We start from the raw sequence: 110693 nt of genomic DNA on the forward strand, positions 1-110693 counted from the left end.
CTCACAATGACTGTGTACCACATGAGAGCAAACATTTCTGTTGGTTGATTAGTTTTGATTCAGAACTACTTTTGACCATGAAGGGGCAAGAGAAAGGTGCTTGAGGTGACATGGCAAATGCAGAGGCAGGTTTTTGAAGAATGTTGGGAATAATGGTTAGTAATCATAAAAGAGCCAGCGGAGGAGATGTCAGAGATAAAACTCTTAATGCACACACTTACCTCTCTGTTCACCTGAGGACATGCTGCTGTCAGTCAGTAAGACAGACAGGCCTAATGGGTTCGCTCTGTCTCATTCAGGCACACACACACACTTCCCCTGGCTCTCTTTGTCTGAACAGACCATTGCCCATTCCAACAGCAATAAGAATGGATTTTATTTTTTTGTGTCTTTCACAAGCCAAAAGAACTCAAGGGGCATGCGAATAAAATAGAACTGAAGCACTTTAGAAGACCAGTAGAAATGAGTAGAGGTTATTAAGAATTAAGAAATTACAATTTTCTATAAAATATACCTGGTGTTTCTTCATTGTTGTCCTTACTTTTGATATGTTTCAAACCGACGTGATTTCATGTGCTAATGCCCATCCAACTAATATGACAAGTGACATCATTTTGGCACAGCACAAACATCAGTAAGCAAGCAATGGATTTGATTAAGTCTGTGGTGTTTTGTGGTATTAATTGGTTTGTCTCACTCAAAAACATTCAAAAAAAAACTTTCATTACATCACTGATGCTATAGAGATGGAGGCAGGTTATAGAGGTGGAAAAAGGAAGTTTTGATGATACAGTTATAATTATTCAATCATTCAAATCCAGTGTCTTGACTCTTAGAGTGATGGACTTGTGAACAGTGGATGACAGTTTAAACAGATGTCAATCAGTGTCTCAATACAGATTAGATTGAGATGAAAGAAGAGACTCAACCTTTTAGCAAGACTTTTTTTTTTAGCCTATAAAAGAGCAAAGAAACCTCTTATGCTCACCAAGGCTGCATTTAATTGTTTAAATAAGTAAAATGAATAGTTCACATTTAAAATAGCTGTTTTCTATTTGAATATATTAAAAAATGTAATTTATTCCTGTGAGGGCAAAGCTGAATTTTCAGCATCATTACTCCAGTCTTCAGTGTCACATGATCCTTATGAAATGTGCTGATTTGCTGCGCAAGAAACATTTCTTATTATTATCAATGTTGAAAACAGCTCTGCTGCTTAATATTTTTGTGGAAGCCGTGATTTTTTGTAACTATGTAAAAGTCTTTACAGTCACATTTATCAATTTAAATACATCATTACTGAATAAAAGTATTACTTTCAACAACAAAAGTAAGAAATTCTGAAGTACTTTTAAAGGTACATATATATATATATGAATCAATTATTATTTAGAATGAATATTTTTAGAAATAGTGTAAAATATAAAGCAATAAAGCCCATATGTAAGCATGCACACTGCCCTCTGGTGTATGTATGTGTGCACACCAGCCATGTCCCAAATCATCACTATCACAGGCTCCCTGCCAGTGGCAATGACATCACCCACCTCAGAACACAGACTGACACTCACAATTAGCCTCTTTCTGTGTGGGTATGTGTGGCAGGACTGTTACATTCACCCCGTCTGACGACTTGAGACTGACTGCAATGATGGCCTGAATCTCCTCTGGGTAGAGGGGTTTTTAGTGAGGGCAGTGAAAAGTCCTGTGTCATTTCTTTCTCCCTTCGTACAAAAGGTACACAGCTCACAATTAAAGATGGGAATTGATCAAACGGTGTTTTAAAGCTCATCTGCAGCATGTATCAAAAATCTATTCCAAAACTTAAACAGCTGAAATATAGTCCCAAGTGTTCAGTAGACAGATGAAAAAAAGTGAACTATAGCAAGACTGGGAGTCCTTAAACCCCCTGAAAATAATACAACATGACACGGTTGACAGAAATAATTGGACATCAGATGATGTCATGTCTCAAGGTCTGAGTCTGCAATACAGGAATAACTCGACAATGATCTGATATGAATTGTTTTGCCGCCATGGTCTACCTTTTCATACTTAAGCTGTGAGGGAAAGCTACAAATTGCACTGCAGCTCACACATGTACGCATCTTTTACATTTTGGGAGTGGGAATGGAAAAATAACACTGACAACACAATATGCAGCGAATATAATACAATACAATATGCAGCAAAATAAAATAAATAAATAATATACAAATAGATATATATTTTTTATAATTATAGCTGACATACATACAGTATTATTATTATAATTATTATTTATGATGATGATCATTTCTCTTCTATATTCCCCTGCAAAACCTTTTTTTTTTAATAAATTTATTAAATGACTTTATATTAGTGACCATATTATTATTATTATTATTATTTATGATAATGTTTACTTATTTTGTACAAAACTGGATAACTGCTTATAAGCACTTTAATATCCCACTTATATACAAAATGAGTTCGAATGACTCTTGCTGCCAGCAAGGTCACCGTGATTTTGCCAAGTATGTTCCTGGATCAACATATTTTGTTGATCCTAAAACAACATTTCTGTCAGAAAATGTTGTCCTAACCCTAAACCTAACTCTACCCATAAGTTATCCATAAAGAATGTTATCAGAGTAAAATGATAGGTGAATAACACTGATAGAAGCACCTAACCCTGGTTGGTTGCAAGCCTAAAACTTCACATAAACTGTAAACTTGTCCCCCAAATCTTATTGGTTGATTGGAATGTCATTCCAGGTTCAACAAAGATGCTGATCCAGGAACATGTTGTACTTGGTAAAATCACGGTCACAGTGTCGGTCATGGTGCTTATGTTTCTGCATTTATAGTTGTCAATGCATTACACATGTAATCTAAATGCGATTATGGCATATGCACAGGGCAGGTGGTGTAGCCAGCAGTCTGGTGCTTTACCCTGACCTGACCCAGAACCAGAACCAGGTGCTGGGCTGTGATTATGAGTCTCAGAAGACCATCCAGCCTGCAGCCTTCCCAGAGGCCTCCATATGGACACCAATTGCAATCTGTGATGAACGCTTATGTGCACAAATGCTTTTCATCCTCATAAATATGGTCATACCAAATGTAGTGAATGCAGTGTAGGTTACTATGCTTGATTTATTTGTCTCATTAAGATTCACGTGCTGCTGGATAAATGATTGTGTCAAAGAAAACACATATGTTGTGTTCCAGTCAAATGTGAAGTGTAAGACATGCACCCAAAAGCAGTTATTTGTTGTGATATAAAGGATCTCTAAGAAACTTGTTGGTTCTTTTACAGTTAACGTCTCCAAATAAATCCATGTTTGTATTTATTTAATAAACTCATGATTAAACATGACAGAATTGTTGTCTTCCACCCAAAAATACAGGTTTATTCATCTGCAGACCAGGAACTCTCATTTTGTTCCCTTGTACACTGACATAATTCCCCTTGGCACTGGGTCACATTACATGCTGACACAGGGCACATTTCTTCCAGATAATTTTACTCAGACTGCCACATTGAATTAACTGTTTTACTGTTGAAAACAAGAAGCCTGGACTGATTTACCCTAGGCAAGTTTTGAGGCATGAAATTCAGGATGAATTTAATACCATGTGTAAGAGTATATTGAATGATGGGAAGCGGGATGCATACTTCAAACAATTTGCTGTTATATGAGCCAAAATGGTGTGTGTGTGTGTGTGTGTGTGTGTGCGTGTGTGTGCGTGTGTGTGTGTGTGTGTGTGTGTGTGTGTGTGTGTGTGTGTGTGTGTGTGTGTGTGTGTGCGTGTGTGTGTGTGTCAGAGTGGGCTGGGTTATCAGAGCAGAGAGAGGCGGTGGGCAGGAGAGAGAGTCACTCTCTTCATCTCAACTTTGCCCGGCGCAGTCGTCCACACACACACTGCTGCATGTCACTGGCACACACTCTCTCTCTCTCTCTTCTTTTTGTCTTTGCTTTTCTCCTGATTTTGCTTGTCTGACATTCTTCTTGCACAAGCGCCTTATTTTAGTTTCTCTTACACTCTTCTGCCAGAATAGTTATTTCTTCAGGTTGCTCTTTTCCTTATTATCTGTCCATCTTTCCCCACTTTTGTCAGTATCCTCTAATTTTATATCTGACAGTCTGGTTTAATTTACTGTTCATATTTTATTTACATAACCTGGTGCAATTTGATGGTATCAGATGGAGTCAAGGCATCATGGACCTCAACCTCTAAGATCCACAAGGTAAAAATATCAGTTTAAATGTCATTTATTGTAATTTCCATTCTTTTCTTCACCTTAACCCATATCCTCTGTGGTGAATCCTTTGGTGGTTATGATCCTTTCCTGTAAATTCTGTTCCATCCATCACCTCTCTGTCGGTCTCCTGTTTCAGTTGTCAACTTTACAATTTTGCCCTGTCCATTCGATTCATATCTATCTTCTCAACAGTTCATTGTCTCTCTCAGAGCTCTGTTTGTATCTATCTATGTTTATTCCAAGTTTGTCTTTTCACATCTTTTTTAGGTCACGCACCCTGCTGTTTTGGAACATTTTAGTTGGTTTAAGCTGGTTGTTAGCTGGTCCAAGTTGATTAACTGGTTCAAGCTGGTGATTAGCTGGTCATTCGCTGGTTCAAGCTGGTAGACTTTGGACCACCAACAAACCAGCTACAGTTGGTTTTCCTTGTTTTTTGAACAAGGTGACTGCTAACTTTACCTTTTTCACCTTACCTTTAATGAACAGCTTGGACCAGCTATAAACCAGCCATCTTCCAAAACACAGCAAGCAACATATGGCTACTTAGTTTTTTTCAAATGGGCACATAGTTTGAAATTTACCTGGAAACATCAAGAGCATTGTTAGTACTACGCTAAATTGATGTGCATCTGTGAAGTGCAGACCGTCAAATAGGAAAGCTTGTTTTTAGCAAACTGCCATTCCTTTCTCAACATGACTCAGTTGTTTATCACTGATTATGATGTGTAATTATGTGAATAAGCAATGTTATATATGTTGGTCGACAAAAAATAATAAGACAAACAAACATGACTGTTCTGCAGATGTTGTTAGCATTAGCTTGATGGAGAGAACTGTATGTTGCTGAATTAACTAAACTGCCAGTTGAGGATGTGGACTACAGAGCTTGATGTGATACGGTGTGAAAGACTGTCCACTGAAGACCAAGCTCTTTATGAACGGTCACATCTCATTGGCAGAGGATGATCATAGGAGAAAGTCACTTTGGTATACAGCATTTTATGAGCAACATGCTTTCTTATTGCTCCTACGCTATACAGCCCAGCCATGCCTTTAGGTTGGCCCCACACAAATGGATGTGTGACACATGGAGGCCCAGGTCGGATGTTGCTGCGTGAGATGCTTTGGCAGCTGGAGCAAAGAGCTCTTCAGGTTCAAAACCAGTACTGCATCTCCCGTGGCATTCTGGGATACCGTCACGCCCCAGCATACCCAAGCCTGCTTGCCCTTATACCTGCTTCTGAACACCGCCAGCTAGAGCGCCTCTGTGGTCGCATCCCACCCTCACACACTGCCATTGTACTTTCCAGGTAAAACAAGTCCTCTCACTCCTGCCTTGCATGTTAGCTTCCATTTCGTTATATTTTTTCAGCCATTTTTCTAAAATGCTTCTAAAAAAACATGTAGAAGGCAAGAATAGTGTACAGAATTATTCTCAAGATTTTAAGTAAACAGCAGCTAGTTACATTTGTCACTTCGCAAGTTTGAGTTTGTGCATTCCAGACAGATGTTTGTCTAAATATCAACACCGATGTGATTACAGTGCTTGTGTGATATTGCTTTAATATTTTACTTAACGTTTTATTGTGGTCCATCAAGGCTCCATGATCTTTTGGCCAACAATAACATCCCTCCCTGGGAACTGGTGGGTGTCTTCAAGCAAGTTCTCAGGGACTTCCTGAGGAGACAGGAAGACGGCACGCAGAGACGTCCGGTCCCTTCAGCTCCACCGAATATTCTCTCTGCTCCCAGTCCACCTATAGAGAGTAATGATAGAAACCACATGGCTGGAAATGCATCTAATTCTTTGTCAGAGGAGTCAGGGAATCACAGGGAGGAAATTCCTACCATTTCTAGTTATGTGGATAAACATTTGCGTGCCGCTTGCCCCTACTCTATCCACAGAGATTGGAGTTTGCCCTTTTGCCATCCGTTCGCTTATGAGGCCTACAGCACCACATTGTGAGAGACCTAATGGTAGATCCATCCAACACGATCTCATGGCAATAAAGCGGTGCAGGGATGACGTCAAAACCCAAAAAACGAATTCGCCACTGGTTCCCTCAAGATTTTCCTATAGTGTTTTATAATGGGGGTTTTCAATTTATGAGTAAAATAAAGCCTGTGGTAAACATAACTTGACAATACTTTGACGTTTTGTTCTACAGCGTAAATTACACACACTCATACATTTTCAAAAATAAACATAACTGCTCCAAAATTCACTTTTTCAGTATGTTTCTAATTAGTTAGATAAAACAGATTGGGGAATGAGTGCGTGCAGTTTATGTTGTAGAACAAAACGTCAAAGTATCATCAAGTTATGATAATACAGTATTTATTTTACTCAGAAATTGAAAACCCCCATTATAAAACCCCTTAGGAAAATCTTGGGCTTTGACATCATCCCTGCACCACTCCATTCATAACTATTTTAAGTTTTGGCAAATTGGTGGGTAATTCGTAAGAATTTGTACATTCTCATTGTACACCCCATTGACTGTCAGGATTAGGGGTGGACCTTCAAGCTTACTTTTTTTCATAAATATCATATGAATCACATTGTACAAATTCATGCGAAATCGCCAACTCATAAAATAATTTAGTTTTCTCATGAGATTAAGTCTACACGGTCATTTTCCATGTCTTTCCTCTTTGCAAGTTCCCTAGTTCTCAGACACAGATCTACACGGTCAACATCGAAAAATCTAATCCTGCGCAGCAGTTTAAGTAAATTAGACTGATTAAAAGTGATTAACATGAAAATGATGTGGTGTGATGTTTAAACTTGGAAGATGAACCATAAACTTTTTGTAATTGATCAATAAGATGGAAAAAAAAAAGTAGCTACTTTTCAATTTAAAACTTTTTAAAAACTTTTAAAAAATCACCAACAACAACAATCATAATAATAATTCAAAATAAATAATTATAAAGAATGTATTATTCTTGTTTTTGTTGTTATTAATAATATAATGTGTTTATAGACTACTTTTTATATACTTTTATGGTATTTTTTAGGAACTTTTTAACAGCCCCTGGTCACGATGAACTTTTTTTCTTTTTCTTTTTATACAAGAACTTCATAATAATTCTTCAAAAAACTTTACTTTCGTGTTTAATGGACAAAATAAAAACATAAAAATATCAGCATACAGTATGACATGAGAGTGAGTAAATAATGACAGAATTTTCTTCCTGATCCTTTAATATTATTAGAACTATTCCTTTAATGCTATTGTCTCACTCCATTTGTTTTTCTAATTCAAATTCCATTTTTTCTTTGTGCTTCAGCTTTCCAGGTTCCATTGCTATAATGACTGATCAAACTGAAAGTAGCACACACTATACACCCAGAGCAGTCAACCCAGATATCCAGTCTAATCTGTCATTTTTTCAGAGTTATATTTCTGGATTACAGAGCAGAGATTAGCCTGAGGGGAGAGGATTGCACCACTGCCTTTGCGCATCAGTGGTCCTGCTTCTTGCATGTACCCATGAACTACCTAGCACTCTCACCTCTCCCATGCATTTCACATCACAGATACAATCTAATATTCTCTGCTTGTTGATTTATTGTGTATAGTGACAGAACTGTGTTTTTCATGTAGCATGGACTGAATGTGGCAAAGTATAGGTTTGGTAATTGTCTACAGTGAGAGGGCTGATCATAAAGCTTATTTACTCTTGACTGCTGAATAACTGTTTGGCCAGACAAAGTTCTCTTAATGGAGTCTGTGATCATCAACACAATAGCCTGCAGATGCAACATTGTCTTTAATCACATTTTTCTCTGCTAATGATTTTGTTGTTGTTGTGATTTTGTGTGAATTGTCTCCAAAATGCAATATGCTTGTTCCGTTTTATTTATTTCCTTCTGAACCCTGCAAGCTTTATTGTTCTCTTCAGTCTGTCCATTGCTGTTAATATGTCTACAATTAAAGTTTACCAAAACAATCAATCAATCAATCAATCAATCAATCAATCAATCTATCTATCTATCTATCTATCTATCTATCTATCTATCTATCTATCTATCTATCTATCTATCTATCTATCTATCTATCTATCTATCTATCTATCTATCTATCTATCTATCTATCGTCAAATACGATTGATAATTAGCATGCAGTTAGGATTGGCTCCCTGTGCATTCATGCAGCCTATCATGGATAAGAGCAGGGAGAGCAGCAATAACTCCCCTTTGGGTAAACAGAACAGAACCAACATGAATGTATTGCAGATATCATTAATTAATTTTAATGCACAACATAATTAGAGAATTTTAGTGCCAAATCCTGACTGATGAGAAGAGGAGCTGGGGATGGAGGAGGGTAATTAGCTCCTGAGAAACGCGATAGCTGTTGATAATACTGAAGGAGCTTATATATGAATACAATGATAGGAATCATATTCCTATAGGTAGATGTGGATCAGCTGAGAGTCAGCTGATGCGAGCTTGACTAACGTGACCTGCCAGAACTGACTCTACACTTAATTTATAAGGCTTTTATGCTGTTCTTTTTTATCAGAGAAATACTTCAATAATGTAGATAGGCTACACTATTTCATTTTCTGATTTATTTGTGGACTTTCAAAACAAAGTAAGAGATCAAGTGGCCTAATAATATTTTCTAACATCTAACATTTTATTACATCTAATTAAAAATCCAACGTTTTATCTAAAAAAAGTCTATCTATAAGAGACTATAAGGAGAACGAGAAATAAATTGAAGTGTTACAAAAATACATTCGTCACATACGGACTTTTATTTTGACTCCGGGGCTTTTAATTACAAAGCGGAAACCTACAGAGATCTTCCGCCACTACATCTCTATCGAGCTATCGCTGCTGAACAGTGACCTTCTCCGTGTGGTCCAGTACACTTATATATTAGAGGTGAGTACATTCGCTGATAATAAATGCTGTATGATTTCAGTGTGCATAGTTTAAATAATCACTGACCATTTCAAGCAGATTCACTATCGTTTAAGCCATACTTTTTTCGTTTATTGGACCGTATGACCAGGCCTTTCTAAGCGCCTTTAATGAATCAACATCGAAAATCAAGACTCTCCGCAAGTTTGACATCTAAATGGCACACATGAATCGAGGCAAATGTTTTATAGTCTCAAATTTGTCCCAGTATTGGACTGTGAATAGTCCAGTTCTTTTCGCGATTCAAGTTAACTTCATACTGAATTGAACTCGTCTTATTCTGATAGTGATAAACTGAGAATGTTTTTGCTCTTTTTGTCATGGTCTCTTTTTGTACTTAAAATTCTCCGTATTTTTTTATTTTTTATTTTAATTGGTCCTTGAATTTATGTCCTTGAAAGTACTGCTTGTGTCCGGTTACTCTGTTGGTTATTTTTTTTTATAACACGTAATTTGAATGGCACATATAAATAAACATATATATGCATATTCAAACATATGTTTGGTAATAGTGCATATTTTTGAAGCCTTCTAGACAAATGTTCATGCATCTTTATGGTTTGATCACTAGATGGCAGGTGGTGCATTCGCTGGCTGGTGGACTAAGGTGGCCCCCTACTACACCAAGGCATACCAGGAGATGTGGGTTGGTGTAGGAATCATGACTTTAATGTACTACAAACTTTCATATGGAGGTGAGAGGTCAAGTTTATTGAAGAGCTCTTCTATGGTTCCATGAAGAACTTTTACACCCATAGAACCTTTCCATTCAGCAAAAAATCTTTATAGTGGAAAAATGTTATTTAGATTTTTTTTAAATGTTATTCACACTACTTTTTCAGTTCGTTTAAGGGACAATTCAAACAAGGGTAACAAAAATGGTTCTTCTATGGCATCACTCTGAAAACACCTTTATTTTTAAGACTGTACTATCAACATGGCGTGAACCTGTATTTATTTTGGTACACAATATAATTATGTACTATGTAAACATTATTTATGCCACAATGTATAATTATATTATGTCTCATGTAACCATATACATAATCGGTTATGATTATATGATGAACTGGGCCCATGTTGATAGACAATTTGTTACACAATATATTCAGAAACTAAATTTCTTGTGATGTGTACAAGGCAAAACATTTTATTTTAAGAGCTTGCAAAAGTTCTTGTTAAAGTATTAATTATAGCATTTGCTGTTTTGCAGGAAAGAAGAAAGCAGTGCAGTCAAGTAAGTATTCACTTTTTAATTTACGTTTTCAGTATCATGATTTTGACTCTAACTTTGATAAAACATGAAAAAGTTTAAATGTTCCTCAAATATTGTAATAGTAAAAAAAAATAGAAAGGGCCTTATTTATGGGGCATATGTAGAATCTTTGGGGATCTAGCATGACTTTCCTTTTCTCACAGAGCCCTCCCACTGATTGGACCACCGGAGTGTCATTCCCCATGTCTTCTCTGTAAATCGTCCCCCGAAGAGCTTCACCTGGATATCTGTATTTTGTTTTTTGGAAACAATAAAATGATTGATTTGGATCACAATATGGATAACTCACTGCCTTGTTGTCTTTCACTCTGTCTTGCAGGAAATTCATATCGCCAAACATGAAACTGTTTGATTGTTAACTTATGAAATTAAACTATTAAATAAAAAGTCCTGCCATAGGCTATGTTTTTATTTTTTATGGCTTCAGTCCTTGAAAAACACTTGTTTTGTTGGGCAGAGACAAATCAAGTCTCTTCTTTGAACTGATGTTAAATTCCACCTGAAAATGCCTATTCACAATATTTTGCATGTTTTTGTTAGCAGTTTAGAATCATGTCTTGTAGTTAATATGTAGTTCATGTTATTGATCAGTAGTGGGTGTTAGAGGACTTCTGCATCTTCTGCATACAAATGTGAATTTCTTAACCCTTTCTCATTTATACATAAAACTCTAAACACACCATTTAAAATTATACATTGCAATATTTGTAACTGGAAACTACTGAGTGAATGGGTGAAGGTATTGAACGTTTCCAATGAGTGTGCCATGTTGGTTTGAATTTAGCATTGAACACCTGCAAGTAATGCCACTTTTAAAATAACCAACTTCAAACCAATTGTGACTCATTGAGAAACTACGGGCGTAGTATACCCTTTTTAAAAAAAGTTCCATCACTTAAAGAGATTTTAATGACTACACATCCAAACATCCATAAGTCACTATGCTCCACATTCCTGTCATTCCAGCTCTGCGCGTGCCATCATTGATTTAACACAACAGCGCGAGCAGCTTATATTCGCCTCAGCCAGTCCGGGCAGTATTGTATTCCTTTTGTTTTCGTTCTTTAAAAGGTATTATGGCAATATCTGACTTCATTTAGATGAATAAGCGTGTTCTGATTTCGTTTCCATTCGCTTCACGTACTGGAGTGTGTTACCTGGCTTCGGCTAGCAGGCTAACTAGTTTAGCTATCTCGCGAGTTAATCGATACCCAGCTGCTCAAGAATACGAGGAACACCTCATGTGTCGTTTCTAAAAGGTTATGGCATGTGTGTACTCGTGACACGTGAGTATAATGCAGTTTTAACCACCGCCGATGTGTTTTCTTAATGTTTGTTAACATTTAACGTTACTGTGTACAGCGAGATGTTTTGTGTCAGTGCTAACTGGCTAGCAGATGTGAGAACTGGTAGAATGAACAGGGCGGATAGAGGGAAAACTCCTTAAAATAAACGTCTATAAATGTGATAAACATTGACGGAGTTGGTTTAAACCATTTGTTTTGCGTTTTAACACACCAATGTATAAGTTATTCAGAGTGAGGAGAGAATGAGTTACGGGCTCTCAGTGGGTGTATTAGAAACACCCAACATCTGCCATTTCTACACACACAACCAGCTGATATTCCAGTTTAGCGAGTTCCTTTCAAAGCTTCTCTTTAATTTTTCTTGCTCAGCTGACGGAGATAAATGTGATTACCTTTGTGTATAACGTCAACGTTTAATCAAAGTAAAATAACACGATGTGCTGAGCCGTGGCCTGTTTGGCCTGTATTTGTTGGTGTTGTGGACATTCATGTGTCAGTGACAGTGCAAGTGAAGTTGTTCTCCTGCTGTACAAAGGGGCTGTGATCTCGGGTTGGACCTTGTGGATGTTGCGAAAGGCAAAGTGAAGCTGAAGACCAGATGTTCCTCTGACACTAGCAAAGATGATGCCTGTGAGTATCCCTTCTCTTATTGGGTCAGAAATGAGTTAAAACAACGCAGTTTGTTTACATAATACAATACGGTTCACGTGGCGAGGCATAAGTGTGATTCTTATAGCAGTGTAGTTAAAAATGTTCGCCCACATCACTGCGTTTTCTTTCTTTATTGCATAGTATAGTATAGTAGAAAGTGCGTACAGTATCTTGGTTCAAAACACTGGCAGTAGTTTGAAGTTTGATTTGTTGAGAAAGGTGTGGGTTTCCTAGAGCCATGCCAGGGGATTCATAATGTTAATGCTAATAGGGTTTAAAATGGGAATATCCTAAGTACAAGAACATGTGACTCATGCTGTGCTGTTTTAACTCCACTGATCATTTAGCTTTTTAAATACAAAACCTCTGTTTGATATTGAAAACAATGAGTCAAAACAGATCGGTTTGAAATGTTTTTTTGTGACAAGGCTTTTGTTCATCCTTTGTGAAGGAACTCCCTTTTCTCTATTCTTTCCATGTACTAATTGCGGCTATTAGTTTAATGATGTTGATGCGCAGTTGCTCATTAAGAGAACTTTTTTTTTTTTTTCAGCCTAATGCATCAGTAGTTTCCAGTAATGCAAAGTCATTATTGACATTTTTGTTTCCCTTCCTCAATTCTCAAAGGGTCTCAAAATCGGAGTAGATAGATATAGGCTAGTGTAGATATACTGCAATTGATGTTTATTTATTCATGATTTTACTGCTCCTTTTTATTTCCACTTTGAACACAATTCCAGTGAAGGATGAAAATCCGTGTTATCTTTTATTATCCGCTTTAAAATGTGAGAATTTTTTTTTAGGCAACATGATTGTTTACAAAGACTTTTAGTATCAGGTCATTTTTATTTGTTTCTCGCTTTACATCATCTCATTTGTTTCAAAACTGCTTCACAGAAAGTCATTGGGTTGTCACAACCTCTTAGACCTAGCAGGTGAATTACTCTGAGATCACATATTAACTCTAAAGGAAGCATTGTATCATTAAACATTAACTTTGTTGAGCACATTTATCAACAAAATAGTAACATTGTGACCTTGATTTTGCCTTTTGCTGCCTCCTCCACAGATGTTGATCATCTGAGTAATTATTAGTTTATCACAGCGCAAGTAATCACTACCAACCACAGGTCCCACCTGTTTGTTTGTTTCTTATTCCACTGACAAATCAAAATGCAATAATTACATGTACCTACGCCTAGTAACCCAAGCACTTACAGATTATGAACATGTTTACGTCTTTCCCCCTGATGTGGCCAGTTCTCAAGCAGAATGTTTTAGCAGAAAGCACAGATTGTTATGATTGCTGTCCTTTGACATCTGGATAAGATCATGTTTGCGGTAGCATAGAAGGAATTTGATATGTTGCAAGTTGCAACTAAACAAAACAACAGTAAAATGTGATTGTACTGATTTGGATTATAGAGCGAAAAGATGTGTAAAAAAAAAAGCACACATTTGTTTTGGAGGGCCTGGCCTTTTCAACAGTAGGCAGCAGATAGGAGGACTCTCAAGGCTCAGGTTTACCTTTTTTCATGTTATCACACAGTTGGGTGCACAAGCCTTTCAAAGTGTACTCCATAATTGACCTTTCTTTTCAAGCGCATCACTTGCACATGCGTTGTTGTCCATGCACAAGTCCACATGGACGCAAAAATCAAGCTGCATGTAGTCAACATTAGTGGACTGTAATAGAGCTGCACGATTCGGAATAAATTGTCAATAACATTTTTTGTTTAAAATAGAGATCACGTTTCTCCCATGATTCTGAATAGACAACTAAACAAAATAACATTTAATTTGCTAGAGGTTCTGACAAAATGTTAATTATTGCAGTCTGTTTAAATGATTTGAAAGAGTTATTTAAAAAAAAAAAGTGGTTTGAATGAATGATTCAATGACTCGCTCATAAAGACTGGATGAATCAGCATTTTTGAATGACTCTCTTGAATGAATGATTCAATGACAAAATAATTTTTTATTTATTTCTCAGTCTATTTATTTCTGCCAATAGGGGGTCATTTCTCACCCCTTATAACGGTGTAATTGATACAATCTTTATTTGAGGGGTCAAGTTACTTTCAAAAGGTAATTTGCTCTGTTATGATCAATTCTGTAGACATCAGTGTTTATATCTGAACTATAAACTTTTATCCCAGTACTTCTGTGATAATTTGATGATACTGTGTGGTTGAAAAGACTATTTGAAGCTGTTTCATACATGACAACTGCTCTCTCTCTGGGTCTGTGGCTGTTTAAAAGCAGATTTGAATGTTCCGCTGTGATCTTCGATGTCAAAGGTTGTGTAGACTTTGTTGGTGTTTGTATCGAGATCGTGATCTTTTAACGATTAATCATGCAACTCTAGACTAATGATAAATTCTGTAGAGACTGTCTGCGAGCTGGAGCAGAACACGAACAAGAGAAGTATACTTTGGGCTCAACTGTGCTTTTGTGAGTGGTATATGATTGTAACGTTGTTTTAAACAGAAGTTTCATCAACTGTTATGATGGCCATGAAATGCACTCATTGTCTCAGAGGGTATTAGAAAGCAAGGTTGTCTTCCCGTCAAACCCTGAACTCTCGTTTGATTAACCCAAACCTTGCTTACTCAAGGTATGTATGCTGGTTCTAAGTAAAAATACGTCCTGAAGTAAGTTCAGCCGACCCAGAGTGTTCATGGTTTAACACACAAGACATTCTCAACAGAGCGACGAATCGATGAGCCACCATGGAAACGGACGCTAAGAAAAAGTGCGCCATACTACTTACTTTTGTTTAATGGCTATTTACATACTTGGTGCATATCGCCACCTATTTGGTGGTGGCGCAATCATTTTTCAATCTTTTCGTTTAATATTCTTCTTTAATCACTGTTAATCAGAACTATATTGTTTGTTGGATGCTAATTATATAATAAAAAGAAAGACTAATTAAACTAAATAACACTCTGTGCTTGGAAAGATAACATGGCCATAAAAGTTTTTTATGTTTTGTCATTTTGCCTCCACGTTGCTTAAAAGGTAAGATATATCGGTAACACTTTACAATAATGTTCATTTGTTAACATTAGTTAACTACCTTAGTCAACATGAACAAATAATGCACAATACTTCTTCAGCATTTATTAGTCTTAGTTAATATTAATTTCAACATTTACTGATATGTTATTAAAATCAAAGGTTGTATTTTTTAACATTAGTTAAAGGGTAACTAAACCCTAAAACAACTTTTTTTAGTTAATGATCTGTAAGACTGGGGCTTTATTAATGCTGTTCATTGATTCAAGTAATTTTTTTGACATTTGGGTAGAAAGTGTTTTAATTCTACAATATATGGTGTAAAAACGTCTGAGTGCTGCCAATTATTAAGTTGAATTGTGGCTACTGCAGTTTAATTTTGCTACTGGAAGTTGTGGTGCCCTGTGACGTAAGAGGGCACCAGCTAACCACGCCCTTGCCTAAAGAGAGACGCGTTTCAGGTGCACCCCCACCCCCCCGCCCACTTTTCCAGCATTTTTCAAATATTGCCAGTGGGTGGAGTCAGGCTCTGACCAGGGGTTGAGTTACCCTTTAATGCTTTGTGGAGTGTGAACCAACATGAACAAACAATGAACAGCTGTTTTGTACTTTACAACATTAACAAAGATTAATAAAAACTGTAACAAATGCATTGCTCATTGTTAGTTAATACATTAACTGTTAATTAATGAACCTTATTGTAAAGTGTTACCGATATATCATATCGTGTGTGTGTGTGTGTGTGTGTGAATTAGGGCTGGGCGATAAAACGATAACGATACGTCTCGTGATAGACACGTAATCAATATCAATAAAAAATTAGTTCTATAAATTTTTTTTTTTCTTTGTCGGAAGAAACCAGAGGTTGCAAAGCAAGTTTGGTTGCATGAACAAAGGCACTCACTCTCTGGTAAAGTAGCAACGTAGGAAGTGACATGCTAACAGCCAGTCTCGTGATGGATTCTTCAGTAACAGAACCGGCGTGGAGTGATAAGTGGAAAATGATACACACACATATCACACAGAAGTTATTTTTAAAATATTTTATTTTCTTTCTGTTGGTCAATGCAGCAAATTCACATGACTAACTTGATCCCTATGTAAAATATATATGTTGGGAAAATGTTCACCCTCACTTGAAACATCCAATCGCAAGGACTATTGAAATGGCTGAATTTTGAATGCAAATTCTTATGTTTTGTTAAAGTAATGTTGTGGAGTGTCTGCTCTACCTAATTTGACTTTTTACAGGCTATTTGGTAGAATATTTGATTGGTTTGCTTTTAGCTTAATTGCAAAATCGGCTTTTAGGTACCACACCATTCATTTTCTACTTATTGATTTAAACTCTAGCCTCAATTGTTTACTGTTGAAAGCATGATTAGATCCGCAGCTGCTTTCAAACAAAGGATGTTAGGTTCGGTTTCCTGCATGCTGAAGCCCCTACACCTTCTCCCTATGCTGATGTTGGCATTGTTAATGTTAGCTACAGCCGCTAAGCTGCCTGTGCTGCAATTGGCTGACAGCCATGGAAACAGCCAAATGAGGAGTAAACGGCAAACTCACAGCAGGGTGTGGTTGAGTTCAGCATAAGTTTAGAGCTGTACATTAGATTATGGTCCTGTATCTTTATGCCTGCTTGACTTTTTGTATGTAAAACCAGGGGCTAAACAGGTGTGCAAAAACCTGCTACACAGAGTGAGTGATGAAGAATCGTGTTGTCAAGATACCAAAATTAAGTCTTCGATACGATACCTGTCTAAAATATCTTGATGATAATATTGAAATGATACCACGGCAAAAACCTAAAACAGGAAAAGTAACTGAAAAATAGTTGACAGAACATGGAACTTAAAATTCTTTGTTTTATTTATTAATTTAAACAAGATAAGAGAGGTGTTCGCAACATTGATACAAGGATCAAGCCAAATTAAAGTTATTAGTGCCCTCAACTGCCTCAAACTCTGATGTGTCAAGTTTGCTTGACACAAATCACACTCGTTTGACATATGTTTGAGGGCATGAGCATCATGAAGGACAATCATGTTATCAGTCACATTCATTCTGTCATTGATTTTGTTTACGTTAGTGAATACTTGCTAATACGGGAATTTTGACATTATTCTGTGTGTATTTGACCAGTTAAGTGCAATAGAGAACTGAATTCTGGACAGCATGCCATTGTGACTTTCTGCTGCTTCGAGTGCACTTTGCACGCATCAGGTGTGTTAGACAGCGCTAGCATCGCTTTGAGTTTTTGTCCCGTTTTCTCATTCATCCATTTTTCGATATTGTTCTAAAGTGACAATAACTTGAAGCAGTGCAGTGCCTCATGGATATATTTACGTACCAGCTATCTAATATGAGAGGACTAAATGTTTGGCACGCCCAATGTGCCTGGAGGGAGTGGAAGAAGATCACTTATTCTTTGTCTTCTCTAGAATAATAAACATCTCCAGTCTACTTAAATGAACTGTGAGAAAGCTGTTTTCCCATAGTCAGCCTCTTAGAAACCGTACAGGACTCTCAAATTAAGACTGTGATGAAGAGCCTACATGCCATTTGGATCGCAAGAGACATCCTCCATGACCTAGATTGCTCTATCATACTGGGAATGCAGATGCATGATGGGAAATGGCTACATATGTACTGCCTAGTGGCTATTTGTATCAAGAGAACTAGAGCAATGTCTAAGCCAAGGATCAGAGTAGATGAGATCTAAGAGCATACTTCATCAAACCTCAGTAGAGGTCAAAGATGCACAGACTCATGAGACACGTTCCCAAACGCTCCGGTTGTGTATACAATAAAGCACTTTAATTGTCTACTGTTTACTGAAGAGCGCCCTATGCTAGCAGTGTGCTGGAAACAGGGTCACTGATGCATTTCAGAACCTGCGCCAGGGTCTCTATGGATTGTCTTAGTGAGCAGGCAGAGTGCTGGTTGTGAAAAAGTGATGAGTTTGTTTACTCCCTTTGCCTGCCACACCATTTAATAGCTCCTGTGGGTAAATTTAGCAGCTCTGATACATCGGTGCAAATTGCAATGCTAGATATTAATAAAGCAAAATAGCAAACATACAGCAGCCCTGATGTTTTATTTTGATAGCGAGTTTTAAAGAGAGAGATTACAGATTGGTGGCACCATTTTGCACACTTAATAGTGCTCATTTTTTTATCTTGTCAATTAGGGGTATGCTAATATACAGTGGGTACAGAAAGTATTCAGACCCCCTTAAATGTTTCACTCTTTGTTATATTGCAGCCATTTACTAAAATCATTTAAGTTCATTTTTTTCCCCTCATTATTGTACACACAGCACCCCACATTGACAGAAAAACACAGAATTGTTGACATTTTTACACATTTATTAAAAAAGAAAAACTGAAATATCACATGGTCCTAAGTATTCAGACCCTTTGCTGTGACACTCATATATTTAACTCAGGTGCTGTCCATTTCTTCTGATCATCCTTGAGATGGTTCTACACCTTCATTTGAGTCCAGCTGTGTTTGATTATACTGATTGGACTTGATTAGGAAAGCCACACACCTGTCTATATAAGACATTACAGCTCACAGTGCATGTCAGAGCAAATGAGAATCATGAGGTCAAAGGAACTGCCTGAAGAGCTCAGAGACAGAATTGTGGCAAGGCACAGATCTGGCCAAGGTTGCAAAAAAAAATTCTGCTGCACTTAAGGTTCCTAAGAGCACAGTGGCCTCCATAATCCTTAAATGGAAGACGTTTGGGATGACCAGAACCCTTCCTAGAGCTGGCCGTCTGGCCAAACTGAGCTATCGGGGGAGAAGAGCCTTGGTGAGAGAGGTAAAGAAGAACCCAAAGATCACTGTGGCTGAGCTCCAGAGATGCAGTCGGGAGATGGGAGAAAGTTGTAGTAAGTCAACCATCACTGCAGCCATCCACCAGTCGGGGCTTTATGGCAGAGTGGCCCGACGGAAGCCTCTCCTCAGTGCAAGACACATGAAAGCACACCTGAAGGACTCCAAGATGGTGATAAATAAGATTCTCTGGTCTGATGAGACCAAGATAGAACTTTTTGGCCTTAATTCTAAGCGGTATGTGTGGAGAAAACCAGGCACTGCTCATCACCTGTCCAATACAGTCTCAACAGTGAAGCATTGTGGTGGCAGCATCATGCTGTGGGGGTGTTTTTCAGCTGCAGGGGCAGGACGACTGGTTGCAATCGAGGGAAAGATGAATACGGCCAAGTACAGGGATATCCTGGACGAAAACCTTCTCCAGAGTGCTCTGGACCTCAGACTGGGTCAACAAGACAATGACCCTAAGCACACAGCTAAAATAACGAAGGAGTGGCTTCACAACAACTCCGTGACTGTTCTTGAATGGCCCAGCCAGAGCCCTGACTTAAACCCAATTGAGCATCTCTGGAGAGACCTGAAAATGGCTGTCCACCAACGTTTACCATCCAACCTGACAGAACTGGAGAGGATCTGCAAGGAGGAATGGCAGAGGATACCCAAATCCAGGTGTGAAAAACTTGTTGCATCTTTCCCAAAAAGACTCATGGCTGTATTAGATCAAAAGGGTGCTTCTACTAAATACTGAGCAAAGGGTCTGAATACTTGGGGTGGGGTGCTGTGTATACAATAATGAGGGAAAAAAAAGAACTTAAATGATTTTAGCAAATGGCTGCAATATAACAAAGAGTGAAAAATTTAAGGGGGTCTGAATACTTTCCGTACCCACTGTATATATATCAGGCATTACATTATGACCACCTTCCTAATATTGTGTTGGTCCCCATTTTGCTGCCAAAACAGCCCTGACCCGTCGTGGCATGGACATCCCACAGATGCTCCATTGGATTGAGATCTGGGGAATTTGGAGGCCAAGTCAACATCTCAAACCCGTTGTTGTGCTCCTCAAACCATTCCTGAACCATTTTTGCAAACTGCGATGCACTGTGTATTCTGACACCTTTCTATCAGAACCAGCATTAACTTCTTGAGCAATTTGAGCTACAGTAGCTCGTTTGTTGGATCGGACCACACGGGTCAGCCTTCGCTCCCCACGTGCATCAATGAGCCTTGGCTACAATGAGACCTGTCGCTGGGTCACCACTGTTGCTTTCTTGGACCACTTTTGATAGATACTGACCACTGCAGACCGGGAACACCCCACAAGAGCTGCATCACAATTTGGCCCTTGTCAAACTCGCTCAAATCCTTATGCTTGCCCATTTTTTTTTCCTGCTTCTGTTCTAACACATCAACTATAAGGACAAAATGTTCACTTGCTGCCTAATATATATCCCACCCACTAAAAGGTGCCGTGATGAAGAGTCACAATGTTATGCCTGATCGGTGTAAAACTCTAGAATGTACAAGCTGTCATTGAATGTCACTCATTGCCTGTGAAAATAGTTTCAAACAAAGCAGAGCAGAACCATTGTGCATCTCAGAGCAACACACAACAGTGTTTCGTTACTTGAATCAGTGTTTTTAAACCGTTTGAGTGAATTATTCAATGACCCATTCATAAAGACACAGACACTTGTGCTGCGTCCCAATTCGCATGCTATCCATCCTAAATAGTATTCGAAATGAGAATTATTTGTCCCTAAATCGTAGTATGTTGAAATGAGTATTCCAATCCCGTATGATCTACTTTTTCCAGTAAGAATCCGAAGTATTATAATCTGCACAGAATATGAAGAATATAACAAGGATAGGCCTAAATCAGCCACACTCAGCAAAATATCATAAATTTGTTTGTCAATATCATAACACCCCTATTGTCAGTAGCATGTTTGGGTATGGTTAAACTATATAATGGGTGTGTCTGATAGGAAATGAATCAGTCTGTTATTGAAGCAGAAAGGTGTTTGTCAAGGCTTGCTTTACTTTGGTCATTTGTAGTGCTGAGCTTCCCTCCAGCATGAGGAATTAACTAACATACAGCAGACTGAGCAGTGTGAATGTCAGCTCCTTATTGCTCAGCTTTTTTTTTTTATGCGTTTTTTTTCTCTCCTTCCTTTTTCTGTTGTGTTGTTTTTGTCAGTTTTGCTCTGGGATTTGTTTTCTTGCCTACTTTCTTGTCTAAGTTGAAAGCATAACTGTTTCTTTGACCTGGTTAGGTAATTTATTTTTTGTTCTCTGTGGATTGTGAAGTGTTACAAGCTGCAGTTTTTAAAAGATCAAAATATTACAACGTAAGTACTCACCTTTTCAGTATTTTAAGTTGATATATGACAAAAACATGACAAACTAGTTCTTGTTAACACTTCATTTTTATTGCCAAACATTATCAACAATTCATGAACGTTAAAATACTTTTATGCCTAAACTCACATATGTGTTTTAGCTAATGATGTGTTATTATATAATAGGGCTGGGTATTGACTAGCCTGGGTGCCAGCCAAACTTAGCCCTGCCCACAAAATTTTTAGGTCGGGAAGTTCAGTCTGGACTTGATCCGTTGTGGAGCTATTATGCCCGAACAAAAGCTGTTCAGACCAATCAAATTGTCAGGGCGGCCGGGCTTTATACGATGATGGACAGATGATCAACAGCAACGTAATCATCCACGTCACCAAAGAGCGCTTGAGTTGAATTTGTTTACAGTAAAGATGGCTGCCACTGGAGAATTGAGATTTTATGAGTTCACACTTACAAATAAGTCAGATAGCCTACTGTCCGAGGAGAGGGCTCCGGGCTCGGTATTCGGCCCGAACCCAAAGTACTCCCCCCGTATTCCTGGCTGTGGACGAACAAGCCGAGAGTGAGTGGAGGGATGCTGGAAACTGTCAAGGAATGTTAGATGAGTTGACAGAGTTATATATATATAATATATATATATATATATATATGTATATATAATATGCTTCCTCTCATGCTGATAGGGTAGACCTGGTAATTGTTTGATGAGAAGTTGATTGGATTGATTATTTGAACGTGCTCCTCCCGAACTTTGTTTATGAAACATCATGTGTAGATTCCGCCATCGCGTCTGTTATAGAAGATATCGACAGCAAGAGGAACAGAGAACCGCGATCAAGGCATTTGTCGATCGGAAACATGAATGAAAAACATATGTCATTTACTCCGTTGCTTTGATTGGTTGTAGGTTTATCCAATTGAGTGCAGAGGCATTTTCTTTCCTGGTTCGGTTGAAACACGCCCCATAATCACAGCCCAATGGAGCAGTATCAGACTCACATTCTGACTAGAATTTGAGTATGACGACGTCAGGCTAGGCATTGACACAAATTTCACAATTCGATTTCGATTCACAAGTTTGCAATTCGATTCAGATTCGATTCAGTATTGATTATTTTGGATATCAGGTACAATACAAATTTTCTCAAGGAAAACAAATCTCAACTAATGCTGTAAACTTTGGGAGTCAGTTGTAGCCTATAAGCTTCATTAGCCTACTATAATAATTAAAGATAAAAATGAACTGATTTGTATACAAACACTTACATTTTATTTATTTTTATAATAATAAAGTTATATGAAATATAAACATTTAAATGGTGGCTGTCATAAAACTTTCCAGATTTATTCAAACATGCATTATAAATTATAATGAATATGTATTATGGTGCATATATTTAGCAAAATGCTCCTCTCTAGAGTACATTTTTCTAGCTGACTAACAAGTTTATGGTCACTGGATATGGTTTTTCTGAGGTAGGATGTGACGTTACATGATATTGGTTACAAGCTGTTTTACTGATGTCTTTCCACGGTTGAAACACTGATTCCATGTGACATGATGCGGATTTTCGATCTTTTAACACACTTTCAAATGCTCATTCATGGTTATTTCGCACTGTAACTGGTCTTAAGGCGGAAGAGAAGATCATGTGCGCTCAGCGCTGCTGCTTCTCTTGGGCTGAGCTGCGCCGAAATGGTATTTATGTTTTTGAATTTCGTAAGAAAACGGACGTAATTTGAAATCTGAGACTTTGTTTCATATCAGTAGTAACAAAGCACACAAAGACTAATCGATTCTTGGGATTTAAGAATCGATATTGTGAAAAATGCGAATCGAGAAATCTATATATTTTTTTTACCCAGCCCTATTATATAATAATGTGTTTACACAATTTTGTAAATATATCGGTTAATGTTATGCAACAGAAAACAGGCATCTCAAGACATGCTTTTAAGTTAAAACTATTGCTGTCTGAAAACGGTAAGCTCATGAAGCAAGCTTTCATCATGCTAGAGTTTTTATTTAATTTTTTCATTTGAATTGACAGCCTTGTTGTCCACAGACAAACCTCAGCTGAACCCGCTGTGTCTGTTCTGCTAGATAGCATGTTTGTTTGGAGAGAGATTTATAATGTGTCATCTCAGTACTCTGCGCATTATGAGTTCACAGCATTGGACCGATCCACAGTGCCTGAATCTGCCATTCTGCCCTATGCACATCCTGGATTCGTGTTTACTGGGAGTTTGAAAAAATGTAATACAATTTTTTTTTACTTGTGGCTCATTTGGTGGTTCATCAAGTGTGAACGCTGCCACCTGAAACTGTTTTGAAAGCTGGACTAACTTGCGCACATCTGGTTCAACCGGCCCCTGGTATCTTGCAGTTTCCTTGAACAATAATTCATTCTGATGCTATTTGGTATATATTGTCTTTTAAAATCTGGTCTTGTGTATGTTATTAGAAGGTATTTTTGCTTCGACTCATCGTGATGGGACATGAAGACGCATTCATGTTTATATTTCTGGACTCTTCCTTGAGCTGGGCTAACCAGTGCTGATCTTACTGAGGAACCATTCTCAACCAATAAGCTTTCATGTTATGGCACATGAACGTGCTGTCAGAATTGTGAGGTTACCCTCCATGGCGGGTTGCCCCGCAGCTCTGTAAATGGCATCAGTGTCACAGCCTCAGTCAGCGAGAGAGTGTGCCCTTCTCGTCAAGTCTCATCCTTTCTGTGCGTGTGACTCAGGCAGCCAATGAAGGCCGGTGCAGTGAGCTGCTAGAGCACTGTTGTTGGGGCACTTTGAAGCAGACACAACCTCATCTTCCTCTTCCTCTCTCTCTCCCTCTCGTGGCTGTAGCTTTTCAAAGCCAAGTTTGTGCAAGAACATCATTGACCCACAGAACCATGTGCTGTATGTTATTGAAACACAGATATAAATGCTAGAAACTGTGCACTACACTAATGTTATGAGTTATGAAATGTCACTATCAAATGAGCCTTTCTTTTAAGTTGATTGTGAAAAGCATTTACCGTAATGCTGATTCAGTTTATGCAGTTTTTAATCATATTATGGAGTAACATCATTTCTTTAAAGAAAAACAGCAGACAAAAATGCTTTTCAGTTTCATTCTTTGTAAGATTAATATCCATAACATTTTTAATTAATTTCTTGAATTAAATTTAAGACATTGTTTTGACTTGGTCTACACCGTCCTCTAAATTTTTGTATTTTTTTTATTTTTTAACCTAACTCAGTCTCTGGTTTCCAGCTCCAGAAATGTCTGTTGTTTCCTCTCATTGGTGGACTGATCCTTCACCTGTTATTACATGTATATGTTCTTATTTAGTAATAATTTTTCTATGTGTTCTTTTAAGTATTGTTTAATATTATAGTATTTATTATTATTTTAAATGAGCTTTTATTTTTTTTAGATCTAGCATTAATTTTAGTTTACATTTTAGTCCTTTAGTTAATTAGTAAAAAAAAAAATTTACGTTTTAATTTTAGTATTTTCTTGTACCTTTAGTATTTTACACACCGAAATTAACATTCTGAGCCGAAACCCAAAATTCTGGATGCACTTGCATGGCAGAAAACTGAATTTTCTTCTTTTTTTTTTCTTCTTTTTTTTCATTAGGCTTTTTCTTTTTTTAAACAACAACAAAAAAATGTTTTACATTAATATTAGACTTTTTAATTCAATTCAATAATTTTATAGAACCTGAATTAAAAATAAATAAATACAAGCCAATAAAATAACCACACATTTATTGAAAAGTAACACTAAATTGGACAGAAAATATATTAGTATCAAGTGTATTTCAAGTATATTATAAAAGTCCAGTTTTTTCTGTGAATTGCAGCAATCCATTAGCTTCTCTTTTCTGTATCTTTCGGCAGTCTGTAAAAATATACCTTTTCATGTCAAATCTATTTATACAGTCAATTGCAAAGCTGTTTCCCGTTGTTATTGTGTTTTGCTTTTTTTTTTTTTTTTTGCAGCATTCATGCTGAAAACCAATGATGCCGCTCAGTCTTTTTGCCACTCGGTGGACGTGACCGCAGTCACTCTGGCCGACGGTGACTTCACGCACAACCCTCTATTGTTGCGGTTTCATGTCTTCCCTGTATTTTTTCTCTCTCCCTCTCTACTCCCTCATTTGAGCTCGTTACAAATTCATTCTCTTTCCTTAATGTTTCCTACTTAACTGTCATAATTAGAATTTGATGAAGCTTCTCAAATATGAATGGTGACTGTCACAAGAGGTTCGAATCTGGGAGGACTGAGGAGTCTGGGTACTGAATGAGAGATACAGTCCTCTTAAAACCTTTGGAAGAAAAACCTCTGCCACTTATGTGCTTTTAAAAGGTCTTTTTTAGGGGGTTGATTTTGATCTGCCTATGATTTATCAAGCACTTTCTCCAGTGAGGCAGACAATTTTTTTTAAAGCACCCATGAAAGCCATTCACTCTTTTTTTTTTTTCTTTTTATCTCTATGTTAAGATATGCACCAGACAATACACTTGCATATATTACATATTTTAAAATAAACTTGAATTATTTAAGTAACACTAGACCTACAGCCATGATCTAGAAGTTATGGTAAGTTATGGAGTTGTGGAAGCACTTGGTCTTTCACCATTGTGACAGTGGTTTGAAGCACCATGCTGTGTCTTTCAGGAACCTCATAGTTGCAGTGAACATTGTCTGGTATATATTTACTGCCACTGGAATCTAAATATTTTTTTTAATCAGTTTTGGATGGTATTTAAAGTCCGGCATTTTTACCCAGAGTCCAATATTGTTATATCATTAATGTCATAAACTATTAGTCACCTAGATTTTATTCAAGACATGCACTTCATAGCACAACCCTCTCCATAAAGTTTATTGTAGTAGCACTCCATTTAGGTCTCGCCTTGAACAATTTTTTGTCGTACTTTTATTCAGCAAACATTGTAGCTTTGATTGTTATAGCGGGGCATCCCCACACAAAATAAGTATTTTAATGTAAGTTCTACTCCTTTTAAATCTATGATAACAACTGCAATATAGAGAAGTAATATAGGAAAAGAATCAACATTTATGATTTTACAGCATAACTGTATAACCGACTATCTGTATAACTGTATAACAATAATGAATGTATGATAGGTCATCATACATTATGCAAGTCCACTTTTTTCTTTTGAGGGGGCATTCAGATTACTGAACATTGTAAAGGTCATATTATACATATGCAGACATACATTTTTGAATAACCCTCAAAAGTACACTATGTAACTTTCAGCCCTTTTTCGGTTAAAACAAAACTGCATGTGTTTTTACGGAAGAATAGTTTTGGGTGTTTCGGCTCTGTGTGACTGCGAATGAATATGGTTATCCTACTGATCATAAATGAATATGGTTATCCTACTGCTCATATTTCATAACTAGGCTTAAGAGAATAACCAGTGTAGATGGAAAGGATCTTAAACTGACTAGCTGAAGATGTTAATGTTGCTAAACCCATTAATATACAATATACTTCTTTGAAAAATAAATTTCAGCACAGCTCTACAACAACCATAATGAAATGACCCCTCGCAGTAGATCATGATTTACAATGAACTCTGTTAGAGAGCTATGGCAATTTATCTGTTCAATAAAACACCCTACTCATCTGAGTAATAATAACTGCATCTCTGCATCGCTTTTACAACATTTCAAAGCCCTCAGTTCTCGCCATCTCCGAAAAGCCAAGCCAATCTGGATTCTCTTTTTATTGCAGAAGCTCCTCTGGACAGCTTTATTTTTCTTTTCTTTCTTTCTTGCTCGTTGTAACAACTAACCTATTACGCTCCCACACCATACACGCATCAAAGTAGCAACCAGACATGGACGAGTGACGCAAGTCACTATGAAAACTAAAAAAGAATAAAGTTTAATTTATTTTGATGTATGCTTTTCACCAAGTTATCTGCCAGTACTAAATAAAAATAATAAAGCCAATCATTTAGCCTAGCTTTAAGGCTTGTACCAGTGTCTGTCTCTTGAAGGCTTCATACGATAATTCCAGGTTCTAAAATCTACTTTAGCATGTATTATTAAAACTCGACTCTCATTTGATTTCCATTATTTTTAACTCTTTCAACTCTTCTTTTCATGGCTTTTTAACATGGAAGCATCAATAATACAAAACCTTCTACTCTCAAATCTGAAAAAAGATGTATTGGTTTCAGTGTAGCACAGACTAATGGTCCAACTTTACAAAGACTTGAAGTGTGTTGAGGTTTAAACTTGAAGTTGTTGTTAGTATTTGTATATACTTGTAAATTAGTATTTATTGTACTGTGTAATTTAGTCCTGCCAAAACTTTATAATTTGGTTAAACTAACTCAAATTCAACTCAAAGTGGGCAATTATGTAATCTCACAAATACTCCCTGATATGTTTGTTAGTAAACCAGTTTAGTCTTGGGATAATCTGTGTTCTGAGCTATTTTGTTGGTTTGTAACATCTCACACTTACAGTTCTTACAGGTCACATTAATACCCTCCAACACTCTGTAATGCAATTAGCATCCTCATCTGATCTTTGTCCCAGCTTTTGCGGCATGCACCCATCAGCCACCTCCGATCTGGGGTGCAGTCTTCTGCTTTCTCGAGGGAGCCTTATTCTGGAGGGGACCTGGTGACGCACCCTTCACAGTTCTGATGAGAGAAGCACCCTCCCTCCGTCGTCTTCCTCTGATTTTCATTTTCTCTCACTCACACGCTCGCTTGCTCTCAGCAGTCACACAGCTAGCGTGACTACTGAAGGCTTTCCGCTGCAGGGAACCCTTGCCTGCTACTTTTGCTGAGGGGGTTTGAACAAGACACATTCAAAGGATGTGTTTGATGTAGAGCTACAAGCGATTCATGCGTCATGAAGAAGTTTGTGACTATTGTTCTACGAGGCCTGGTCAGCTTGTCTATCAAACCCGGAGATAAAACCTGGAGCAAGGAGCATGCCCGGCAGCTCAAGAGAGAGGCCAGGAGAAGACGGACTGCATCTAAGTTGGGAAAGGTGATGCAAATAGATGTCCTGCTCGGAGATGAGAGGGGGAGCTGGTTAATACCAACCTGTGCCTTTCAAGTACGGTTGGACAGCAAAGTCATTTTGGTGTTTTCATAAAATCTTTGTTGCTGGTAGTTCAGGTAGTAGTAAGTAATGTCAGTGCAAGCAACATTTGACGTTGCATCTATATGTTAATGTAGTGACAATTTTATGGTAATTCTGCTAAGAAATAGCAACATATGGGTTACTTTCTATATTAAACCAAAATTGTTGCTGACAGCATTGTATAGAACATATAGTACTAATAAATCTAATCATAGAAATGTAGTCTAGTTTTACTGCCAAAAAGTAACAATTTCTTGCATGGTTTCATACACTGTGCCAAGACAGTCATTGGTTTTGGTTCTCCATCTCTGTCTGCTAGGCTTTGTCATATTGCTAAATGGATCTGATTGACTATTAAGATAGTGGCAGGGGAGGGGGTGTTGTGGGGCCTGAAAAGATTTTGGGATCATGTTTGCTGGCAGAGGCAGTCATCATTCATTTTCATTGTTCAGATTAATCAAGTAAGAGTTGACTGTCTGGACATTGAATTATATATGCCTTCTTCCACTCTGCTGAAAGGAAGAATTCAGTTTTTCAAGGTAACATTTATTAACTTTTCAAGAGAACGAGATTATGAACTGTGACGTGCAGGTTTGCTGGATTGCTGCAGTGTTGTGATATTTTTGACCTGCTTGAGTATTTCAAGTCAAATCAGCTTTGGTATTCAGCATTTGAAGACATTTTAAATGGGATTTGAAACCAGTAGGCTGGATGCTTACTTGAGCAGATCTCTCCTTTACACACATGCTAAAAGAAGGCTGCTGATGATAATGTTGCAGGACTAGAGCTTAAAAGTTGATGTACTATGCATAACTTTAAAAGACTATGTTGATATTTAGTGGTTATCATTATCCAGATTGACATTACCACACGAATAAAGTTCGTTTGAACTATTTGATTTACACAACAAAAGCGGAGTGTTCTTTAGATGTTGTCATTTGGCTTCTGCAGGTGAGGAGGCTTTTCTCATGGCAGACAGACAAAGCAGAGGTTTTATCGGTGGAGGTGATGGAAGTAAAGCACTGGGAGCTGTTCAGTAAAAGTCACCTTCTAGGACAATGAGGGGCGGATGGGTGCATGATTTAGAGTGAATGTAATCCTGTAAAACAATTACGAGGTCGAGAAGTAGACTTCTTTTTCACCTAAGATGAAAAGCAGCAACCTGAGCTGATCTGAGGACAAAATGCTAGAACTCTCTGTTATGTCATACTGTCAACAGCCAAGAACTGATGGTCTTCACACTGACTGAAACGGGGATTTCTGCACGTCTGTTGATCTTACTTGGATAACAGATCCTATCACTTAGCTTGAAAGATTTTGAACTCTGACTCAACTCACGTGATTGTTGTTTTCACTGTACAAAACCATACGACTCATTTTTCTAATCTTGATTTCAGCCCTTCAAGGAATTTTCATATCGTATTTGTTTTTCAGCTAAATCTAACAGTATTCAGGTAAAGACATTGAATAATCAAATGTAAAATAACACTGCATAGTCTTCACTGTATAAATTAAATATAATTAAGACAATTTATCTTTGTTAAAGCTACAAAAGTGATTTTTCTCATTCTCTTTTGTTGTTTGTTTAACATTGTTGACAAACAGCTGCGAGTATATTAGGTTGCTGTCACTTTAAGACAAATGCACGGATCCAATATAATGATACGCATCCGTTTTCTTAACGCATAACCGACTGTGTTTAAAAGGATATTCGCAGAGACAGGCATTTTGACATAATTTTGTCTGTTTAAGCTCAAAAGAAGAGAAATATTACTGAATCCGGCCCTGGTGCGTGCACAGAAAACAGTTCCAGTCTTGTTACGCTTAATGTTAATGTTTACGCATACAAATGATAAACTTTCATTCTGTGATGGTTAAACTTTGCAATCAATCCGCGAATCACGTGTTCCGAACCGGAACCGATCAACTATGATCCCTATACATAAAAAAAAACATATGAATGCTTTTATTCTGTTTTTCTCTGTTCATAGAAGTGCTGCAGGTGAATGGTTTTTTTAAATGGCCACAGACACTGATTCATTCTAATTTAACTTTATTCGAATGTAACATAATATTATAGGCAGGGCTCCAAACTGCGACTAGAATGGTCGCATTTGCGACCAAAAATATTTATTTGCGAGTGAAATTTCTGCCAAGGTCGCCATTGGCGACAATACAAATTTACTCCCTTTGATTGTAAAATTTGCATCCTACGTGCATGTTTTATAACCAGTAGCCTATCGTAGGGGTGTGCGATATGACGATTTTTCATCATGGACGATTAAAATGTCTCCACGATCTGCTTTTGAAGAAATATCGTAGAATCCTGCACTCTAGTTGCTGTTCTGGCGCCTCTGTCCCGGTCAAAACATACTGAACAACGCGACGTATATTCACATGTTAACGCAGCGGAACGGGACACTGCAGTTCACAAAAGTTAATAATTTGCATGTGCTTTAATGCCTTGTCGGTTAAACATTTAATTTGCGTGCTGATGCGCTGTTCTAACATGTGCCTTTCTCAGCGCGTACATGTGAAGCCCACATGCACTAAAAGCCTGTCTACCAGCGCCTGGATACTGGACTAAGTTATATTTTGAGTCTTATTGTGCTAATACTGTTAAATACACACAAGGTTTACATAAACAAAGTCGGTTATGTCTAAAGTGAAAGCAAACTTGAGAAAATTGAGAGAAAATCGGCTTGTCAAATGCGTGTACATTAGACGTGTCGCGCGCAGCTCTTAAGAGACAGTAGCAATTGTAAACACGCTGCCGCTTGTCCTTAAAGGGATAGTTCACCCAAAAATAAAAATTATCTCATTATTTACGCACTCTAATGTTGTTCCAAAACTGTATTAATTTCCTTCTAATATTTTCTAATATTAATAATTTGAAGAATGTGGGTAACCAAACAGTAGCTGGTCCCCATTGACTTCACTGGGGTACATCAACTGTTTGGTTACCCACATTCGTCCAAATAACTTTTATTTTCAACAGAAGAAAAACAAGTTTAAAACAACTTGAGAGAGTAAATTATGACAATTTGAATTTTTAGGAGAACTATCCTTTTAATGTTAATGAAACAACAAAATGCAAAGAGAAAATTACTCACTGCTCTTGACTGATAACTTTAATAGTAGCTTTAATAAGTATCAATTTATTATTTATACAGTGAAGTCTATGTTTTGTTTTATTTTCATATTTGTTAATTTAATTACTTTCTTCAATGCTACTGTTAAATAAACCTACTGTAGCTGAAAACATAAAGCACTGTTTATTTCATTTGTATATTAAGTTGTGTATGTGTAATGTTTATCTTTGATCTTAATATTTAATAACAAAGAAAATAATGACTACATTTTTTATCTTCGCCCCTTTCTGCCATTCTTTTTTATTTTACATTTTGTTACCTAAGGCTTTGTTTTTAAAATATGGACATTAGTTTGGCTGTAATGCTCAGTCACAAAATAGTAAAACCACATAAAAAGAATTGTGATAAAATCGTGAATTGTGATTTTCCTGAAAAAAATTGTGATATGATATTTTTGCCATATCGCCCACCCCAAGCCTATCGCTTCATTTGTTTTGTTAACGTCATGAAATGAGATGCTTTGCGTGAACGTTTCACTGAGTGAAAGCGCCAAAATATGAACTTATGAAATAGTTCATAAGTCGGAAGTGACATTCAGTTACCAAATAAGCTCCAGTTCCCAGAACATTCACAAGATGAAAATGCTGAAACTGTAAGAAGAGGAGAGACATGCACACAACAGGGAGACTAAAATGTAAGTGCATTGTTATGTGGCTCTTAAAAAAATTATTTGGCGCCTGTTTTTTTCCCCTATAGGAGCCATTGGCTCCTTGATAGTTTTTTTTGTTTGGAGCCCTGATAGGTGACATGAAATGCACATCCCTAGAGGGGAATATTGTGGAATGGATTTAAATATGGTTAAAGCTGCATTCAGTAACTTCGGGATTTCTTCGCTGTATTCTCGCTTTTTGCTCGCAGGTTTCTCTCTAGAGCTCCCCCCACAGCTTCGGAATAGATATTTGACAACACTGTTGTAAAAACTCGTTGGCCGCGGCCCGCCGCCCCAAAGTTGCAAGTGCGTATTTTCCGCTCACGGGCACCAGGGGGGTGCGAAACGACCACCATTCAACCCGAAATAAGTAATATAACCATTCCAATGACTCCGAAGCTGTTTAGTTAAGGTAAAAAAAGTTACTTAGTTCACCTTTAAATGTGTTTCACTGAGCTGTGCATGAGTACTGCACTATTATCTGTATTTTACCAAATTTAAAAAAAAAATTAAATAAGCAGAACATTAGAAATGTAGAACATTGGAAATCATTTTAAATTCTGCATGCTCATATTGTTTACTAAAATCCCTTTCATTCCTCATTGAGACTATCTAGCGCCCTGTGTGCGTAACTTCAGCAGAAGTTGGCTGCGGTTGGTGCCGGTGCTCAGATAAACATGTCATTCTGTTTGATGCAGTGACAGTGCGTACTGTGAATGCAAAAGTACGGTCATGCGTTGTTTGTCTCTAGTGCTTCTCTGCACTGCTTGAGGCCTTGACATAATGACAAACCTTACGTTATCTGTCAGGCATGGTGAATTTTTAAATGAGCTGAACACAAATGTGTTTCTCACACACACTGTTTAAAAAATCTTTTGTAATGCCAACTCATTGCTGATTGGTGTTTTTTACATAATTGTTTTTTGCAGCACATCTCTTCTTTTGGTCCTAACTAAATACTCCATTCATTTGTTCATACGTTCGTTCGTTCGTTCATTTTTTTTATTTTATCAAAATGCCATTTAATACAACAGTTTAATTGCACTTTGTTAAATATCCAGGCAGTGAGTGAGTCGAATATGAATTAATTGCCATTTGTTTGTGAATCAAACTAGACTGGTATGATGGTTTTTACATGCAGGGAGGACAGTGCAATAGTCATGTATTTATTTTATACCATTTTGTGACTGTCATTTCACATTGAGTCTAGCGTTGCAAACTCAACTTTGAAATACATTTTCTTTTATGCTGTAGATTCTGCAGCAACACAGCATTTATACTGAGTAATGGTGCAAGGAATCATTGTTTATATTAAGTTAATAGACATTTTCTTTTGTAAAGTTGTTGCTTGATTTATTTTATTTATTTATTTATTTATTTTTTAACTCAGTGGCAGTCCTGTTTGACTTTGCTTCTTGTAAGCCCATCATTGTTCACTGTTTGTTTTTGCAGTTTTTTTACATCATCTTTGAGGGACTTTCCTCTAAGGGTTTAGGAAAATATTGTGATATTGCAATATGTTCGGTGATACTGTATAAATTCTCAAACACAGAAAATTCTATTATCAGTAAATTCCTATTAGGGTTGTGCCGATAGACGATAGTATCGTGTATCGACGATAGACAGAGATATCGCCGATGGCAGATGCCTTTGACGATATCAATACGATAATTGGCTCGTTTTCCTATTAATGTATTAAATCATTATTATTATTATGAAGCTAGTATAGTTACAATTATTTGCCTTGCCTAAATTCATAACGACATCTCACCACATAACCACACTTGCGACATCACATAACCACACATGCAACGTCACCGACGCGCGCGTATGAGGACTCCTCAAAGAAAATATTTTTAAAACAGAAAAAAATTACATCCCACAACGAAATTGAATTGCAAGGTGATCCATTCACAAATTGCCAAGAGTGCTTGTTTTAACAGACGCATCATTCTTATACAGAGCCAAGATGAAGACGCGGCATCGTTGTTCGTCAGTATTTTGTTTCCATAGCACATTAACAAAATATTTAATGACAGTAAAAACACTAAAAACAGTACAATTACAAAATATTAATTATAATAATAATATCAATAAAATTATATAGGCCGCCTAGGCCTAATAAAGTCTTTAGTAGGCTACACGAAGCATCTGTGAAACTCTGCCTGTGAAAATCACAAGCAACTTCAAACTTGTTTAACAAGAAATATTCTTCTATTTTTTTCACTGTCAATAATGTAAGTCCACAAGAGAAATATTAAGCCAGTAAATTAAGATGCTGTAGCCTACCGTTATATCCACCGTCGTCTCTGAGAGAACGCGCAGTTAATGCAGTGAAAGCGCAGTCCGTTTCTGCTTTCGTTTTCAGGGAATGAGCGCGTTTACATGCACGTTATTAACTCGATTATGCTGAATAAACTGACAATGCATGTGGTCATGTAAACGGATTAACCCATTTTCCTTTATCAGAGTCAAGTCATAAGTAAGTACCGATCGACTTTTAGATTTTTGCCTCTGATTTCTCCCGGCATTTAAAACCCGCGTTATTTCGGTTTATTGAAGTGCGGTGCGCATAAGTGAAGTGCATCCAGACAGAGAGAGCACTGGTCGGAGGACATATCGCAGACTCCGACTCTTTCTTGACCCAATAAATTAAAACGTGTTCTCATGATCTCGTGCAGAAGCAGCCTACAGAGGTAACGGCATGAGGGGATCATGTGTGTCCGTAAATTTCCCGCTGACATGTTGAAATATACAAGAATGGTCAGATACAAGAATGATTAGGATCTTTTTTTTTACCTCACTAATACCAGGAAACAACCTGATTTAGCCTATTAATAAACACTCCACCTTTGCTAGCAAAATAGAAAAAGATTCTCATTTAAAACGAAGTAATAAAACAAGCAAATTGATGAGTAAATAAGCAAGTTAATAATCAAATAAGTAAGCCCCGCCCCCCTCACGATAATATCGTGTATCGCCGATCTCACAGGCTGACGATAGGACGATATGAAAATGGAGCATATCGCGCAACCCTAATTCCTATATATATATATATATATATAGGTTCTTGGCAATACACAGTCCTTCTTTCCTCAGATTATCCAGCTTTTCAGCAAGTTACTTGGACCCATTTGCACTTGCTTTATTCTCCCTGCAGTTTTAGTTTGCACCTTTTTTGTCCTTCTCACACACATTCTTTGTGCACGGCCTACATATTTCCATTCTAGTGTTGCGCCACACAGAATCCATTGTTGAGTAAATACACAAAAGAGTCATTTTGATATTTAAAAAAAACTTGTGTGTGGCCCAAATATTTCTCTCCTAGTGATGTACCAGACAGAGTCCATTGAAACTGACCAAATCCAATTGTTCCTTTCAACTTCATGCACAAAAGAATGTGAGTGGTGTTCCTGCATCTGACAGGTTTTCTTCAGTGCAAGAGCTCTTTCCTCTCCCACATACCTGTGTTTTGAACTGCCCTCCATTCAAGAGAAAGTAATGTTGGGCTTGCCTGTCCGGATGCTTTAGGAAGAGTGGATTTACATGGGTTTTGTAAGAATTGCACGTCACAGACATACTTATGGTGTGAAGTTAGAGTGTTCATTAGTGCACTAATACTGATAGAGTAGTATTCTTAACCAACCTAACTAGCAATCATTAAGACTAAATCAATGATGACCATGCACAGTTGCACACCCCACACTTACTCCTAGGTTTCATCTGTTGTATATTTGCTGGTGTGTGTGAGCCACAGAAAGTGTATGTTTTATTATTGTACCATATTGATGCCTGCGCTTGTTTGGGATTTTAGAGAAATTTGATAAAATGTTAAAGTGTAACTTGGCCGATTTTCAACCCGCTTTGTATTGTTAACAATTTCGGTAGTATATGTAAATGAACAATGGTCTCGTATGCTCTCAAGTAGAGCTGCACGATTGTGGATAATTTTAAAATCAAGATTTTTTTGTTTGTTTCAAATAGAGATCAAGGTTCTCCCATGGTTCTGAAGACAAATAAACAATATTTACTAAGTTGTGACAAAATGTAAATTGCTGCTATCTATTTAAAAACGTTTAATTTGAATCATTCATTCAGACCGAAAAAAAAAAAAAAAATTCAATGACTTTTTAAGTCATCGATTTTAATCGATAAGACTGTTATTTGAAGCAAGTCAACTTACTTTTCAAAAGGTGATTTGCTCTGTTTTGATCGTAGGAATAAGATTGCATGGGTTTTTAAATCGAGATAGCAATCTTTTAAGAGAACAGTTATTGTAAAGGTAAGTTTATCACTGAAAACGTACAATCTTATGGAAAAAATGGAATGCTGTGGTAACCGCTTTCTTTCGTTTTGCTTCCAATTTTTCCCCCTATGTTTGGCCTAAAACACTGCATTCATGGTCATCCAGTTTGAAATGTTAACTTCAAACAGATTGTCCAGAAACAGAATGATAACATTTCAGATTGTCCATCGTGGCGTTCTCTCTGTATTTATGATTCTTTACAGTCTTTAGCCACTGCCTACAACGCGCTGAATCCTTCACTGGAAAGAAACAGAAAGTAACTCACTCCTGCTAAACATTTACTCTTTGAATTCTTGCACCCGGGTTCTTGCAATACAGGTTGACACCATTATGACTAAAAGGTCACTGAGAAGTATTTCCTACTAAAGCAAGGTCCTATTTGACTAAGCGTATCCATAGCAGACTGGTGGGAGTGGCCTTGGATGACAACATGCCTTGCACAGTGCATTATGGGTGCATTAAGTTTTCCTACCCATTTGGCAAAAGGGAAGACAACATCTTTTTTTTTTGTCTCTGTTTTCTCTAGTCAGGTAGCACGATTTCAAATTTTTCAAAAATGTTTTGCCTTTCTATTCTATAGGCAATATATTGAATGCCCATTTTGCCAGCGGTGAAGTGGTACTCCTTTTAAGAGAAGTTCTGCCAGCTGACTTCACATTGACAAGTCATTCAACATTAAAAACCTGTTACTGATTTAAAAAAATTATATTTTTCTTTACCTTTGGGCCCTTTATGTCCCCAAGGTTGCTTTTTATTAAACCCCTTTTTGCTTTGTGAAGTGTATGTGTTTTTTCCAGTATCCTTTAATGAATAGAAAGTTCAAAAGAACCTCATTTATTTTAAGTAAAAAATCTTTTGTAACATAAGTTTTTACTGTCATTTTTGACCAATTCTTATGCATTCTTGATGAAAAAGTTTCTATTTTTTAAACCTTTGACTAATAGTGTCTTTAAAATATCCATTAAAAATCTATTCTAAAATTATGAATCGAAACATATTTAAAGCCATCTCAACAAAAATGATCTGATTTCAAATGATCTGAAACCATAAATTCCTTCGACAATTTATCGTATGAAAATTTACTTAAATGTACTTTCACACACATGTGACTTGTGAAAAAAGTAATACAACTTATTGTTTGTGAATGTGAACAGAATATTTGTCATTTCCAATCAAACTGTAGGCCTAATTGTCAAATTATGCTAAATATATAAATAATAGTTAATTGTGTATATGATACATCAAATAGCTATGAAATTAGCCATAAGACGAGTGTTATTAAGCGCAAAACATAATTTGAGAAATGATGTAAATGGTAACCGACTTGACAGAATTATGCTCTGACATATGTGCTTGTACATACACTTTTGGACCTTGGACGGTGGCAAATGCAATAAAGTAAACTCCTGAAACACTATTTACACTCTCACTGCTTTAAGTCCTCGGGGCCAAAAGTGCCCATAGTTGAAGAAACACCCATTTATCTTGGACATACTCGATCCTCTCTTATGACTCTGCACCACACAAAGGTCAGACTTACTTCTCATTTGGAGTTATGTCAGGTATTGCGATACTTTAGTCTTATATAACAGATAAATAAATGTTTCCCCAGCCACGTAAACCTCATGCCCTTTTGTCTATCTTGAGAAATGTCGTGCGTGTGAGATACTGGCCATATCGCAGACCTCTGTTGTGACCAGTCGGGATGTTTGCTTGATGGATGATGTAATGAATCTGTCACCTTCTCTCTGCCAAGCTGCACAGTGTCACGTTTGAAGTATAAAATGGCAGTGCAGTACTATATTGCAGACAGTAGAGTAGTAGATGATCATGACCTCATCTCCACAATTGGGAGGTAATGATGTCTTATATCATCCACTTTCTTGATCTTCCTTTCTGCCTTTCTTGCTTGCTCTCTCTCAATTTTTCAATTTCAAATAAGCTTTATTAGCATGACTGTGTATCACAATGTTGCAAATCATTAACATAATATATATAAATGATAATAAAAAAACATATCCAGATCATGTCATATGTAGCATAGTGAGTAAATAAATAAAATCCATCTAAATAAATGAATCTAACGGGTCTCTCTAGAGTCTCTCTTATTTTGCACCAAACCATCCTCCTGTCACACTTCACTTACAGCAGCACTAATCAGCCCACCACACCTGTCAGTCACTGTCAAGCTAAGGCCCGGGCGTTTCCCTCTATCAGAGTGAGTTATATAGCTGAGGGGAGGTGCTAGAAATCTCCTTTAACAGACTCTGGACTCAATGTGCTGTATTTTTGTGGTATATCTTCCCATATGCAACTTCTCAAGAGGTAAAGTTCTTAATGACTCATTTTATTTAAGTTGTTTTAGCAATGGCACTGCCCCCTAGTGGTCTTATGGTTCAGCGGGAATCCCTGCCTTTCTTTCTTTGTTATGAAATATTCAAAATATTCTCTCTTTTTCTCTTCTAGATGATTTTAACGGTGTATTTGAGTGATGGGGAGCAGGCCCTGACGGAGGTGCCCATCACTCCGGAGACAACTTGTCGTGATGTGGTGGAGTTCTGTAAGGAGCCGGGAGAAAGCGGCTGCCACCTGGCTGAAGTTTGGCGTGGAAATGGTGAGATTCTTTGAGTCCCTCCCTCTTGTCCTTAGCCGTTTGTAGCGAGTAAATGCAGGGTATTTGTAAGCAATGACTGTTGCAGGATATACGTTTCTTTCATTGACGTTTCTTAAATTAAATGGTGAAAAATATTGACAATGCGAAGCACTCAGCTTTACTTTAAATCATTTCTACAGACTCCAATAGCCTCTCGTTTTCTCACCTTCCCACCCTAACCATTTCTTTCAGCAAAAAAAGATTGATCCTTTTACTCTCACAAAGACGCACATGCTCAGTATTTTGAAGAATCTGGCAGCAAAGGAAAAACACTTACTTAGTCTTTCAGACATAACTGCTACTTCTGTTCTGACAGCTGTGTGCATGTTTTTTTCCCTTCATTTTTCCATTTTCTCTTGATGATAGTGATTTATATAACCAGCTGTTTGGCAGAAATGTTGTCTTTGCTCAGGGAGCCTCCTTTCAAAAGCCCTTCCATCAGCACTGTGTCCTTTCATCTTGAAGTGCATCTGTCATTGAAATCGTGATGAGCCCAGTTATTTTACAGCAGGTGATGGATCGTATATGATGCATCATTACTGTCTGGATACTAAGTGGATATTTTGCCTCTCTAAATCTTTTTTTTTTTTTTTTTTTTGGATATTAGCAGTCCAGGATTTTCTATAAGGTTTTTATATGTCAAAATAATTATTTTGGAATATCAGTAGTTATTGATAAGTTGTATTTATTGGAATAATTAATTGATAATTAAACCGATTAAAGGGTTTTTTCATGTAAAAAAAAAAAATCTGGGTAACACCTTAGTTTAGGGTCCAATTCTTATTATTAACTAGTTGCTTATTTATTAGTATGCATATTACTAGGATATTCTGCATGACCATATTCTACATCCCTAGTCCAACCCAATACCTAAACTTAACAACTACCTTACTAACTATTATTAAGCAGTAATTAGGAGTTTGAGTCAAAAGTCATAGTTAATATTGAGAATTATACCCTTATCTAAAGTGTGACCAAATTCTGTTATGAATTACTCACCCTCATGTCATTCCAAATCCATAAGACTTGTCACTTTTGTTTATCTGAACGTCCACACCACCAAAATTTTAATGCTTCAAAAAGTTAATAAAGAGACATCGTAAAAGTAATCCATATGAATTGAGGGATTTAATTTGTCCTCTGAAGAGACGCAGAAGATGAACAGATTTAATTTAGGATTTTATTCACATACAACCATTGATTTATGCACTTACATGGAGCTCATCAAATATAACAAACTAAAGATCAACCACATTGTTTTTCATACATTTGTATGGTTGAGCTTCTATATTTGATGTGCTCTATATGAAGAACATATTTAATTTAGCCTTTTATTCACATACATAGTGTCCCTTCAGAAGACTTAAATGAAACCACTTGGTTCAAATGGATTGTTTACAATGTCTTTATGAAATATTTTGCATCAGTTTTGATTATGTGGACTTTTGATGGAGGGACAGAAATCTCTCAGGTTTCATTTAAAAAATATGTTTATTTGTGTTTAGAAGTTGAACGAAATTCATTCAGGTTTGGAACGACTTCAGGGTGAGTTAACTGACAATTTTCTTTATTTTTTTCTTTATTTTTTTGCTGATCTAACCCTTCAAATTAATTTTTAAAGTCTGACAATAAACTAAATATTCTTGTTTTATAAGTAGTATTATGAATAAACAACCCAATCCAAATCCAGGGGCAAAAATATAATGTAGACGTATATGTGAGTGGTCTCTTTTGACCTGGACTATCAAGCAGCCGCCTAGCAACAACCCTAGCAATGACCCAGAACACTGAGTAAGAATAAGCAACTGTTTTGGAAAAACCATGACGCCCACCCGCAGTATCCTAGATGTGACTTTTACATGGGTCAGGACCTTTTTCTTAAGAAAATCTAGTTGTAAAACAGTTTTTGTCCTAAAAAGCTGGTAGTCAAAGTGAATAGGCATGAGGAGTTTAATGTTCTTGTGATGGTTTGGGTATTTAGCTGAAGCTTTAGACTCTAGGTTGGTTGGGAAATTGGCCTGCTCTCACTTTTTTTGTGAACGTCCTTGTGTGCTTTTCTTATATTCTCCACTTTCATACTTTCTTCTATTATTGTGTGTAGTTTTATCCCATCCCCCTCTGGGTGGCTGCCAGGCTTCCAGATGTCCCTCCACCTGTTAGCAATGTCCAAAATGTTGTTTTTCCCCATTTATGTCTCTGTTGCCCACCCAGCCCCGCCACATTCCTCTGGCTGGATGCCACGTTTGATTCAATTTCCTAGTTCTCTTGATCCCACTATGTCTGTTCCTCTGTTCTCCTCTAAGGTGTGGCTTGAAGTGAGTAACATTGGAATAACACTCTCCTCAGCATGAGAGTGTCTCGCTCCTGCTCTCATGTGAACACACTACTCCTTCGTCTTTTTACCAGCTTTTTTCCCCCGAGGAACAAAACATGATATTTCTGACCTTTCTACTAACAGAGTGCATGGTTTGTTGTTTTAATGCGCTGTGTCTTCTGTTTTCCCCTCTCCAGAGCGACCCATCCCCTTTGACCACATGATGTATGAGCACTTGCAGAAATGGGGCCCCAGAAAGCAGGAGGTGAAGTTCTACCTGCGCCACGAAGACTCGCCCACAGAAAGCAGCGATCAGGGTGAGAACACTCACTCTTGACTGGTTATAGGCCACGTCCTGCCCACCACCGCTTTCTTCTCATTGGCTGACAGTGGCAGAATGTTTTTCATTCCCTTTTCAGTGGCCTCTAACATGTGAAAGAAAGAGACAAGCACATCCTGGCCGAACAATGTAGGGTTCTGTTTGTGATTCAATTCTGTTGTGCTATTCACAAAATGAATCAAAGTAGCTTTGAAAGTGTCAGTGCCTTCAAACAACACTGAACAAGGCAAAGTGACTTGGGAAGTCTACCACAATAAAATAATATCAAATACCATATTTAAGATGAAATGAACTCAAAGCATATCCCAAACTGAGTAGGCCACAAAAATACTTAACCTAGGCAGCATAACTGTGTGGTTAAGTAATATATTACTGGTTATATAATCAAGCACCTTGCCTTTACTGGACAGGTGCAAACACACATTCACTGTGTTCAAGCACAGCTTGTGGGTGACTTAGTTGTGAAATAGAGAAAAATGAGCAAAATGGGCATTTAGAGAATGCTTATTGTGCAATATTTTAAGGACTCAATTTTAGTACTTGATTCATCTGTAAATTTAGTTATTTGATTTAGATAAATTACCAAAATAGATGTACAAATGTATGCCATGCTGTTGTACATTAAATTATAAATACATTTATACTTTCAAAATATAGTAATATTTTATTAAAAGAAAATGTCCACAATTTTAAAGCAGAAAGACACATTAAATCACTAAATTATAAATTATATAAAAAAAAAAGAGAGAGTTAGAAAGTGCTGGATGAACACACACATTTAACATAGTAACCTGAATAATTTATTTTCTTGTAAATGTAAGGGACATTTTGTTACATGTTATAATTGCATTGGAGTTACAATGCTGTCAGGGCAAGCATTTTTAACAATGGAAATTATTGTGTGAATTTCGAACGTGCTAATATATATTGCATAGATACACTACCGTTCAAAAGGTTTGGTAAGATTTTTTGTTTTTGAAAGAAGTCTCTTATGCTCGCCAAGGTTGCATTTATTTGATCAGTAATACAGTAAAAGAGTAATATTGTGAAATATTATTACAAATAAAATAAATCCATTAAACTAAAATCATTTTCCATTTTAATATATTTTAAAGTGTAATATATTCCTGTGAAAGCAAAGCTGAATTTTCAGCAGCCATGCATTTCTCCAGTCTTCAGTGTCACATGATCCTTTAGAAATCCTTCCGATACACTGATTTGGTGCTCAATAATTTATTAATTTTTTAGCAATGTTGAAAACAATTGTTCTGCTTTAATATTTTTGTGGAAACCTATTTTTATAGATTTTTTTTTTTTAGGATTTTTTGATGGAAGTAGTTCAAAAGAACAGCATTTATTTGAAATATAGATCTTTTGTAACATTTTATACGTAAATACTGCCCCTTTTGATCAGTTTAATCCTTGCGGAATAAAATTATTAATAGCTGCATTATTTTCTCACACTTTTGAACAGTAGTGTATATTCAGATGTTACAGAATCTAAGTGGGAAAAACCTCTGAATTGATTTCATGAAAAGCTATTTTCACAGATTAGACAGATAAAACTGACTTGTCATCACTTTATTGTACAGTTTTGCATATCAGGATGACCAATGAGATCTCACCATGGACAGACTGGTTGCTCGCATTATCCCTGAACATAGTGTAATGCTTCCACATGTACGTGATCAGTGTTAACAGTGCTAAAGTCTTTCTTTGTCTCTTTCTTTATCCTATCATTTGTTTGTTTTTACTCTTTTTGTTCACATCCCAGTGAGGTTTTTCCTATCACCATAGGCAGGATTAGCTTGTAGTGAGCGTCCACATGGATTACGGCATAAACCTGAAAACCCCTGTGTGTGGGAGGGAAAGAGAGGCAGTAATCCACTGAAAGCACAAGCTCTGTTCCCAGTGTCACATGGCAATAACAAACAGGCATTTAAACTTTTCCTCCAGTCACAGTCTTGTTCAGCCAACCATGTTTTGCTTGTTAAAATTCCACAATGTATATCTAGATGCTTTTTTGTGTCCATTCATGATTGTGTTTCACAATTGAATGTGTTTTTTTGTGTGTTTTTTTTTTTTTGATGGACTCGCTGTATTATATTTCTCCACTCTTAGGGAGCCAGCAGTCTCAGGAGCAGCCCAGCAGGAGAGGAGGAAACAGCTCAGACATGCACAACGAGAATGGGGTTAGTTCATATCACATCCTCATCAAAATGTGTGCCTTTTTTTCTAATCTTAGCATTGTGGTTATTCCAAATGCATCCTGGGGGGTTGAATTCCACACACTTATAAAATCTTATGCTTTCTGCTTACTATAATGCAAAGTAGCAGCTGCAAAGTTCTGGCTGAAGTTGACACTCTTCAGTACTGAAGCGTTTCAATCACGTCACGTTATTCAGTCTTTCTCTCTTAACCCGAGCCAAACGCAGCCAGACCTGTCACGTCCCAGATTCACTCAACATTTTCTTTCATATTAGCATTTGTCACATCACTCATTCTTTTTGTGTGCTTCCTGCAAAGAGTGGTCCACTGCGCTCGTCTCCTCCAACCATCTGGCCCAGATTCCAACAGGGGAAAAGCCAGGCTCCAAGAAGTGGAACTAATTCCACCTTTAGGGAGAAAGATAACTGTAGACCACCAGTGTATGGAATGAGAAAACGCAAGCATTTATGGGGGCATGCTTTTTTTCATACAGTCGTCTCGATCTTCAGAGATGGAACGATGGCACAGGTAGTTGGTCGGTGAGGGAGCTGATTAGCGATGCTGTTGCCAACCAGGCATGAAGTCTCACCACTACGGTGCTTAGCACACACTTTTTTCTGACAGGTGCTGCCTTCCTGTAGGGACTGTTACACAACACCCCTGTCTACCTGTCTTGTCAGGTACCCATATGACATTTTCACTCTCTGTTTGTGTTTGAGTGGATTCAAGAGGATTAGCTTATATGGATTTTGGCTATCTTGGCCCATGATCCTGCAAGTTCTCTGTATAATTTGATTGAATGGTTTAATTTGCCATCTGTTCAGAAGAAACAGAGGGTGAGGACAGAATGAGAATTGCTCTGCCATTATAGTAGTTGACCTGGAAGAGTAAAGAGAATTTTTGTCAAGCGTGATCTCATGAAACAGTTGGTCGGAAGCAATGGTTTATAGCAAAAGTTCATTAGTTTTTAAATGAGTGTTTTTCTTAATAATTTCACTTCTGAAGACATTGATTCATCAACTTTGGTCGTATGAATTACTGTCGTGTTTGCTTTGTGTGGTTTTTGAAGCGTCAACTTTATTGGCACCCTGCATTTACATTACAAGGACTCGCAGAACAGAATTATTTTTCTAAACATTTTCATTTGTGTTCATCTGAAGAAAAATTCATATACATATGGGATGGCATGAGTGTGAGTAAGTGATTAAATGACCATTTCTTGTCGAAATTTCTGTCATTTCAAAATCGTGTTAATTTTGTCAGCATTGAAGAAGGGGTGTGTTTGTTCGGGTTGATTTCAAATATTAACATTGGCCAACAGATTATTTCAAAAACGACTTACCCCACCTTTAACAGAAAAGCTCTGATTGGGGGATTTTACCTCTTGACATCTGGCAACCTGTTAAGCAGTCTAATGTTTTGTCTAATCGCCCCAAAAATAAAGATTTTAACTACATTTTAGACTCGTCTTTTTTCGTCAACGATATGGCATGTTGATATAGTCACAGTTATCGTTTAGTGACCTTGGTGTCGTCTTGTCATAGTATCATCTTAGTCATGGGAAAAAAAGCTCATTGGCGAACATTTTTTGTCATAGTTTTTAACAACGAAATTAACACTATTACAAAGGCAATCGGCACAGTGAAGAATTTTATCCTGATGGACTTCCAGTATTTACTTCATGTAAATATCCCTATGCAAATTTTGTGTGAAGTTCAAGTTTGGTGAAGCCTATTGCTTTTGTAGTGACCTCTTTGAGAGCAGAAATTCAAAACTTGGCCATTTTTCATAGTACATTGTACCTATGATGCACAGCTAACCTCAAATGATTCTCATTGATATCCTGTTGTCCACCCTACGTCAGAACAGGCACTTGGACTGAGTCTGAGCCTCAGAGTACAGCTAAGACAAAACTCCTGGCATATTTCACAACAGTGGGGGGAGGTGGGATTTCTCCCCCCAGCCTCATCTTACTTCTAAACATGAACAATCCTAAAGCAGCCCATCCCTGTACTTAAAGTAATATCTCTCCCTGTCCAGGATTCAAGGCAAGACAGACACTGTGCTGACTCAGCATGTGTGTGTTTTTATTTATATATATATATAATATAATATAATATTATATTATATTATTTAATAGTGAAATTCTTTGAAACCTCATAACACGTTCAGCCGTATTGTTATTCTCCCGTTACGTTTTTATTATTTTGTGGATTACACTCGTTTCATGACATAACTTTTAAGAGGATCATCCCCCTGGTTTTACAGCAGGGCTGTTTTCTCTGCTTCGACTTCTGTTTCTCTGAAGATGTTTCTCTCTCTCTCTCTCTCTCTCTCTCTCTCTCTCTCTCTCTCTCTCTCTCTCTCTCTCTGTCTCTCTCTGTCTCTCTCTCTCTCTCTCTCTCTCTCTCTCTCTCTCTCTCTCTCTCTCTCTCTCTCTCTCTCTCTCTCTCTCTCTCTCTCTCTCTCTCTCTCTCTCTCTCTCTCTCTCTCTCTCTACCACGCCCAGTGTTCACAGTATGGTAAATCCCTGAATGTGTGGCCACATTTTTCCCCTTATGAAATAGTGGGTGGCCCACTCTCTCTCATTTCCTATCGCTGTCACTCCATCTGTTGTCTTTTGCTCTTCCTGAGAGTTTCCTTTCTAACCGTGTGGCGTTTCAGAGGGTCACCGTGGCCCTGTCTACAGTGGAGGGTGTCAGTGCATGCTGGGACTTTCAGTCCTTTTTGTTATTCCTCTCTACTTGTTTAATTGTTTCTTTCATCCCATCACTCCATCCCTGCACACTTCGTTCATCTACACAGCTCGTGACTGACTTTGTGTCCCACGGGGGAGAGTCTAAAAGGTAAGGCTGCCTCTGCTCTCCATGCAGAAAAGACCATCCTACGCACAGTCTCTTTTCAATAATACATTTTTGAACATTCATAGACTTGAAAGGCATAGACTTAATGCCTTTCAATGGTTAAATCAGCTGTTGTCAGTCTGTGTGTGGTCCATTGTGCTTGTAAAGTAATAAGAGCTGTCTGTCTTTTTATTGTGTTCTTTGTGATAGATTAAATGGGTAATGGACTGCTCTATGCTATCTAATAGCACTAGAGCCACTGCTTACACAGGAACACCATGCCTGTCCATCACACATGCAGAGTTATGAGCTCCAGAACGCTGAACTGTGTGGGTAGATCATGTTTTATAAAGTTGAAGCTGTTCTTGCGTGTGTGGGCAGATACTCTCTCCAGAGCTTCACGTGTTCCAGGTTTTGCTGTTTCTTCTCTCATTTCCCTCAACGCTTCGCTTTTCGTCATGAATATAATTATTTTGAAAATGTCTCTTGATCTTTTATTTTTAGTTTCTACCTTATTCTTCTTCCACTGAAACAGTTATGTGAACTTGCATGCAACTTCATGATTTCAGGTTTATTATGAATAGCTTGTTGTCTGCTTATTTTCATAAGTGTATGAAGTGTATGCATATGTTTGTTAGTTTGTGTCAGAATTAGCATTTATTTATGTAGCAGATGTTGTATCCAAAGTGGTTATGTTGATTATTTTATATTAAATAGCAGTTTAACTACAAAGTTTGGATACTGTAGCTTTTTTTAGCACAATGTTTAGAGGGTTCCCAAAATGACATTATAACTGAAATATACCCTAATATATTAGAATAAAGGTTAATAGATTAATAAGGTCAAAGACCTGGTGTTCTAATGTACAGCTTATCATAACATTGCTTGAACATCTTTTACATCCTCTCTAAGATCTGCACAGCTTTCAGGCCAGTGCCAATAAATGAGCGCCGGTCTAAATCTTAGTGTGGAAAGCGGATTATATGTGTGCGTCCTCCATGCCAAGAGTCACAGCTGAACATGCTGTCCGTGTGGGTGCATTCTGTGGAGTGATGAAGGATGGATACTTGTATAGCTCAACTTGTTATAAAACTCCTTGGATGTACAGCACATCATCAAAATAATATTTCTGTTGGAAGGCGAGCTTAGCTTTTATTTCACCAGCCAGTTTTGGCAATGTGCATCCAAAGCTGCTTTGATTGGGAAATGCTGCCCTGCAGAGATAGAGTATTTAATGCCAGAGTTTGTCCTGCAATTTAAGTTTGGGGCATAGGGAGAATATATATATATTTTTATATATATCTCGGCAGCAACGCTTGCCAATTAATTTGCACCTTCTGTTTGCTGACATGTTTTTAAGAAGGTGGATTTTGGACAGATGTGTAGGCTTGCTGTGTTACCGGTTTTACACCGTGTTTGTCTGTACACCATTTACAGTAATTGCCCACCATGGCACCAGCCCCTCTGTCATTTTGTATTTTTATAGAACCAAAAACCATTTAGTTCAGTTGGACAACAGATACTAACTGCTCCATACAGCACGAGCTCCAGAGTCGTAGCACAGTGCAGCCGTAGTCAGATTACACGTGACGAGAGTAAGGAGAGATGACTGATAAAATGATGGCAGAGGATTTGGTGCGCAACAGATCCATTGACAAACATCGTATCTTGTAAAATGTGCGGTCCTGCTCCCTATGCACAGAGTATGCATGATTGCGAATGCGAAAGTGAAAAGCGATTTCAATAACCTGTATATTGATAGCGGCTCAAACCACCGCATTGTGGTTGAAGTTAGCAAAATGTCTGAAATGGCTTTTTACGAAATAGGACTGTCCCATGTATCCATTGTTGCAGAATGTGAAGTCTCTGGAGAAGCATGCTGTAGTTGTTCTGCAGCACATGATCTATAGCACGATGTCCTGGAGTCCAAGTTATTACCCACTGACCTCCTTCCTTTGTCTTGTATTGAATAAACTGCATAACAGAAATTGTTGTTACTTCAAACCTACGAGGCAAGAAAGCAGTGAGCGAGATCTTAGCAGTGAAGTCTTCAGCTTGGCCACAGGAATGATGTAGTCTGCTCTTTAACTAGCTATCGTTTCTTCCTTTACCTTAGGGCTGATTATTGTTTTAACAAGCGTCGAGTTTCACCCCACAGGTGAATGATCTCTTAGACTTCCCTAGAGATCCATGGCCATATTTGTACAACTGCATCTGGCAAAAAGGATCATGCCTTGCAGTCTGACTGGAGGGCGGTCGAGAGCTCCCTCCGCAGAAGAGACTGGGGAGTTTTTTCTCTCCAGAACCACTTCAGAAATGGATAATCAAATCAGTCTGTTATATATCGCTCCTTGCGCCACATTGAAATAGGCTCTTTACAACCAATGTGATGTGGTCATACAGAGTCGCCAGTGTGGGTAAACAGAGCATGACACAATTGGCCTTTAAGCCGTGCATCACTCTCTTGCAAACTGAATTAAATTATTTCAGCTTTAATGAAATAGGGAGATATGCCATGCAGTTCGTGTTTATGGGAACTGCATGAAAAGCTGCGTCATTTATTGGTTAAGTCGTGTTGAGCTACATGTTACGCTTTCTTGTTATGAAGCAAAGTTGATCATTTGAAGTATTGAAATGTTGTTTCTGTGCTGGTGTCTTCAGACACATTTGAACTATAGGCATAACCGGTGTTCATAATGCTGCTTGGTGTATCTGACATATTGCCTGTTGTATTCTCAAGCAAAGCGGTAGCAGTGGGGGAAAAGTTCAATCTCTCACTTTGATTTAAAATGACAGTTGATTTGATCCAGACCCGATTGGGCCCTCTGCTCCAGGCAAAAGCCACTCTTTTTTTTCTTCTTAGAAATCACAAATCATTAGTTGAATGGAAAGGACAGTTTTGTATTGACACAGAGCATGAGCACAATCTTTCTAAATTTGAAATCAAAGGACGCTTCCAGTGACACCCGTTCAAGCTATTTGATATTTGTTTGACATTTGTTTGCTTTTTACTTTGTAAATGAAATGTATAATATTTCTAATAGTAGTTTTACAGTTATATAAATGTCTTCTATTTGAATATTAAAATATTTAAAAATGTAATTTATATTTTCAGCATCATTACTCCAGTCTTCAATCACTTGTCACATGATCCTTCAGAAATCAGTCTAAAATGTTTATTTGCTGCTCAAGAAACATTACGTCGTCTTATTAATTTTGAAAATAGTTCGAAAAACCATTTCTGAGTTCGAAAAAAAATCTTACTGACCCCAAACTTAGAACAGTAGTGTACTTTTTAAAATCATTAGATAATATTTGCATTATTTTTGCTGAACCTTACATGTACATTTGATGTCTATTCATATTTATAATTATTGTTGTTGTTATCCATGTTGTGAAATATTTGTTTGTATGTGGTGTCATGTCTATTTTGTCGTAACATGGTTCTTTTGGGTCTAACCCTTTTGTATGTTGTCAATTGTTACTGTGTTTAAACAGTCTTTTTCCTGACTTATCTTAATCCATTTTATAATTATATGTTGCTGTGACAATACTGGTGATTTAACCGGCGGTTTTCACACCTAGTGATTTAAAGTGAAGAAATAAACAAAAACAAGATATTGTGAGACATGAGTATTCAACCATCACCTCATAGTGGAAAAAATACTACCCATGAATTATAGATATAGATCATGGTATTAACTTGGCTAAGAATAGAAGTAGCCATGGGCTATAGGTGACCTGGCAAAACCAAGCCACAAACATCACCATAGTTTCTTTCTCATGCTGTGCATATATTTGTGCACTCAGGCAGGTTAATGTTAGTATTAATGCTGATAGATTGCCACATTAATGCATCATTGAACAGCATTACAGTTTTTAAACTTTTGTTGTGTAGAAAGGTTTCTAAGTCAAATAAATTAACTTTCTTTTAAACTTTCTATTTATCGAAGAGTCCGGGGAAAACATTATCACGTTTTCCACCAAAGTATTTAGCTGCACAACTGTAAACATTGATATTAATAATAAATGTTGCTTGAGCACCAAATCAGCATATAGAATGATTTCTGAAGGATCATGTGACTGAAGACTGGAGAAATGATGCTGAAAATTCACATTTGACAACACAGGAATAATGTATTTAGATAGAAAAGTTATTTTAAATTCTAATAATATTTCACTATTTTACTGTATTTGTAATTAGATAAATGCAGCCTGGGATAAGAGACTTAAAAATAAAAAAAAATCTTTATTATTATTATTATTATTACAAAAGGTTGCCAAAGAGAAACATTTTCTCTAGTGGTCTCAGACTTTTGGACCCCACCATATTGTGGATTGTATTTTTGGCATGATTCAATTAACATATTGGCAAAGATGATAAACTAATTTGACTCCAACTGATATGCCTGAGTGTGCCTAGTCCTTACATAACCTTAATGACCGACCCAGCTTCAACCTAAAACACTGAGTGCACTTGTATAGCTTTTGCTTAGAACAGCCCAGAGACAAAACAGACTGTTGACTTTTTAGGAAATGGAAGCATTGCTATATTGACACAGACAATAAAAGATTTGAATCTTGAGGGGAATCTTTTGCACAGCCTGAACCAGACTGTTAATGGTGTTCTGCTCCAGGTTTATGTAAGTCGTCCTACACTACACTATGTTCGCATCATGTGCCTTGAATCAAATTCAGTTTTGCTTGATTGCTGTAAATGGCAGTCTATCATGGCATTTGCCATCTGTGTATTTTGGTGCCTTTAATCTTTGCTACACAGCGGTTCTGCTCTGCTGCCATGGCGACACCCTGGCGACAGCCACGGTGATGGACAATTGCTCTTATCTTCCAGAATGCAGTGACAGAGAGTGGGATTCTGGGATGCATCTCTGGCACAGGCCTGTTTTAGACCCTTTCGGCTAAAAGCGTCGCCATCCCTCTTCACGATGAGCATAGCAGGCCTACGCTAACATAGCGCTCATGCTATAATTAAGCTCATAGTGTTTACTTAGCCACAGCTCATTTCACACCCAAGTTTCACTACAGTGAGCCCTGGTTGTGTCCGTTTCTCACAGTCTTCTCTGTCATTAATGCCTGTAGAATTAAACCAGTCATCTTTGTATTCTTGTTTCTGTGCATATATTTTTTGGCCTGATTGTCCCTCCTTTTTGATTGTCCTCTACCTCAATCACACTCTCTCTCTCTCTCTCTCTCTCCCTCTCCCTCTCCCTCTCCCTCTCTCTCTCTGTGTGTAGGTGGGAAACCCTCGCGTGGAGCTCACTCTCTCAGAGCTGCAGGAGATGGCCACTCGTCAGCAACAGCAAATTGAGGCCCAGCAACAGATGCTTGTCGCTAAGGTAATACGCTCAGATGTGTCTTTTGATGTGCATCTTTTTTATAGATCTTTGTTTTCATCTGTGTGGGGACTACACACAAATATTTCCTCCAGTTAGCTTTTGCAAGTAAATCAAACATTGGCATAAATTAATTCACTGACATTAAAATGGCATTTAATGACATTAAAATGGGTTTCTATTTTGATTTTATTGATATTGTGAGCATCATTTTCTTTAGACTTGACCATTTATGTTGACTGTTTGTTGGCACTGTGTGGTGTATTATCATATGCTTTGGCTTTATTTTTCAGGTAGAATTTAGAATTTCCTAGTTTTAAATGTCTTGGTTGTTCATCAAATGTCAGCAAATTTGTAACTATTATTAATCTTATTATTAAAAAGGGTTGCAAAATAGAAGCATTTTCTCTAGTGGTTTCGACTTTTGGACCCCACTGTATTGTGAATTGTATTTTTGGCACGATGTAACTAACACATTGGCAAATTGATTAACTTATTTGACTCCAATTGTAGATGCAAATATTTTATCCATTTAGCATTTGCTATTGAAACAAACATTGGAAATAAGTAAGTCACTGTTTCTATTTTGATTTTATTGCTATTGTGGACGTTAAACATCGATTTATCTAGCCCTTAATCAGATTTACCATATATTTTGACTGTTGTGTAGTGGAATTTACCAGAAATTGGCAAATAAATTTAGCCTTTTCTTTATCTATCAATCTACATTTGTCCTAGAACCAAACTTGCAGTTGTGCGATGTCTGAATAGCTAGCAGCTGAACAGTAGCAACATATCTTTGGGAGAGGTGCTTGAGTACCGTGTAATCCAATGCTTTGTCTTGATTTGTCAGATAAAATGTAAAATTACCAAGAGTTATTTTTTGCCAAAAATCTTTACACTCATCATTTACTCATCCTCAAGTTGTTCCAAACCTGTATGAATTAGTAGGAATAGTAGGAGAAAAATACAATTGAAGTCAGTGGGGTCCGTCAACTTTTTACAGACATTCTTTAAATTATCTTCTTTTGAGTTCAGCAGAAGAAAGAAATTCATACAGGTTTGGGAACAACTTGAGGGTGAGTAAATGATGACAGAATTTTTTATTTATTTTATTTATTTAAGCCACTGAAGTTTAACTAAAGTTCCCACTATTCATTCATTCAAAAAAAAAAAAAAGACTATAGATAGTCTAAAACCAAGTAGATAACTACAGTGTCTGGGGGTTTACTCATATTTGCACTATACATTTTTACATAGGGGTCTAATATGAATGTGAAAGATTTTTTTCCCACTCCATAAACAATCTTTATGTGAAAAAAAAAAAAAATCTTTGAAGTTTCAAGCGAACTGCCATGTATATTTATGCTATGCTATGCAAATAACTGTAATTAAGACAATAAAGGGTTAGTTCACCCAAAAATGAAAATTATGTCATTAATGACCCTCATGTCGTTCCAAGCCCGTAAGACCTCCGTTCATCTTCGGAACACAGTTTAAGATATTTTAGATTTAGCCCGAGAGCTTTCTGGTCCCTTCATTGAAAATGTATGTACGGTATACTGTCCATGTCCAAAAAGGTAATAAAGACATCATCAAAGTAGTCCATGTGACATCAGTGGCTCAATCTTAAGTTTATCAAGCGACGAGAATACTTTTTGTACGCAAAAAGTAAACAAAAATAACGACTTTATTCCACTATTCATTTCCTTCTTTCTGGGCCTTGAGTGAGTTCACGTAGTGTAATAGCGTAGCGTGTCTGTGTTGTACGTCACACACATGATCGGCCTTGGCCAATAGTGAGCCTACGTGTGACGTACAACACAGACGCGCTGCGCTATTACACTACGTGAACTCACTCAAGGCCCAGAAAGAAGGAAATGAATAGTGGAATAAAGTCGTTATTTTTGTTTACTTTTTGCGTACAAAAAGTATTCTCGTCGCTTGATAAACTTAAGATTGAGCCACTGATGTCACATGGACTACTTTGATGATGTCTTTATTACCTTTTTGGACATGGACAGTATACCGTACATACATTTTCAATTGAGGGACAGAAAGCTCTCGGACTAAATCTAAAATATCTTAAACTGTGTTCCGAAGATGAACGGAGGTCTTACGGGCTTGGAACGACATGAGGGTGAGTCATTAATGACATAATTTTCATTTTTGGGTGAACTAACCCTTTAAGTAATTATTCAAAACACAGGTGCTTGTTGGGTAAACCTCTAACTTTTCACAATGATAATAAAGAGCTTAAGCTGCTTCATAAACAGTGTTGTTATTAGATATTTTAAGTTACTGAGCTCATCTTTGTTTTCCTCAGTGCCATTTATAGGTCATTGCAACAGGCTTTTCTGACCATTATAGGGGTGTTAGTCATGGGAACCACAGGCTGAGGCGGGAAACTGGACAATACCGAAAATGCCAATTATCTAGTAAACAACTCTGACATGCTCTGTATGCGGTGGCAGGCATTTCTCATCCACACGAGCGCTAAATAGCTTAGTTTCTACATTCAACAAAGAATGATGTGTGGAATCTAGGACTAGTCACACTTACAGACTGTTCCAGGATCAGACCCAACGAGAACACTGATCTCAGAGCTTTTTAGATTATTATTGCTGTGAGTCGATGTGCTGTGATGACTATGAGCCTCCAGTCATTGAGAGTCCACCATGTGCTATTTTTAGTTTTCTCACTCACTCAGAGACACTGTTTCCATTTTACTGCATCTGTTTGTGTTCCCTGCAGATAGGCAACAAAAAAAGAGCCTAGTTGCTTTTATTTTCTGTTAGTTACTCAATAAGTTAGGTTAGTAATCAGCATCTTTTCCCACAGGTACTACTATTGCTCTTAATAGCAAACGTCTTCATGCTTGACGCCGACAGTAAATCACTAGGTTGTCTGTCTGGTTTAAGTGCTGTATTGTGATGTAATGACAAGATCGGATGGTGTTGTCCTGAATGCACTTTACTCTGTTAGGGCACTGCAGATGCCCCGGGATTAAATATTACTTTTCCTTTTCTTTTTGAAAACATTGAGATATTTTCCTTTAGGACGATCATTCAAAATTTGCAAGCGTAGTTGTTTTTGTAGTCTACTACAATAGAGTCTGATTCAGCTCTTGCATTTATCGAGATTACTGGTTGGTTTCGGGAATGGAACAAACCAAACTCCATTCACTAGTGTCTCTGGATACCTAGTATACAAATTACATGTACCATAACAACACCTTTTTACCATAATGTTGGGAATTTGCCAAAAAGTAGGTTTGTATGTCACAAAAGTTCCAAAATGGCGAATAACAGTAAAGCTTATTAGCGCAAAAAGACAATCAGATCAATAAGCTTTACTGTCATAAGTTCAATTAAAGCCCATTTATAATGGTTGTAGAGTGGTTCAGTACATACTTTGATTGCTCTTGACAATTTATTGTTACTGTTACATGTATGTTTTCCCTACTTTTTTTTTTTTTTTTTTTGCATGCTCATGTATGTATTGTGTCTGCAGGAGCAGCGGTTGCGCTATCTGAAGCAGCAGGAGCGACGGCAGCAGCAGGCTGTGTCTGAGACCGAAAAACTACAGAGGCTGAAGGAGAGGGTAGAGAGTCAGGAAGCCAAACTCAAGAAGATCCGTGCCATGAGGGGCCAAGTGGACTACAGTAAAGTCATCAATGGCAACCTGTGTATGTACTTGCTTGATCACTGACTTGAGGATTCATCTGAGTGGATAGGTTACTGGACACTGCTGATTATGTGGTTTTAACCTTTTGCGTGTCTGTGTTAAAGGGTTAGTTCACCCAAAAATGAAAATTCTGTCAGTAATTACTCACCGTCATGTTGTTCCAACCCCATAAGATTTTCGTTCATTTTCGGTACACAAATTAAGATATTTTTGATTAAATCAAAAGTCTCACTCCTCCATAGGCTTCTATGTTATTGAAACTTGCCGGCCCAGAAAGTTAGTAAAGACAATGTTTAAAATTGTCCAAGTGACTACAGTGGCTCAACCATAAGTTTATCAAGCGACGAGAATTCATTTTCTTCTGTGTGGGCCTCTGACGTGAGTTCACGTAGTGTAACAGCACAGCGCTTCTGGGTTGTATGTCAGAACGTAGGCTCACTATTGGCCAGCATCACACACATGACCAGCGTCGGCCAATAGTGAGCCTACGTTCTGACGTTGCGCTGCGCTGTTATACGACGTGAACTCACGTCAGAGGCTCACACAGAAGAAAATTAATAGTTGAATAAAGTGGGTTTTTTGGGGGGGGGGGTTGCGCACAAAAAGTATTCTCGAGCACATAAATACACATGCTGTGAGGTCAGGATTAGGACGGCGATAGCCTGTGAATTGTAATGAACTCGGATAATGCCAACTCTCCCACACACGCAATTCCAGATGGGATTGTCCACTCTGCTGGAGATAAAATTAGATTTTTGTGGATTGTTATCAGTATATCATGGCAGGTTCATGGTGAAGATTTTCTATTTATGAAACTTAGTTTTATCCCTCATTTGAGTGTTTTGTTCATGTTGTGCTAGCATTTACGCTGTTATAAGGTTAACAAGTTGTGAAAACAATAAAATCACTTTTGCTTTATATAATATATCTGCTCAGCCTGCTAGTTTTGCATTTTGCATGAGCTCCTGTACAACATGTGCAGCCATACATGATATTTTCATTGAACATTAAATAATAATCCTATAGTAATAGAGAAAGTATGTCGGCTCATGCACGTCTGTGTGTTTGCACGCAAGTTGGCGTGTGTATAACTCTGCCGTGTTCTGTTAGCCGCAGAGATCGAGCACATCAGCGGGCTGTTCCAGGAGAAGCAGGCAGAGCTGCAGTCAGCCGTCTCGAGGGTGGATCAGCTCAGCCAGCAGCTGGAGGACCTGAGGAGAGGCAAACTGAACGGCCTGCAGACCCTCGGCGGTCAGGTCACCGGCAACGCTGCCCTGGAGCTCCGCAAACTCTACCAGGAGCTGCAGGTATGGGCACAGTTTAGCCATTATTGTAATTAAGAGATTTTGCTGTGGTGATTTTCCATTTTGGAATATAAGATTTTTGCATTAAAATATCCAAAAACCACTAGAACAGTGTTATATATTTTGTTGACTTGTGTGCTTGCATTATCCCAAATGTTTCCATCAATGTTTAAATCCAGAGAAATCTGCATTTCCTTCATGGCCAGTGAAAGTGCTTAAGTTGATCAGGTTCATTGGTTGTTTGTCAATTTTCTATTTATTGTGTATGAGGTTTGCAACCCTGTTAAAAGAGTTTGGAAATAATGTCTAAATGCAGTTTAAAATTATGTGAGTGTTAATTTCTAGCAATAATCATTCAAATTACATACACAAAATGTATCAAATTAAAAACAATAAATAGTACAATGTTTTGAATTATCAATTCAAAATTGTTGAATTTGACATTTTCTGTTATAGAAACATGGAATCAGCCATAGCCTTAGCTTGATGATTAGTCTGTGTATGTCTGTGTTACTAGTATGTGTGCTATTATCATTTCTGTCAGTTATGATATTGATCTTTTTTTTTATTTTTTTATCCAAACCCCCCAATTCCCACCATCAGATCCGCAATAAGCTGAATCAGGAACAGAACAGTAAACTTCAGCAACAGAAAGAGCTGTTGAATAAGAGAAACATGGAGGTGACTCTGATGGACAAGCGTATCAATGAGCTCAGAGATCGACTGTACAAGAGAAAAGCAGAGGCACGTCAAAAAGAAAATCTTCCTGTAAGGCCATGAGAGTGCATCACTCACTCATGCTTCTTTGTTTCATTTGTTTAGCAGGCTTGTTCAGAAACCATTCAGACATCTAGAGAGTTTATCTGGTACTAGAGAAATGTTTTTGAATTTCAACTAGGCTCATTACCTTTTTTGCCCCATTTTTCCTTTTTCCCCTTTCCCCTTCCTGCAGCTGAATAGAGTAAATGGTCCTCCCTCTCCACAGCCTGCTCATGGAAACACCGGCCGTGTGGCTGCCGTGGGACCCTACATCCAGGTCCCAGTGCCAGGCAGGCAGGAGGGTTATGTAGTGCCTCCTGAACCCCTCAAACCTCAGTCGCTGGGCGTCAATACCCCAGCCAACCATGCCCGCTCCAAATCAGGTCAGTCCTTAAACACTGACTTATGCATGATAACGGCAAACATTTATTTGGAATTAAATGGTGCCAAATAAATGGTACCCTTTATGTCTGTTTATCTTTATCCTACATTGTGAATCAGCTTTATAATTTTGTAATACATAAACTCTTTAGTCTCATTGGGTTGAATATGAAACTGCTTTGATTACTTTTGATCGACGGTAGTCTGCATTTAGGTCTACATTTAGTCTTGCAGATCCAGACTTCTGATTAGCAGCATAAAGTCTAGTCAGCTTATTCCCGCTAAGAGAAGTGCTCACATCAAGTTTTGGTAATAGACCAGCAAGCAATGAAGTTAATTCAAATAATGATGCAGCAATCTCTGTGAATGTTGTACAGAAAACATATTTGTCAGACACAATTATTTTAACAGACACAGTTCAGAAAACTAGTTCTCCTCATTAAGGTCTACTTCACTTCCTACTAAGTGCCTTAAGCAAAACACTTTTTGAAAGATTTGATGACCCTTTTTCAAACTTTGGCAAATCCACCAACTAGTTCTTCCTAAACTTTATCCACTTCATACCTTGTAAATATGACTTGTTTTGTGACAGACTAGGTAACAGCCAGCCTGTCGGTTTTAAAGAGTCGTTTGTGTCTAAAGCCTAAAATTTGTCTGAACACCTGCCACATGCGTACAGCCAAATGCATACCCTTTCAAAGTATGCTCCATTTCACCACTTAAACGAACACAGACGCTCAACACACGTTGTGTCCTGTCTCTTTCTTTTTTCTACTTTGAAATGCTGACCTGGGCCAGTGTTGCCACCTTGTGGACCATCTAATTAGTGCAAAATGTGTGGTTAGAAAAATCAATATGCACATACTATGCTGATGATGAAATTTATATCTTGCGCACAGCCGCACACCCTAGCGTACATGCCAAATTATACTATGGGCTTAATAAGATTGGTGTTCGGTCAAGTGCTACAGTATTCCTGTAGCTCACACAGTTGAGCAAAGGTGTTAACAATCCCAAGCTCATGGATCTGATTCCCAGAGACTGCATGAGCTAATTAAATGTATACCTTGAATGCAGTGTAATTTGCAATCTGCAAATACGTAAATGTAAATAAAGTGGTTTGGTTCTTCTCTTAAAGATCACGGCATGTATCCCATTGCTTCCTGCTGTGGGTTCGATCTCTTCAATTACTGTTTTATTATGAAGTTGATTTCTCATTTTCTTCACTTCTAACCTCTTGTGTCCTTTCTGCTCTGTGCTGTGCATATGTGTATGTGTGTCTCTTTTTTTTTCTCTTTGCTGTCCCTGTACTTTGATGTTGTGGGATTTGTGCGGGGGGGTTAGATGGAGTGAGAAAGCCTCCCGGCCCCTGGAAGGTCTCTGATTTAGACATCATAGTGGACCCGATTGCTCCGCCCCCTCCAGAGCCCCGCCCAGGCCCGGGGGCTCCACCCCCAGTCACCTGCTCTGCGGCAGGGTCGAACAGCGCTTCTCGTGAGTGGGAAGGTGTCTGATGGAAGGCAGGAGGAACGGCCTATGAACCTTATTCAGTGTAGTGAGCAGGATCAAAGCAGTTGACTAAGTCTCCGTGACTTGTTACATTACCCTATATGGCTCATGAGTCTCAATGCAGAATCAAATACAGATTGTATAAGTAAATTAGTGTCATTGATCATGTGACTCCTTTGTACATACTGTATGATTTTCTTGCTTCCATTGAAGCTTAAGATGGCCCTTGGATCATCTCAAATCATTCTGGAGAACATGATCATCAAGTTTGACACAGCTCAAGTGCTGCTGTCATTAAAGCAAAAGAGACTAATCAAATACAAAGTCATTCTGAAAATCATGTTCATTTTCAATTTTAAAGATTAACTATATTGCTGATAATATACACTAGTTTGAGCTGGTTGGAATTTTTTATTTTTATTTTTTATGCTCACCAAGGCTGATATATTTTATCAAAAATACAGTAAAAACAGTTACACTATATTTTGGGAAATATTATTACAATGTAAAATGACTTTTCTATTTTAATATATTTTAAAATGTGATTTATTCCTGTGAGGGGAAAGCTGAATTTTCAGCATCATTACTCCAGTCTTCAGTGTAACATGATCCTTCAGAAATCACTCTAATTTGCTGATTTGCTGCTCAAGATACGTTTCTTATTATCAATGTTGAAAAAGATTTTATTTTTATATATTTATGGAAAGTCCTTCAGGATTCTTTAATGAATAGAAAGTTCAATAGAACAGCATTTTTTTAAATTGAAATCTTGTGTAACATTAAAAATCTTTTCACTAAGTCACTTTTGATCAAATATGCTCTTGCTAAATTAATCTATTTCTTTCAACAACAGCAACAACAACAAACAAATCTTACTGATCCCAAAGTTTTAAACAGTAGTGTAATTTGTAATGTAAAAAAAAATTAATGATCTCAGACTTTTGGACTCCACTATCTTACAGAGATTATTTAACTTTTTTCTATGTAGAAGTAGGTTCTGTTAAAGTCCATATCCACTTAAATCGCAGAGAAGACAATTTTCCAAACAGAATGTGGCTTAAGAGAAAAGTCAAAATTATAGGTTTTTCATGAGAAATTGTACCTTAATGATACACTAGATCCTGCTGCCTGGTTAATTAAATTCACTCTACTCTTTACTGCAATTCAATATGAGTCAAAAGCTGCTGATCCTGTCTTTTGGGAGTATGTGTGTATATGATTGTGTGTGCAAGACAGGGATGGAAATTAGCACCCGCCACCAGCCAAATGCGGGTGATTTTGTGTTGTGGCAGGTAAACTCGCTTCACCTACCGGCCACCGTGGCGGGTAAATAAAAATATACTGTTTCACACAGACGGCGGACACTTTTAGAGGACATAAGTGTACGCTGAAATAAAGTCTTTCACCTCAGAAAAACGGACTTTCTTGTCCTGTCACGTCAGCCGTTATCCTGTGCTCGTAGCGAACACTCTTCAATTGCACGCGCAAATGTGGTGGCGCGCGCTGTGTATCGCCTCAATGTATATAAAGTGCAAGATAAACTACGAGCATGCAACGCCGTTACGTTGTAAATTACACAAAATAAAAGTAATGCAGGGATAATTTTCATACTGTTCACCAGGAGCAGTTTCCATGGTTCATTAACAGTTATTGTTAATATTGTGTATTCACCATGGCAACTGTCGTTTCCATATTAACACTTATTATCCACTTTATTTTTCTTTGTGTTATTTTTTATATTTTTAAATGACTCTAGTGGCTCATACCAACATTGTATTAACAAAAACTAGTTTGGGACTGCTATTTAATAGCTTTAGCATAGGACTAATGTTTATTTATTAGTACTAGTCTTTACTATTAGTCATATTCTTACAATTTATGTTAAGTAAATGGGGACAGTACTTGTGTGTGTGGAAATAGCCGGTTTCAATAAAACTACTTGTGACATGTCATATTTGGCTTTGACTTTGACTGAACATTTGCTCTCACTTTGCGGAAAAAATATCGGGATATATATCGTATATCGATATTCAGCCTAAATAATCGGGATATGACTTTTGGTCCATATCGCCCAGCCCTAGTTTCATTGTTGGGACTAAAAACCTAAAACTGGAAGCCATAAAAGACCACGAATCATTCAAATGCCACATCCAGGTAAAAAAGAGAAATATATATAAGAGAGAAAGAGAAAATGTCAGTATTTCATTGAGACTTGAGATTAAATAAACTGCATAAGTATTGTAGATCTTGTAGTATTAATTTTCACATGCAGTTACACATTGTCGGTTAAAAACAAGAAAGTGGCTGGTAAAAACATTGAGTGGCTGGTAGATTTTGAAATCCACCAGCCACAGTGGCCGGTGGACAAAAAAGTTAATTTCCATCCCTGGTGCAAGAATGTAATTAGATTGTGTGAGGGTGAATGTATGTGTTGGCATGAAAAGCTCTACCCTGATTAGGTTCACTGGGCTTTCTACTTCTTCCTCAGTACATTTAAACTCACTAAATTACTGGTTCCATTTCATCATTCTCTAACATTCAGCTAACTTGTTGACTTCACACAAAATGTACACGCCACACATCAAGCTCTTTCAAGTTCCAAAATCGTCAAGATATCTTGCAGTCAACAATATTCATGCAGGCTTTGCAGAATACCAATATCTTACGATTTAGGGTCATCTGAACTCTTCTTGTAGATGTAAGGAAGTAAACTTAATTTCCACATGCAAGATTGTTACACTTCATATCTCCTAACTCAAGAACATGCCTAGACAACTTTAGAAGTCATGTCTAATATATTAGCAGTGCAGTTCGTCATACTGCTGTAATCATATATGTGCTTGTGAGGGGTTTTGTCATTTCTGATCTTGTTCTAATGCTCCCTTTCTTTCCCTTTCTAGCTAATGATGCCGGTTGGCCCACCCTCAACAAGAGCAACACATCAGTCAAGCCATCTGACTGGAAGGAGTCTGGAACAGACACGACCAGTAAAACGGCATCACCTGCAGGCACTCCTGCAGATAAGGTACGTCTAACTAACACCAGCATACACAATTGCCCTCTTATTATTTTACCATCATAAAATGTTTTCCTGTTTTTTTTCCCCCTTTAGGTTCAGGATTCCAGTAAAATGGGCTCAGGTCCTCCTCTCAACAAGCCCCAGCCTCCCCCATATGGAGCCCATACCAGCAACCACCCCATTTCATCTGCCAACTCGGGTTCCACCAGCTCCTTGGATCGCCGCAAGGACGTTCCACTCCGGCCAGTGCCCAGCCTACCCAACAACCCCCCGCCGCTGCCGGCCTGGCCCCGTGTCCCCCCTACACCCTCCGGCTCATCATCTCAGCAGATCCAGCAGCGCATTTCTGTTCCCCCCAGTCCCACCTTCCAGCCCAGTCCACCCTTTTTCCCCCCCGGGGAGAGACCAGACCCTCCTCTAGCTGTTGCGGTAAGGCCGTTCATCCCAGATAAGGGCTCCAGACCGCAGTCACCCAGAAAGGGCCCAGCCACCATGAACTCAAGCTCCATCTACCACATGTACCTACAACAAGCAGCCCCAAAGAACTACCCTCTGAACATCAAGCCTGCAGTCAAAGCAGGTAAACATCAGCAGCTGATTTGATATTCAAGTTCAACAGTTTAATACTTATACTGGCAATTTGTTCTCACCTTTAAGGCAGTCTTTTAACATTACGGAGTGTTCGCATCAGGTTTAGCCAATACTGTACAATTATGCAAGGAGACTTCTAACTTGATACATGAAAAATATTATATGAATAGAATTAATAGAACATATTTAAATCATTTTTATTTTATATATATATATATATATATATATATATATATATATATACACTCACCTAAAGGATTATTAGGAACACCATACTAATACTGTGTTTGACCCCCTTTCGCCTTCAGAACTGCCTTAATTCTACATGGCATTGATTCAACAAGGTGCTGAAAGCATTCTTTAGAAATGTTGACCCATATTGATAGGATAGCATCTTGCAGTTGATGGAGATTTGTGGGATGCACATCCAGGGCACGAAGCGGGAGGTTCCACCACATCCCAAAGATGCTCTATTGGGTTGAGATCTGGTGACTGTGGGGGCCATTTTAGTACAGTGAACTCATTGTCATGTTCAAGAAACCAATTTGAAATGATTCGAGCTTTGTGACATGGTGCATTATCCTGCTGGAAGTAGCCATCAGAGGATGGGTACATGGTGGTCATAAAGGGATGGACATGGTCAGAAACAATGCTCAGGTAGGCCGTGGCATTTAAACGATGCCCAATTGGCACTAAGGGGCCTAAAGTGTGCCAAGAAAACATCCCCCACACCATTACACCACCACCACCAGCCTGCACAGTGGTAACAAGGCATGATGGATCCATGTTCTCATTCTGTTTACGCCAAATTCTGACTCTACCATCTGAATGTCTCAACAGAAATCGAGACTCATCAGACCAGGCAACATTTTTCCAGTCTTCAACTGTCCAATTTTGGTGAGCTCGTGCAAATTGTAGCCTCTTTTTCCTATTTGTAGTGGAGATGAGTGGTACCCGATGGGGTCTTCTGCTGTTGTAGCCCATCCGCCTCAAGGTTGTGCGTGTTGTGGCTTCACAAATGCTTTGCTGCATACCTCGGTTGTAACGAGTGGTTATTTCAGTCAAAGTTGCTCTTCTATCAGCTTGAATCAGTCGGCCCATTCTCCTCTGACCTCTAGCATCAACAAGGCATTTTCGCCCACAGGACTGCCACATACTGGATGTTTTTCCCTTTTCACACCATTCTTTGTAAACCCTAGAAATGGTTGTGCGTGAAAATCCCAGTAACTGAGCAGATTGTGAAATACTCAGACCGGCCCGTCTGGCACCAACAACCATGCCACGCTCAAAATTGCTTAAATCACCTTTCTTTCCCATTCTGACATTCAGTTTGGAGTTCAGGAGATTGTCTTGACCAGGACCACACCCCTAAATGCATTGAAGCAACTGCCATGTGATTGGTTGATTAGATAATTGCATTAATGAGAAATTGAACAGGTGTTCCTAATAATCCTTTAGGTGAGTGTATATATATATATATATATATATATATATATATATATATATATATATATATATATATAGATAGATATATATAGAGAGAGATTATAAATTAATAAAAAATATATAATTCTGTATTAACAAAATATTAATAACTGTGCAGTTCAACTGATAAAATAGTACAACCAAAAACCGCTCTGCAGATATTAACTGAAGTCAACTTTAAATTGCATTTTGTGTGTAAACCTATTATATCAATATCTAAAATTATGAAATTTCATGAGCTCTTCATAATAATAAACACCCATGAAAAAGTATAGTAGAAGTGTCTGAATACCGCTATAATAAAATGTGTCTATAAATCAATATGCTTAGAATAAAAGATTGCTCTTGGGATTCTATGAATCAGTATAGTTAATATGAAAATTAAAAAAATCTGTATTTTTACACAGTCTATGTTCACACAGGATGCATCTTAGTGTTTTTAAAAACGGATAGATGCGGTGCAACAGAAATCAGGTGTCTTTTTAACTTTACACAAGTGTCTTCAAAAATTCCCCTAAAAAAAGCTAAAAAAATCAAAGGTGTCAAAGATGTTATTTAAGCACTTCACATTAAAAAATTAAATAAAATAAAAAACGTGCAGACTGATTCAAGAATGACGTGTCCTCTGTGAATTATGTGGTTTATTTCCTGATTATGTGTTTGTTTTATTCCTGAGTACAGTATAATTGAGTATTTTGTTCTTTTTGCCTGCAGTATATGGTAAGCCAGTCCTGCCTCCCAGCTCTACACCCCCCTCCCCCTTACTTTTCGGGGGCTCTGGGGCCTTTCCTGCCCTGCAGGGTCCCGGAGGAGACATGTTGGATCTTGAGCTGGACTTCGATGGTCAAATCATAGGTGTTCCTGAGCCGCCCCAACCCAGCGTGGACCACATCCCACGACCTCTCAGCCCCACTAAACTCACACCCATGGTGCACTCCCCGATGCGCTACCAGAGCGATGCTGAACTGGAGGTCTTGCGCAAGAAACTGGCCAATGCTCCACGTCCGCTTAAGAAGCGCAGCTCGATTACAGAGCCAGAGGGCCCCAATGGGCCCAACATCCAGAAACTTCTCTATCAGCGGTTCAACACCCTAGCTGGAGGGATGGAGGGAGGAATGGGAGGTGTGAGTGGAAGTGGAGGAGTGACTCCATTCTACCAGCCCTCTGCTGCCACAGGTGAAATGCTGTTTGATGCAGACAATGGGAATCCACCTTCAGAAACGCCTACCACACCCTCTGAGGGTGCTGTTATTGAGGACGCTGTCCTGCAAGGTGACGCCAATGATAATGAGCCCCTAGAGCAAGCGGTTGAGCCGCTGACCCCTCCGGCACCAGAACCATCAGAAGACGATAACAACAATCCTGCGGAACCTGTAGCGGTTTTGCCGAGTCCTGTAGCTGAGGCCAGCACCCCTGAAGAAGACACCTCACCATCATCCCAACCCACGGTTGGTTTACTGATACATATATTATATATTACTAATAATAACAATAGTCATAATCAATTATTGCATATAAATATTATTTAGATTATAATTATTGCATATTACAATACAGTCTAAAAACTTAATATTACCTATTATGCAATAATATATTTTTTGTATTGTATTATAATATGCCATCTAAATAATACATTTGCAATACATTTGCTATAATTAAATTATTATTATTTATTACAACATAAAATGTGCCATTTTAAAAATGGTCACATATTTTATATCTCAAGTCTGCAGGTAGAACTCCATGAAATCCAGCATTTACTATTCCATTTCAAATAAAAAATCAGTATAAAGTAAAGTATTCAATTTGCATATTTTAAAATGCATTTTTCAGTCATACTGAATAGTTTTTTGTTTTTGTCTTTTGGGCATTTTGGCATACGCCGTTCAACAGTTTGGGGTCAGTAAACCTTTATTCAGCAAGGATGCATTAAATGAATCGAAAGTTTATAATATAACAAAAGATTTATATTTTAAATAAATGCAGTTCTTTTAAACTTACTGTTCATCAAAGAATCCTGAAAAAAGTATTAGTTTCCAACAAAATATTAAATAGCACAACGGTTTTCAACATTGATAGAAATAAGCACCAAATCAGCATATTAGAATGATAGAAAAATCTGTGCAACAATGCTATGTGAAACATTATGTCCAAATGCACTCAATTCGACATCCATATGAATGTATGAAATCTTATGTTCTCATGTGCCTTGTGAGGTTAGATGTCATGACAGGCACGAGCAGATGCAAATTTCCTGTTTCCATCCGCTCTCCTCACACTGACAGCTACTCTCAATCGCTGTGTATTGGAAAATCTCGTCGTGTTGACCTTGTTAATGTTTTCACCACTACTATAGCAGCTGAAATAGATGCACCAGATATTGACTTGGCTGATTTGTACAAACCCATCAGATTAAATCGCTTGCAACAGTACAGACAGTCAGTCCTAAAGATCAGATTTGATAAACAAATGAGTTTGAGTGCTGTACGAAACAAAGCCTAACGGTCCATGTCCTCAACAGGGCAAACGCACTAACCTAAAAAAGCCAGACTCAGAGCGGACGGGTCACGGCCTTAGAGTGAAGTTCAACCCGCTCGCCCTGCTGCTGGATGCCTCACTGGAGGGCGAGTTTGACCTCGTACAAAGGATAATCTATGAGGTATGTATATTGATGTATGCCATGTGGCGTAGTGAATGGATCTTGCAGACACAGATTGATTTTTTTTATTTATTTTTTTATTTTTTTATTATTAACTAATTCCTATTTAATTATTCTCCTCTCTTAGGTTGTCAATCCCAGCACCCCTAATGATGAGGGTATCACACCCCTTCACAACTCTGTGTGCGCTGGACACCACCACATCGTCAAGTTCCTGCTGGACTTTGGTGTTAATGTGAATGCAGCAGACAGTGATGGCTGGTGAGGACACATTGTTGGATCTGTCAGTGTGAAAGAGATTGATCAGTCAATAAAAGCTAACAGGTGTGGAATAGACGGACTCTCTGATGTGCGTGTGTGTGTGTGTGTGTGTGTAGGACGCCCTTGCATTGTGCCGCCTCCTGTAACAGCGTGCACCTGTGTAAGCTGCTGGTGGAGTCTGGTGCTGCCATCTTTGCCACCACCATCAGTGATGTGGAGACGGCAGCAGACAAATGTGAGGAGATGGAGGAGGGTTTCATACAGTGCTCACAGTTTCTCTATGGTAAGAGCATCTTTCTTTTCCTCTCCAGAGAATTTCTGTATTTGGCCTTCTCTCACACCATCCGATTTGAGAACTCTAATTAATTTTATTGGAAAGTAAAGGCAGTTAAAAATATACATATTTTTTTAATTAACCAAACAACCCATTTGTGCATTTCAGATTGTACAAATTCATCAACAAAATGTTTGGACACTCAAGTCTCACTTAATATATGAAAGTCACTGCATTAGATGGCAAAATATTAAACCAAGTGACTTTTAATTTAAAGAAATAGAGCAAACACACAAATTAAGTGCTACAAATGAATAAAAGCAGATCATTTCTCTTTAATATTTACTGATATTATAGATTTGTTTTGTTGAACATATTTTTGCTGTATTCTCATTGCATTTACAAGCCTTTAACCAGCAGATGTCCTCAGCGTACAGAGTTTAGAGCGCTTTGAATGAAGTGAACCAATCGCTGTACACAATTATTCACTGTGTTGAAGTTGCCCGTTGTCCGGTTGTTTGGCATGATTGATGTGAGATTGTTCATGTGAACTCACTTATTGTGTGGAACTGCCACAAAACGTAAACATATTAAGTAGCACAACTGTTTTCAACATTGATAATGATAAGAAATGTTTCTTGAGCAACAAATCATTAGAATTATTTCTTATGGATCATGTGACACTAAAGACTGGAGTAATGATGCTGGAAATTCAGCTTTGACAATACAGGAATAAATGACATTTTTTAAATATATTAAAATAGAAACCAGTCGTTTTAAATTTTCATTTAAAATTTTTCATTTTAATGAAACAAATACGAAATTTTCACCTTTTTCATCTCCGTGCGTGCTGTAACTGTCTAACGCACCCACCGCTAGCCTAGCTTAGCACAAAGACTGGAGATAAACGGCTCCAGCTAGCATACTGCTCCCAATAAGTGACAAAATAACGCCAACATTTTCCTATTTACATGTTGTGATTTGTATAGTCACAGCGTGTACGAATAACATGGTCACATGAGACACAGACATCTTCTAACCGTTTACATACTGGGAACTATATTCTCAGAAGACGAAGCACTACTACTTCTGCGGAGTGATTTACTCCAATTCTGAGCGAACTCTGCTCCTCACCACGGGGGGTTTCTCAGGCGCTGCGAGCAAATCACTCCGCCCAAGTAGCAGTGCTTCGGCTTCTGAGAATATGTGACCATGTTATTTGTACACACTGTGACTAGACAAATCACAACATTTGTTGGCGTTATTTTGTCACTTATTGGGAGCAGTCGGGTCAATTTATTTTTTATTTTTTTTTACAGATTGGGCTTTGGTCGGACTCCGGCTCATTTAGCTTTTCTCCTTTCATCGTGCCCATAATATACGTGCAGAGCGCAGGCTACTGTATGAAATATTGTTATATTGATAATATTATAAATATGCAACGCAATATGCGATCACGCGAGTGCAATGCATTAGGTGACAGTTGACCATGCAGAGCATCAGGGAGAAGTTGGAGCGTAAGGAGTTACTAAAAGTTCCCAATACTTCAGGAAAAGCTGCATTTTGAAAGAGTTTTGATTTGATTACCACAGCAAACAATGAGCCTGAAGCCTTCAACAGTGGATGCTATTCTTTTTCTTCACAACGGTCGCGAATAAACAGTGAATGAACCTACTCAGTTCAACGGATTTTTTTTTCTTTATTATATTTTTATTATTATTTAACGTTAACCAGTTCTTCAGTAAAGTTACTTGACATCAAAAAAAGGTAGGCCGTAAATCTTTATTTACTGCTGGATCACATTTGGCTATATAATATTCTCTACTGCATGCTTATGCTTCTCTGTAATGGACAGTCTGTATTAATATTTGTGGGCATAATTGTCGGTGGTAGTAGTTATGTTTGAGGCCTATAATAAAATTTTACCTAGTAGCATGTGTGTGCGTCTTGTGTGTGCGTCTAGCAGAGACAGCGCGCGTCAGAGAGAGCTCAAAGTGATATTGATGTTGGTCTCGGGTCGGGTTCGGGCTGGGGCCGGATTAGGGCTTGAACACCACGGGCCAGGGCTCGGTTAGGGCTGGATGTTTTGCCCCGTGCAGGGCTCTAGGCAGTATGCTAGCTGGAGCCGTTTACCTCCAGTCTTTGTGCTAAGCTACGCTAGCGGTGGGTACGTCAGACAGAGTTACGGCACGCACGGAGATGAAAATGGTATGTATGGACTTATCTAACTCTGGGGGATACGGTGAATAAGCTAAAGTCCCAAAAAGTCGGCGTGTTCCTTTAAAACATCTTACTGACAAACTTTTTAATCAATATTATTACTCAATCCTCACCAATATAATTAGGTGTAACCTATTTTTTTGTGTGGTGCTCAAGTTAATGCTATAATATTGTACTGCATGTGACACTTACATACCGTATTAAGAGCTTTCTCTCTCTGTGTGTGTTTACAGGCGTGCAGGAGAAGTTGGGCGTGATGAATAAAGGAGTTGTGTACGCTCTGTGGGAGTATGAGGCTCAGAGCGCAGATGAGCTTTCCTTTCAGGAGGGTGACGCCATTACTGTCCTACGCAGGAAGGACGATACCGAGACAGACTGGTGGTGGAGTAAACTCAACGACAAAGAGGGCTATGTGCCACGTAACCTATTGGGGGTAGGTGCACACATAGGCTATAATTGTGCTTTTGCTTTAGTGTGTATTGAGTGTGGCACACCACATTTTAAAGTAATTGAGAGATTAATTTGATCAATTTAATGCATCCTTGCTGAATAAATGTGTTAATTTCTTTCCAAACCCCCCTTTTTAACAGTAGTGTACAGTATATTATGAAATGACTGGTTATGTGTTTCTTTGTTTCTATAGCTGTACCCCAGAATAAAGCCACGTCAGAGGTCTCTGGCGTAACCCTCTTCTGGGTGACTAACTGGACTGATGTCTCGAGGTGTTGAGCCTCCATCTTTCACCTCTATGTGCCACTTGGACAACAGAAGGGGTGAAGCTGCTAAGCCCTGAACCGGGAGACACAATCAACCCCACTACCCACAAACACACTCTCCAGCCAACACCAGGCCAAACAAGCAGCCTCAGGTTTCTCGGTCTGCCCCCGTCAGCTCTGCTTCCAGGCCTCCCCCTCCACTCCTCTCACGATTTCTTGTATCCATGTAAAATAGCTGTACATCATACCTTGGGGATCAAGCACTGATCTCTTTGACAAGAGCTTTCCTTTATGTGTAGTTGCTTACCCATGATGCTTTGCTGAAAGGAAAGCTCTTTGTCAAAGTGAGATTTTTGAGTACTTTTAATTGAACTGGATGAATGAGAGCTGATATGTTATATATGTTTAAAACAAAGGACTTGCGCGTGAATTTTATAGCTCATCTAACAGAACAAGTGTATAGACTGGAAGAGAGCAGAGAACAAAATATACTAAGTTTGCATAGAACGATTATTCTGATATGACTGAAAAACCCCATATACTGATAGGCATGTATATGATTCGTGAGGGTGTATGGGATTTATGTATGCTGTAAGTGAGATTTTTCTTTTTTTCACTGCAGTGAGCATCCTACAGAAGTGTGAAGTTCAGAGTGTTTTGAAGAGTGTGTGAAGTGTGCAGAGAGATTGAGATGAACCATCATTATCAATCAGTATTTAGCCTACAGGTACTGACACTATACGTTCTTGTCAGGATGTGCTGGAGTGCGACAGCTTGCTTGAATTCAGCTGAAAATGTTCTGCGCATTTACATTTATTTTACACATTGATTTTTTTTAAATGTTGCTTTATATTATACCAGCCCATTCCATTCCACTCCACTCCTGTTTTTAGTCATGTGATTTTTATATTCTGCCGTTGAGGCAGTGAAGAGCTTTATTGTGGAGTTTAACCTTGTAAATACTGTGAGGATGGGAGAGGAGACATGCTTGACTCAATGCTGTTAGACTAAACTGCCCGTGTGGGCTTCTGTGAAATACAGTGACTCGCACCTTGTGTTCTATACATGTGCACAAATAAAAAGAAATGAGTCGTAGCAAGAAATCATGTCACCTTGTGTTATTATGCCCAGTCTCTGTTTTTGCCTGATAGATTGATTTTAACATCTAGTTTAACGCTTTTTTTAGTGGCCTAAAAAGGCCTATTTTTAGTCATGCCTGGTTTCTAGAAGCAATGTGACACCTGATGGAATGAATATTGCGGTAAGATGAGAGAGTGCTTTGCTTTTAGCTAAAGAACTTCTATCTTTGGGGCACATCAAATAAAGCCCAGAACTCGGGTCACACTCCATATCTCACAGTATGGGAGTATTAACCTTTCATAAAGGTTCACGAGTCAAATACAGAAAATCCTAGAGAAAGTATTTTTAACAATATCAGATATACATTTAGAGCAAAGATTAATTTACTTGCATGACAACCCAAGGGTAGAACGTTTTTTGAATAGTACAGATTTGAAACCACGTCACTTAATTCACCTAATCTTGTAGAATTTGATCAACATTTTTAATTCAGCGGGACGGGATTTTGTCTTTAGTTAGTCAGGAACATGGGTCGAAATAATTATGTTATTAAAATTCTTCACTGTGTATTTTAAATCGAATAGCGAAAGAGATCGGTGTTATTCAGATAGTTGTCGCATACGTGGGGCTAAAGAGGGGTTTTGTGTCATCGTGTGTGTTACTTTTCTCTGCAATGTCGGGGTTGACAAAGATTTTATATTTTATAGCAATTGTTGGGTGGGTTTTTCATGCTTGAAGTGTTAACTACCTAAATGTATCATAATTCAAATAACGAGATAACTCCGTACAATGAAGGTGTATCTAATACAAAAAAGACTTTGTTGGCTAAACACCTGTAGTATTCAGGGAAAATATGGTTAACTGAATTAAGATTCAGCACCCAAGGACGACTTCCTGGAAAACAGCCAGGAAAACCAGGACGACATATCACAGCCTCCGATAACACCAGACACATCATCCCTCTCTCCAGCATCTCCACTTCTGTGCTTCTCAGAGAAAATGGAAGAACTGGTGTATGCTGGAACCAAACTATCCCACTCTTTTGCTGCAAGCCCTCCGATATCAACCAAAGAACGTCAGGCCCCGCAAACACCAAAGCCTGCGGGCCCAGCTCGCCCTCCCCCTCCTCCTGTGAGAGCTCTTCGGCCTCTGCCACAGCGCCAGGGCCCACACCCTCCCCCATCTGCTCGAGGTGTACCAAAAACAACTGATACCAGCTCTCAGTGATATGTGTCGGGTCCCCGCTATGATAACATTAACTTTCTCAAATGTTTACAGAACAAGCGGGAACCCAGTGTGACTGTATCTTTCTCTATTGATGTTTTATTACATGATAGAAAGTCTGAGGCCTTCAAAAGCCGTACAGCAAACCCAATTAATCTGGTGCCTATTACACGTCAAACTAAAATTGCTGTGGGGACAAAAAGTAAATCGCTCACTTAAAAATAAATCACTTCTAGTCAACGACTTAATTACCACAAACAACCTGGATTTTATGTTTCTAAATGAAACCTGGCTAGAAGACAGCTGCAGTGCAACAATCCTTAATGAAACATCCCCTCCTAACTTTACTTTATGAGTGTCTGCAGAGCGGGTAGAAGAGGTGTGGGTGTATCTGCTCTTGTTAAATATGTCTATCAATGTAAGCAAATATTTGGGAATTATCCATCTTCTGAATATCTGGGTTGTGTTAAAAGGTGCTCCACACATTTTACTTATTATTTACAGGCCTCCAAAATACTCTCCAGCCTTCGCTGAGGACTTTCAACCTGGGAATGAGAACGGGTTGGGACTTTACTGAACTGTTATCAACAATTACCTCAGAGTTTGACTGTTTTGCTATTGCTGGAGATTTTAACATTCACATAGATAATGCAGAACACAATATGGCAAAAGAAATCAAAACTGTTTTAAAAACTTTTGATCTGACTCAGCATGTACATGGACCCACACACTCTCGATTTACTATCAAGGGTCTAAACATTTCACAGGTTAAAACCTGTTAAGCTGCAACCCCACTTTTGAAAAATCCCCAGAAATGACATACCCAAACTGCAAACAGACACAGTTCAAGAACCCTTTGTACTATAAGCACAAGTATGATCTCATTTGAAAGCTGACACCTGGCAGTTTATTGTAAATGTAGAATTAATTATTGTCATAATGAAAAAAATTGTTATAAATAGCTTCAAAGTTTTGTAAAGTTATTAGGAATGTATTTTTATGAAACATCCTCATGAAAATAAAATTGAAGTTGGCACTGTAGCAATCTAGAAATGCACTACAGCTAAAGCCATATGTCTGACCATGTTATATGTAAAATCTGGAGATGATAAGTCTAAAACTCTGTATTTAGTTAAATGTTTTTCAAGATCATGTCATGTGACTTTTTTAGAGTCTTATCAAAATATGCAACTGATGTTTGTCATCATCTAAGCATCCATTCAGTCTATTGTTGTCTCCTATTTTTTTGTGGTGCAAACGAGCCCCATTCAGTCTCAGTCTCCCCATGCACACATTCACACCTCTCCAACCTGGTTATGGCTCTAAATATGCATTTCTTTTGTCTGCATTATAGTTACTAACGACTGGCTATTCACATGCTATTCATAGGGTTTCAATCCCTAATTTCTTTTATCAAAGTTCTCAATTCAAATGCCCTTCTTGAATAAAGAAACATTTCAGTAAGCATTGCTATTTAGAAAAAAATCATAAAAGAATAACTGCTAACTTAGGTGGCAGGTGCACCTGGGCTAGCTAGCATGTTAGCTTAGCACACCATCAATACACAACCATTTATGAGATTAAAACCATGTTTGTGCTCCAAACTTCCTTTATAACGCAAGTCGAGTGTTTTAAATAATCTTCTGTGATCTAATTTGGCTTCAGATAAAAAAAATCAGACAAAAAATATATTATTTATAGTATTCTGCACAATGATAAAGTCTATATCGATTAGCATTACATTAAAAATATAATCTATTATTATGAAAATACCTGGCATGGCTTGAAGAACACATGCAAATCAAATAGCATTGCAATCATGTTTATTGTCTTCAAAACGTCTATATCTGCATGTTACAGCGATCTGTGTTAGCTGTGTGTGTATCAGTGACGTCCTGGAATGTCACATGATCATGGCTCTTCTTCATGTTCCATATATGGACTATACTGTGCATATAGCGCCCTCGGGCTGCTGGTATGGATTGAAAACACAATAGATCAGAGTATGAAAGCGCTCATAATGATTACATCGACGCATTTGGGTATAAATTCAGTAAATATTATTCCTGTCTATAGAAATATGATGTAAATCTATGAGAATCTATCAATATTTCTCCAAATCTGCAAATTTTTGAGCTAAAGCCCTGAGGCACGTTGTTTTGTGAATCGCTATCATGACGACAGCACGGGAGTTTTTTTATGAATGAAAGCGGCTGACGGTCATAATTCATATTAAAGGTATCGACGCATTTTTCCATTTCATAACTCCTGACACAAATTAAGACATAACTGTCACTATAAATTTCTCAGAATACAATAGTGGTCAAATACTGAAACTTGAGTCTTATATCTTTTTAATGATGTATAGTTTGTCAAGGTATAACATTAAATCTGATAGTAACTTTGAACTAAATAAATAAAAAAACGCTTCAGTGCGCCGACGCACTGGTGAAGCTTAACAGATGTAACGTTAGCACTGTCTGATAATTTCTCTATTTTCTTTGATATATTGATCTCTCCTGCCATTGAAGCTAGATCTGTCTGTCAAGAAGAGATGCTTAAATGTAGTGTACTGTTTATGAAGGCTATATCCTTAACACCAAGCATATCTGCTGACTCTGTTGATTTTCTCCTTGATTCTCAAAAGTTAAAAGTGTAATTGATGATATTGCCCCAGTGAAAGGCAGGAAGAAGAGTGGCAGACTAAAAGCACTTTGGAGAAACTCAATAGCAGTGCAAAATATGAAAAGACAATGCAGAAAAGCAGAGCGCATGTGGCGGAAGACTAAACTTAAATTGTAGTCCATTATAACATCTACAAAGACAGCATCCATGCTTTCAATATGGAACTAGGCAAAGCTAGACAGACTTTCTTCTCGAATATTGTAAACACCAATTTAAACAACACACGCACTCTTTTTGCTACCGTAGAGAGACTGACGAACCCCCCAAGCCAGATTCCCAATGAATTGCTCTCAGACAGCAAATGCAGTGAGTTTGCTTCCTTCCTTCTTCTCTGAGAAAATCAAAAATATCAGAAAGGTGATCAGCACATCCTTGAGTTGCCCTGGGGTCAGACTGATCAGACCACAACCTAAGAAAGTAGTTAGTTACTATGTCTGATTTCGAAGAAATTGATGGGAAAATTTTGGAAGAAACCGTACAGCACCTTAAAACATCAACATGCGCCCTTGACACACTTCCCACATCATTTTTCAAAAGTGTGTTAAACTGTTTAAAAGCAGATCTTCTAGAAGTGGTAAACTCCTCACTTCTCTCTGGGAGTTTTCCAAACTCCCTGAAAACTGCAGTTTGTCAAGCTCCTCCTGAAAAAGAGCAATCTGGATAAGACCATATTAAGCAACTATAGACCGATCTCAAATCTTCCTTTCATAGGTAAGATCATTGAAAGAGTTGTCTTCAATCAGCTGAACAAATTCTTGAGCTTGAATGGATACTTTGACAATTTTCAATCTGGTTTCCGACCGCATCACAGCACAGAGACAGCGCTCATGAAGATAATAAACGATATTCGCTTAAATACTGATTCAGGCAAATTATCATTATCTGCATTTGACACTGTCGGTCACAACACTTCTTGACAGGCTGGAAAACTGGGTCGGGCTTTCTGGGATAGTCCTAAAATGGTTCAGGTCATTCTTAGATGGGAGAGGTTATTATGTGAGTATAGGAGACCATAAGTCTGAGTGGACATCCGTGACATGCGGAGTCCCTCAAGGCTCAATTCTTGCGCCGCTCCTGTTCAACCTGTATATGCTCCCACTGAGTCAAATAATGAAAAAGAACCAAATAGCTATGCAGGCGACACACAGATCTACTTAGCCCTATCGCCTAATGATTACAGCCCCATTGACTCCCTGTGCCAATGCATTGATGAAGTGAATAGTTGGATGTGCCAAAACTTTCTTCAGCTAAAGAAAGACAAAACTGAAGTCATTGCGTTTGGAAACAAAGATGAAGTTCTCAAGGTGAACGCATACCTTCACTCTAGGGGTCTAACAACTAGAAATCAAGTCAGGAATCTCAGTGTGATTCTGGAGTCAGACCTTAGCTTCAGTAGTCATGCCTACTATCATCTCAAAAATATTGCAAGAATTATGCTTTGTTTCCAGACAAGACTTAGAGAAACTTGTTCATGCTTTCATCACCAGCAGGGTGGATTATTGTTATGGACTCCTCACTGGCCTTACCAAAAAGACCATAAGACAGTGTCAGCTCATACAGAATGCTGCCGCCAGGATTCTGAGCAGAACCAGAAAATATGAACACATCAAACCAGTCCTCAGGTCTTAACACTGGCTCCCAGTAACATTTAGGATTGATTTTAAAGTATTACTGGTATATAAACCATTCAATGGCCTAGGACCTCAATACATTGCAGATATTAACCCAACAGATCACTCAGATCATTAGGATCACATCAGCTAGAAATACCAAGGGTTCACCCTAAGCATGGTGAGTCCGCTTTTAGCTACTATGCCAGCCGCAGCTGGAACCAGCTTCCAGATGAGATCAGATGTGCTCCTACAGTAGTCACATTCAAATCCAGACTCAAAGCACATCTGTTTAGCTGTACATTTACTGAATGAGCACTGTGCCACTGTGCGTCCGACTGGTTACATTGCATTTTATCTCTGCATTCTCCTTTTGATTCTAAACTACTGCATTCTTCCTTTTGATTCTAAACTGAACTTAAATGGCACTGACTGATAACCGGTGTTTAGTGAAGGGTATTGTAGTAGTGGGGGAAACCCTGATGTACTTCATGACCAAATTTGTGAGCAAGTGCTCATCTTTCTGTGGTGGAGTTTGAGAGGGAATGACTCATGACGGTTAAGGGAAAACTGTGGTGACTAGTACGGATTACTAGTATGAATGGGTACAGATTACTAATCTAATACTGACTGTCATGGGGAAATCTCAGAGTCAAAATAAGATCCTCCGGTGTTTTGCCAGATGAGAAGTTTATTCTGTGAATCATCTTTTTACTATTTTAATTCATTTTACTCTAATTCATTTTATAACTGAAACATTTATCTCTATTAATTCCTTTTAGAACGGTTTTAATTTTCCCTGCTTTTGTGTCTATTTTCTATGCAAAGCTCTATGGATTGCTATAGTGTGTTTATTATAATTCCTTTCTATGCAAAGCTTTTTTTTATTTTGAGATTATTTTTATTCCTTTATGTAAAGCACTTTGAATTGCTATAGTGTATAAAATGTGCTATATAAATTAACTTGCCTAAATGTCTGTATGGTAAATTACATTCATGGTTTCCGAAAAAAGTTGTATTAGAACTTGGAATAAAGCACGGATTAAATGGAGATCAAAACAAAGCACAACAAAATATTGAAGTTATTTTGGGTGTATGTCCTTATATGGCCACTAGGTGACTATATGACTGGTTTGACAGAAGCATTCATAAGCAACCTCTTAAATTGGAATTATAAAATGCAATAAGAACTAATCTACTCTTCAAACCACAAATGCTCTTGAGATTGTGGTTCCTGTATTAGGGCAAATCAAAAGTGACCTTGTGACATATTTTGTCCCCTTATTTAATGGCCTTCAAGCACTGGGATTCAACATTGTATCCTATATCTAGACTGCACACCATGACATCTTTACGGTTTAAAAACTGTAAATACATAAGCATCATTTAACAGCTAGACAACCATGTTCAACAGGAAAGTGAAGTGATGGTTCCATGAAATTACAGCAAACAAAGTTTAAGCAATCAATAACATGCACACAAGAAACTCCATGGGCCAAAGAGACTTTATTTCTGGTGTTAAACTCCATCTTCAACATTGCAGGACGTTTGAGATACAAAATCCTTCACACTGATGGAAGACTCGTCTAACTTTAGTGCCACTACCGTTTGGGTGGAGTGTATGTTCCTTGATGTGGTTAAGATTATTGGTACTGGAGGAAGGGAGGACTGGTGGAGGCAGGGAAGGAGTTAAGTTAGGAGTCACGAAGTGTTCACTTCTGCTCAGGCATGAGGTCATCGATCGACTGGCCTGCCTCCAGGCGTTTCTCCATCTCTACAAGCAGCTTAACTCCATCCACCACCATCTGAACCAGCTCTACCTCAGAGAAGCCCAAACGGTCAGCGTTGGAGATGTCAAAGACACCACCTACTGCAGCTGTGTCCACGCCACCTGTTGAAGAGAGCAAGGTTAGTATTGGAGATGACATTCTGTACAGGGAATACAGGATTGTATGGCTCAGGTGAATATATACCTGTTCCACGCTTTTGGAGCCTCAGTCGCTTGAGGATCTCTCCGAATTTCTCATGCTTACTGACGTTGGGAAGTTTGACATGAACGCCACCACGCAACCCTGTGCCCAGGTTAGAGGGGCAGGTTAGGACGTAGCCCAAGTGCTCGTTCCACATGAACTCGTGGCCCTTCTCTTTGAACAATTCCTCGATCTGCAAGGCAAGCGGATTAAGATTTAAAAAGCTGCCAACATTGGAGCTGCAGAAAGTGTTACTAAAGTGACCAGTAAAAACAAAAAACACACCTTTGTGAGGCCAGTGCAGAAGCGATTGAAGACTTCCTTCATGTTGCCTCCTTTCTGCATGGAGATGACACGAAGATGGTCTTCCTCATTCACCCAGACAAGGAATGTCTTATTGTCATTGTGCCTAAAAGCATTGAGAAAATAAATTATATATAATAAAAATTATACATCACATTTAATATAAAATACAATATATCAGCTTCAACGTGGTTAATTTTGAAAATTTGAATTATTCATTTAATAATAATAATAATATTATTATTATTATTATTATTATTATTATTATTTTTTATAAAATGATAAACGAACCAAATAAATCTTTATACAGGGTAAAACTTTTTTTTTTAAATGTATATATTATATTATATTATATTATATTATATCATATTATATTATATATATAAAATAGATATACATCAGTTAAGCTGGCACCCTAAATGTATCAATTTTGTAATGTAAAATATATATAATAAATAAACTATAAAATATATCAGCACCAACATGGCTATTTTTCATAGCCAGTTGGAATTACAAATTATAATAATAATAATAATTATTATTATTTTTTTATAATTTTAATTATTATTATTATTAATAATAAATTATTATTATTATTATTATTATGAATAATATTAATAATAAATTATTATTATTATTATGAATAATAATAATAATAATTATTATTATTATTCTTATTATGAATAATAATTATTATTATGAATAATTATTATTATTCCTATTATTATTATTATTATTATTATTTTTTTTTTTTTTTTTTTTTTTTATTATTATTGTTATGATGATCGCACCTACATGGATCCATTTAGTAAGTTGGGACAAAGTCCAAACTGAACCCAAAATTGAGAGGATCAATGAACCCAAAAGCCTGTTCACTCACCAGATCCCTCTGCCATCGGGCCAGTCACGGGCCATCCCAGAGGCCAGCAGCAGTGGGGACACAGGCTTATCAAACAGGAAGTGGTCATCAATCAGCTGCTGCTGCTCCTCGTCCGTCATGTCCTTGAGGGCATAATACTTTCCGTTAAGATCGCCATCAAGGACTCCCAAAGCTGTGAAAAAAAAGAAAAGAAAAAAAAAAGATACATCACAACAGACCTACGGCATTACAGAGTGGATGCTTGAATCACTTATGTGTCCGCCCACTCCTCTTGAACGACCAATCGTGAATCAAGTACATCCTATGCAAACAGACGGCTAGGCGAGCTCACCCTCGACGGACAGACTCTCGATGCCGCGTCTCTCCCCGCGGCTGCAGTGAGGAGGGAGGCAGAAACCACGGATGCTCCTGCCGGTTCGCACTCTGGAGCTCAGAACGTAGTTGGGGTCAAGGTCGTCTCCACCCTATTAAAAACACGGCTAAAATTAGCAGCAGACCATTTTGAAACATTAAACCCAATTAGATGCACCAGACGGAGAGACGCAGTGTACCTGGAGGTTGTCTGGGTTCAAGTCAGTCTTGTGTTTGTCTGTGGGTTTATATCCACCATGACGGTCCTCAATGATGGGATCCAGAAGATCTTTGAACACCTCATATGTTTCCTCGTCTCCAGCAACGCAGCCCACAGTCATGATGAAAGGATGCCCTGGAACACAACAGATCAGCAGTCAGACAAATCCTGGACTTTAGTCATATGTTGTAGTGACAAAAATAATGTTTTGGACATTTAACATTGATGGTAAACAGATTGGGCGACAGCTTAATATAGCCACACATTGTGTTTGTTACCGCACAGTTGGCCTTGCAGCAATCATAAGATAAAACACAACCCTTCCTTTGTTGGACTTCACATATAACCTTACGTTATCAGTTAAGAGTCAAATGCATGAAAACACTTATACTGAAGTGCATAACATGCACTAGCCACCAGGATTACAACAGCAAGCAGCACTATGCAAAGGATGCAAATTATGTTTGTACATTACAGGTTCCCTGTTCGTTTTGGACATATCAGGCCCAAGAATGCTTTGAATGGGTCTATCAAGGTCAGTGCGCCACCACCACAACGAAAGGCCAATGTATGCTTTGTAAAAGCGCTTGTATATGAGGCAGCCCAAGGAGGCTTCCCCAGAGTCCTGGTTACTCAAAAGTACAGATATTCAGAAATATTCAAGATCGTTTTTGTACCAATTTGACACAAATGATCAGACAACAATAAAAAAAAAAAAGTTACTATTGTCATTTGTGCAAAATGTTTTGTGATCTTAATGGTCTACTCTAAGATCATTGGTGAGGTCTTAAGCTAGATAATTAGCACCTGAGGATGACTGCTATTTATATTCATTTATATATAGCAAATAATGTTTAGGGATCCAACAAATAATTATTATTATTATTATTATTATTATAATTATTATTATAAGCCAATCTGCTTTATCTTGCTCAGTACCCAAACGATTTCAGAGAGCTTAAGATGGTAAGCCTGTGTTGCAGCCATTGAAATGCATTTTAAGTATGAAAAGTTATAGATATAAAAGATATATTTTATTGGTACTTTTCACTCCTAGTTACGTACTATGAGTCCATACATTTGCATTTGTTCATTATTCATACACACATATTATTTATATTTATATATATATATATATATATATATATATATATATATATATATATATATATATATATATATATATATATATATATATGCAATTAAAACCAAAACTTGCTAATTGGCTTCAGGCAGCATTGGGGAAGGACTAGAGAACACTTGATTGGTTAAAAATAGTGTAGTGCAGGATGAGTCATCAAAATCTTTAATCACTTCTTCCAGTAACAGGGACAGGTAAAAATTTAAGTGCATTTTGCTCAAAGTAACTTACAACTTGACATTCAGTTAATAATGTCATTATTCTTGACATTCAGACAAGCTTAAAGGAAACACACGAACTAAAAGCCGGGGGATCGCATAAATACTTTAACATGTGCACCACCATACACCGGAGCGCCGGAAGAAATACGGGCACTTTTCCATTTTGAAGATAGGCCATTTATCGTTACCTGGGTTGTCAACTCCGGTTTGAATGACGTCATCCAGGGTAAATCCGCTGGGGGTTTGTTTGTCCCGAAGGCTTGCGTACATTTCGGGCGTCAGCACCTTCGCCATGTGGTTGTTGTGCTTGCTGAGGTCGGGATACTCCTGCTCGGCGGAGTAGTTCATCTTCAGCTGATTGTGAGTGTTACCGAAAGGCATGGTTGCGTCTACCTGGTGCAAATATTTGGAAACAAGGATGTTAAAGGCGAATTAAAATCGGATTAAAAAACGAGAACAAAGCCAGCCCCTCAGCTGCATTAATAATGACGTAACAGCATTAAAGCGCATTTTCTAAAACAGGAGAATTTGTTTATATTCGCTTAAACCGTTACAGCAACAAACGGTCGTGGTATGACGATAATTGTGTTCGGTGATGTGTCATGTCACGCGGGCAGTAAATGATGGAATGTCGAGTGCGCGTCCAATAATTGCCGCCTCATTATAAAATGCATTCAAATGCATGCAGTTTTTGAATGTTATGTAATGCCTACTGTGCATTACGAAAGTCTTGTATGGGAAACATGCATTATTATTTAAAGCATACGAATGCGTAATGCGCAACGTCTCCAAAGACCTTGCAGAAAAAGGAGGCTGACTGCAAGGTCGTTGCTGATGTTTGGGACAAAAGCAGCATATCATCCGCATATCCGTGTTCTCTTGACCAACATATCATTTTAAACGTTTAAATGCCTTTGTATTGATATTACTGGGCTTTCTACACATTTAAATCCTTTAGGTAAATATAAACGGCGCATTGCAAATTTACAACAGAGCTTGAATGCACGTTTTATGTCTGGATACTGATGCATTCCTGATCATACTTAAATTATTAATATAGCCCACAAATAGAGGTTTTTGTAAATTGACTTGGCAGCGGTATCACATCACAACTTCTAATTATTAGAACAATAAAGGCTTGTTTTAATGATTTTAAACAAAAACCATACCTTATACTGATTTTCTTTGGGAAAGCGGAATTAATCCTTCCTAAAGTCCACCAGAACACACACAAAGACTGATAATGGTGTCCAGAAATAATCGGCTTTGTGGGGTTTTTATATCGAGCTCAAGCTCTCCTCTGATTGGACGCTATTTGAGTCCATTCATTCTATTGGACAGGGCGTCGCATCACCTCTACAACATCCACTATTTGCTTACATTGATCACATGATGTTTTTCCTTGACGGTTCTCCTTGTCGTGATTGACAACAAAAATTGAACAATGTGGAATTCGTTCACATGCATTCATCAAGACTCTCATATGTTTTGTTTTGTGCTGGATGGGTAATTTATTCCGCACTGTTTTAAAGAAAGAAATCTGTCTGTTCATGTTTGCTTAGCTCTCTAAATATCACGCTAATGCAGCATCACCTTGGTGTGGTTTTGTTTTCCCAGGAAATTAATTTAGTTAAGCATTTATTACTGGTTTTAATGTTATCATCCTGTATATTGCACTGTGAAGCATTGTTTATGCAAGTGCTTTTTTCTGTCTCCATTAAACCCTTGCTTTTAAATTAGGTGTTACATGATACATTTATGTCATTATCTGTATAAAAATAAATATGAAAAAAAAAAAATGCTTTAGTCTCTAAACAAAGTCATCAATCTGCTGTGCTTCAGATTTCTGCGAAACTAAACACTCAATCAAATCTTTTAGTAACACAATACAATTTCTATTCCCCTGTGATTTATTTATTTATTTATTTATTAAAAATTCACTATGGCCTTTTGTTCCCAGGTATTTAATAGTAATGAGACCTTAAATGTTGAGACTTAATTTATGTACATTCTGGTGTCCAAAAATATGGCAGTCATATCTCTGCCATCACTTGTCAAGTGAGTGCATTCATTAGTATTTTACAAAATATGGTGCAAACAAGCCTGTTTACTTTTGGTAACATATGTATTTAGTGCATTTTTTAGCATTGACAAGATAATAATAAGAAATGTTTCTTATGCACCAAATCAGCATGATTTCTGTTGGAGCATGTGACCTGACGACTGGAGTAATGATGCTGAAATTTCAGCTTTGCCATCACAGGAATAATTGTTATTTTAAATTATAATCATATTTTACAATATTAATGTTTTTTTCTGTATTTTTGATAGAATAATTAGCCTTGATGAGCATAAGAGACCTTTTTCAAAAACATTAAAAAATCGTACCCACCCCAAACTTTTGAACAGTATGTTATCTTACCCTATAGCTGTCATATTGTGGAAGGATTTTATATTAATATGCTACCAATATTTGGACATTTACTGCTTGTTTTAGACAGACCTTACTTCAGTCTTCTCTATATATTTCTAATGAGAGCCTTCAGGGTTTCCCAGATTTTAAGGGACCACCTGGTATAAAGGAAATTATATACTGGTCCTCTAACTGTGAGCTTGTTCCCTTTGTGAGTTATGTTTTGCTAGAGTTAACTATAGTCTCCTGTGTACAGTAAGCTCACCTAGGAGCTTAACTGTGGGCTCATGCAGAGACATTCATGCTGAGAAGATAATGACATCTCCTCAGTTCATGACTTCTACTGTAGTTCAGTGCTGTTTGTGCTGTCTCTACCTCTCGCTTTGTCAGAAATCACATACTGCCATTTCTGTCACGCTGACCAGTGACCGCACCCCTTTTTTGTGACTGAAGGTAGGCCTAAACATTTACACATTTAATGATTTGAACTAGCTTTAGCATTAGCATAGCAACTGGTATGCTGGCAAGAAAAGGCAGTTTTCTCTTTGAAATGTTCTTTTATATATTTAAACTCTTTTACAAAATAAAAATATTTGATTCGAGAAAGAAAAATGTTCTCAGAATGAAGCCCAGGGCAGCATCTGATGAGTATTCATGGTGGCAGTGTTTTCCCCCTCAACCCTGTGGACTGTTGTTTTTCTTCCCTGGTTCAGGGACTGCAAAGTAGTGTGCAGCAATCACACTTTGACAGGGTGAGACAAATGCTGAGAGTGTTGATGTCATAGAGAGTCTACGTCAGAATATGTTGCCTTTAGCTTCCTTGTTTATAAGGAGCAATGCTTTGGGCAGAATGTTGGATGAAAACAACACTTTGTGTATACTAAAGCAGGACAAAGGAGCAGCTATAGCATACATATTGTCACTGAAAGAAGCTCACAAAGCACAAGTAGAATAATGAAGTCCTCTCTCATATTATTTTATCCTACACAGAAGGCTAACAGCCTACAGTCTCCCCCTTCACAGCCATGTTGTCTGTCAAGCCCTCCTGACAGGGAGCTGTCAAAATCACCCCTTCCCTCTAATCAAATGTCTAATTTGCATAGCTCTTGAAAGCATTTAATCCTTTATTTCTCCCCTTCTCCTCAGTCACCTCTCTGCAGGCCAGATCAGCACTATTTAGTGATCGCGGACATGAAGCCACAAATTATTCAAATGTATTCAAATCTATTTAATATTCAAAACTCTTATGGAAGGTGATTTTTAATATAACCGCACATTTCTGCTTAGCTTATATGTACTACCATTCAAAAGTGTGGGGTTGGTCATTTATAATTTTAATCAACAAGGACAAATTAAAGACATTTACACTATATTACAAAATATTTCTGAATATTCTATTCATCAAAGAATCCTGCAAAAAAAGTATCACATTTTCTACTAAAATATTAAGCAGCACAACTGTTTTCAACATTGATAATAAGAAGAAATGTTTCTTGAGCAGCAAATCATCATATTAGAATGATTTCTGAATGATTGTGTGACCCTGAAGACTGGAGTAATGATGCTGAAAATTCAGCTTTGCCAACAAAGGAATAAATTACATTTTAAAATATATTTAAATAGAAAACAGCTGTTTTAGACTTATTTTTATTACTGTTTTTACTGTATTTTTCATGAAACAAATGCAGCCTTAAGTTGGTGAACATAAGATACTTATTTCATAAACATTCAAAAATCTTTTGAACAGGTATGATTGGACTTTGTCATGCAATGTGGAGGTTTTTTATGTTGAGTAAAAATGAAAATATTTGATAAGCTTAATTTAATTTTAAGAGTAACTTAATAAGCATTTCTGGAATGTTGAAGGTGAGGTTTTGTCCAAAACTGTTTTGCATAATGTTTTGCATCAGAACTCCCTATAAGTCAACATAGCACATCATCCATTGCATATCACCTTCATTGTTCAGGTTTCATTTTTGTTTTGCCTGTTTCTCCAGAAAGCCCACGAGTGCAGTGACATTGTGCTGAAGGTCAACAGGATTCCTCAGCTTGGCTGTTTTCCTTGATTGTGCCAGACACATCCCAGCCAGGTAGATTAAATATATCTATTTCACCCCATCTGCCTTTAAACACCCCTGAATGACACTTACGTTGACCAATCAGCAGCCATCTGTTCTCTACTGTCCAATCCAACAGCACTAGTTTTTGAACCAATGAGCATTGTGTCTTGTAAAGTGGTTGACTTAGAGCCATACATTTGGAAGAGCTGCACTAGAAAGCTCATTCATATCACATTTTTAGTCGCATCAATTAGAGTAAAGCACTTTTAGAGACTTCTGTCAAGCTGAAATACTTTGAACAATTAAAAGACACGTTAAATGGATATGGGAAAAAATAATGAAGATACACAGAACTAGTGCATGATGTAATATAATACTGGAAAACAAATGTACAACTGGCAGAACGGCCAAAACTTTAGAGCAAAATGGCAGGCGCTATTGTACGCAAACAGCTTGACGCAACCAATTTTCCAGCTCGTCCATTCAATGGCCAGTAAAGATTGGCTGCTTTGCCTTTGCTCCTATTGTGGTCACAGGGGCTGGCAATGATAGAGGTCATTTAAATTTTAACCAGTCAAATGAATTTAGGTCGGCATCGGCTTTCATACGAGCTCAATTATCTTGAATAATAAATCTAGACTGCTGTCCCTCCTGCAGTGGAGAGCCTGCCCTTCAGTCTCTGTGCCAAACAACAGTGTATTCAGCTGAGAGACTGAAGCTGTAGAGTTCAGCACTTAACTGTTAATGGGGTTACTGTGAACTGCATCATGGGGTTTGTTTCAAAACTGGAGAGGTATAGGGTATGGCTATTTAAAGGCTTTGCACGATGGCTAACACTTATTTGGTGTGATCTTGAAGGAATATTATACTAAATACATGATTATATTAAATACAAAATAAGCTATGACAGTATTTAAAAGTTAGGAATAGAAGTCTAAACAATTGAAGTTTTTGTCTGTTTTTGTGGAAGCTAGAAAATTTAGATCTTTTATCTCATAGTTTGGTTTGTTGTCATAATTATCTCATAATTTTCTCAATTATGACATATTTCTGACTTTTTTATGATTTACCAAAGCATGGGCTTCCAGTGGGCTTCCACAGTTTTTACAAATTGAGGTACAAACTTAATTGGTAATCGACAGTAGATAAAAAGGTAAATGTAGCCTAATTTTTATTTTTTTTATGTCTCATTCTGGAAGCCCCCATGTAAAAACCTGTTCCTTGTAAAATAAAACAGCTTTAATTAGCCTACTGATATGATTGGAGTCTTCTTCTCATATTAGGGATGCACAATATATATCGGTTCCATACCGTATATCACCCAATATTAGCGATCTTTTAATTAATATAATCGATATTGGATATTTAAATTGTGCACTGTCATTCCCTACATTTTTACATGTAAATTGCCTTTGCCTCCATCTAACACTCACTTAAAGTTAATCTTTAAAAACTCTGATAATGTAATAATACTCTTAAATATGATCTTTTGCAAATCTCAAAAAGAATATAACATTTTCGTACTGTACATTATAATATTGTGATCCCTTTAAGATTGATTTTAGATTTCATTTTTTTTCCCATTATTTATTTCTAAAGACAAAATAGTATAGAATTTTAGTCTTGGTCATTTGATAGTTATCGGCCCTAGCATGAAAGTACTTATTGGCTTATCGTATCGCCAGCACTTTAATGTTGGTGGTGCATATTTAAAAAAATACTATTAATTTCTTTAGAGATAAAACTTGTTAATAATAAATGCTGATGGGACTGATTAAAGCACTGCGCCACAACATGCTTTACTGGGTGTTGGTCTCTCACATATGAAACCATTAAGCTCTCGAAAGAGCCTCTTATAATGGATCTCAAGAGAATCTAGGATGTTCAGACATTTTGTATCATGCTTGAGAGGGATTAAGCTTAGGGCTTGTGAAGAGCTCTGCAGTAATGGATCCCATGCCCGAGTCCATACCATGTACGCTGTTTAGTGCTAAAGAAAGTCATGTTTTGCTTGATGTAGTGAGCAGCACTTAGCTGACTAGCTGAAAAACAGCTCTCAGCTGCAGATGGGATGGAGCAAGCAGCAAACGCTTTGCATTACATAACACTCATTGTCTAATTCACTGACATAACACACACACACACACTCTTTCTCACTGAGTCACACAGCATGCAACGTCACATTGATGTGCTGGTGCTATGCAACGGGAGTGTGTATCTGAGTATATCATGTCTGTAGCAGATTTATACACTGATGAAAGGGAACAACCGCTCTCCCCCAAATCCATATCAATCACACTGATCGTGTTTTGCTGCGAGATGTGAAATATTATCGATGGAGTGGAGTGGGTGTGGTCTGCTGTCTCACTCTCCCTCCCTCTCTCTTCTGCTGGTCACGTGTGAAGGCATTCTTGTGATGCTGCATGACAGCTCAGCTCGGCATTACATACAGCAAGACTCATCTCAAGCCATAATAAGTGGACGTTTTGGAACAATACCATAAGTAGTAACTGTTTATCACAAAAAATGTGCAGGAGACTCAAGTAATTTCAATAGAGTTTTGGCTAGGCTAATGTAACCGGTCCTACTCAACCCGCTCCGAGCCGGATTCGATCCGGCGTCTCCGGCATGGAAGGCGCGCGCGCCAACATTAGTTAATTAACATTAACTAAGAATAATAGCAAATGCTTTAGAAGTAGGCTAGAGTTCATGTTAACAAATGGAACCTTTATTGTAAAGTGTAACTAATAAATCTTAAAATAAAGACATTAATAATTAATAACGCTGTTAATGGCTGTAATGTTTGCATTCTGGCATTTTTCAGTTCCCAGCATGGGGTTTGTGGAGGAGGAAACATGTCTGCCATTCACCCCTCCCCTATATTTCTCTATCCTTCTCTCTCTCGTCTCTCTCTTTCCCCCTCCTCCAGCTCCTGAGGCTTTGTCTGATCTGGAGTGGGTGAAAGGGAAAGGCTCATTTCTCCTTTAATGCATCTTTAAACACTCTCTCTACAGTAGTGTTTATGCATTCAACTCCTGTTCCTCAAAACCACCTATTAGAGAGAACAATGGAGAGAGAAAAACCCAGTCACCTTCATCTGTCTGCGCCTCGTTCAGTTTGCCCTGCGGCTGTGTGGCCTCGTCAAGACTGCAGAGTTATTCTTCCCTCCGTGCTCTGCGCTGAAATTGATTTTTGTGCTGAGAGACAAAATTGGACCTTGTGCCTGTGTCCTACATGTCCTTGTGGTTCTCACTGTCTCCTGCAGACGAGCTATCATTAGACGAGTGCAGAATAGCTCTCCCTCCCATTTCCACCTGCTGGACGTTCATTCACAGACGCTCATTTGCATATGAACGCCATGGCTACTGTATTAATGAAACATTGCCTCCATTGTTGCCATGAGAACAAAAGTGGCGATGATGTCATGCCGCTCTTTTCACCTCTCAGATTAGCTGAGAGGACGCAGCAGGCTGTGTGGAGTTGGTAATTATGAGTGAAGGCATCGTTCCCAGCCTCTGCACTGACTGGATGCCCACGCAGTCTCCCAGCCAACCGTACAGCATAATGGTGGAAAATGCCACATTTAACCGATTCATTCATGCATGTCATATAGAATCTTTTTGCCTTGGTTGTGTTGATTTGCCCTTCTCGGATGGATTCACTTCTGTTTTGGATGAGTTTCCTTTACAATTGTAAAAGACTGAAATGTTGTTGGTCGTTGCAACTTAATGCAAATGAGAAGCAAGGAGGGATGCACAATACCATATCGGTGATTGGCTGATATTAGAGATTTATTATTATATATTGGTTATTGAATCAGATATTTATTTGTTCATTCATGGTCATTTCCCTTATTTTAACACTGTTAAATGTAATCTTTAGGAAATCTCTACCTGTTTTTGTGTGTGTCTCTTTAAATGCAAATGAGCTGCTGCTCCCTGCCCCCCTTTCCAGAAGAGGGCTGTGCCTTTACAGCTCATGACTCGGACACTCCAGCAGCAACTGAACAGGAGAAACAGGATTCAACAGAACGCTTTTTTATCATTCCACTGCTCTGCTTTTCCAGTATTTTCCATGAAACACGCTAGACGGACATTGAGTTTTTTTTCTCCCATTCAGGGCTATTCAACGCGCGTCTTTGTGCATCTTTGCGTCTAAACAATGCGACATACAGTGCAGGCACAAGGTGTCAAGGCACGTTTTTAAAAGTTAAACTTCTTTTAACTTGAGCGCTGTGTTTTTAGAACGCCGTTTTCTGCGTGAGACATGAGCGCAACAGTCAAGCGCGTCCGTTTAGCGCATTTACATAGAAAAGCAATGGAAATGTAGCGCACTGGAAAGGAATTTTTTAGTATTCAGTTGGTATGTTTACATGCACTAATTTGATCTGATTATGATATTTCTGTTTATAGGAGCCTTGCAATCTGATTCACAGTTTTGTTTTCATGTGCATTTATGGATTCGGAACAAAACTTCAGCGCATTCGCAGTGCCCCAGTCACGGCGTTCAGAACTGGAGAAATCCACTGCTATAATGTTACTGGAGCTACTGCGAGTATTATTGCACTTTTTGCCATGATGATTGATGACATACCTATAGCTGAAAAAGCTTTTTTAGCAAATATTTTTTATAGATATATATATAGTAAAGTAATATAATATGCACTTTCGTAAGAAGTAACACGTTTTAGAAGTAAAAATTGGGTTCATGTAAAAGTAGCTTTATTTTTTAGTTATTTAGACAATAGTATATGGAATTTTAATATCGGCCAATTATCTGTTACTGACCATAAAATGAATATAATTATAGCTAGAATTTTGATATTGGTGCATTTCTAAAGGCAGAATAATGCAAGACAACAGACCATCCTGAAGACAACCTCACTGGTGGTGGCACATCTCTGGGGTTTTGGGCGGTATCGAGCGGGTTTCTTCCACATCAGTGGACATGCAGTGTAAAGCTTGCCTTTATCTCTTACTCTGTCTTTGTCCCCATTTCCCTCTCTCATCCCATCATGCAGTGAATTTCACATCCATAAGCGTTTTATATAATCATGTTTATTGCCAGTGTCCTTCATCTCTCTACTGAAAGAGCTCAGAGCTCTTTGCCAAACAATCAATCCAGGGAATGCTAAAATGCTAACAGCAAGTAATCTGTTTCAGCAAAACATGCAAAAAGCCCCAAAATGTTTATTTTAATCAGTATTTTATGATACACTGTTGAAACTGTCATTTATATGATCGTTTATTATGCCATAAGGTGTTTCCCTAAATGTATCTTTTGGAGGGCAGGACTCATCATCACATCTACCTCCCTTTAATTTAATTCCCTTCACGTCTTCAATCTATGTCTCACTGTCTATCAGATTATAGGGCATTTATTACCCAGAATCCATCACTGTCATAAGCACCTTCTTCTTAAAAATCCTCCTATTAAAATACAAGACTTGATTGGCTGTCCTGTGCACCTTCATTTATTTTCACAGCCTGTGTGAATGACATATCCTGTCTCGATTCAGAAACTCGAATTAAAACCTTGGGGTTGGTAAGATTTTTTTAATGTTTTTTAAAGAAGTCTTGTATGCTCAACCAGACTGTGTTTATTTAAAAAGAAAAAGAAAATACAGTAAAAATTTTTACTATTTAGAATAACTTTAAAACATATATGCATATTTTAAATGAAACACAAGTTGCTGTAGTCTCTTTTCCTTGTTGTGATGTATATCTGAGTGAAATGGGTTTCATGGTCACACACATGGACAGGACTTGATTTTGTCCATTTGATGGTTGGATGATTGTGGTTTGCTATTGGTGTGATATCATGTGAGTGACAGGTTGCCCCGCCCTCGCGCCAGTAAACGCGTCATGATCCTTGTCACATGATCCTTCAGGAATCACTCCAATATGATAATTTGGTGCTCAATAAACATTTCTTATTATTATCAATGTTGAAAACAGTTGTGCTGCTTAATGTTTTTGTGGAAACCTTGCTACAGTTTTAAGGAAAAAAGCAGCATTTATTTCAAATATAAATATTTTGTAGCAATGTAATAAGCCTTTACTGTCACTTTTGCTCAATTTAATGCATCTGTGCTGAATAAAACTTTTTGAATAAAACCCCAAACTTTTGTAGATTTATATCGACCTCATCTCATATTGGCATTATGCCTGCTGACATACCGCTAAAATGGTTTCTTAGTTAATTAATATTAATCTGTTTTCGACTGGCGAAAGTGGGCCTTTTTCCAGACCCTTCAATTATTGTTTAACATCCACACACTTAAAATGTCATCCCAGCCATGGCTTAATTCATTGTAATGAAGCATCTTGATGGGGTTATGATCATGATATATGGTAAAGTAAATTAATAAAAGTAATTTCCATCTGTTCAAACAATGTTGATCAAGTGTATTGGTTTGGCTAGCATTTGGTTTTCTGAGACCTCTGTACCCCCCCCTGCCCCTGTTGGCATCACTTTAACACATGGAAACACGGTACCGTGGCTTTCATGCCCATATCAACAGGCCGTGTAACAATGCCGTCCTGTGTTCTTCTCGAAGCAAGATGCTCATCAAAGCTCTCTCATCTGACACCTGTGTCTGCCACATAGCCATGGGAAACGCAGAGGATTTCAAAGCGCCATTGACAAGATGCATTGAAAAAGGCTTGCTAAAGTGTTTCTATGCACTCAGGGACATGGGGATCAATTGTCTGCTGACTGTAATTATGATCTTTTATAAGAGTTTGGTCCTCTCAGCTCTAGATTAAAGGCCATGAGGAGGCAGGGAAGGAACTGGGACAGAGGAGGGGAGGTGACTTGAATGTTTGAATGTTTCAGTCTTTCCCACCTACAAGCACTCTCACATCTTAAACTGTGAGCTTTGCTGCATTACATACTGCTCTATGTGTACGGCATTACAGCTTAGTGAGCGGCCTTAATGCCTATTACACATGGGAACTTGGAATTTGTCCCCTGCATTTAACCCAGTGCACACACATTAGGAGCAGTGAGTAGAGAAAACACACACACACACACACACAATTCAAACTAGTCACGTGAATCACACAGATTCCAATAGATTGTGCGTCCCAATTCGCATACTTATGCACTATTCTACACCTTTTTGTGAATTCACACTAAAAATTCCAAAAAAAGAGTGTGAAATGTTGGACACTTCATGCACTCAACTGTTGTAGCTTTGATTATGTAGCAGAGGGGAAGGAGATATCAGACTCTGATGTTGATCAAATTCACACACTACACAGTTGAGTACGTAGTGCACAAGTATAAGTCTGTGTATAGTGCATCATATGGGACACAACTAGAGTTTGACATTGGCATGTTACTAAGATGCTGAAACAAGCATAACAAATTTTAATTAGAATTCTTTTCAGTACTGAATGAAGTACATTTCTTATGTCTCTGTCCACCGTTTTGGATAGGTTTTTTCCACTGAGCTTGTCACAGTGCTGTCTTAAAATGCTCACTAGGTTTTGGAACGGAGCTAAAGGCTCTCTTTTTCCATTCTGTTTTATGTCTGATAGCTCTATTTGCTGAATGACTTGATACACTGCAGGACAGGCTTTTTTCTTCAGAGCAAAGATAGAAACAGCAATTAAGCGCAGCCTGCCTTGAGTTATGAATGATTTAACATCTCATCTACTAGTCTGCATGTGGGATTTGTACATTAAGAGTGTGTCGCTGCACTCATGCCTGTTCCACGTGCCTTTAAAACTCCTCCTTCTGTGATGTTTCCCTGTCCTTGTGAATGTGAGAGGCTGATGATGAATGCGTTTGTGCGAATCTGTGTGTGTGTGTGCGTAAGACCCTAGGAGGAGGAGCTACTGCAGTTACCACTGCAGTGCTGCAGTCTCCCATGATGCACCTGGGCATCTCACACTCCTGTTATGACTTTTATTCACCTGTCCTCTATCCTCTTCTCCTTTCTTTGAACACTTGTCCTGTCACTCCACACACACTGTTCCACTGCAGATGAAGGAAGATGTTGGTTGCTGTAAGGTGTCCTTATACAACCTTGCCACAGAGCTGGTTAATTTGACATGCTTTGGAAACATATTAGAAAATATGTGTTGTTGAAATGTTAACATTGTCAAATTATCTTCCATCTTTCATAAAATTGTCTTCCCTCCCTTTCATTTGGTGACATTAGTTGTGCATAAAATTACACACTTCACTGTGCACCACAATTCTCAATATAGAGAGGAAAGATATAGACAGTGAAAGCCATTTCTAGTCTGAATAGCTCAAGGTCAAAACAACCGTGTAAAATTCAAATGAGGCACTGGATGCAAGTCAGCATTAAAGAGGAACAGAGAGTGAAAGAGGAGACATGGGGTCAATTTTCATCTGCTCTTCCTTTTCCTGTATTACATTATTTTATCTATCCCATCTCTGATGCGTGTCTGGCTCTAAGGCCTTTCACTGCCAGCCATGCCACTCTGATTACATTAAAGTTTAACAGCAGTGTGACAAGCAAGAGAAGTACTGCATCCACTATCCCCTTACACTTTACATTTCGCCCCTCCCCCTGTATGCCCTTCTGCTCACGTGATGCAATGCTCTCCATCACCACACATCTGCTCTACGTCTTTTACATTCTCTCCCTATTTGCATTTTTGGGTGATCTAGCTATCCCTTTAAAGACATAGTGCACTCAAAAATGAAAGTTTCTCGCATCATTTACTCACCCTCATGTCAGTCTAAACCTGAATGACTTACTTTCTTCTGTGGATCATAAAATATATTTTGAAGAAATATTTGTATTAATATTAAGAATTGTTTTTAGGGAATGGGAACCTAAACTGTTTACGTACCAATATTCTTCAAAATATTTTCCTTTATGTTCCACAGAAGACAGAAAGTCGTTCAGGTTTGAGGCCAACATGGGGGCGACTATCACTTTAAGTGCAGTGCAGATGTGGCATTTTAATTAACTACTCTGTTCAACGATAAAGGTTAGATGCATTTCTATAACATTTCAGCCAGTTCTTAAGGTGATGTTGGAGGGGAGTCAAGTTAGTTCATTGAAATGTATGACCGAATTTATAGGATAACTGAATTGCATTCAGGCTGCGGCAGGACACTTGAGAGTCATTGCAGCACATTCTGGCCTCACTGCTGAACTGCAAGGCTCATTAATTCATGAGGAACAGGCTCAGCAGCAAAATGGAGGCATGTGGATGGATGGGGAGGGGTGGAGAGAGCTTATGCCTCTGGGGTCACCCGCAGCTCGGAATTATTATCTTGTATAAAAAACTGAACCACAGGAAGGGATTGTACCTGTACCTGCCCTTGTAAAAACATTGAGGATATTTTGATGTTCTGATAGTACAGCATTAAAATGCATTTACTAATATATATATATATATATATATACACAGACCCTTTCCAAAAAATTAGAATATCATGGAAAAGTTTATTTATTTCCATAATTCCATTCAAAACGTTAAACTTCCATAGATTATAGATTCAGGGCCCACAACTTAAACGATTTCAAGTATTTAGTTGTTTATTTGTACATAATTTGGGCTTCCAGCTCATAAAACCCACAAAAACAGGATTTCAAAAAATTAGAATATTGCATGAAATCACACAGTAATTACACAGTGATACCATGGTCATTGAACCAGGTTTTGGTTATTTTGGCAGTGTGGGCAGGTGCAAATCCTGCTGGAAAATGAAGGAAGCATGAAGTGCTCTGAAAATGTCCTGGTAGACGGCTGCGTTGACTCTGGATTTAATAAAGCACAGTGGACCAAAGTCCTCTTTTCTGATGAGAGCAAATTTTGCATCTCATTTGGAAACCAAGGTCCCAGAGTCTGGAGGAAGAATAGAGAGGCACACAATCCAAGATGCTTGAAGTCCAGTGTGAAGTTTCCACAGTCTGTGTTGGTCATCGGCTGGTGTTGGTCCACTGTGCTGTCCACTCAACGCAGCCGTCTACCAGGACATTTTCAGAGCACTTCATGCTTCCTTCAGCAGACAAGCTTTATGGAGATGCTGACTTCATTTTCCAGCAGGATTTGCACCTGCCCACACTGCCAAAATAACCAAAACCTGGTTCAATGACCATGGTATCACTGGGTAATTACTGTGTGATTTCATGTAATATTCAAACCTGTTTTTGTGGGTTTTATGAGCTGGAAGCCCAAATTATGTACAAATAAACAACTAAATACTTGAAATCGTTTAAGTTGTGGGCCCTGAATCTATAATCTATGGAAGTTTAACGATTTGAATGGAATTATGGAAATAAATAAACTTTTCCATGATATTCTAAATTTTTGGAAAGGGTCTGTACTTGTATGTTATGCTTTTGCTTTGTTCTCTCCTGCTGAAATGCCAGTGTGTGAAGAGAATGCAGGGTCTTGCCAGGTCTCTCGCTACTTCAGGGCCCGTTGCAAAGCAATGTGCAGCCCGTGGCCATGCCTGCATTGAGTAAGCTGTCAGTCCCCTTTTCAAAAGCTGCCCTGTTACCTCGGCAATAGGCTCAGTGTCTCAGCCATTGCAATTCAGGATTTCACAGTCTCTGAAAACTGCGGAAGCAGGTCCCACACCAGCATCATCTCTCATCTTCCAGGCCTTTAACACCAGACAGGTTGTGTTGTGTTGAGAGGACTCACAGGGCAATGTTTGTGTGGGTCGTACTGCAGTTAAAGCTGTTTCGTTTCCTCTGCTGTAAGTCAGTTTTGTCCATTTTGTCTTTTCTGCAATTAGGCTTCCTATTTTTAAAGCAAAGATATCGGCATATACTTTGCAGTGACTTGGGTATGAAATATGCAATATTTCTCAAACTAAACTGTAATAATAATTTGTAAATTTACATAATTTATAAATCCTGTTATCACATATTAAGGCACTGGATTGAGTATACCTTGTTTCCATCTCTTTTTTTTTTTTACATAAAAGAAGCTGAGTATAACCTCTGTAACACCAAAGTGTGTCAGAATTTGTATTGTTTTCAAACAAGTTTCCCAAACACTCCCCCAGCCTGCCATTGGTCAATTAAACAGATAGATAAACGCCTCAAACTCATGCAATTGGTTGACCCACTGCTATGTTGGAGTGGTTGGAATTCTTAAACAGAGCAATGTTTTAAAAAATATTACAAAAATATTCCACACCCAAGGTGGTAATGCGGCCAAGACGTGAAATGGATTTATTATTATTATTTGAATCATTATTTTCTAATAATTCAATGGACCAAGTCAATTATTATTCCAAGTCAATTATTCCGTTTATGCTACGGTTACCACACCTTAAGATATTGTTCAAATGTTGTATTTCAAGCCATTTGTCAGGCTTTTGTCCTCTTAGGACTAACTTCTAATGCATTTCATCCCACGTCTCCGTTGCTAATTCCAAAACGTCATTTTAGAGCTAGTAATGGATGCCATTGAATGCAGCAACATTGAATGCAGCTTTGAGACAGACAGAGAGAGAGAGAGAGAGCGATTAAGCATGTGAATTACAATTAGGTATTTTAATGAAAAAGTGCAGGAAAATTTAGAAAACACAATATGTCAGAAAGCCAAGGGACAGATTAAGTGAAGCTGTACAGTGCTGTACAGCTTGACAGTGTCACAGTCCTCTGGCTGCCCTCCTTGTCTATAAACCCATCTCACCACGAACAATTTCATAAACATAAAACATAATTAAAAGGCACAAGACACTATTCTGAAATATTCCATATTAATGATCTAATGAAAGGAAATCTGCTTGTAACAGGTTAGGCATATAATCTGCTGTAAAAATATAGCCTAACAGAAAAGGAATAAGTAATTATGCTCTTATGTCATTACTGTAAACACCAGTATGTTCACATCCTCTCATTAAGGCTCCTGCAGTTTTATTTCCAACCTACTCATTTCCTTTAGTCTTTCAAAGTGCTTTGTGAAAGACTTTGATTACTGACTGTTGTGTGTGTTTTCAACTTAACGTACATTCACTCCATTAGAAGACAAAGATAATCAGTGGCATTGTCTCTTTTATCCAAGTTCTAACAGTCATCATGCAACAACATTTCTCATAGAAAAGGACAGACAGCTGATATGATTATATATAGTTGAATGAAATCCTAATCATAATATAATATTGCTCATATCTCTCATATGTATTAACAGTATTTATTAGGGTTTCCAGGCATAATGAGTGTTCATGAGCAGAGTCATCCTCCATACCAGTGGAACAGAAAACTGATCTCATGTTGCAGTAATGGGATTAAAGGTTTGGGAATGAATGTGTTACATCTGTTGAGTTCTAGTCTCACTCACCACCTACCTTTTTCACTTCCCTGTCTGCTTGAGAGGCACTTCCTGTCTAAATGGCCGTGACAATAATAGATCAGCATCTTAAAGCTGTATATAGTTTTTCAGAGGTGTGGATTCAGCATCATGCAAAAGCAAAAGTCACATTACATACGTTCTAATGCCATTGCGGAAATCTGTTTAAAATTGTGATGAGGTAGCAACAGATCTTTTCTTCTGTGTTGTGACACAGTTTATGTGCTTATCGAAAAAGAAGAAATGTTAGCACTGCTCTGCACTGGTTATTGATTGGATTTTGAGATGTGTGCATTGCGCTCAATAGCCGAGGCAGATGAACGCGAGCTTGCAGGGATGAGATTTACGTGGACTGAACGACTGGAGACATAACGACATAAAAAACCTCTCAGTCCCACAGCGTGGCTTGCCCACGGATGGCGTGTGGCAAGTTCGGCACACCTGATCTTAGTCACTTTGACATGTGACACGTTAGTGTTCAGGTGAGAGTAAAGTAGATTGGGATGTCTGCTGTGCAGCCAGGAGACAAAACACCGGTCTGTCAGCCGCTCACCTTGCCTTATCTTCTTACATAAAGCCTTGTTCCATCAGTGGACACACACAATAAAACAGCACACCATACTGTATATAAAAATTGCATATGTTTGAGATGCATGCTGAGTGATTAAATGACCGCTGTCATTATATTCTTAACCTACAATGGGTTTTTGTTTAAGACAGTTTTTTGTCACACAGGGTTTGCAAGTGCTTTCGCTGTAATCCATAAGCTGCTTTTGAGGGGGGAGGGGGAGGTACAGGACTAGATTGTTGGCACAAATGTTGCTTGCCATCGGGCACGCGATGAAAGGTGACTCTGCACTCTGCTCGGGTTAATGTATATGATCTGAATTATGTAATGACTGGAAACATCATCTTTAATTATGCATTGATTTTATTCATTTCAGCCCTTTCCCCCTCCCCCTCCCCCTCTCCCTCTCCCTCCACCTCCCCCTCTCCCCCTCTCCCCCTCTCCCCCTCTCTCCCTCTCTCTCTGTCTAGCTTTTGTTCTTTCTGCTTAAATACCCTGTGAAATCACTTGATGAGAGCAGTTTTCTCTTGTGATGACATGTTTGGTGCGACATGCCTTATTCGGAGTGTCTATTTACACTAAGTGCAAATAGCCCACCTTGTCGGCAGAGGCTATTTACACTAAATCCGCCCACTGACGTCTAGTTGGGCCAGACAAAATTATGGAAGACGCTGTATTGTCAACAGTAGCAATAGTGTCGAACTCGTTCTACTTCTTTTTCCCATCACATATCAGATCGGAAAGGCATTTATTTTTTATAAAAATGAAGAAACGAAAAGTGAAAATAGTGTTTAATAATAAAGCGTTTATCAGTTAGGGTCATATGTAGGGGTAGGAAGGGCTTTATTGTCCCAATAAGGCGGCATCCATTTAATAATTGTAATAAATATATAATCATTTACATTCCATTTAATGTACAACAACACTGATATGCAAATAGCATCTGCCATTTATACGTAAAGAAAATACTGCAATTGTTTTATATGGTGTAAATGTTCAAGCTATATTAATATCAAGCTATAAAGGTCTTTAGTTTATAGGTTATTTGATAGAATAGAAGTGACAAATGTCCTTTCTCCCTTTAAAGACTAAGATTCAGAAAGCTTCCTGGAAAGGGCTTAGTGACAGGACATATTAAAGAGTCATCAGCAATGTGCGTTAGCAAGGCAAGCCAGAAATAACTCCCTGGATGCAGCACTGTGAAGCTCTCCTTAGTTTCCAGCCAGCTGAAACAGCACATTCATCCACAGGGAGAGACTCTTCTTTAATGGTACAGATGGATACTACACAAGCTTCTACACAAGTCTTCAAGGGCTTATGCAACACTATAGCTCTCTTCCACACATGAAATGGATATATGTTTAGTTCATCACATGTCTTAGAGTTGGGGAAACAGATTGAAAATGGGCTGTTGCCTTTATGATGGACAGATGGTCGGTGTATGTCTAAAGATCGCATTAATACTGCTTTAACACTATGTGGATGTGTGTCAATGATTGCGTGTGCAGATGGACTGGCAGTGGGGGGTGTTATCTATTTGGCATGGCATTTTTCATAAATCATCACACCAGGATGCACTAATGCAGGCATTACCGTGTTCCTCAAAGAGCCATTATTATTTTAGCTTCAGCTAGTCAGTAACATTTAAAAAAGTATATGAACAGAATTTTATTTACCATATTTTTTATGTTTTGTTGTAACATTTAATTTTGTGAAATTTTATCCAAACTCACATGAATTGTGCATAAAATAGCATTTCTTGTAAGTAGCATTGATAAGAAAATAAATGTAAATTAAATGTTTAACTGCGCACTAGCTTTGTATGCTCTGATGGCTGTGTACACATTTAGCACTCATCACATGTACTTATCACACAAAGAGAGCATTTTATCACCCTTCTAAAGAGCTCTTATCACTTCTCGTCTATCGCTAATACTGTTAGTTGCTGCTTTCATTCTCCATGCTCCTCTGAGATCTTCAGTAGTGAGGTTCTTTTGAGAAATAAATATAAAGTATATATTTTAATTTTATGTTTTTTTTTTTTCTCGCTTTGGAGGACGATAGGGGAGAGGGGTTATTGAGGACACTGGAGAGGTATCTGACTGAGGGTGTGCGGGCCAGTCCTGCTGGGCTCCCTCTGTCGGCCCCTCTGTCCCCATCTGGACTGTGTTTATCAGTCTTAGGGGTCAGTACACAGAGTCACAGTTCTCCTCCAAACACCTTTCTACACTCACAGACTGAGGTGAGACTCAACCACAATCTGAGGCAGAGCCCATAGTCCATTTAGGTATCAGAAATATACTGTGTTCTGTACTGAACTTTTTTTTTCTATACTCAATGTATTAATAACGAGCGTTCCAGATATTGAGTTAGGCATTCCAGATCTGAAAACTCCCTTGTATGGTCTTCCAGTGAACGGTCCTTCTGCTCCAGGTCCAAGGCACGCCTTCCAGTGAACGGTCCCAGAGAGGATTTCGAGAGAATTTGCTCCTCCCTCCCTCAGCTCCACCTGTGGCCATCGTCCTTATGGCTCCACCGGGCTCCCTGGTCCCTGTCCCTCCAGCTTCGCCTTGGTCAGATGTCACCCTTCCTGCGCTACAGACTTATGGGCCTTCAGCTACGCTTTGCCCTTTCACTCCTTCGGCTCCTTCCGGCTCCACCATCTCTCTGGCTCCACTTGGTCCTCAGTCCCACCGGCTCCGCCTCAGTCCTCTGGCACCCTGGCTCCACTTTGGATGCTCATCACTGCGGCTCCGCCTTGGTCTCCGAAGCCGTCTGTGTCTTTTGTCTTATCTGCTCGTTGTCTGCGCCCTGGGCTCCACTTCCATTGGCCTTGTTTCCATCAGTCATCCCCCTGGTGTTGTCACTATGAATTATAAATGTTACATTTATAATCAGCAAAGTATAGCAGTGTAATAATAATAATAATACTGTATAGAAACGAAGCAAAAAGAAGTGCAAAACCTAATTTTATTATTCAATTTATTACATACCAATTTAATAATTATTTATATCGCTCAAAGATGTTTTTCAATGGTTATACAGTATACTGTATCTGAGAATATACGTTTGTATTATGCTAAGTATCTTATTGCAGTGCTTTCCTGAAGTGTCAAACACGCGAAACCTTGAGGCAAGACAGTGAGTCAGACCCAGTTGCATAATATCAGAGGTCAAATATCCCCCTATCAATGCTTCACTCAAACATGTTTACACAAACTCACTCATGATAAAAATACTCATACCTCAACATCCGCTTTGTTCCTTCAGTTCCTTTCCCTTTTTACTCTCCTCGTCTATCTTGCCTAAATGTCTCTGACATTTCTTAATCCCAGTGCAGTGTGGTAAAAAATAAACTACTTATTGTATTAACGCTTTAATGCAATTCTGGGAAACTGTAGTGTATGACTCTATCTTTGCCTTAAAACTATTAACTTTCTCAATAAATTGTGTGTTCTTGTGGGTCAGTCTAATGATTTTAGATCAGTGAAGTGGAATAAATGCCTTTCTCTTTTTAAGCTATATTGTAGATGATTAGAGTCAGTAGAGTGCATTGCTGCAAAACCAGTGCATGCGGTATAAAACTGTACAGAAAGGTGCAGACCATTCTGTCCATGAGAATATGTTCCTGATTTGATATCCAGACTGTCTGCTTCACTCCCTCCTGTGGCTCTCACTCCAGACACAAAGGATTTCTCTCACTTTTTCGAACAGCTTTTTGATACCCCCTGCACACGCATGAATAAACTGATGTGAGCTGAAGAACAGATTCTGAGCCTGCAAGTGTGTGAAAACTGTAAATGACTTTATAAGATAAAGCCCAAGCCTTTATTTTGATTGCTTGAAATACTCCTAGTGAATATTGATCAATAAGTAGATGTTTTATTTTAAATTCAACAATCAAATTTATCTTCATTGCAGCTACTGCTAAAACCTACACACTCTTCAAACACCCTCATTCGGCCCCTGCTAAATGGGCCGTGACAATGACTGGTACTCTATCATCACTACCCGGATAGGTATTGATTAGACCCAGGATGACTGACTAGTGACTGGTTACTTTGTCTGGTTCATCTGTCTGACCTAATTAACACAATAAAATGGAAAAATACATATTTTAGGGGGCTTTTAGCACAGAACCTATACCATTCAAAAGTTTGGGGTCGGTAATTATAATAATTTTTTTTAAAGAAGTTTATGTTTTTGAAAGAAGTCTCTGTTAATAACTGTTTTCTATTTGAATATATATTTAAATGTTATTTTTGACGCAAAGCTGAATTTTCAGCATCATAACTCCAGTCTTCAGTGTAACATGATCCTTCAGAAATCTGTCTAATATGATGATTTGCTGCTCAAGGAATGTTTATAATTATTATCAATAGTAAAAACAGTTGTGCTGCTTACTATTATTGTGTTAACCGTGATACATATTTTTTTATGAATAGAAAGTTAAAAAAAGCAGCATTTATTTGAAATAGATACAATACAATGCTAAAGTCTTTACTGTCTATGAAACTGTATTTCGTTTTATTTATTTGTTTAATTATTACAGTAAAAAAATATTTTGCCTTTGTTATTCTAATAGTTCAGCTAAAACCATAAATGATGCTGCAAATCCTAAATGACAAGTAACTTATTCACCAAAAACTATATGTTTACTCCCATTTGGTGCTTGGAAAGTGGGTAACACTTTACAATAAGGTCTCATTTGTTAGCATTAGTCAATGTATTAACTAACACGAACTGACAATGAGCAATTCATATGTTACAGTATTTATTAATCTTTAATGTTAGTATATATAAAACATACAGTTGTTCATTGTTTGATCATGTTAGTTCACAGTGCATTAACTAAAGTTAACAAATGCAACATTTGATTTTAATAGTAAACATTTTAAATGAACATTAATAAATGCTGTAGAAGTATTGTTCATTTTGTGTTTACTAATGTTATCTAATGAAACCTTATTGTATAGTAATTTTCGAGCCTGAGCCTGACATTAATTTAGCCCTTACTAGGAAATGCTGCTAGGAGGGAATTGTTGCCTGGTGGTTATTCCTGACTAACGGTCATCTTTGTGTCATTCTCTCTCACATACTGTAACAGACTGCAGTGATGTGCCTGTTTGTAATTGTGTGTAATTAGGATTATGAGAGACTTACTATGAGAGAAACACTCACTCTCAATGGGAGTGCAATTATGGGGAGGATTTCTTACAGCCATGGCCAATGCTTGTAAACATCCGCTTGATGGTCAGATCTACTTAGAGTCATTGCAGTTAGTTTGGCTGAATGTCGATTCTATTCAGGGAGTTAAGACGAGCTCTTACGCAGAAGTATGAGCTTTCTATGAATGTCTGATTGTGGAGACTATAGGTTAGGAAGATCTGTTTTATTGCTGTATAATTCTTCCTCGCTTGTGAGGTGGCACTTTGATTCACCATAAAATTATATAATCAAACACAGGTTTTGATTTTTTTGATTTTTTGGAAAGCAAAAAGAAGGTTAAGCAGAATGTCCTCATTGAATGGAAAAGAGCAGCTTGGACATTCTGCTAAATAGCTCCTTTTGTGTTCCACATAAGAAAGAAAGGTTTTCAAATGACATGTGAGCGAGTAAATGATATCAGAATTATAATTTTTACTATAACAGGAGCTTATCGTCCAGGTGTAACCTTCACCACACATAATAATATACATAAGACTCAGACACCACAGATGGTCTCTGATGTGTTTGCAGATTTTTGTGCTCTGTCCCCGGGTCATTTAGAACAGAAGGTATTATTCAAAGTAGAGAGAACAGAAGAAGGACAAAATGGGTAAGAATAGAAAACAGAGGAGAAATTACATAACAATGTAGTGGATACTCCAAGGTTACCACGGGTCAAATTAATATAAAGCATGATGTCAGGCTCAACAGGGAACAATCAATCAGTCTACACGAACAGGAACAGTCCAATACAGTTAAAACATAAGGGATGCTGACCATTTAATTTGGAGCCCTCGAGTCTTTAGCTCATGCGGTACATCAGTCATCATGTTGTAGTTTATGGCACCCCAGTGATTGTCTTTCATTAATGATATGACCTTTGTGACCCTGAAATGACCTCTGTGCACCATGAGACACTGTAGTTATATATGATAATTAAATACCGCAACCATACTGTTCATTTTCAACATTTATCCTCTTTTAATATGAATGTTAAAGTAGGCAAGTACATGTCGTGAGATGCGTTCAGTGGTGTATTTCTCTAGATGGCAACCCAATTGTAATGTCAGGGTTTCTGACATCCTTCACTCCTAATGTCATTTTGATATGTGACTAATAAAAATGCAAAATCGGTACATTTCAGAGGCTTACATAACAGTATTGGGAACAGGCAGGAGGGAGTCAGTCAGTCTAGGACAATGCTGGCGTTGCTAAAAACAGAAACTGATCTGAAATGTTCTTTCACCTTATGCTTTATGCTTTAATTATCTTATACAATAGTCCTGGTTCCACAAAGGTTGCTCTCACAAGAGATAGAGAGGTAGCAATGATCAAGTATAATTAAAAAATTCTTTATTTCCTGTTTTGCCTTCCAGTTACTTGTCAGTTTCCTTGGTTGTTAAATAGTTCCACACACCTGTTTCTGTTCACTTTGATTACTCCTTTTCAGCATTTAAGCCCTCAGTTACCTTGTCCGGTATTGTCTATGTTAAAAGTGATTGTGTTTACATTTTCTCCTACAATCCTCCTGAGTTTTCCGTTGTGGATTTAATAAAGATAATATTTTTTCTACTCATTTAGTTGTGTGCTTCTCTTTATCCAACCGTGACAGAACGCAAATGCGTATATCATTCATTCTGTCGAATTCAGACATTAAAAACATGCTCATCATTGAGGTGGCAAACTGAAGTAAAGTCTTTTTAATGTATTTGTGAATAAATGAATAAATCCGGACAAAAAACAAGAAGTTATCAGTAATTATATTTTCACAGTGTAAGAAATTCTGAAGCTCACCATCAGTTTTACTTGTTGTTCACACATGTCAAACCCCTCTCTACGTTTCTCACATTTACCTCCCACCGCTGCCGACTATTGTGTGTTTTCCAGCTTGGTTTCCTGTCACCATGGAGATGCCTCCTTGCCACAATGCCTCTGTCTCATTACGGATTCTTCCCAAAACGTTCTGGAAGTGATGTCTGGTCTTGCCTGACAATGACAGAGAACAAGACAGAGAGCAAATAAAAGCTAAGGAAAGAGCATTTAACTATTGCAATATTGAGCAATGCTGAACTCAGTATCAGCAAATTCAGTTATTTCTCCAACGTGCACAAGTTGTTGGCAGTATATTAAACATGATTGTTTGTTCGTTTCTCTTTTCTTTTTAATGAAATTCTTTGCTTCCATGACAAAGTGTGACCTAGTTCAGTGAAGGGGGTTTCAGAGTGCAAACCTCCTGTCTACAAAATCTGCATAACGGGTCAACCCAGCCTGCTTTTCTGAATAAAACTACTGTGTATCTCAAACTGTTTCATCTGCCACTGCACAATACCCTCAGTCAGGACTTCACATGCCTGCTCCCTGTGGCATTGCCATGTCTGCTGATCTGCAGGGTTCATTGAGTTATTTTCTTTCCAATGCAATATGAATAAAGAAAGCAACAGAACAGTTCGATATTAATGCAGACTTCTTTTAGTCAACTTGAATCTTGTCTGGATTGACACGCTATAATGGCTTGTTTGTCAAGTCATATCTGTGTTTCAGTCGCAGATATAGACAGTAGTAAATGGCTCGGTTTACTTGTGTTTGCTCTTTACAGCTCTTTAAAGCCTCTAATTTTACAAGTAACAAAATAAAAAAGCTTGTAAAACAGTTTGTATTGATAGTTCGTCTCATTTGAAACTCACTGCTCCCCCTGTGGTGGGATTGTGCTACTGCATCACTACAGATGACGTCATACTCTCCGCCCTTCCCTCTCTGTGTTTGTTTACATTTGCTTCCTATTACAATGTATAAAAATACTGATATATATAACTTTGTTTCCCTCTTATGCCAGTTATTATCAGTTCTGTTTCTGTACATCGATTCTGTCGACAAGTTGACTTTAGGTAGTACGCAGACTACGCACAATCATTAGGCTGCATGAAACATTTGTATATTTTGACAACAATGATGTGATGTAAAAGATGGTGGGATGTTTCTGGGGTTAAGACTCTTGGAGAAAGAGTCTGCGGTGCAGCTGAGGGCCAATGGCGCAGGACTAATCCTGGTCGTCTTAGCAACCGACCAGCTGCTGCCTGTTTCCTGCCACAAAAGCCATCAGACTCGTTTTTCTTTTTGACTTTTGTACTAATCGATGTCTTTTCATATTCACCATATATATATACTTTGTGCCCTCATTCTTGCACATATGTGGTTTTGGAGTGCAGCTGTGACTCATTTGATGGGAGTTGGGACGTGATTAGATTCTGCAATAGGAAAAGGCCTTAGTCAAATGATCCCAAACCTGAGATGTGTAGAGAGAGTGTGTGTGTACAGGTCTGTCTATACTTGTAAGAACCAAATGTCCTCACTTATATAGTAAAATAGTATGATACCTGACAATGAGGGCATTTAAAAAGGCTTATAATTTGACCAAAACATGTTTTTATTTTTAGTGTTTTGCACATTTTTCTATGTTGGGTATAGGTCTATGGTATAGGGGTTGGGGTTGGGTTAGGCCATAGAAAATATCATTAACCTTGTATAAAATTCAATAAAGTCTATGCAATGTCCTCACTAATATAGTTAAACGTGCGTGTGTGTGTGTGTGTGTGTGTGTAAATTTGTCACAGTGTGTAGCCTCTAGGTATGCATTGTGTTTTTGCAGCTGTGTTTCTATCTTAATTAGCCTAATATAATATTCAGCAAATATTTCCACATTATTACACATGCTCCACATTCCTCCTTAGATCTCAACACAAGAATCCATTTTTCTCTTCCTCTACTTCTCTTTCCCAAGATGGCCGTATATGCATGTTTATATGAGAGAGAGAGAGAGAGAGAGAGAGAGAGAGAGAGAGAGAGAGAGAGAGAGAGAGACCTGCAACCTGCAGTCATTGCATCCGTCTCTCTTTTGCCCTGGCTGAGACGAGTAGACGTGGGATGCATACTAACAACCTGCCTGATGACACACCAGAATCCGGCTGCTTGAAGTGCGCAAGCTGAAGTGTGAGCAGCCCTCGGTCATTTTGCAGACGGTGGCAGATGTGGGTGGCTGTGCGTGTGTTCTGAAAGCCCGTCAGTGTGTGTGTGTGTGTGTGTGTAGCCCGTTAGGACTGGCGGAGTTACATAACGAGGTTTTCATCAGCGCAGCAGTAAACAGCTGAGTGGAAGGAGGAAAATGTGTCTGTGTTTTGTAGCAGGGGATGGAGGGGGTTGATTTGACGTTGCAGTGCGATGGATGGAGAGGTTCTTGTCTTCCTGAGGGTGGGGGTGGTCAAACAATCTGGGACAGACAGCCCATGTGATTGTCGCCATGGTGACAGGACGGGCTCAAACGCAAGTGTGGTTGCTCACAGCATTTGGTTGCAAAAATGAGTGCGTTGTTTTGTGTGCAGTGTCCACTAACATTCGGGTTTCCGATGTTGATAAAGGGACTCGCTCATTGCGTGTGTGTGAGTATGTGTTAAGTAGCTTGGAAGGATTATAGGCCTATCCAAAAACTCCTTTCTGTGTAGCTGGACTTTAATCACTGCCAGGCATTTTTGCACTTTTGTTTGCAGAGACATCTTGAAATGTGCAACTCAAGACTCTGCTAACCAGCTAAACATCGACCCATTGTCTTGAGTCAATTTCAGACATTAAAACAAGTACAGCAATCACATTTTTTAAATGTGTACAGGTTTGTCTATACTTGTGAGAACCAAATGTCCTCACTTATATAGTGAAATATTATACATATTATTACAGCAATCAGATAAACAAAATAATGCATGTTTATTGCATGTCTCATGCCATCTATTATGGCAATCTCATTTGCAAGATGTGGCATGTAGTTTTGTTGGATCTTAGCCCCCTCTGCTGGTCAGAACTCATTGAGTCTTTTGAAGTAGAGCAGGTCCCAAACATAGAAGAAATGCTGGTAGAATGATAAAACAAAACAGGGGATCGGAAAATGGGTACCACTGTTTTTAACTATTTTTATTTATTTGACA

At 38.1% G+C, this 110693-nt stretch overlaps 3 protein-coding genes across 5 annotated transcripts; 2 read left to right on the forward strand and 1 right to left on the reverse strand.

Annotated features, from left to right (window-relative positions):
* The first annotated feature begins 3889 nt into the window (after positions 1 to 3889).
* On the forward strand, positions 3890 to 8199 carry rd3l (RD3 like). Its single transcript, XM_084433294.1, has 3 exons — positions 3890 to 4234; positions 5290 to 5559; positions 5849 to 8199. Exons 1-3 carry the CDS (start codon positions 4191 to 4193, stop codon positions 6213 to 6215), a joined length of 681 nt encoding a protein of 226 aa, XP_084289420.1. The 5' UTR covers positions 3890 to 4190; the 3' UTR covers positions 6216 to 8199.
* Positions 8200 to 11407: 3208 nt separating this feature from the next.
* ppp1r13bb (protein phosphatase 1, regulatory subunit 13Bb) lies at positions 11408 to 72587 on the forward strand. 2 transcript variants are annotated; one of them, XM_084431491.1, is made up of 19 exons: positions 11408 to 11750; positions 12307 to 12401; positions 39374 to 39521; positions 42072 to 42191; positions 44336 to 44406; positions 52521 to 52622; positions 56133 to 56307; positions 57417 to 57613; positions 58214 to 58378; positions 58563 to 58752; positions 60095 to 60244; positions 63160 to 63284; positions 63372 to 63858; positions 66069 to 66802; positions 67876 to 68013; positions 68141 to 68274; positions 68391 to 68557; positions 71002 to 71201; positions 71412 to 72587. In XM_084431491.1, the coding sequence occupies exons 2-19, from the start codon at positions 12393 to 12395 to the stop codon at positions 71451 to 71453; spliced, it is 3354 nt and encodes a 1117-aa protein (XP_084287617.1). In that variant the 5' UTR covers positions 11408 to 11750; positions 12307 to 12392; the 3' UTR covers positions 71454 to 72587. The 2 variants fall into 2 exon arrangements, with proteins under 2 accessions (XP_084287617.1, XP_084287618.1); XM_084431492.1 differs by lacking the exon at positions 60095 to 60244 and having other exon boundaries at positions 11413 to 11750.
* Positions 72588 to 79570: 6983 nt separating this feature from the next.
* On the reverse strand, positions 79571 to 84558 carry ckbb (creatine kinase, brain b). Of its 2 annotated transcripts, none has more exons than XM_084431685.1 (8): positions 84339 to 84558; positions 83358 to 83562; positions 81788 to 81942; positions 81568 to 81700; positions 81237 to 81408; positions 80339 to 80462; positions 80057 to 80246; positions 79571 to 79974 (listed from the first exon to the last, which is right to left on the reverse strand). In XM_084431685.1, the coding sequence occupies exons 2-8, from the start codon at positions 83548 to 83550 to the stop codon at positions 79796 to 79798; spliced, it is 1146 nt and encodes a 381-aa protein (XP_084287811.1). In that variant the 5' UTR covers positions 83551 to 83562; positions 84339 to 84558; the 3' UTR covers positions 79571 to 79795. The 2 variants fall into 2 exon arrangements, with proteins under 2 accessions (XP_084287811.1, XP_084287812.1); XM_084431686.1 differs by having other exon boundaries at positions 81788 to 81980; positions 83318 to 83562; positions 84339 to 84421.
* Positions 84559 to 110693: the final 26135 nt, after the last annotated feature.

Source organism: Rutilus rutilus (assembly GCF_951802725.1).
Source record: "Rutilus rutilus genome assembly, chromosome: 15".
Classification (NCBI taxonomy): domain Eukaryota; kingdom Metazoa; phylum Chordata; class Actinopteri; order Cypriniformes; family Leuciscidae; genus Rutilus; species Rutilus rutilus.

Bases quoted from the DNA above. Each gene is read 5' to 3' on its own strand.
- rd3l (XM_084433294.1), top strand. From the start codon at position 4,191: ATGGAGTCAAGGCATCATGGACCTCAACCTCTAAGATCCACAAG. The intron at 4,235-5,289 runs GTAAAAATATCA...TACGCTATACAG, and splicing joins CAACCTCTAAGATCCACAAG to CCCAGCCATGCCTTTAGGTT. The intron at 5,560-5,848 runs GTAAAACAAGTC...TGGTCCATCAAG, and splicing joins ACTGCCATTGTACTTTCCAG to GCTCCATGATCTTTTGGCCA.
- ppp1r13bb (XM_084431491.1), top strand. The intron at 42,192-44,335 runs GTGAGAACACTC...CTCCACTCTTAG, and splicing joins CACAGAAAGCAGCGATCAGG to GGAGCCAGCAGTCTCAGGAG. The intron at 60,245-63,159 runs GTGAGTGGGAAG...TTCCCTTTCTAG, and splicing joins AGGGTCGAACAGCGCTTCTC to CTAATGATGCCGGTTGGCCC.
- ckbb (XM_084431685.1), bottom strand. From the start codon at position 83,550: ATGCCTTTCGGTAACACTCACAATCAGCTGAAGATGAACTACTCCGCC. The intron at 80,463-81,236 runs GTGAGTGAACAG...CAATGCTTTTAG, and splicing joins CCCGATGGCAGAGGGATCTG to GCACAATGACAATAAGACAT. The intron at 79,975-80,056 runs GTATATATTCAC...TCTCTTCAACAG, and splicing joins GCTCCAAAAGCGTGGAACAG to GTGGCGTGGACACAGCTGCA.